This window comes from Camellia sinensis, chromosome 7 (genome assembly GCF_055761805.1).
Source record: "Camellia sinensis isolate YWXY chromosome 7, ASM5576180v1, whole genome shotgun sequence".
NCBI lineage: Eukaryota > Viridiplantae > Streptophyta > Magnoliopsida > Ericales > Theaceae > Camellia > Camellia sinensis.
In genome coordinates, this window is record NC_138967.1 from 156,021,736 (window position 1) to 156,165,914 (window position 144,179).

At 34.8% G+C, this 144,179-nt stretch overlaps 4 protein-coding genes and 2 long non-coding RNA genes across 16 annotated transcripts; 3 read left to right on the top strand and 3 right to left on the bottom strand.

Annotated features, from left to right (window-relative positions):
• Positions 1-10,636: 10,636 nt before the first annotated feature.
• LOC114275293 (uncharacterized) lies at positions 10,637-13,263 on the bottom strand. The gene is made up of 3 exons (XR_014336293.1): positions 11,868-13,263; positions 11,655-11,722; positions 10,637-11,549 (listed from the first exon to the last, which is right to left on the bottom strand). It is a non-coding gene; the product is annotated as an uncharacterized LOC114275293 (long non-coding RNA).
• Positions 13,264-38,350: 25,087 nt separating this feature from the next.
• Positions 38,351-40,036, top strand: LOC145794832 (uncharacterized). The gene is made up of 2 exons (XM_082877182.1): positions 38,351-38,935; positions 39,017-40,036. The coding sequence occupies exons 1-2, from the start codon at positions 38,456-38,458 to the stop codon at positions 39,860-39,862; spliced, it is 1,326 nt and encodes a 441-aa protein (XP_082733308.1). The 5' UTR covers positions 38,351-38,455; the 3' UTR covers positions 39,863-40,036.
• Positions 40,037-58,884: 18,848 nt separating this feature from the next.
• Positions 58,885-68,110, top strand: LOC145789289 (E3 ubiquitin-protein ligase MBR2-like). Of its 5 annotated transcripts, XR_014336298.1 has the most exons (4): positions 59,005-59,352; positions 65,055-65,689; positions 66,547-66,648; positions 66,727-68,110. XR_014336298.1 is itself a non-coding variant. In XM_082879631.1 (3 exons), exons 1-3 carry the CDS (start codon positions 63,154-63,156, stop codon positions 66,826-66,828), a joined length of 273 nt encoding a protein of 90 aa, XP_082735757.1. In that variant the 5' UTR covers positions 61,293-63,153; the 3' UTR covers positions 66,829-68,110. The 5 variants fall into 5 exon arrangements, 1 of the variants encoding a protein (XP_082735757.1); XR_014336294.1 differs by having other exon boundaries at positions 58,885-59,352; positions 65,055-66,648; XM_082879631.1 differs by lacking the exons at positions 59,005-59,352; positions 65,055-65,689 and adding an exon at positions 61,293-63,222.
• A 1,549-nt stretch (positions 68,111-69,659) lies between these two features.
• On the top strand, positions 69,660-74,643 carry LOC145795394 (uncharacterized). The gene is made up of 3 exons (XR_014336299.1): positions 69,660-69,835; positions 70,107-70,182; positions 74,284-74,643. It is a non-coding gene; the product is annotated as an uncharacterized LOC145795394 (long non-coding RNA).
• A 14,591-nt stretch (positions 74,644-89,234) lies between these two features.
• On the bottom strand, positions 89,235-99,895 carry LOC114311146 (uncharacterized). 7 transcript variants are annotated; one of them, XR_014336303.1, is made up of 9 exons: positions 99,227-99,539; positions 95,472-97,670; positions 95,115-95,379; positions 93,625-93,748; positions 92,369-92,616; positions 92,068-92,287; positions 90,377-90,469; positions 90,181-90,284; positions 89,235-89,881 (listed from the first exon to the last, which is right to left on the bottom strand). XR_014336303.1 is itself a non-coding variant. In XM_082879633.1 (8 exons), exons 3-7 carry the CDS (start codon positions 95,115-95,117, stop codon positions 90,423-90,425), a joined length of 642 nt encoding a protein of 213 aa, XP_082735759.1. In that variant the 5' UTR covers positions 95,118-95,379; positions 95,472-97,670; positions 99,227-99,539; the 3' UTR covers positions 89,235-90,284; positions 90,377-90,422. The 7 variants fall into 7 exon arrangements, 3 of the variants coding, with proteins under 3 accessions (XP_082735759.1, XP_082735758.1, XP_082735760.1); XM_082879633.1 differs by having other exon boundaries at positions 89,235-90,284; XR_014336304.1 differs by lacking the exons at positions 95,115-95,379; positions 95,472-97,670 and having other exon boundaries at positions 89,235-89,631; positions 99,227-99,895.
• A 16,394-nt stretch (positions 99,896-116,289) lies between these two features.
• On the bottom strand, positions 116,290-120,969 carry LOC114290454 (uncharacterized). Its single transcript, XM_082881280.1, has 7 exons — positions 120,883-120,969; positions 119,866-119,981; positions 119,609-119,745; positions 118,377-118,447; positions 118,005-118,219; positions 117,457-117,479; positions 116,290-117,301 (listed from the first exon to the last, which is right to left on the bottom strand). The coding sequence occupies exons 1-7, from the start codon at positions 120,967-120,969 to the stop codon at positions 117,249-117,251; spliced, it is 702 nt and encodes a 233-aa protein (XP_082737406.1). The 3' UTR covers positions 116,290-117,248.
• Positions 120,970-144,179: the final 23,210 nt, after the last annotated feature.

Genomic DNA, 144,179 nt, shown 5'->3' on the forward strand with positions numbered 1-144,179 from the left:
GACTTTACATTCATTTTTTGTTTTCATTTACAAATATTTTGTAACATGTATTTTTTTACTTCAATTATGACAGGTCGTAAATGCTATTGGAGGCACATCTCTTATCCCATCGAACTTTGTAAGCAGCACACCGAGAAGTTTGATGAGTGCTCCAACTCAATTTTTTGGATCTGGATCTCTAACCCCATCGGGTTCTAATGTATGCACACCGGGAATGAATGATGGACATTGCACAGCGCGAATGAATGATGGAGATTGTAGAAATGTTTGACTAGTTTATTGAACATTGACATTTTGTTTTTGAGATTGAAACTTATTATGTTAAGTCCCATGTTACATGTGTAACGTATGTTGTGTATGAATTTGCAAGATTCGTTATTGAGTTCATGGTTTATTTTGACAATTTGTCTTTCAGCATTTTCAGTTCACAGTTGATGGTTTAAAAAATTCTGTAAAAAAATCTGTTTCATTTTGCTATTTTGACAGTGTTTGAGCATTTTGTCAGTGTTTGAACATGATTTTTTGAGAGTTCATGCAGAAGCTCTGTTGACAGTTCATGGTTTAAGAAATCTGTAAGAAAAAATGATTTTAGCCAAAATATGATTTTTTCAGTTCATGGTTCAAATCTGTGTAAAATCTGAAATCTGTGTAAAAATCTGGTTCATGGTTCATGGTTCATGGTTCATGGTTCATGCTCAAATGTCAAATCTGGTTCATGGTTCTGTAAATGATGGTTCATGGATCATGCTCAAATCCCAAATCTGGTTCATGGTTCTGTAATTGATGGTTCATGGTTCATGGTTCTGTAATTGATGGTTTATGGTTCATGCTGTTTAAAATCTGTTTATGGTTCAAATCTGTAAAAATCTGTTTATGGTTCAAATCATGGTTGCCAAAATATGTCTGTTTATGGTTCAAATCTGTTTATGGTTCAAATCATGGTTCAAATTTGTAAAAAAATCTGTAAAAAATCTATCATGGTTCATGCTCAACATCTTGATTCCACAACAATTCCACAACATCTTCATTCCACAACAAACCTGTTTAAAATCTGACATGGTTTAAAATCTGTCATGGGTCATGGTTCAGTTCATGGTTTAAAACTTGTTCATGGTTCACATCTTCATTCCACAACAATTCCACAATAACACATCTTCATTCCACAACAATTCCACAGTACCACATCTTCATTCCACATCTTCATTCAACAATTCAACAATGACAATTCAACAATTCAGTGGGTCATTTCCCTTCCACTCAAAAATTCAACAATTCACAACAAAACATATTCCATTCCACAAAACATATTCAACAATACATATTCCATTCCACAACAAAACATAGTTCAATCTACTTCTACTTCTACTTCTAACTAGCATTACATCTTCATAAGTAATAACACACCAATTACAAGCAAGAAAAACATCACAAATTCTAGTTTTTGCATCTTTGCACTAACAAAGGTAAATTGTTCCGTCATAGATCTTTGTTGTTCGGTCATAGCTTGAAGTTGTTCCGTCATAGATCTTTGTTGTTCGGTCATAGCTCGAACTTGTTCCGTCATAGATCTTAGCAGTTCTCTTTCTACTTGTCTTGGAATTTCTTGATCTCCACATTCTGAATTCATAGGCACACACCATCCAATGAAAATACCACAACCATTACAAGAGTAGAATAGCTTGTTTTTGTTTCGATCGGTCTTAGAAATTTGAATCATGGCCTTTTTCTTACATGTAGGACAATTTTTGTTGATGTACATCAACCGATCTGAGCTACTGGCGTTGACAGTTGAACTTGACATCTGCAATAACAAGTTATCCTCATTAATTGAAAATTGAATCAAAAAGTGAACTCAATAGTCTCATATGGGAATAGTCTGAAATTGAATCAAAAAGTGAAAATTCAAACACTGTCAGTTTGAATTTGAACTCATACAAGTTACATTTTACGTGCATTGGGCTAGTTACATTTTTGAATTGTAAGTGAAATTTGAACATTGACACCTTGTATGAATTCAAACACTGTCAGTTTGAATTTGAACTCAATTTGACAAATGAGTTCAACTTCAAGTTCAAATTCATTTTCCAAATTCAAATGAGTTCAAACTCATTTCACTTACAGTTTGAATTTGAACTCATTTCACTTATGCTGTTTGAACTCATTTCACTTACAGTGAGCTATATACACACTGGCAAGTTGGCAACCAGTACTTCAAACCAAGTCCATATAACTCAGTGTGCGATTAGCAGATTTTATAAATCCAAGTCAAACTCCATTAAGTAAATAGAAGAGTTAAACAACTTTGTTTACAGAACAAAACTAGTTATTATCTTAATATATAAACCACTGTAAGAATAAAATTTATAATTCAGCATTTAACAGACACATAATTCAGCCATCATTTGACATATCACTTTGCAACTTCCAAAAAACTGAATTCAATTCATTAAGAGATTATGGGTAAGTCAAACCCAACAGAAAATGGAAATAAGAAATTTGTGTATAGTAATAAAGAAATGTCGACCTCAGAAAAAACTAGGACTATATGTCTTATCTCAGACAGAAGAACAAGATTTGGTACAGTACTACTAGAAAGTCACCCATATTGAAATAAAAACACATTTATTTGCTAAGAATCACTGCCACTCTCAACATTTTAGATGTCACTTATACCCATGAGCAATTTGGAGTTTAAGGTTTCTACTGAAAGATGCAATATGGCTTAATGATTCTATATTTCTACTAAAAGATGCATTATGGCTTCTTTGAGGCATTCCAAGAAAGATGAAAAATCTCTTAATGGCAACCTCAAGCCTATAATGCTACCCATTACATCTCTAATCGTAACTCAAATTCCTGTGTTTTCAAGAGAACAAACATCATGCTGCTGCTCTAAGAAGAAGCTATACCTCCCCAATAACTCATGGTAAGACTCAAAGACCATTAAACCCACTGGGAAGAAGTTACACCTCCACTGGGAAGAAGCCTATAATGCTACCCATTACATCTCTAAGAAGATGTTGATTTCAGAAATTTCAGAAATTTGATTCAACAAATTTCAATTTCAGAAATTTGATTTTTACACAGATTTTACATAATAATAAAATATGGAATTGAGAATAATAAAATATATGTTAATTAGGGCATCAATCCATATGTTCAGATTTTACACAGATTTCAGAAATCTGAACAAATCTGTAGAAATTAGGGCATCAACAACATATATATGTTAATTTCAGAAATTTCAACAACATATATATTACCTCAACTTGGGGATGACAATTTCTGAAATTTCTGAAATTGGCAAAATTATGGCAAAATCAACATATATATATATATATATATACACCAGATTGAAATAGAGGCAGTCGGGACTCGAGAGGACACAGTAGGACCTGTCGTCGGGGCGTAAAGGGGAGGAGTGGGTCCGTCGAATGAGATGGAAAGGGAGCAAGAGAGAGAGTGCGTCGGGCATCGCAGTCAAGGACATCGGAGTGAAAGGGAGGAGCTGAGGGAGTCAGCCTTCGGAGTTGGGAGTTGGAGCTATCCGTCGAGTGAGGGGGAGCTGTCCGTTGAGTTTAGGAGTCGTTCTGCCTCTCGATCGCCATTGTCATCGAGCTATATTATCCCGTTCAAAAATGTTTTTGAATTCTGAAAGAGGAGGGGCGTCGGCTTTGTATGTCACGTAACCCATCACGTGCTGTCCAGCTCAGAGGGGGTCGAGGGGGTCTTATTTTGAGGGGGTCGGAAACATATTTCTTTAAAAAAATTAAAAATTTATTATTCTCTTTAAGTTGTATCATCTTATTTAAGTTACATTATTTTTTTATTACATCTTTTAAGGCCAAGTTTGGCAACTCTGAAAAAAGACAAAAAGTAAAAAAATTACTCAAAAAGTAAAAAAGTTATCACTATTTACAAAAAAAAATTAATATATATAACGTTAAATACAAATCAGTCGACGCACGACAGCCTATGTACAGACATCAAAGCATAGAAGTGAAAGGGAAAAAAAATATATTACATGTGTATATTCTTAAATTGGATGGTAAAGTTGGATTCATGGAGGCCCACCACGGGTTCCGTCTTTTTAATCAGAACCGTTGAATGTGTAGAAATCATCGAGTACTATATGCCTGTAAAAATCACTTTTATCGGATATCGCTAACTATATGATCAAATCAGTTTTTGTATAAAAAATGGATGGTATTATAGTTAACATGTGACAAAAAAAACTAATACGATCAGATATCTATCAATATCCAATGAACGTGATTTTTTATAAGAATATAATACTCGACGAGTTCTACACATTGAACGGTTCCGATTAGAAAAACGGGACCCGTGGTGGGCCTCCACGGGCCGAACAACACAGTCCAATCAAAGGCCAAAAAGTAGGCAATCTTTTCCCATATCCTTTTTAGCCGACGCACTGCCCAATTGTACGGATTAATTAATTATCTTCTCCTACACACTTAATTATACAATATTTTAATACACATTTTTTCATAAAAAGTCAAAAAGTTAATCCAAACATCCATATTTTTTTCCTTAACTTTTTAGTCTAAAAAGATAAAAAAAATGCACTTATTTAAGACACTCCAAACAACCCCTAAATCTAATTCATACTCAATCTATATTTTATAAAAAAAATTAAAAAGTATATTTATTTAGATCATTTCAAATCACTTATAAATATCCATATATTATTTTCGATGGTAGAAGGTACTTGGGGATAAAAATTATATATGGACAATTTTAAATTTTATTTATGTTTCTTTTGTTGGTTATGGGAGTGTTTTAATTAGTTATTTTGTACTAGTTTACCCCTTTTATTGAGGGTTTGAGATTTGTTGTATTAGTTGGGGTATGTCCATTATAAATGTGTTAATTTTTGTCTTTAATTTACGACTTAACTACCTAAAAAACAAAAAAGTTAAGATTGCGATCCTCTTCATTACATATTTGTAACAGAGATATTTCATTATGTCATTCAATAGTGAGTGTAATTGTCTTTTTTAAGTTAAATTAATTATAAATTTGTATTCATATTTCATGGTTATTAAATATGTGATAAAAATCTTCATTACATACATGTAATAGAGAGCATCAGAGTCTATCAAGTCATGCAAATAATAAATTTTAATGTCATTTATATTATTAAGTAAATAGGTAACACTTGTACATTTATATGACATTTGGACAAATATGACAAATGTATAGATAGGTGATATTTAGATGAATAAGGGATATTCTATTTCTACACACCACATTATCTCTATGTACATCATTTCTCACTCCACACACTTAGTAATTTGATTCTTAAGTATTTATCTCAATCCACACACCTCACATTTCAAATATACCCATTTAATAAAAAATGTGCGCACCCTTGTCAGATTATATTAGACAAAATTCATAGACAACTCCAAGACTATGATGAGCCAAAATCAATACTGTCCTCTAAGGTTCTTTCTGCAGCAACAAAAAAAACAAAAACAATTTGATCAGAAAACACATATGGGTTTGTTCCAAACCCATTTCTCAGAAAACACAAATTAAAGGATTACCTATCTCACCTTAATACGATTCTGAAAAAACCTAGTTTCTAGATCCATGTAGGAATGGCAACGAGGCGGGACAGAGCCGGAGATTACACTTCCCGTCCTCGATCCTCGATGGCAAAAATATCCCCGTTCCTGGCCCCGATCCCCGACGGGTAACATATCACTGTCCCTGTCCCCGCCCCTAACGGGGATCAAGTTTCCCCGACCCCGAAAATTTCCCATTCCAAATCTATTTCAACATTCAATACCATCAACAACAACTTTCAACATCATCAACAATATCATCAAAAAATCATACACAAAGAGAGAGACACACATATACATACATACTTACATGTATACATTCAAACAGAGAGAGATACACACATACATTATACATACACACAGAGACACACACACACAGAGGACGATAGAGATCGGGAAAGATCGGCTGATCGGTGGCGACGATAGAGGAGATCAACACAGATTCGAGATCCCTGTGTGATTGCGACGACGGTGACTCGACGGACAGGAAGACAGAGGGCAACGATGGAGGTGAAGCGGACGGCGGAGTCGATGGATGTGAAGCGACGGTGCGAGGTGCACAGCAACTCCGGCGTTGCAGACAGTGGTGACTGCGCTGAGAAGATGGAGATGAGAGGTGCAAGAGTGAGAGAGTGAGAGACAGAGAGAGAGAGGCAGAACAGAACATACGTAGGGGTTATAACTTATAAGGGGTATATATAGTAAGTTTATTTCGGGGGGCTAACGGAGACGAGGTTCGAGCCGGGGGTGAAAAACATATCACCGTTCCCAGCCCGAAAATGATCAGGGATTTATTTTTGAGTACCATTCCCGGCCCGTTGGGAATATTTTTCGGGAAAAATTGCTCTAATCGGGGTCGGGGGGTCGGGTCCCCGTCGGCCAGTTTCAAATTGCTATCCCTAGATCCATGATGGGTCTCCTCAAAACCTCATGGAAACCAAATTTAACCCCAAATTAAGAAGATTCAAAGATGACCCATTACTGAAAACACCTTTCCCAGTAAACAACTTCAATGCAATTATGTAGTAGACACTAACAAATGATACACACAAACTTAAAAAAAAACAAAGAAACATATAGTTAATAAATACATATTATGTGGACTCTTGTGGAGTTAGCAATTGAATCACCATCAATGAAGAAAAAATACGAAAAGCCACAAAACAAGTGTGTGCACACCCTCATCAGATTATGTGGGAGGTGAGATGATAATTTTGTTAAAGGATAAAATTATGATTCTGAAAAAAATTCATTAAGTGTGTGGAGTAAGGAAACTTGGTGTGTGGAAATAGAATTTCTCGATAAATAGACAGATACGTAAGTTTTGAATAGATAAGTGTCCTTTTAGACTTATCTGTTACCCAAAAGACAACCTAAGAGGGGGTGAATTAGGTTTTTACAAATAAAATAATAATACCCTAATAAAAATTATGACTAGCACAATAGATAAATATAGTAAATCAAATAAAAATAATTAAAACAAGTGTTCTAACAACTATGTCAAATAATGATTTTAGCACAATAAAAATATGAAATATAGTTATGACAATTTAAATAAAAAAAAAAAGAGATAAGGGAGAGAGAGGCAAACAAATTTATTGTGATTCGGCTTCAACTTGGCCTACGTCCACTCCTCAAGCTTCACTTGAGATTTTTCACTATTCTGTAGCTTCATAAGGTGCTAGCAACATTTTTACAAATGGAGCAATCCTCCACAGATTTTACACTGACTTTCTAAATCAAGAACATTGAGTGTACTACACTCTTATAAGATTGAAAATAAGGTGTTTTTGCTTTCACAGAAAGCTATAAGAATTATCTTTCAAAGATAGATATAAAAATGAAACTCTGATTTTTCTGTAAACCTCACACATGAAAGATGAGCTTAAAGCTATACGTCTCAGTGTATAATTTCTGAAAGAGGATGTAAACAAAAATTGAAGAACACTTCTTAGAGAATTTTTTCAGAGAATAGATGTGAGTGATTATAGATTAAAGAATATTTTCTGGTTTTTTTTTTTTTTTTTTTTTGTATCTTGTTTACATTAGAGACTTTGGTACATATAATGAAACTTATAGTCGTTTATAGCCGTTGTATTCATTTGAATATCTTCCACTCTATCATTACTAATTTGAATATCTTCCACTTGAATTTTTTGGCCTGCTGCTGTGCTGAGCTGTTTGAACCTTTGTTTTGGGTTGTTTGAACCTCTGGTTTGGGCATTATTTTTGGGTTGAAATGAACTCCTGATTTAAGCAAATATTAAATACATTCAAATAATATTTAGGATAAAATTTAGGTGAGAAATAATATGACAAAACAAATTTTGATTCTATTTTTCTCTTTTAAATAAATTAAAATATAATTTAAATAAATTATTAAAATAAATTTTGAATTCTATTAAAACATAATTAAATAAATCATCAAAATAAATTTTGGATTCTATTTTTCTTTTTCAAATAAATTAAAATATAATTAAATAAATTATCAAAATAAATTTTGGATTATATTTTTCTCTTTTAAATAAATTAAAACATAATTAAATAAATCATCAAAATAAATAAGTTTAACATTATCCATATCCCTTTTGATAAAAAAAATATTTAAGTTTAGGTTCATTGGCCTAGAAATTTTAGAAATAAGTATCTAGCCATAGGTCATTTTTTTAAATCTATTTTTTGCTTCTTTTTTTTTTTTTTTCTCTCTTAAAAATGCAAACTAGTTTGGCGAAAAATAAACATCATATAAATGTTCTATAATTTTTAAAATTATTTTTCTGCAAAAAAGTGAAAAATCATATGAAATAATCAATATTTTTTATTTTTCATTATTTTTCAGATGATTTTTTGAGTAGAAACAAAGTTTTAAAATTTCAATCAAACATGTAAATCCTTTCTCATCTAAATGTTGATCCGTAAATATGACTAGTTTTTAATGCAGCAAATGAAAGAAAAAAAATGCAATAACACACAAAAGATTGTAAGATTTTGTTAACCTCAACCTTTATAGCATGTGGTAAAAAAATCGGCAATGCTATATCCCACTAAAAGTTGTGCTCTAAAGCACCACTAATAAGTTGGCACCCACTTTTTTAAAAAAAAAAAAAAAAAACCAAGGCACAAAAACATTGTGGCAGTGGGTCCCACTCACTGCCACATCATTAGTGGTAGCACTAATTAGTGCTCCCACTCATTTTCCTAAAAGTAATTGTAATAAAAATTATACAATTATTGTAATTTTTTCTCTTTATGGTTAGGTTTATTTCAAATTCAAATATAAATTTTAGAAAACTTGAAAGGCTAGTGAGACTCATCATAGGTCCCATTTTTATTATTTAAACTGTTCATTTTATTGAACACTCATTTTATATTATTAATGTAAAAATTTAGGTCGAATATAATAATTGTAACACTTTCATTTTATTATATTTTGTTTTTTTTCGTTTTTATTAATTTTTTTTAAAAGATATGAATAGTTTTTCACTCTTGACTTCTATTCAACTAGATGGATGAGAGAAATAAAATAAAAATTTGAAAACAACTTTAGAAAGAACAAAATAAAAAATAGTTAATTTTCTTGCAGATCATGGTGGGACCTATTTAATAGAATTTCCTTTCTTTTTGTAGATCACGGTCGATGATACCGAGCTTTTAAAACGAGACAGTTAGCGAATAGTGATGATACCGACCTTTTAGGCTTCGTTTGGGAAGCATGGATTGAGGGTTTTTTTTTATTTTATTTTTTTTTTATTTTAATCACAAAAAATAAAATAAATTTTTTTAATTTAATAAGATAAAATATCACATCTAATTTATAATTATTACATTCTTTCTCTTACAAAACAGTTAAAAAAAGTCCAAAAGAAAAATCAAAAGTCCTTCCTAAACGAGACTTTTTAACCCCATACTAAAATAGTCAAAAAGTGAAAAAGTCAACCCATTTCCCAAACGAACCCAAAGTGAGACAGTTAGCACAAACATCGTGATCATACCGACTTTTTAATAGTAGAGTACAAAGGATCCTCTGTCCCCAAATAATCATGTCTCCTGGTCCCAATTCACTTACTCATTGTCATTGGATCATATGAAAATTTCAAGACATAAAAATCTCAAAACATATCTAATAATTATGAATAATTTGGGACATGAGACAGAGCTATTTGGGAATAGAAGATCCTTTACACTATTATTAAAAGCTTGGTATCATCACGATGTTTTGTGCTAACTGTGATGTTTGTGCTAACTATCTCATTTTAGGTTCGTTTGGGAAGTGGGTTAGTTTTTTTTATTTTTGACTTTTTTGACTATTTTAGCTTGAAATTAAAAAATCTCGTTTGGAAAAGACTTTTGATTATTTTTTTTGAACTTTTTTATAATAAAAAAATGTAATGATTATAGGTTAGATATGATATTTTATCTTATTGAGTTAAAAAATTTATTTTATTTTTTGTGACTATAATAATAAAAAAAAACCCCAATCCATGCTTCCCAAACGAAGCCTTGTTAACTGTCTCATTTTAAAAGCTCGGTATATCACCGTGATCTACAACAAGAAAGGAAATTCCATTAAATAGGTCCCACCATCGTATCACCGTGAAAAGATATGAAAAATGTCCACCATGATAATGTTTTGTGCTAACTGTTTCATTGTAAACCATGTAATTTGGGTCCTTGGTGCTAAATTAGAACATAACATTGAGTTTTCAGTGAAACAAATTGAACACAAAAAATACAAGAAACAAAAAAGAATTCAAATTAAAACATGAAAATTCAACGGCAAACACAAGAAATCTAAAAAACAGATCTAAAATTTGAATCAAGAGTTCATAATTGGATGTTATCAACTAAAACCCAATTGACAGACCCAAGGAGAGAGACGATAGCCCCATTTTCTCTTGATTCAAATTTCAGATCTAAGAAGAGAGAGATAGACAAAACCCATCATCTAATTTCCATAGACAAATGAGAAAAATAGTAAAAATAATAATAATAATAATAATAATAATAATAATAATAAAATAAATGTGTTTGGAAGCCGAGAAAAATGAGGGAAATTCTACTATTTAGAAGTTAAAAGAGGTAGTCATACAATGTAATACAAAAGCTAAAATAGAAAATAAAGAAATCGATCAACCGATCTCCCGATCAACCATCTCTATATATATATTACATATATGTTCTTCTTGATTGATGAAAATGGGAAAATCACTATAAGGAATTCTGGGTTTGATTAGAGCCATAGAAATCGACGAGTTTGAGAAGAACAATGTAGTCGGTGGTTTCTTGGAACAGCTGGTCGGCCTTTCTCTCTTGGTCGTGGGTGGGTATGAGGCTTTTTAGAGCTTCCAATTTCTCATAAACTGAAGAATATGATTCGACTTTGATGAGTGTTGTTGAGTTCTCTTTCTCGTCCTTCTCATGGGCTGGACATGGCGTTCTTTTGCCTTGAGCTCGTAGAGACAGAGAAGACAGACATAGAGAGAGAGAGAGAGAGAGAGAGAGCTGTAATGAGGCTGAAAAGCAAAATAAGAAAATAAAATAAAAAATAAAAAAAGGTCCAAAATGGCATCGTTTTGAACCACGGCAGGAAAGTACGGCAGATGATCCGGACTCGTAAAGGATCTAGGCAGAGATGTCAATCCAGACATGACTTTTGGAAATTTATCTTGGTAGCTTCCTTCACAATCACCACATTTCTCTTAATAATCCCATTTTGAATACAGAGATGGTAACCCAGTCCCCACTGCCTTCTTCAAAGGTCTCCCAACAGCATTCCAAGATTTTGTTGTGTGCCTCGTCTTCACCTTTTCTGGTTCGTTGAGTGCGTTGCTAATCCGTGACACGTCCTTGCTTGCTAGGTTCTGTGAGTATTATTCCATGACTTCCATGGCATCTGCTCTCTCTCTCTCTCTCTCTCTTTCTTGCTTTACACCATGTTTGGGATATGGATGTCCCAGTCTGCATAAAAACAATGGTTTATTTCTAAACTTAACAAAAACACAACAAACACAGACAGTAAATTAACAGAGACTTAGTTTTTCATACAGACTGGGACATCCATACCTGCCCAAACATGGTCGAAATAAAAGCTTGATATTGATCTCCATGATGGAACACAGCACCCTGTATTCCTAAACTTAACAAAAACAAACACAGACAGTAAATTAACAAAGACTTAGTTTTTCATGCAGACTGGTACATCCATAGCCCAAACATGGTGCAAAGCAAGAGAGAGAGAGAGAGAAGATGCCATGGAAGCCATGAAAGAGTACTCACAGAACTTAGCAAGCAATGACGTGTCACGGATTAGCAACGCACTCAACGAACCAGAAAAGGAGAAGACGAGGCACACAACAAAATCTTGGAATGCTGTTGGGAGACCTTTGAAGAAGGCAGTGGGGACTGGGTTACCATCTCTGTATTCAGATGGGATTATTAAGAGAAGTGTGGTATTGTGAAGGAAGCTACCAAGATAAATTCCAAAACTCTTGTCCGTGACATCCATAGCCCCTTAAACATGGTGCAAAGCAAGAGAGAGACAGCAGATGTCATGGAAGCCATGGAAGAGTACCCACAGAACTTAGCAAGCAAGGACGTGTCACGGATTAGCAACGCACTCAACGAACCAGAAAAGGATATGACAGTTGGAACTGGGTTGCCATCTATGTATTCAAATGGGATTATTAAGAGAAGACGAGGCACACAACAAAAGCTTGGAATGTTGTTGGGAGGCCTTTGAAGAAGACAGTGGGGACTGGGTTACCATCTATGTATTAAAATGGGATAATTAAGAGAAGTGTGGTGATTGTGAAGGAAGCTACCAAGATAAATTTCCAAAACTCTTGCCTGGATTGGTGGGATGGAGCTCAATTTTGAGTCATCTCTTCGATTTGCAAGAGAGAGACAGCAGATGTCATGGAAGCCATGGAAGAGTACCCACAGAACTTAGCAAGCAAGGACGTGTCACGGATTAGCAACGCACTCAACGAACCAGAAAAGGATATGACAGTTGGAACTGGGTTGCCATCTATGTATTCAAATGGGATTATTAAGAGAAGACGAGGCACACAACAAAAGCTTGGAATGTTTTTGGGAGGCCTTTGAAGAAGACAGTGGGGACTGGGTTACCATCTATGTATTAAAATGGGATAATTAAGAGAAGTGTGGTGATTGTGAAGGAAGCTACCAAGATAAATTTCCAAAACTCTTGCCTGGATTGGTGGGATGGAGCTCAATTTTGAGTCATCTCTTCGATTTGCAAGAGAGAGACAGCAGATGTCATGGAAGCCATGGAAGAGTACCCACAGAACTTAGCAAGCAAGGACGTGTCACGGATTAGCAACGCACTCAACGAACCAGAAAAGGATATGACAGTTGGAACTGGGTTGCCATCTATGTATTCAAATGGGATTATTAAGAGAAGACGGGGCACACAACAAAAGCTTGGAATGTTTTTGGGAGGCCTTTGAAGAAGACAGTGGGGACTGGGTTACCATCTATGTATTCAAATGGGATAATTAAGAGAAGTGTGGTGATTGTGAAGGAAGCTACCAAGATAAATTCCCAAACTCTTGTCTGGATTGGTGGGATGGAGCTCAATTTTGAGTCATCTCTTCGATTTGCAAGAAACACATGCCATCTCTGCCTAGATCCTTCACCTTTTATTTTGAAGCGGCGGACTAGAATTGTTAAATTTGGTGAAGCGAACCATGTGGTGGGACTTATTATAATATTTTTATCATGGTGGGACCTATTAAAATAGAGGTTGTTATCCATGAAATTTTTTGTATAAAAATTTTGTTAGTATATCATTAAATATAAAGTATTGAGATCTATATTAATAATAAAGCTGGGGTTCATTGCCTTTAATAAATAAAAAAGTCATGCTAGGAATTTTAAAAAAATTATAAATTTTTTTTATGCAATACTTTGAGAAGACTAAATAAGTGCACTTTTTTACTTTTTATGGAATATGGGTTGGATTTGGGTTGGGTTTGAAGTGATGTGTTAGAGAGGTGATGTGACTTAAATAAGATGACGTGACTTAAATAGGATAGTGACTTTTTGACTTTTTGAATTTTTTAGAGGATGCCAAACTTAAGTGTAAGGCTTGCACTATATAAGATTCACACTAGTTCAAATATTGTGTAGAATTTTTGATAATAGTATTAGATATATATATATATATATATAAAAGGTGTGGGCATTGAATAAGTTTCTCTTTAAATAATATGGTAAATTATAAATATATATTTTAAAATTTGTTTAAAATATAAATTGTCTCATATGATTTTAGAAATTATATCTTGTCCTTTCAAATTTCTAATCGCATAATAATGGACCCTTTTATTAATAAATCATCAAGTAATTAGCAATTTTTAAAAATTTCACAAATATGTTTCAATTAACAATTCATGTAATTTTATTATTGTCTAGAAAAATAGTTAGAAATTTTATTTTTTTCTACTAATTCTTTTAAATAATTTTTTTTGATAAAAAAATATTTTTAATTTTTAAAATCATAAAGAATAATCCGTAATTTAAGTAAATTTTAAGTAGTTATTTATAATTTACCCTAAATAATATATAGTTGGAAAGTGATGTGCTACACACTTTCTGTAATTGCTGTCTCTCACCTTTTTTTTTTTTTTTTTTAAATGACAAATATAACTTTCGGTTTTGTTAAGAGACATGTTAAGAAAATGTTAGGTTTTTTTTTTTTTTTTTGAAATTTAAATATGAATTTGAAAGAAATTGAGAAGTTCGTGAAGTTGACTACAGGTCATGTTTTAATAATTTAAATCGTTTATTTTGTAAGACTCAATATATGTTAGCCATAGAAAAAATTTATATTGATACGATACTCGTAACTTATTGAGTACAAACAGGATAAAATGAAAGTGTTACGATTATTAGATCTAGCCTAAATTTTTACATTAATAATATAAAATGAGTACTCTATAAAATGAATAGTTTAAATAATAAAAATAGGACCTATGGTGAGTCTCACTAGCCTTTCAAGTTTTCTAAAATTTATATTTGAATTTGAAATAAACATAACCATCAACAGAAAAAAGTACAATAATTGTATAATTTTTTATTACAATTACTTTTATATGTATTTATATCATATTAAAATGTAATATAAATATAATTTTTATTACAATTACTTTCATATGTATTTATACCATATTAAAATGTAATATAAATACATAATATATGTAACATTACTCATCTTTTAAATTTTTTTACCATATACTATAAAGGTTGAGGTTAACAAAATCTTACAATCTTTTATGTGTTATTGCATTTTTTTTCTTTCATTTGCTACATTAAAAACTAGTTGTTACCCAAAAAACAACCTAGGGGGGTAAATTAGGTTTTTATAATTAAAATTAATAATACCCTAATAAAAATTATGACTAGCACAATAAATAAATATAATTAATGAAATAAAAATAATTAAAACAAGTGTCTTAACAACTATGTTAGTTAATGATTTTAGCACAGTAAAAATGTGAAATATAACTATGGCAATTTAAAATAAAATAAAGAGATAAGGAAGAGAGTGACAAATAAATTTATAGTGGTTCGGCTTCAACTCGGCTTACGTCCACTCCTCAAGGTTCACTTGAGATTTTCCACTATACTCTATTTCACAGGGTGCCAGCAACCTTTTCACAGATGGAGCAATCCTTCACAAATTTTACACTGACTTTCTAAGTCAAGAACATTGAGTGTACTATACTCTTATAAGGTTGAAAAGAATGTGTTTTTGCTTTCACAGAAAGGTACAAGAATTATCTCTTAAAGATAGATATAAAAATGAAACTCTGATTTTTCTGTAAACCTCACACAGAAAAGATGGGCTTAAAGCTATAAGGCTCAGTGTATAATTTCTGAGAATAGATGTGAGTGATTATAGATAAAAGAATATTTTCAGGTTTTTGTAACTTGTTTACATTAGGTGCTTTGGTATATATAATAAAACTTATAACTATTTATAGCCGTTGCATTCATTTGAATTTATAGCCATTTATAGCCATTGTACTCCATCATTACTAATTTGAATATCTTCCACTCCATCATTACAAATTTGAATATCTTCCACTTGAACCTTTTGAACTGCTATTATGTTGGGCTGTTTGAACCTCTATTTTAAGCTATTTGAACTCCTGATTTAATCAAATATTAAATACATTCTAACAACATTTAGGATAAAATTTTAGGTGAGAAATAATGGGACAAAATAAATTTTGATTCTATTTTTCTCTTTTAAAATAAATGCTGATTCTATTTTTCTCTTTCAAATAAATCATCAAAATAAATTTTAATTCTATTTTTCTCTTCGAAATAAATTAAAAACATAATTAAATAAATCATCAAAATAAATAAGTCTAACAATCTCTCCCTTTTTTATGATGGCACAAAATGATGTTTTGATTTGATTTGTGAGTAAGAAAAGCTCCTCCTCAAGTCATGCTCCCTGAATTCATTTCTAAAACCATAGGTTAGCACATGTGTAACAAATAAGTTTTAATTAGAGACATGATATGAGACTAAGATATCAAACTATAAATACATAATTATCAGATTAGTTTTCAAATAATACCATAATACATAACATCATATAATTTCTCCCCCTGTGACATTATCAAAAGGAAATCATGGGTCAGAATCTGGAGGAGTAGGAGGAGGAGGAAAATGATAGTGATATTGGCATCAAAAAATAGATAATCAAAACATATATATATATATATATATATGAATCGCCCGTGCCTCTCTTTTTCGTTGAAAATCGCATCGAACACGCCGCCTCGCTTTTGTGTCAGCCGACCGACAAAAGCAGCTCTCATCGATTGCCGCTCGCCTCGGCTATCTCTCCCTCCTTGTCTTTTTCTCTTCAGCCTCTTCTCTTTAGCCTTCTTCTTAATCACACTCATCTGTTTCTTCTTCTTCACCTCACTCTCTTCTATCTCTTCTTCACCACTTTCTTCTGTTTTTCTTCCTCAACGAGTGTAAGGCCCCGGTGTCCCACATCGGGAATAGAGGGGAAGTTTTTGGGCTATAAAAGTAAAAACCTGAACCCTTATATAGCATCGAGGCCTTTTCCCAAGTGGTGAAATCCCTATTAGAACTCCCCAGTTAAGCGTGCTTAGGCTGGAGTAGTTCTAGGATAGGTGACCCACTGGGAAGAACAAATCCGTGTGGGCGTGGCCCAAAGCGGACAATATCGATGACGTGTAAAGGGTTGGGGCGTTACAAATGGTATCAGAGCCGACTCTCCGGAGTACTGAGTGTGGGCCCCTGGCATCTCTCGGTGCATGTGGGCGGGCTTGCGAGCTGGCAAGCTACTGCACGGGGACGTACAGCCTTATGGGGGGTGGATTGTAAGGCCCCGGTGTCCCACATCGGGAATAAAAGGGAAGTTCCTGGGCTATAAAAGTAAAAACCTGGACCCTTATATAGCATCGAGGCCTTTTCCCAAGTGGTGAAATCCCTATTAGAACTCCCCAGTTAAGCGTGCTTAGGCTGGAGTAGTTCTAAGATGGGTGACCCACTGGGAAGAACAAATCCGTGCGGGCATAGCCCAAAGCGGACAATATCGATGACGTGTAAAGGGTCGGGGCGTTACAACGAGAGACAAAAAAAACTGAACGGAGGAGGCCAAACCTCAGTCTGTTCTCTTCTATTTCTCTGCAACTCATTTCTTTTACACCTCTCACCTCTAAACCATGGCTTCCTCATCCCGTCCCCTCACTCTATTTCAGGACCTGAACGATTCCATAAGCTCTGCTAGACCGAGTGCCTCTACTCCTACTCTTCCTGTCATTCCTCTTCCTAACCTTCCTATGATGTCGATTGAGCAAGTCATGGCAGCTCAATCTGACATAGAAGCCAATCATTTCACACTGATGTCCTGTATGGAGACGGTGACGGTAGTCACAAAATTGGCTCACTGGCCGAATAGGACGAGTGAGCTCCATCAGGTCAACGCCCAACTCTCTCTGCTCCAGTGCATGTACAAGGATGCGCGAGCAAAAATAGGCGCACTGAAGGCCGAAAATAAAGAGCCTAAACGGAAGACCACCTCTATGGCCCGATTTGGAGCAACGTCGTTCTTAACCTTTGATAGTCAGCGGGGAGTCATCGCTCTCGATGAAAGCACGGGGGCAAGGGGGTCAAGGGTCGCCCAAGATGATAAAAAGAAAAAGAAAACGATGGAAGAGGCGAGTAAGTAAGATCGGCGTATGGCTGGAAAAAAAATGAAGGGTTTTTTTTTTGTATGTTTATTTTGATTGGCGTGTGGCTGGAAAAAAAATGAAGGGTTTTTTTTTTTGTATGTTTATTTTGATCGGTGTGTGGCCGTAAAAAAAATGAAGGGTGTTTTTTTTTATGTAAATATTTATATTTTGATTTGTTTTTGTTTTTATGTTTAAGTACTGAAAAATGAAATTAAAAAGCAGACAAAAATAAGAAAATTAAGTCCAAACAAAAAATAATAATGAAAAAAAATAAAATAAAGAAATTAAGCCTAATAGCAAAATAAAAAAAATAAATTAAAATAAAATAATACCAGCTGAAATTAAACTTAATGGGATGTTGGTGTTGCTGAAATGATAATGCAAAAAAAAAAAAAAAATACCATGATGGTTTAAAAACAAATCAATGTATGCAAAGTTAACTTTACCCCAAGATGCAGAACTAAAAAAAAAAATTACGCAATTGAGAATAACAAACTTTTAAGAAGAATAAATGTATGAAGGACTTGAGAACATTCAACTGATATAAATGTTTCCATATTAATGTAGCAATACACATATATCATTTTAACAAAAATTCAAGTTTCACAATCATAACAAAACTTTTTAAGTAGAAATCGACATTCCAAGCTCGCCACGAATAAAATTGAAGCGATCCTCACTTAGGGATTTTGTGAAAATATCCGCCAATTGTTTGTCGGTGTTTACAAATTCAAGTACAATATTCCCTTTTTGAACATGATCTCTTAAAAAATGATGTCGAATTTCAATATGTTTTGTTCGTGAGTGTTGAATCGGATTTTTGCTTAAATTGATGGCACTAGTATTATCACATTTAATAGGAATACGATCATAATGCAAATCAAAGTCCTCCAATTGTTGTTTCATCCAAAGCATTTGGGCACAACAACTTCCGGAAGCTATATATTCAACTTCGGCCGTTGATAAAGCAACAGAATTTTGCTTTTTGCTAAACTAAGATACTAATGAGTTACCAAGAAAGTGACAAGTGCCACCAGTACTTTTTCTATCAAATTTGCATCCGGCAAAGTCGGTATCTGAGTAACTAATTAAATCAAATGCAGCATCTTTAGAATAAAACAGTCCCAAATTTTGAGTGCCAACAAGATATCTAAAAATTCTTTTAACAGCACTGAGATGTGATTTCTTAGGATTTGATTAATATCTAGCACATATACAAACATTAAATATAATATCGAGTCTACTTGCAGTTAAATAAAGAAGTGAGCCGATTATACCTCGATATTTTGTTTGATCAATAGACTTACCTTTTTCATCCTTGTCTAGCTTAATGGATGTGCTCATAGGTGTTCAAGCTATTTTTGAGTCATACATACCAAACTTTTTGAGTAGTTCTTTTGTGTACTTAGTTTGGTTGATAAAAATTCCTTCCTTACATTGTTTGATTTGAAACCCAAGGATATAATTTAACTCTCGCATCATGCTCATCTCAAACTCACCTTGCATACACTTAGCAAATTCCTTATACAAGGTTTCATTAGTAGCACCAAATATAATGTCATCCACAATATTTGCACAATAAGTAAATCATCATTTTTAATTTTAACAAAAAGTGTTGTGTCAATCGTTCCTCTAGAAAAATTATTTTCAAATAAAAATTTACTTACTCGTTCATACCATGCACGAGGTGCTTGTTTCAAACCATATAAAACTTTTGATAGTTTAAAAACATGATTTGGAAAAGCATAATCTTCAAAACCTGAGAGTTGTTTAACATAAATTTCCTTATATATAAAACCATTAAGAAATGCACTTTTTACATCCATTTGATAAAGTTTGAAATCTCTAAAACATGCAAATGCAAGTAACATGCGAATGCAAGTAACATGCGAATGGCGTCTAATCTAGCAACCGGAGCAAAGGTTTGATCGAAATCAATACCTTCTTCTTGATTGTATCCTTGTGCAACAAGTCTAACCTTGTTTCTTATAATTGTGCCAGATTCATCAAGCTTGTTTCGAAAGATCCATTTGGTACCGATAATGGTATGATCTTTAGGTTTTGGCACAAGTTCCCATACTTTGTTTCTCTCAAATTGGTTAAGCTCTTCATGCATAGCTATCATCCAATGTTCATCGAATTCGGCTTTTTGAAAGTTTTTAGGTTCAATCTGTGAGAGAAAAGCCAAGTTACTACAAATATTTCTAAATGAAAAATGAGTTTCAATACCTTTTGTAGGGTCACCTATGATTAAATCCTTAGGGTGATTATGAACAAACTTCTATTCTTTTGGAAAATCATCGTTATTTCCTCATTCTTCTTGCGGTGGGAGGATAGGTTGTTCAATCTATTTGTTCAACTTACATGATTGGTTCTCTTCTTTGTAAATACTTGAATCTTCCACATTTTGCTCAAAATCTATATTATCACTAATAATTTGCTTTTGAGCAGAGATGTTAGTTTCATCAAATGCCACATATATAGATTCTTCCACAACAAGAGTTCTTTTATTAAAAACACGATAACCTTTGCTAGTTAAGGAATAGCCAACAAAAATTGCTTCATCAGATTTTGAATAAAATTTACCTAAGTTATCCTTACCATTATTATGCACAAAACATCTACAACAAAAAATATGCAAGTGACTAATGTTGAGTTTTCTATCATGCCAAAGTTCATAAGGAGTCTTTTTTAGAATAGGTTTAATTAATGCACAATTTAAAATATAGCATGTGGTATGAACGGCTTCAGCCAAAAAATATTTAGGAAGATTATTTTCACAAAGTATTGTTCTACTCATCTCTTCTAAAGTTCTATTCTTCCTTTTTACTACACCATTTTGTTGAGGAGTTCTAGGTGCTGAAAAATTATGTCCAATACCATGCTCATCACAAAACAATTCAAATTTCTCATTTTCCAGTTCTCTACCATGGTCGGTTCAAATATTAGTAATAAGAAATCCTTTTTCATTTTGAATTTTACGACAGAGTTTTGTGAAAGAAGAAAAGGTTTCATCTTTGTGTGCTAAAAACATAACCTATGTAAATCTTGAATAATCATCAACAATAACAAGACAATAATATTTACCACCTAAACTAGATGTCCTTGAGGGACCAAATAAATCCATATGCAATAGTTGTAAAGGTCTAGTTGTGAAAATATGAGATTTTGATTTAATGATGTTTTAGTTTGTTTTCCTTGTTGACAAGTACTACAAAGATGATCTTTTTCAAATTTAATTTCTAGAAATCCAATGACCAAATCCTTTCTCAAAAGTTTAGCAATTAAATCCATATGAGCATGACCAAGTCTTCTATGCTATAACCAACTATTTTCATTATTAACATATAAACATTTAACATCACTAGCATAGAGATCATTAAGATGAAAAACATAAATATTGTCATTGCGGTTACCAACGAATAAAGCTTTATGATCATTTGTGCTTTCAATTGTGCAATGTGATTTATCAAAAATAACTCGATTACCTTATCACATAATTGACTAGTACTAAGTAAGTTATGCTTAAGTCCATCAATAAGTAAAACATTTTCAATAGAAGGGTTAGGAGAAATACTGATACTACCAATACCAATGATTTTTCCTTTCTTGTTGTCTCCAAAAGTAACAAATCCTCCATCTTTCGATGATAGTTTAGTAAAGAATGATTTATCTCCGGTCATGTGTCTGGAACATCCACTATCAAGGTACCACTTTCCTTCTTTAGCTTTGGACTTAAAGCAAACCTACAAGAAGACAATCAAGTGTTGGTTTTTAGTACCCATAGTTTCTTGGATCCTTCTTGGTTAGTTTTGTTAGATCCCCTAATAATTCAAATATTTTTAATTCCCATGTTCATATTCTTTTTGAATGGGCAATAAGATATATACACCACAACATTTTCTTAGTTTAGTGACATTTGAAAGTGTCACAAAACTATTCTTCTAATGGCATTTTTTGGTCTTGTGGCATTTTGAACAAGTGTCACTTCTATCGGTGCCACGGTAGATACGAGTGCCACGGTAGATACTTGCAAGTGTCACTGCACCATCATGGCTAAAAACTTTCAATGACATTTTAATGTCATGGTAGATATTATTTGTGGCACTATCAAGCGCCATTAAAAAAAGAGTTAGTGACACTTATAAGTGTCATTACACCATCAAGACTAAAACCTTTCAGTGACACTTTAATGTCATGGCAAACACTATTCGTGACGCTATCAAGTGCCATTCGTGACGATAATTCGTTGTAGAACAATTTGATCCGCTCTTGCAGAGACTCGAACCGCCAACCTCCCGTACCATAAACCTTATACACCACACTCTTCCCACTATACCTCTATAGCACCATATGATTATATATGCAACATATATTATTTATATAGTACATACATCTATATTAATATAAAAGTATATGCACAAACATATTTATTTTATTGAACATAATTTATGTAAAATAAACTATTTACTAGTAAAACAAAAAAAGGCCACTTTTGGCGACTAAAAATATTTTTTGGTCGCCAATTCTATACTTTTGGCTACTAATTATTTTTTAGTTGCTAAAAAACTTAACTTTTGCTGACCAAAATCGGATTTGGTCACCGAAGATGCACTTTCAGCTACCAAAATTTTGGTCGCTAAAAAATTTAATTCCCGCCTTAGGATTTTAGTTCTCCCGCGCTAAAAATAACCACTTTTGGCGACTAAACTTATTTTTTAGTCGCCAATTATAGACTTTTGGCTACTAAAATTTTTTTAGTCACCAAAAAACTTTACTTTTGGCTACTAAAATTTTTTTAATCGGTAAAACCCATATAATCAGTGACCAAACTTATTTTTAGTCGCCAATTGTAGACTTTTGGCTACTAAATTTTTTTAGTCGCCAAAAAGCTTTACTTTGGGCTGCTAAAATTTTTTTGTCACTAAAACTCATATAATCAGCGACCAAACTTAGTTTTGGTCACCAATTGTAGACTTTTGGCTACTAAAATTGTTTAGTCGCCAAAAGCTTTACTTTTGGCTACTAATGCTGTTTTGGTCGCTGAAAACCAAATTTTTTTTGGTCAGGAAATTTAGTCGCCGAATATGCTTTTTCCTGTAGTGTATATTGAGTTTAATTTATTTATTTTTAATCATATATTGCATTCTAAAAATTTTAAAAATATATTGGGATTTTTTGTTTTTTCAAAAATGCCATTATAAGCTTGGAAAGTTTTTGACTTAGTGACATTTCTCAAAATGCTATAAAATATTTGTTTATGAAACTTTTCACCTAAGTACCGTAAAAAGTAATTTGCACCTACCTAGTGTCCTGACATTTTTAAAAAAATGCCATTACTACTAAAGTTTAGTGGCATCTGTTGGTAAATGTCACGAACATAATTTTTTGTGTCATTATTTTATAAAATGCCATAAAATTGATGTGACATTTCTTTATTGAAATGCCACTAGAGCCTTATATGTTTGTGGCTTTGTGGCATTTATCTAAATGTGTCACCAAATATTATTTTTGTGGCATTTTCTAAAAACATGCCACTAGTATAGTGTCACTAAAGTGTGTTTTTGTTGTAGTTTTGTGACACTTGTTCATTGAAATGTCACTAGAGCTTTTTATGTTTGTCGTTTTGTGGCATTTTTCAAAAACGTGCCACTAAATATCATTTTTTGTGGCATTTCTAAAAATATGCCACTAGTGTAGTGCCACTAAAGTATGTTTTTGTTGTAGTGATAATGGCCTTTCTTTCTACAATAATGACAAGTAATATGAGGGTATGTCACGAGAGGTGCCTTTTTAAAAATTGTATTGAGATTATTTTATTTCTTAATAGGGTCATATCCAATACCCGCTTTATCAAAAACACATATTTGATTTCCAAGAAACACGTTGAGATTATCTCTACCTTTTACAAAATTTTCAAGTGTTTTTGTTAAATCATCAACATTGTTTTTTAAAGTAGTTTTCTTATTAGAGATAGTATCAAAATCATTTTTCAAAATAATTTTTTCTTTCTTTAATTCTTCTACATTAATAGATAAAGATGCAACAGATTTCTTCAACACATTATTTTGGCACAAACTTTTCTAAATTCATTTGATAGTTCATGGAATGCACTTTCAAGTTCTTCATAAAGAGTAATTATCTCATCTTGAGTAGAGTCTTCATCTTCAAGAGCCATGAGACATAAGTTAGCTACTTTATTTTCAATTTCATCACTTGAGCTTTTATCTTCACTTTCTCCCCAAGTTGCTACCATGGCCTTTTTGTTTCTTTTGTAGTCTTTTTCATGATTCTTCAATTTTGGACAATCCATCTTCATATGTTCAGAATTTTTGCACTCATAGCAAATAATAGGCTCTTTCTTATTATCTTTGTTGTACTCTTTCTTGAAAGGTCTTCTTCCTCTATAATTGTTTTTCGTGAAGTGCTTTTTGAGATTTCTACTAAACATGGGATAGCTTTCATTTTCACTGGAGTTTTCATGTTCTTCTTCATTTGATGAGACTTTGAATGCAATTTCACTTTCCTTTTTGTTTTCAACATCCTCATGTCTTTTCATGGTGATCTCATGAGTTATAAGGGAACCCATAAGCTCATCCAATCCAAGTGTGGAGAGATCTTTGGCTTCTATAATGGCTGTGACCTTTGCTTCCTAATTCTTTGGTAAACACCTAAGAATTTTTTTTTGCCAACTCACTGTTAGTATAAGTTTTGCCAAGAGATTTCAAAGAGTTTACAATTTCAGTAAATCTAGTAAACATACTTGAAATAGATTCATCATAGTTCATTTTAAACAATTCATAACTATAAACAAGCATATCAATACGAGATTCCTTTACTTGGTTTGTACCTTCATAAGTTACTTCAAGTTTGTCCCAAATTTCTTTTGTCGAATCACAACTTGAAATTCTATTATACTTCTTAGAGTCTAATCCACAAATAAGGGTGAGTTTGGCTTTAGCATTGGTTTGTAATAATTTGTGATCCCTCTCATCACATTCATCTTCTGTTTTAGATACACTAATATTGTCTACTAATTTGGTAAGAATTTTTGGACCTTTGGTGACAATAATCCACATAGCATAATTAGTGGCTTGTAGGTATAGGGTCATCTTATATTTTCAATGACTATAGTTGTTTCCGTCAAATAATGGTGGCCTATTGGTGGCTTGTTCTTCAGTAGTGCTAGTGCTAGCTAAGGTTGCCATGGATCGAAACTCTTAGATGGTTAAATCTAAAGTAAGAGTTTAGGCTCTGATACCAATTGTTGCCCAAAAGACAACCTAAAAGGGGGGGTGAATTAATTTTTTATAATTAAAATTAATAATACCCTAATAAAAATTATGACTAGCACAATAGATAAATATAATTAATGAAATAAAAATAATTAAAACAAGTGTCTTAACAATTATGTTAGTTAATGATTTTAGTACAGTAAAAATGTGAAATATAGGTATGGCAATTTAAAATAAAATAAAGAGATAAGGGAGAGAGAGACAAACAAATTTATAGTAGTTCGGTTTCAACTCGGCCTACGTCCACTCCTCAAGCTTCACTTGAGATTTTCCACTATATTCTAGCTTCACAGGGTGCTAGCAACCTTTTCACAAATGGAGCAATCTTTCACAGATTTTACACTGACTTTCTAAGTCAAGAACATTGAGAGTACTACACTCTTACAATGTTGAAAATAAGGTGTTTTTGCTTTCACAGAAAGTTACAAGAATTATTTCTCAAAGATAGATATAAAAATGAAACTCTGGTTTTTCTGTAAACCTTACACAAAAAAGATGGGGTTAAAGCTATAAAGCTCAGTGTATAATTTCTGAGAATAGATGTGAGTGATTATAGATCAAAGAATATTTTCAAGTTTTTGTAACTTGTTTACGTTAGATGCTTTGGTATATATAATGAAACTTATAGCTGTTTATAGCCGTTGTACGCCATCATTACTAATTTGAATATTTTCCACTCCATCATTACAAATTTGAATATCTTACACTTGAACCTTTTGAACTGCTGTTGTGCTAGACTGTTTGAACCTCTGTTTTGAGCTATTTGAACTCCTGATTTAATTAAATATTAAATACATTCTAACAACATTTAGGATAAAGGTTTATGTGAGAAATAATGGGACAAAATAAATTTTGATTCTATTTTTCTCTTTCAAAATAAATGTTGATTCTATTTTTCTCTTTCAAATAAATCATCAAAATAAATTTTGATTCTATTTTTTTCTTCTAAATAAATTAAAAACATAATTAAATAAATCTAACACTAGTCATATTTACGGATCAACATTTAGATGAGAAAGGATTCACATGTTTAATTGAAATTTTAAAATTTTGTTTCTATTCGAAAAATCATCTGAAAAATAAAAAATATTGATTATTTCATATGATTTTTCACTTTTTTGGAGAAAAATAATTTAAAAAATTATAAAACATTTTTATGATGTTTATTTTTCGTCAAACTAGTTTGTATTTTTAGAGAAAAGAGAGGGAGAGAGAGCAAAGAATAGATTTTAAAAAAATGACAATCTGGCCAGATATTTATTTCTAAAACTTCTAGGCCAATAGGCCCAAACTTAAAAAACTTTTTTATCAAAAGGACATTGATAAGTCTAAAAAGACGCTTATCTGTTCAAAACTTACGTATCTGTCTATTTGTCTAAATATCACCTATCTAGATATTTGTCATATTTGTCCAAATGTCATATAAATGTACACGTGTTACCTATTTACTTAATAATATAAATCACATTAAAATTTATTAATTGCATGACTTGATGGACTCCAATCCTCTCTATTACATGTATGTAATGAAGATTTTTATCACATATTTAATGACTATGAAATAGGAATACAAATTGATAATTAATTTAACTTAAAAACAATAATTACACTCACTATTGAATGACATAATGAAATATCTCTATTACAAATATGTAACGGAGAGGATCCAAATCTTGACTTGATATGATTATTTATTGTGTTACCGTATCGTGTCATAAAATCTAGTTTGTACAAAAAAAATTATTAATCTGAACCAATTAATTTTGCATACATTTCGTGTGTTGTTACCTGTGTTAACATGTCGTAACAAGAAATTTAGGGGAATTTACCAATCAAATACTATTAATTAGATTTATTTACTTATAGGTTTTGAATGATAAATTTATCAATGTAAATTTGCTCATAAAAATAAGAGATATAACTTTATAGATAATAAGTTTAAAAAATATGACATACTGGTAATTTACTCAAAAATTTGAATCTTACCGAAAATTGTAAGAACTCTTGTAATATTTCTTTTACATTTTATAATTTTTTTAGAAACTTTCTGTTTGGTTGTGTTTTGAAAACGTGATTTTACACCTATATTTAAATATGATGTTTGGAACGAGCTCTGCAGAGAACTCTGAGACAGGCGCGATTTTCAGAATTTTTTTTTTGCAAATTTTGCTAACCGGTCGTCCCACCGGTTGACCGAAATAGTGATTTTTTTTTTTTTTTTTTTTTTTTTTTTTTTTTTTGGCAATTGATATGTTAATTTTTATATATTCGAAAAAAAACATTTTCTGAATTTTTTAAAAAATTTTATGTGCTTTAAAATAATTTTGAGTTATATGTTTGGTTATGAGTTGTAAATTTTTGTATCAAATATCAAATGTCACATCAACAATTCCCCACTCAATTCAAAACTATTTTTAAAACTCTTTACCAAACAAATTTTTCACACTCAAATCATAATTCCAAACCTCACAAACTCAAAATGCAACTTATACTCTCAAATCATAGTTACAAAGCTCTACCAAACGCAACCTTCTATGAACCTTATATCTTATAACGAACCCTACATCTTATAAGGCATAAATAATTTAAATAAATTAAAAAAAATTAATTTTTAAAAAATGAATAATGAGTGCTTTTAATTTTTATTTTTAGATCATCAATTTTTAATTTAGAATAAGGTGCACCAAATAACACCATAATTAGAAATAGAAGGCAGAGGAGGAGGAGGTGATGTTGTTGCCAATGGGGGTGTTTGTTTGAGTTTTTTAGAGCCAACTTATGGCTTTTGGCTTTTGAAAAGCTATTTTGGACTGTTTGGTTAAATTTATTTCAAATAACTTCTGATTCTAACAACTTGTTTTAAGTCAAAAAAAGTTGATTCTGAGAAGCTGCTCACCCCTTGCTTCTGATTATCAGTTTCTGCTGTAAACATGTTAATTCATAGTTATACTCTTAGATTTTTTTTATTTTTTATTTTTTTAAAAATAGAAAATGACCCAAATGGATTATAAAATATTATTATTATTTTTTATGAGAAATGTAGACAAATAGTAAATAACAAAAAATAAAAGTTAATTGAAAAAGTTACTTCACAGTTTATTTAACAAACACTACTTAACAATTTAAATCTATAATTCAACAGTTACACCAAATAGATTAATAGCTTCTGATTAAAGTCATAATATATAATCTGTTAAATTATAATTTATAATATATTTTAACAGTTACATCAAACAGGACCAAGGTAGAAAGGGTGGAGGAGAAAAGATGAGGGAGAGGAGAAAGTGAAAAGATCTTGGGGATTGTTTGGTTGTAAGGAAATAAAGTTGCTATCATTATTAGGTAGTCGTAATGTAGATAGAAATAAAGCTATAGTAGCGTTTCAAAATTTTTATGACTTTAATTCTGTTATTGTTGTTGGCAACACCAATATCATGCGACCACAATTACCATGCAACCTTATCATCACCACCAACCCTAACTTTGACCCCAAAATATATAAATATATATATATATATATATACTTTTATATAAATGTTAATTTATGAACTTATAATCTATCAAGGTCTCCTTTTAAAATATACTATTTTAGTAATATTTTAACTTTTTAAGAAAATATGTGCAGAAAAGTAGAGAGTGATGTAACAATATATAGTGACTTTTTGGATAAAACTAAAGGTTGTCAAACAAGGCCTAAGTACTAATTAAAATTTTTTAGACCTTCAAATCTCATTAAATTTTTAATAGTCAAAATTGCCCTTCAAATAATAATTGTTTATCATTTATGATTATCTATGAAAGAACATGATAATTTGACATTTATTTTAATTTTTAAAATTTTAAAACATCAACTTTCAAATTGAAAAAACTAAAAAAAAAAAAAAAAATTGTGCAAAACAAACAAAAAAACTTTTTTTTTTGAAAAAATTGAATTATTTTTTTGTGAAAAATTGAAATTTTTGTTTCTATAAAGGAGCATGATGATGGAATATTGATATGCAAAACTGAAAAAAAAAACTTTAAAAATGAAAAAACTAATAATGTTTTTAGTTTTAAAATTGAAAAAAACTGTTAATATTTTCAATTTTATTGGATAGTTGAATCAAACCGATAAGTAGAAGGGTAAAAACGTTTAATTTCATACTCTGTTTGTTTATTATTTAGTGAAACAATTATATGGAATATTATTATACAAAATTGATAATGTTCTTAGTTTGAAAAATTAAGAAAGACTGATAATATTCTCAATTTTATTAAATAAGACTTATTAATTCAAAAACTCTTAAATATGATCTGAGTTATCATAATATTTATAAATAAGACTATTAAGTAATTATCTCAAAAAAAAAAAAAAAAAAATCATCACTACACCCCTCCATTAACCACCCCACCCCTACCTTACTATCAATACTATTTAATGTTTCAGTTTTCTAAATTTAGTTTTTTTAAAAGTTGAGTTTTTTTTTGTTTTTAGTGAATATTTTTAAAATTTTAAACATTTTTTTTTATTTTTTTAAATGCATCTTACTTAGATGTATTTAAAAAGTAAAATATTTGTGAAAAAATATTTTAAAAAATTAATAAATAAACAAAAATACGAAAAATATATTAAAATTTTGTATTTTTTTTTTGTTTGTATTTTTGGTATTTAGTGAATTAAAAGATTTTTTCATAAACATTATAATTTTTAAGTGTGTTTCAGTTAGGTGTCTAAAAATTAAAAAAAATAACTTAAAATATTAAAACAATTCAGTAAAAAAAAAGAAAGAAAAAAAATCATAATTTTTTTTTAAAAATTAGAAACAAATATAGTGAATCATTGTCCCCTTCACTAACCACCACGCCACCCTACCATCGTTGTGGTCTCCAATACCACAAAAAAATATCATAGTTTATTTGGTTTCAATTTTTTGAATTTAATTTTTTAAAAATTAAATTTTTTATTTTTTATATTTTTTTTAGTGAATATTTTTAAAATTTTATGTATTTTTTTTTACCTTTTTAGATGGATCTTACTTAAATGTATCTAAAAATAAAAATATTGGTGAAAAAATATTTTAAAAAATTAATAAATACACAAAAATATGAAAAATATTATATTTTCGTTTGTTTGCTTGTTTGTTTTTGTTTTTTTTTTGTATTTTTAGTATTTAGTGAATTTTTTAAAGATTTTTTTTTTCAAAAATTATACTTTTTAAGTATATTTATGTTAGCTATATTTAAAAATTAAAAAAAAATACTTAAAATATTAAAAAAATTCAATAAAAATAAAAAAATAAAATTTTTGAAAGGTGTTTTCAAAAAAGTGGAAACAAACATGGTAAATATCATCACTATTATCACTACTATCATAGTAATAATAATATTATTATTACTAATTTTATTTTATTTTTGTATTTTTATATTCAACCACCACCATTACCTTAACCACAACAACGACCAACAATAATTTCACAATTTTTTTTTTGCTTTGTTTAGTTTATTATTTCAAAAAATTATTTTTAAATAAATTGGCGTTTATATTTAGTGATTTTTTATTTTAATCAATTTTTTTATACTTTTTAATTACACTTAATCTAGATGCATTTAAAAAATAAAATAAATTGACTAAATTATTATTGAAAAATAAAATAAATTCACTAAAAACATACAACGTTAAAAATATGTTTTATAGCAAATACACAATAAATGATACATGTAAGATAATGTTATATAATAAAAAAAAATGAGAAATATCCAATGAAAAGTATCGAACATATATTTCACACCCTTGTTCGAGTGTCAAGTGTCCGACACGAATATTTGATTAATTTTGAAAAGTTTATAGCCCTTGTTTGGTAAGTGGGCTTTTTCAATTTTTTGGCTAAATTAGTCAGAAAAAGATAAAATATGTTAAAAAGTTAATAAGATAAAACGTCATATTGAAACCATAATTATTTTACTTTTTATTTTATAAGAGTTAAAAAAGTAACAAAAAATCAACTCAAACAAATTTTTTAGTCTTAGGCTAAATAGCCAAAAGACAAAAAGTCAATCCACTTACCAAACGAGTTTTTGACATAGGTTGTGGGATATTTATTTTTGTTTATTATGAAAATTTTTGTTGGGTTGTTTGTTTGTTTATTAGTATTATTTTTGAATCTTTCAATGTTGAGCATTTAAATATGCATTTTTAAATTTTAATTGCCTAGTTAAGTACTGTATAATTTTTCTTATAATTGTAAATAAATAATTTTCTATCCTTTGATCCTAAAAAAAGTTGTTAAGCATTGTTTGGGAACTTTAATTTTTAGGAAAAAATTTAAAAAGTCAGAACAACTTGTCAAATTATTTTATCTATTTTTTAGGATAAATTATAAATATATCCCTAAAATTTGATTAAAATACGAATCACCCTCTGTGATTTTGAAAATTACATTCCACCTCTGAGGTTTCTAATTTCATAACAAATTGTCCATTTTATTAATAAATTATCAAGTCAATTAACAGTTTTTAATGATATTAAAAATATGTTTCAATTAATAATTTAGATAATTTTATTATTGTATAGGATAGTAATTATGAATTTCATTTTTTTAGTTAATTCTGTTAAATAAAAAATTCTAATAAGAGGATATTTAGGCCAAGTTTGGGAAGACTAAATAAGTGCACTTTTTGTCTTTTTGGACTAAAAAATTGAGATTGAAAATATGGATGTTTGGGTTAACTTTTTGACTTTTTATTGAAAAATGTGTAATAAAAAATTGTAAAAATTGATTTGTAGGGAAAAATTTGAATTGGGAGTTGTGCAGCCGTAATTGTTGACTTTTGGTGAATAGTGTTAACTTTTTAACTTTTTGAGTAACTTTTTGGCTTTTTGACTTTTTTGGAACATCCCAAACTTGGCCTTATAATTTTTCAAATCACAGAAAACAATCTATATTTTAAGCAAACCTCAAGAATGTATTTGTAATTTACCTTTTTAATACATATTTTCATAAATTAAAAATAAAAAAATACTTTAAAAAGTTAATTTTCAAACACCCAAGGATTGTTTGGGAAGCCAAACTAAGGCTCCGTTTGGCAAGAGCTAAATGGGATTTTTTTTGGCTATTTTAGTCACAAAAGACAAAATAGGCTATTTTAGTCACAAAAAACAAAATATCACATCCAACCCATAATCGTTACATTCTTTTCTCATAAAAAAAGTCAAAAAAGCCAAAAAGCCATTTCCAAACCAAACTTTTTAACCCAGGCTAAAATAATAAAAAAAGTCAAAAAGCCAACCCATTTCCCAAACGGAGGCTAAATTGTCCCATCGCTTTTTTTATTTTTTTACATAATATTTTTTTTAGAAAATTAATAACTAAATTAAAATAATCAATTCCCAATTTGTTTGTTTCTAATAAAATAATTTTTTTTACCCACTAGTGACATCCAGCTGGACAGCCTCACTGTAAGCTCAGCTACAGTAAGGTTATTTTTGTTTCTTTACAAATGGGCTAAAACAGTCTACCTCACACATTCCCAAACACCTTCAATGTGAACGCAAACTAATTAAAAAAAGTTGACGGACAGCACAATCACACGCAATTCCCACAGAAAAAATTACACAGCCTCCGCAATCACACGCGATTCGGAAACACCACCAAAAATGAAGACAAACCTATGATGACTTCTACATTCTATTCTACAAGGTGAACCCAAAAATATAAATAAAAAAATTCGGGAAAGATAAATAAATAATAAATAATGGACTTTTCTTTTATGCTTATTTTGTCTTTTTAATTTTTTTTATTATTATTTTTGTGAACTTTCCATATTTATCTACCTAAAACGAATTGAAAAAGTAAAGGTTGCATTTGGTTTGGTATTCATAATCAAATTTTGAGACATTATTTTCTAGAAACAGTTTTTAAAATTTAAAAATTTATTTAGTTATATATTTTAAAAATAATTTTTACAAATTTAGAATTTTGTAGTTTAGAATGATTTGTAATATTTTTGTATGGATAAAATAAAAAATAATTAATTGATGTGTGTGATGTGAAAGGAGAAAATAAGAGAGAGAGAGGAAAAAAAAAAGTAATTGATTTGTGTGTTAGATGTGAAAAAACGAGAGATAAGAGAGAAAAATTAGTTAATTGACGTATAAGACTATGGCCCCATTTAGTAGAGCTGTCGGAAAGTGATTATAACTTATAGTCTAATAGTTTATAACTTATAGCTGTGAACATAAGCTGATTTTTGACTTATCAATTAAGTTTCTCCTCCCCCACTCAAAGAAATAAGTTGATTTTTGACTTATAAAAAGTTATAAGCTGTATTGTTAAGCTGAACTAAACACATCAAAATAACTTAAATTAAGCTAAAAGCTGAAATAAGCTGGAAATAAACCCTACCAAACAGAGCCTATCTCCAATGTTACTTAAACTTTTCATTAAATTTGAATTTAATGAAAAATGGCTCATTTTCTTACTCAAACTGTTTCATCAAATAAGTATCAAATGGAGAATTTCATTTTTCTTTTATCAATTCACCGTTTATTGCCATTGCCGGATGTCCTCCTAGGTGTCCTCCTGGTCGTTTCCTCGGATAATCACGTGAATGCAAAAACTTGTGAAAAAAATTACATTGGCCGGTTGACCAGCCGGTCGTCTGCCAGGTCGACCGGTGGTTTGATGAAACTCTAAAATCTTCCGTTGGAACACTTGATATCAAATGAAGTTTTTACTCAAATTTAGTAAAAAAATTGATGCACTGTTAAAGATGTTCTAAGATGCGAGAAAATGGGAGTAGATAGAAAAAGTGATTGAAAACAATTTTGAAAAAATTATAAACTAAATAAATTTTAGATTTTGAGCTTTCAAAAATTGATTTGAAAATCTAAATCAAACAAACCAAATTTTTTTTATATAGAATTTAAAAAAAAAAAACTAAAATAAAAAAATTTGAAAAACAAAAATCTTATTAAAGTTTCCAAACAGATCATTTCAAAAGACTTTCGGTTGGTGTAGAGTTTTTTTTTTGGGGAACTTACTAATAAGTCCCATGTAACAAGTTCAAAACCCAACTAATTCCAAAACAAAATACTTGCACCAATTAGTCCAACACATTTTTAATTGTTACCAAAAAATCCTTTTTTTTTTTTTAATTTATAGACACTGTTCACATCTTACTACCGTCGGACTTCCGTTTAACGGTCGCCGGAGACTCACCGGAATGTCTAGAATATTGTCGGAAAAAAAATAAAATAAAAAACATGTTATGAAACTGTAAAATTTTACAGTTAAAACTGTAAAATTTTACAGTTTTAAACCATGATTCATTCCAGCACAAAAAAAAAAAATTGAAACTGTAAAATTTTACAGTTTTCACTGCCTGTAACTAAAACTCGAAAACTGCTTGTTCAGAATTCGAAAATTTTCTCCATTAGAACAGAAAAACAAAAGTGTATAGCAGAGAGAGAGAAAAAAAAAAAAAGAGATCGAAGGGGAAAGACGGATGTCTAACCAAATCTGTGTAGATCTACTCAGATCTGATGTAGATCTGAGTAGATCTATATCAGATCTAAGTAGATCCATTCATCTTCTTCGTCGAAAAATATATCATCTTCTTCGTCGGAGTTGATTTCAATGCTTGGTGGTTATCAATGAACCCCGATCAATGGAGAAAGATATGATCACCGGTGGTCCTCTTCCATGACAAACACGGTGACAGAAAAATGTAGAAAAAAAAACGAGAGAGGAAGGGAAGCAAAAAGCAGAGAGGAAAGGACTTTTGGGTGTAGTGAAAAAGTTATGGGATTAAATGGAGATCACATGTTTCCCATGGGACCTATGGGTAATTTCTCCCTTTTTTTTTTTACAAGAAAATTCTCCTCCTCTTCCGTAGGTTTAAGATAATGTCTCTTACAGAAATTATTAAGGTATCCTATTATCCATTCCGAATAAAATATTATAACTTAAAAATTTATCCCAACCTATCAAAATAAATTTCACTTAAATCAAAACTCACGCAATAAAAAAAACATTAAACCTACACCAAATACTATAATAATAACTACTTAAAACTCGACCTCCTAACAAAGCACACTACATGCCTTTACAATATATGCCTTGGGTTGGCGAGACTAGAGTTGTCCACATCACAATTCATTAAAGCTAGAAGACAAGAGGGCAATTTTTTAACAAATGAATGGTTGAGATCGTTTCAACTGCCAAAAAAAGAAAGAAAAAAAAAAAGATCGTTTCAACGCAATTTATGACAGCTGTTTTTCGACCGGCCCACTTCACTTGGCCAACGAGTCAGATTTTTGATTTTTTTGATTAGTTTAAAATTACTCTTTTTACCTTAAAATAATAAAATCTAATTTTTTTTAATAGTATATTTTTTGAGAAATATTAATTGTCATAATTATACTTTTTGTATTATTAATAAATTTAAAAGAAAGGTAAAATAAGAAATTCATATTATTCTAATTCTTAATTTTTGAAAATAGACTAATATTTTAAGACGGATGAAGTATGGAATTTATAATTTTCTAATGAAAAGTTCATTGTTTTGTTCTTGTTTATAGCATAAATAAAAAATCAGTGATATTTTAAAAAAATAATTGCAAAATTTATGATAATTTTTATCTATTTTAATGATTAAAATTATAATTTTTTTTTATAAATTTATAATTATTTTAGAAAAATATCACAAATTTGTAAATTTTCTTTGTTTATATATTTTTAATGGGTTTTTTTATTGATAAATCTCATTTAGATGTGTTCTAACTCAATAAGTTTATTAAGGAAAATTATAATATAATTAGTCTCATGTATTCATGTTTTTATTCTATGAGGTCCTTTGTTTCTTGATTTGTATTGTTTGTTGGACTATTACACCTTTATGTATATTATTAATATGTATTTGTGTGGGTAAAAATCTGACCACACTGCCCGTTTAGTGATCAGCAGCAAAGCACCGGCAGAATAGATGGCTTTAGCAACCTGTAACAAAAAGAAAAAGCTCCGGCGGTGGTTCTCCCACCCGGGGGCACTCCGACGATCAAGTCAGTATGTTTCTCAAGGATAATCAAGTACTAAACTGAATACTCAAAGTATGAATTGCATACCTTAGACCCACGGGGGTGCCTCTCTTTTATAATATACTCAATCCAAGTCCAACTAGAAGTATGACTTCTATGAACTCCAATCTTAGTGCTTACTCTGGACTCTTTAGGAGATAGAGATAAACTCCCTAAGAGCTTTATCTTTATCTTAATTAAGTCCCCTCTTTGCTTCAGGACTCTTGTCCCTTATCTTCGGATTCCGACATCTTCGGATTCCGACATCTTCGGAGATGACCTCGGCTTCTCCGAGATTACCTCGGCTTAACTACCAGGGCACGTGGCATCTCGGCTGACACGTCGGCGTTACCATGCCACGTGTGGGTATTCAGAAAATATGTCCCCACAACTGCCCCCTAGGTTCTATTACCTCGGCATTCTGAGGTGATGGAACCTATTCCGAAATTTTGTCACTTCTTTTCTGAGTAATGGCTCAAAAAAAAAAAACTGTTTTGCCAGGATTATCTTCTTTCAGCCGACGTGTTCTCTTCGGAGAACGAGGCTTCGGTCGTACTCCCCTACGCGCATGAGCTGTCATGCATATTTAACTGTTTCTTTTACGTGTTTCGTCTTTATAGAAGCGTGTCAGTGACGCGCCTGAAGCTGTCTGTTCGCTCGTCTGCGCCGTCTGACGCGTGCGTTACCCTAGGCGTAATGATTGCCCTAATTTTGCCGCCGTTTCACATTTTTGACAAAACTTCTTTTGCCTCTATCTTTTCTTCACTTTTTCATTCCATCTTCTTGCTCTTTCTCTCTCTGAAAGCTCATTCTTCCTCGAATCTGCCATTACTTCAATCTCTCTCCTGGAACTGTTCTTAATCCCGTATTCTTGCAAAGCCTTCTTTGCTGTCGCAACTGGTTTCTGGGTTCGACGAGTACTGCCTCGGCTTCATTTGTTCTGGTAAGACCCTTTCCCTTAATTCTTTCATTCTCTTTATGTGCTTTCGTCTGTCTGTTGCCATTACTGATCTTATTCGAGGTCTGGGTTTTATCTGTATCTTGAATTTTGTGGCTATACCTTGAACCTTTATGCTTTTTCATCATTCTTTTTGCCGCTGTTTCTTGATTTGTTTCTGTATCTCTATTGTTTCTGAGAACTATACCTCTGTTCTTGAATCTGAAACTTTGTCTTTGTTTTCTCTTTTTTTGTGTCTACCCCAGATTTGTGCCCTCGATTTTTATCTTCATACTTCATAGATTTGGGATTTGTCTGTAGAACCCTTAATCTTTAGGGAAACTTGAAAAACGCCCATCTTTTGAAACATATTCCTCTTAGTCCAAGCCGACATAATGGGTATGTGGAGGCATAGGGTCAATACCCCAACAAAACTTGAACACTTTAGGGAAGAATTCTCTATCCCAGCCGATGTTCATCTTAAGCTGGCTGGGGATAATGATACCATCGTGCCCACAGACCATACAATGCCTTTTCCAATAGTTGCTTTTACCGAATGTGGACTTCGGCTTCCACTCGATCCCCTTTTTCGTCAAGTTCTCCATTTCTATAAGCTAAACCCCATGCAACTTACTATCAATTCCTATAGGGTGATTAACGGTATTATAGCCTTAGCTAGGCAAGAAAACCTTAGAATCACCCTAGCCGACCTTCAATATTGTTATACCATGTGCCCTCTTGATCTGAAGGATAGGGGTTTTGTCTATTACCTTAAGCCGAGATCCACTCAGTACAAAATTATAGCCGACCTCCCAGACTCCAACAAGGGGGCTGGAGATGATTTTCTCATTGCTTCTGGAAATTGGGAATTTGGCCCAGATGAAGATGTCCACCTCTACCTTCTTCCTCGAACACTTACAGAGGGCAAGAGTAAGAGCCCTGAGTCAACACTTAGTTGTTTTTATTTAGGACTTTAATACTTTTTTGTTTCTGACGTCTGTTTCTTTGCAGATCTCCATCAGCCACCGAAAAATTTTCGTCAATCCTTCTTCCCTGGAACAGATCTGAAAACACTTCTTGGCCTTCCTATTCATAAACGAAAAGCCCCAGTATTACTAAACTTTGTCCCTACATACAAATCCACTTTACCCGACGTTCCACGAAAAAGGAAGACGAGTCTTTCTCCACCCACAGCCACAACCTTAACCGCTTCCACATCCCGAACAGATCAAGAGTCCACGTCTGACCCAGCCAATCTTCCATCAACCTCGGCCCCCTACTTAATACCAATCCCTGAACGTAAACGCCGACGAAGGCTTGTAAAGACTGCCGAAATGGTTCGCCCAAGGCCTGTCGTCCAAGACCTTCTCGCCGACCTTCCAACTGATGCCGAAGCAGCACCAACGCAATCAATACTTCCACCCAAACCAAAGAGAGTAAAAAAGGCTCAGCCTAAGGCCAAGGCTACAGATGCCGAAGCTGAGGATACTGTGCCTATTTCAAAGCTGGCAGAAAGCAGGAAATCAGCCTCTGTCTCCACCAAGAGGTCTGCTGAGGGTCAACCCTCAGGATCTACACAAACAAAGAGGCCAAGGTCATCATCTGCGACGACCTCGGCTTCAAAGAAGCCCGACGTCCCTTGGGCCCCTGATCTATCCCTGGAGGATAGGCCCATTATGGCTAGTGAGAGTGCTGACGACATTAATGTTGTTGTCGCTCTTAGCACTGCCCTCCTTCTACCGAATGACTTGGAGCGAAATGGCAAGCTTAGTGAGTATGAAAATTATGCTCTTATGCTCCAACACTCTGCTCAAGTAAGTATTTCTGTTTATATCTGTGTTTTTTCCTTCTGTTTCTTTCTGAGAAAATTTTCTGACACTGCTGTTTTTACTCAGGCTATCCAACATGCCCATTCATTTTCAATGCAATCTTTTGAAAATCGTCAAAGATTGGTTGATATGAAGAGGGAAACATCTTCAATGAAGAGAGAGATAAGGGCCCTTGAAGCAAAAATGAAAAAACTGGAGGATCAGGCCGAGGCTGCAACGAAGAACCAAACCTTAGCTCTAGAAAAGGCCGAGGCTGCTGAAGCCGTTAAAAAAGTAGCTGAAGCCGAGAAAAGGGAGGCCGAGGCTCAGAAGGTCCAAGCGCAAAATGAACTTCAACAAGCTCTGGCCACCAAGGAGGCCGAAGTCAAAGAGGCCGATGAAAAGGCCTATGCTCAAGGCATGGCCGACGTCGCAGAAGACTACAAGCTTCAAGTCAGGCAGGCATGCAACAGGGGATTTTCCCTTGGTTGGATGTCCCTGGTAAAGAAGCTTGATCTTCCTGTTGACTCGCCATTGCGCCAGGCCGACGCTATTCCTTTACCATTTCCTCCTCCAAGTCAGATTGAAGACGAATCAGAGACCGAGGTAGAGGCTGAGGGTGAGGACGAAGAGAAAAATGATGAGGAAGCCTTAGTGAGGAAACCCAAGAATGGTGCCGAGGTCAGGTCCCCTCCTCCTGCTGGGCAAGTTATGGATTTAACCTTGGATGAGGAGGGTGATGAAGCTGAGGGGGTAATCCAGGAAATTGCCGCTGGGCAGCTATCGTCTGATCTTCTATTGGCAGAAAGAAGTGTGGAGAATACAATCGCGGAGATTGATGCCGAGATACAGGCAGAAAAGGTAGCCGACGAGGTACCACCGGAGTCGTCCGAGGTCCCAGTCTCTGTAGTGGCTAACACTGAAGAATCTTGAAAAAATTGTCCTTTGTACTTTTTTCCTTCTTTCTACTGTTTTTTGCACTTTGTACTTTCTTACTTTCTGGATAATGTAAAATTCTTTCTTTTGGCCGACATGGTTTCTTCAATGTGTAATTGCAACAGTTCTTCCTCTTGGATGTTTTAATCATGCGATATTCTGTTGACTGCTTTTGCACAGTCTTGTACTTAGAAAATTTTTTGTATGTTTCTTCGTGTTGCTTCCTTTGCGCAGTCTTCTCGGGGTTTCATACCTCGGGTACAACCACAAAACTTTTACTTCGGCAAGATACTAACCTGCAAACTTCTCATAAATTTCAACAAGTATAGAACATATATTTCGGAATGTAAACTTTGCAAGCTTCTTCTTAATTCTTAACAAGTACTAAATGGTAATCTACTTGTAAATTGTTACAAATTTCAACAAGTAATGAACAATATACTTAGCCTTTATTTTAACCTGTGTCTTTCTGTATACCTCTGCGGGTGATCATATGTCGGCTTAACATAAACTTGTAAATTGCTACAAATTTCAACAAGTGTTAAGCATCTTCATTGGGGTTTAAACAACCCACATATTGCTATGAGGGCTTAAGCAATAACATCGGCCTATCTTCGACTTGTAAACTGCTACAAATTTCAACAAGTGGAGATAAGGAATCAGCTTAATTCCAACTTGTAAATTGCTACAAATTTCAACAAGTGACTTAAGGAATAACATCGGCTTAACTTCAACTTGTAAATTGCTACAAATTTCAACAAGTGAAGATAAGGAATCAGCTTAATTCTAACTTGTAAATTGCTACAAATTTCAACAAGCGAATTAAGGAATAACATCGACTTAACTTCAACTTGTAAATTGCTACAAATTTCAACAAGTGAAGATAAGGAATCAGCTTAATTCCAACTTGTAAATTGCTACAAATTTCAACAAGCGAATTAAGGAATAACATCGGCTTAACTTCAACTTGTAAATTGCTACAAATTTCAACAAGTGAAGATAAGGAATCAGCTTAATTCCAACTTGTAAATTGCTACAAATTTCAACAAGTGAATTAAGGAATAACATCGGTTTAACTTCAACTTGTAAATTGCTACAAATTTGAACAAGTGAAGATAAGGAATCGGCTTAACTCCAACTTGTAAATTGCTATAAATTTCAACAAGTGAAGATAAGGAATAACATCGGCTTAACTTCAACTTGTAAATTGCTACAAATTTCAACAAGTGAAGATAAGGAATAACCTCGCCCTAGCTTTGCCTGAGTTTGATATGTCTTCAATAAACATCCATGCATAACTTTATCAATCATATATATTGAAAGAATTCTGAAAAGACTTTATTGATGATATCGGCCAAACAATGATGTTTATCTAATGATAGAAGAATTTCAAATTACAAGTATTCCAAGGTCTGGGCAATGCTTTGCCCTCATTGTCCTCAAGCCGATATGCTCCATTGCCTAATACTGAAGTAATTCTGTAGGGTCCTTCCCAGTTTGGGCCAAGCTTGCCCTCCCTGGAATCCTTCTTGTTCCCGACGACTTTTCTTAGGACTAGGTCGCCAACTTGAAAATCTCTTGGATTGACTCTCTTGTTGTAAGCTCTGGCAAGTTGTTGCTGGTATACTGCAAGCTGAATTGCAGCCTTCTCTCTTCGTTCTTCCAGTAAATCCAGGTCTCGGGCTAAGAGTATGTCATTGGTGCCATTCTCTACTCCCTGGGTTCTGATCCCTGGGATGCCGATCTCCAATGGGATGACTGCTTCTGTGCCATAGGCCATGGCAAAGGGGGATTCTCCTGTTGATCTTCTCGGCGTAGTCCGATATGCCCAAAGTACGTTGGGCAGTTCGTCCACCCACTTCCCTTTTGCTGCCTGGAGCCTCTTCTTTATTCCATCCAGGATTACTTTGTTGGACGCCTCTGCTTGCCCATTGCTTTGAGGAAAACTTGGAGTTGAGAAATAGTTCTTGATCTTGAATTTTGCACAAAAGTTTTTGATAAGTTTGCTGTCGAACTGTGTTCCGTTGTCGGCAACTATTGCTCTTGGAATCCCAAATCTGGTAATTATGTTTCTCCAAATAAAATTCTTGACATCCACATCTCGGATTTTGGCAAGAGGTTCTGCCTCTATCCATTTTGTGAAGTAGTCTGTTGCTACTAGTAAATATTTTCTTTGCCCAGTTGCTTGGGGAAGTTGTCCAACCAGATCCATGCCCCATTGGGCAAACGGCCAAGGGCTGGATACTGGGTTTAGGTCGGCAGCTGGCTGATGTATCAAAGGTGCAAACCTTTGACATTGCTCACACTTCTTTACATAGGCTTCGGCATCCTTTTGCATGTAGGGCCACCAATACCCTTGGGTAATGGCCCTATGGGCTAATGATCTGCCCCCAGCATGGCTTCCACAAATTCCTTCATGAATCTCATAAAGAAAATCTTCAACCTGCAAAGGGTGTACGCACCTTAAAAGTGGTCCAGTGAAGGACCTCCTGTAGAGATGGCCTTCCGCTGTTAGACTGAATCTGGCCGATTTCAGCCTAATTTTATGTGCTTCTTTATGGTCTTCTGGCAGCTTCCCCTCTTTTAGGAATGCAATGATTGCATCCATCCAGCTTGGTCCAAGGCCCACGCACATTGTTTCTTGTTCGGTGCTCTGTTTGTCTATACTCGGGGCCGACATGTAGTCGATCATAATTGTCCTTGTTTTTCCAGTTTGAATTGAGCTGGCCAGGTTGGCTAACGCGTCGGCGTGGGTGTTGTCATCTCGGCTAACTTGGAGTAATCTGCAGTTCTGGAATAGGGCTGCCAGTCGGATGACTTCCTTTGCATATGCCGACATTCTTTCGTCTCTGGCTGTAAATTCTCCTGTTGACTGGTTAACAATTAATTGTGAATCACAAAAAACAATTACCTCGTCTGCCTCTGCTGCTGCTGCTAGCTTTAGTCCTGCAATTAATGCTTCATATTCTGCTTCATTATTGGAGGCTTTGAACCCCAAACGGATGGACTGTTCTAATATTTCCCCATCTGGAGATATCAGCAGTACTCCTGCTCCTGCCCCCTGGCGGTTTGAACTTCCATCGACGAATAGTCTGAATGAATCGCCGATGTAGATGCTGCACGGTCTGAGTTTTTCTTCCTCTTGTTTTTTTGTCTTTGACTGGGATTCTTTTTGCCTGTTGGGGTGGTGCTCATCTTGGCTCGACGGAGCCCGAGGTGTGATGGCTTCAGGTGTGAGTTCTGCGACGAAGTCGGCCAAAACTTGGCCCTTTATTGCTGTTCTTGGTCTAAATTCCAGGTCAAACTGGCCCAGTGTCACTGCCCATCTTGCTATCCTTCCTGTTAAGTCTCCTTGATGCAATAAGGACTTCAGTGGGTGCTCTGTTAGAACCACAATCTTGTGTGCCTGAAAGTAATGGCTTAATTTCTTTGAAGCCATTACCAGGGCTAGCATTAATTTTTCCAGTGGTAGGTATCTTGTTTCTGCATTTGCCAAAGTCTTACTTACATAATAGACAGCCTTTTGCTCCCCTTTTTCCTCTCGGATTAGCACTGCACTGACTGCGTGTTCAGAGACTGCTAAGTACAAAAATAATTCCTCCCCTGGGACTGGGTTAGAAAGGACCGGGGTTGTGGTCAGGTACTTTTTTAGGTCGGCTAAGGCAGCTTCACATTCTTCTGTCCATAGGAAGTCTGTGGCTTTTTTTACTAGGTTAAAGAAGGGTCTGCACTTGTCTGAGCTTTTGCTGATGAATCGGTTTAGGGCTGCGGCCCTTCCAGTGAGCATTTGGACTTGCTTTGCCGATGTTGGACTCTGTAGTTCCAGGATGGCCTTGATTTGGTCTGGGCTGGCCTCAATGCCCTTTCTTGTTACCAGATAGCCTAGAAATTTACCTGACCCAACTCCGAAGGCACACTTTGCGGCGTTGAGTCGGAGCCGATATCTATTGAGTATGTCAAAGACCTCTTTTAGGTCGGCAAGATGACCTTTTGATTCCTTGGTCTTTACGACCATGTCATCGATGTAAACTTCTACTGTTTTGCCAATCAGATGTTTAAACATTTTTGTTACTAACCTCTGATAGGTTGCTCCTGCGTTTTTCTGCCCAAAAGGCATTACCTTGTAACAGTACAAGCCTTTCGGCGTGATGAACGCGGTCTTCTCCTCATCTGGGGGGTACATAGCAATCTGGTGGTACCCTCTGTATGCGTCTAAAAAACTCATCCTTTCGTGTCCCGAAGTGGCGTCTACCAGTTGGTCGATTTTGGGCAGAGGGAAGCTGTCCTTGGGGCAAGCTTTGTTGAGGCTGGTAAAATCCACACAAACCCTCCACTTGCCATTCTTCTTTTTTACTACTACTGTGTTGGACAGCCACGTTGGGTACTGAACTTCTCGGATGGCCCTGCTTCAAGGAGTCTGTCTACCTCTTCCTCCACTGCTTCGACGTGCAATAACGTCGGCCTTCTGGCTCGTTGAATCACTGGTTTTGCCGATCTGTCGACATTCAGACTGTGGCAAGTGACCTCGGGGTCAATGCCAGGCATTTCATAGGGTGTCCAGGCGAACGCCTCTATGTTTGCCCTTAAAAAATCTTCCAGTTCCTTTTCTTCTTCTTTAGCTAAGCCAGAGCCGAGAAGAAAAAATCGTTCTTCGTCGCCCTCCTGGACGAGGATTTTCTTTAGCGCTTCTTCGCTTTTTTCGGTCGGTTCTTTCCCGACGTCTTCTAGGACTTCCATGTCTCCATCTTCAACTTCTGCTTTCTTTGGCTCCTGTATACTACAGGTGGTCTTTATTGCTGCCATGGAGCAATTTTTGGCTTGTAGTTGATCCCCTCTGACTTCTTCAATCCCATTCTCTGTTGGGAACCGGAGGAGTTGATGCAACGTCGAGGGAACTGCCCCCATTGCATGTAACCACGGCCTTCCCAAGATGATGTTGTAGGGTGAGGGTGTGTCAATTACCAGGAATTCTGTCCTGATCTTCTTAGTGCAGGCTTGTACTTCTAAACTTGTTGCACCCAGTGGCCATGTCGGCGTTCCATTAAAGCCGACCATCGGGCCGCTGGATTGTTCTAGGTCATCGGGGTGAAGGCCTAGCTCTTTGTAACATCTGATGTACATGATGTCACAGGAGCTGCCTTGGTCTATTAGGATGCGTTTTACTTGGCACTCCCCAACCTGGAGGGATACTACCAAGGCATCATTATGCGGATGTTGGACCAGTTCTAGGTCGGCTTCAGTAAAGGCTATCATTGGTCCTTGGCATTCATCTGGCCGATGTCTCTTTTCCCCAACTTGGTAGATATGTTGTGAATGTCTTACCCTCTGGGTTTCTCCTCTGACTTCGTTTTCGTTGACCCTTGAGTGGATCACATTAACCACCCTTGGTTCTCCTGCTTGTGGTAACTGTGCTGGGGGAGGGGGTGCTGCTGGTGCCTGAGGCAACCTTGCCTGCTCTTCCCTTGTTCTGGCCTCATCGACCAGGTCCCTCAGAAGGCCTTGTCTGACTAGGTCCTCCAAGTGTGCTTTTAAGGCTCTGCAACCTTGAGTTGGATGCCCTTCTTCATTGTGGTAGGCACATCGTCTACCAACATTCCTTCCCATGAATTCCCCCGGTGCTCTTGCCGGAGCCCTGAAATATGGTTGATTTCGAATCCGATCTAAAATTTTATGGATTGGGATCCGGAATACCGTTGTTACCGCCTGTTTATTTCTCAATTCTATTTCTTGTTTGGTCGGCCCACTGTTGACTCGGGCTCGCTTTGGTGAGCCGTTTCCCTTTTCTTGTTTTACCTCTTTGTTTCCCGATGTATCTTCCTCGGCCCTGGCGTATTTCTCAATTCTTGCCATGAGTTCTTCCATGCTTTTTGGCAATGTTTTTGCCAGAGACTTCCGTAGTGGGCAGTCATCTTTCAGGCCGTTCTTGAAAGACACGACTGCTACTTCCTGGTTGCATTCAGGTATTCGGTTGAACACCTCGTAGTACCTCTTCGCATAGGCCCTAAGGCCTTCTTCCTTGGTGATTCTTAGAGCCATCAAAGCATCAACCCTCAGGGGTTGCAGCTTGTTGGTCACGAACCTGGCCACAAACATCTCGGCCAAGCCTTCCCATGTCTTTATGCTTCCTTTTGGTAACTTATGGAACCAATCAGATGCAATTTCCCCAAAGGATGAGGGGAATACCTTGCAGAGCAACGGTTCGTTCCCGCTATATAGTGCCATTGAATTTAGGTATAGCCCAACATGAAAGTTTGGATCTGACTTACCATCATAGATTTGAAACCTCGGCATACTGAACCTCTTGGGCGGTTCGAATTTGTCCAGTTCCACCGAGAAGGCTGTCTTCGGTTTTACTGGAGAGTTTACCTCGGCTTCTGCATTCTGCTGCCTCCTCTTGAGGTAGTCCCTTAAGTCTTCTTTGCTCCTCCCTGGAGCTCGGCTGTCTTTAGATTTTAGTCTTTTTGGTATACTGCTTTCGGCCTCGAGGTGGGTCCGTTTGGGTCTTTCTTCATGGGTTGTGTCAAAGTGGAGCACTTGCCCCTGAACATGTCGATGTTCTTTGGGGTCTGGATTCTTCATGTGTTGCGTCCTTCGGGACTCTTCTTGCCTCGGCTTTTCTCGTCCGACTTCCCTGGAAGACCGGTGAGAATGCCTTCCGCTCCTGGTATGTTGAGGGACCTCGGGGATTGTTTTTCCTCCACCCTTCTGGGTGTTGGTTGCTGGTATCGGCGTATCTTGCAGCGGGTATGGTGGTTGCATAACATTATTCTGCATCATGAAGTTGACGACTGACTGGAGGTCCGCCAACTTGTTTGCTAATTCTTTTACTTCCTCGTCTCTGCGTAGGCACCTGTCCCTCCATACCTGGAGGTTGTCTTCATTGTAGTATTTTCCTTGGTTTGACCTTCTTGCTGTGTCGCCTTCCTGGATGTTGTCGTTCTCCCTGTGACCCTGGTCACGGGCTTCTGTATTGTGATTGTCTCCTTCAGCGTCAAGGTTAATTGGTCTGCTGCTCCCAGAAGGAGCATCATCCCCAATATTTCCCTGCTGTCCGTTACTGGCCATCTATTCTTCCTTCGTTCCCACAGACGGCGCCAAATTGTGTGGGTAAAAATCTGACCACACTGCCCGTTTAGTGATCAGCAGCAAAGCACCGGCAGAATAGATGGCTTTAGCAACCTGTAACAGAAAGAAAAAGCTCCGGCGGTGGTTCTCCCACCCGGGGGCACTCCGACGATCAAGTCAGTATGTTTCTCAAGGATAATCAAGTACTAAACTGAATACTCAAAGTATGAATTGCATACCTTAGACCCACGGGGGTGCCTCTCTTTTATAATATACTCAATCCAAGTCCAACTAGAAGTATGACTTCTATGAACTCCAATCTTAGTGCTTACTCTGGACTCTTTAGGAGATAGAGATAAACTCCCTAAGAGCTTTATCCTTATCTTAATTAAGTCCCCTCTTTGCTTCAGGACTCTTGTCCCTTATCTTCGGATTCCGACATCTTCGGAGATGACCTCGGCTTCTCCGAGATTACCTCGGCTTAACTACCAGGGCACGTGGCACCTCGGCTGACACGTCGGCGTCACCATGCCACGTGTGGGTATTCAGAAAATATGTCCCCACAGTATTATACAGAAAAAGAATATATACATTTCATTTTTTGTTGCTACCTCTATTTTGGTAGTTACCATTATTCATATTTTTGTTTTATTTGTTTCATTCATATTTATGGTATTGTTTCATTGTGCTAGGGTTCGAAACTCTCCATTTGATAGGGTTTAAAAACTCTAGTTTACAAATTGTGGTGAAATAATATTATGTTCCTCTATTGTTGCGGTGAAACTTTGTGTTCATTTATTGTTACTTTCTGTTTGAAGTTCTGTGTTTGTCCATTGTTACTTTATGTTCAAAACTTTATGTTTCTCCATTGTTGTAAGTCGAAACTTTATTTATGTTCAGTCAATTTTGTTACAAACATATTCAAAAGTGGGTTTGGTTTGATTTGGATTGGTGGCATAGTGAAATTACATAGATTGTTAACGATAATGATATAGATGATGATGAAATGAGGATGTGGGTGATATTTTTTTTATTTTTAAAGTGATTGAGTTTGTTTTTTTTGAATTTCTAATTTTATTACTGCTATTGTTTCTATTTTTTTTTTTTTTTTTGTCAATCAGTGTGAATGTTTACATTTCACATTCTTTGAAAATCTATTGGTTATTTGTTACTATACTTGTTGTTTAAACAATCATTTTTTATTACCATTAAACAATTGAAATAGTCATTTTTTTTTTCTTTTAATTTTGTTTCATGTTGCAATATAAATGTTCACATTGGTATGAATGTAGTTTTTCTAAAATTAGTTGTATGCTAACTGTAAATTGTGAACATTCATATTGTATTTTGGTATGAGTTTTATTTAGTTATTTATTTTAAGTTTTTCAAAAGTTAGTTGTATTTTGTTTTTTTGTTTTACTATACTTGTTGGTTGAACAATCATTTTTGTTACTATTGAACAATTGAAATAGTTGATTTTTATTTTTTTTCAATTTTATTTTATGTGTTCACGTTGTAGTGTGAATGGTCATATTGGTATGAGATTTTTTCTTAAAATTAGTCGTATATTAATTATAAATTGTGAACATTCACATTGTATTTTATTATAAGTTTTGTCTTTTGAAAGTTAATACTAGTACATTTGTTGTTTTTGTTACTATACTTAGGCCAAGTTTGGGTAGTTTAAAAAAAGTCAAAAAGTCAAAAAATTATTCAAAAAGTTAAAAAGTCATCACTATTCACCAAAAGTCAACAATTACAGCTGCACAATTCCCAATTCTAATTTTCCCCTACAAACTAATTTTTACAATTTTTTATTACACATTTTTCCATAAAAAGTCAAAAAGTTAACCCAAACATTCATATTTTCAACCTCAACTTTTTAGTCTAAAAAGACAAAAAGTGCACTTATTTAGGGTTGGTTTGGGATGTCCTAAAAAAGTGCACTTTTTGACTTATTGGTGGGTTTGGGTTGGGTTTGATGTGATGTGTTAGAGAGGTGATGTGATTTAAACAAGATGATGTGACTTAAATAAGATAGCGACTTTTTGACTTTTTAACTTATTTAGTACATGCCAAACTAGCCCTTAGTCTTCCCAAACTTGGCCTTATTAGTTTAACAATCATTTTTATACCATTAATTGAACAATTGAAATAGTCAATTTTTATTTTTTTTAATTTTATTTTAGGTTTTCACGTTGCATGTAAATGTTTACATTGGCATGAATTATTTTTTTTAAGATTAGTTGTATGTTTATTATAAATTGTAAACATTCATATTGTATTTTGGTATGAATTTTATTTTTTTGAAGGTTAGTTGTATGTTTGTTATTTATTATGAACATTTACATTGTACTTTAGTATGTATTTTATTTTTTCAAAAGTTAATTGTATGTTTGTTATTTACTGTGAACATTCACATTATATTTTGATTTTTATTTAGATTTTTTGTTGGGTTAATTTTAAAATTTTCAAATTATAAAAAGGTTTAAAATTTAAAATTTGAGATTTTTTTCATGGAATGCAGGAGAGATTCTCGTCTTAGAATAATGGAGAGATTTTTCTATAGAAGAAGGGAAAGATTTTTTCTTTAGAACGAAGAAGAGCTTTGCTTCGTAAAATAAGGGACTATTGTTATGTATTAGTTTCAAAATAGAAATATGTATAAAAAATTAGAAAAGATGATTTAGTCATATCACACTAAACTAAACTTAATAGAATATTCAAAAAGAATATAGATTATATAGAATAAAATATTTAGAAAGAATATTTATAAAAAAAAAATCACTCATTTTTAATGTGTAAATAAATTTATTTTAAAAAATATAAAAATATAAAATAAAGGTGTGGAAAGCAGTACGTGAGGCTTGCATCCCCAAGAGCACGTTCATTTGTTGGCTCCGTTTGAAAAGAAAAAAGTCAGATTTTTTTGACTAAAATAGTTATAAAAAACAAAATAGATTATTTTAGTTATAAAAAAACAAAACATCAAATCCAACTCATAATCATTACAATCTTCTCTCACCAAAAAAGTCAAAAAATTCAAAAAGTCAAAAAGTCCTTCCCAAATCAGACTAAAATAACCCAGGCTAAAATAGATAAAAAGCCAAAAAGCCAACCCACTTCCCAAACGGAGGCTAATTTTAGATCCTTCAGCTCACATCTCATCTCCATTACTAAAGCTCTGAACACTTGTTCTAATTCCACATCTCATCTCCATTACTAAAAGCTCTTAACACTTTTTCTAATGCCACAATTCACTAACATGAGTAACCTAGAAAAAGTCCCGAGGTTGCCATGGCGGTGATTGGTTTGATCGCGCTCCCTGTCAGCTGGATCATCTTTCCTGCTGCTGCTGCTGTTCTTATTTTGTACGCTTTTGTTCAGGCGTTCTTCAAACTCTGGTAATCAATGATTCGCAACAGTCCATTAAGTCTGATTGTTTATTTATTTATTAATAATTCCCAGCTTCTTCAACTATATTTGTAAAATAGAATGATCGCGTGTAAATACCATACGCATCGGTATTTTAGATATCAGATACTATTATTTTTTGATTGGTGGCGCTACATATACCAATTAGTATACGAATACTAATTATGACATTATTATTAGTCTTTTTCATTAATCACGTTACAAATATCAGAAATTTCTTAAATTATGTCACAACATTAACTAGTACACTAAAATTATATAACATCATCAATTGATACACTAATTAGTACATATAACATTCTTCATAAACGGACAGATATATCTTCAGATCCTAGATCATATTACAGATATTGGATCATATCACCGTATCGATACGCATTTCAATAGTGCTATTTAAAACTATCAGGGGATAGTGGTTGACTTCAAAGTTTTAGGACATCTACTAATCAGTCCTATTAATTAGATTGTAGAGGTTGACTCTAAAGTTTTAGGGCATTTACTAATCAGTTCTATTAATTAGATTTATTTACTTATAGGTCCTAATTAATAAATTTATCACTATAAAAATAAGAGACTGATAAATTTATCATTATAAGTTTATTCATAAAAACAAAGAGATTATAAAAGTAAGAAATTGATAAATTTATCACTTGATAAATTTATAAATAAGACTTAATGGATAATAAGGCCTCGTTTGGTAAGTGATTGTTTTAGGGAAAAATTAGTCTAGGGTCCCTCTCTGACTTTTCTTAATGGAAGAGATCCACAAAATTATTTTTTGATGACTAAGGTCCCTAAACATATATCAGACAAATTTGACTGTCTAGGATCCTTCTCTCTCTCTCTTTAAACGTATCTATCTCCTTCTCCTCCAGTCAAATTCCAAAGGAATCTCATCTTTTTCATTGTGACACTATTTCATGCTCTCACTCTCTATACCTTTCGTTTTTAATGTGAATCTAAGCAATTTGTAGAGATATGGACCGAACTATGCTGTGTCCGGTGAAGTCACGCCATGACGATCGCCGTGAAGACGGTCTTCTACGGGGAGAGAATCTTCTGCGACCACGTCTTCTCTGCATCTTCGAGAATCTCCGAATTTCTTTGCGAAGAACAACCTCACACTCAACATCACTCCTACAAACTGGATTGTTTACATTAAGACAGATAAAAGCTGCGACTACGAACTTTGATGCAGCAAACAAGATAGGAGAGGGTGGTTTTGGCTCAGTTTACAAGGTAATTTATTTTCAAATTATATAAACTTGCGTCTGCTAGGAAGTGCAGATCTTTGAAAAATTAAGGTGATCCTTGAGTGATGGTATCAACAATTACAGAGTAGTCATTTTTTTTATTATTAGAATCCACTGGTCATCCCTAATGATGCTTGAGCATAACATTGGAGTTTTCCTTTCACGAATGCAGGGTCTATTTTCAGATGGAACAATAATTTATAAACCAGAGAAAATTGGTTAAAATAAATCCAGAGAAATTTGAATTTTCTCTGGTTTATAAATGAACCTAAAGAAATTTGAATTTGAAAATGAACCCAGAGAAATTTGATTTTTCTCTGGGTTGAACCCAAAGAAATTCTTTGGGAAGTCCAGAATTTCTCTGGATGAAATTGAATTTTCTTTGGATTTGGACCAAAGAATTTCACTGGATTGAATTTTCTCTGGTTGAATTTTCTCTGGATTTGAATTTTCTCTAGATCGAATTTTCTCTGGATTGATGTTGAGGGACCTTAGACATTATAAAAATATTGAGTGTCCTTTATGCTATAAAATCATAATACCAGGGGCCTTAAAAAAAAAACCTTGTTTTAGTCAAAAAGTTAAAAAGTCACTAAAAAAATAAAAAAACCAATAACCCATACAAAAAAGTCAAAGATTTTATTTTCTCTCTATTTTTTGCACATTTTTTTTAAAATTTAAAAAATCATCACAAACATATTAATTTTTTTACATCATATTTTAATCAAAAAAATTAAAAAATTACTAAAAAAATCTATTCTCAAACAAGACCTTAGTAGATCCTATTGGTAATTTTGGGTGGGAGTGTTTTGAAGGTACTTGATATGAATAATAATATCACAAGGGTTTTTTTATTATTATTTTGGGATTTTTATTGATAAGTCTAATTTAGAAGTGTTTTAACCCAAGAAGTCCATGAAGGAATTCTTTAACCCATTTAGTCCCATGTATGTATAGTTTTATTCCATAAAGTCCATTTTCTTGATTTACACTATTTTCTTGGACACTTATGCCCTTATATTTAATTTTGATACCCTTATAAATATTTTTTCAACGATTAGCAATTTAATGATGTGAACATTCATATTTTAAAATTCACATTTGTAGGAATGTAAATTGGCCCGTGGGCGGCCCGAAACCCGCCCGCCAGCCAGGGCGGGCCCGGTCCGGCCCGTTGACAATGTGAATATTCACATTGACATGTTAACATTCACATTGATAGGAGTGTAAAATTAGCACGCGCCTCGTAGCTGCCCGAAACCTGCCTACGGCCCGTTGGCGGGCCCGGCCCGGCCTGTTGACAATGTGAATGTTCACATTGACATGTTAACATTCACATTGATAAGAGTATAAAACTAGACAGCAGCCCAGGGCGGGCCCGACTCGGCCCGTTGACAATGTGAATATTCACATTAACATGTTAACATTCACATTAATAGGAGTGTAAAATTGGCCCCCGTCCCGTGGCAGGGCGAAACTCGCCCGCGGCCCATGGGCGGGCCCGGTCCGGCCCGTTAACAATGTGAATATTCACATTGACATGTTAACATTCACATTGATAAGAGTATAAAATTGGCCCGCGGTCCATGGACGGCCAAAAGCCCGCCCGCGGCCCGGGGCGGGCCCGGCCCGGCCTGTTGACAATGTGAATATTCACATTAACATGTTAACATTCACATTGATAAGAGTGTAAAATTGGCCCGCAGCCCGTGGGCGGCCCGAAGCCCGACCGCAGCCCGAGTCGGGCTTGGCCCGACTCGTGACAATGTGAATATTCACATTGACATGTTAACATGCAAATTGATAGGAGTGTAAAATTAGCCTGCGCCTCGTGGCTGCCCGAAACCCATCCACGGCCCGTGGGCGGCCCGGGGCGGGCCCGGCCCAACCCTGTTGACAATGTGAATATTCACATTGACATGTTAACATTCACATTGATAAGAGTGTACAATTGGCCCGTGACCCATGGGCAGCCCGAAGGCCGACCTCGGGCCAGGGCGGGCTCGACCCGTTGGCGATGTGAATATTCACATTGACATGTTAACATTCACATTGATAGGAGTGTAAAATTGGCCAGTAGCCCGTGGGTGGCCCGAAGCCCGATCGCAGCCCGAGGCGGGCTTGGCCCGACCCGTGACAATGTGAATATTCACATTGACTTGTTAACATTAACATTGATAGGAGTGTAAAACTTGTCCGTTGCCCGAAACTCGCCCGCGGCCCGGAATAGGCCCGAACCCAAACCCGAGCCACCCTGGGCTACCCACGGGCTTCGGGCCGCCCATGGGACGTGAGTCAATTTTACACTCTTATCAATGTGAATGTTAACATGTCAATGTGAATATTCGCATTGTCAACAGGCCTGGCCGGGGCCGCCTCGAGCTGTCCACGGGCCGTGGGCATGTTTCGGGCAGCCACGGGGCACGGGCTAATGTTACACTCTTATCAATGTGAATGTTAATATGTCAATGTAAATATTCACGTTGTCAACGGGTCGGGCCCGCGTCGGCCCGGGGCCGGGCTTCGGGCTGCCCACGGGTCACGGGCTAATTTTACACTCTTATCAATGTTAATGTTAATATGTCAATGTGAATATTCATATTGTCAACGAGCCGGGCCGGGCCCGCCCTGGGCAGCGGGCGGGCTTCGGGCCGCCCACAGGCCACGGGCCAATTTTACACTCCTATTAATGTGAATGTTAATATGTCAATGTGAATATTCACATTGTCAACGGGCCGGACTGGGCTCGCCCCGGGCCGCCCATGGGACGCGAGTCAATTTTACACTCTTATCAATGTGAATGTTAATATGTCAATGTGAATATTCACATTGTCAACAGGCCGGGTCGGGCCCACCCCGGGCCGCCCACGGGCGGTGGGCTAGTTTCGGGCAGCCATGGGGCGCGGGCTAATTTTATACTCTTATCAATGTGAATGTTAACATGTCAATGTGAATATTTGCATTATCAACGGGTCGGGCCGGGCCCGCCCAGGGCAGCCCACGAGCCGTAGGCAAGTTTCGGGCCGGCCACAGGCCGCGGGCTAATTTTACACTCCTATCAATGTGAATGTTAACATGTCAATGTGAATATTCACATTGTCAACGGGTCGGACCGGGCCCGCCCCGACCCGGGCCCGGGCCCGGGCTTCGGGCTGCCCACAGGTCATGGGCCAATTTTACACTCTTGTCAATGTTAATGTTAATGTTAATATGTCAATGTGAATATTCATATTGTGAACGGGCCCGCCTCGGGCGACGGGCTGGTTTCGGGCCGTCCACGGGCCGCAGGCCAATTTTACACTCATATCAATGTGAATATTAACTTGTCAATGTGAATATTCATATTATCAACGGGTCGGGTCGGACCTATTTTTTTGGCTTGTGGGCCGGCCCGACTCGAATTTTTTCGAGCACCCACGAGGATCGACATAAGCTGGGCCCCTACACATTGACGATATAAACATTTATATTGACGGTGTGAACATTCACATTAAGGGTATTTTGGTAATTATGTCACCCATAGGACTTATTGAAACATAAGAAAATAATGTAAACTAAATGTAACATAAGTAGATGAAAAGGGTATTTTGGTCTTCTTATCTCAAATTGGACCTAATGGAATAGTCAAAAAGAATATGGGTTAGATGGAATAAAGCTCTTAGAAAATGGATTTATCAAAAAAGCTCCCTATTATTTTTATTTTTTTTTATTATTATCGGCAATAATACTGGGTTTGCCTGCCCTTTTTATGAAAAGTGCTTGGAATATAATAAATGAATATTTGTTAGGTTCATGCTGAATTTTACTCCAATAGGCTTCAATTCTGCCTTTATTGTTGCAGTATTAAATTCCAAAAGTAGAAGCCCCTTCATTGCGTCATATTTTGTTTATTATATAATTTGTCATAACTGTATTGCTTTTAGGGGTGTGCATAATACCGTCGAAATCGCTAAAATCGTACCGAACTGCACCGTCAAGGTAAATTCGTTATTATTTGCCAATCGAACCGTCGGTTTTTGGTAAGAAAAATGACAAATTCTATTGACAGTTTTATCAATCTGCCGGTTTCTATTTTTCTTCCAAACCGCACCGACCTGCACCGCTATTAAATCATGTTTTACAAGATTCTAAAAATTCTTTTTTACTTAAGTTTGTTTGTTGTTCTATACCTTAGAATATAGTATTACATTACGGCTCGAGGGGAATTCAAGATGTCAGTAATCCAAAATAAAGTTGGATTCCAATTCACTTTTCAATCTTTTTTTTTTTCTAGCCATATTGCAAACTTGCATCAGCTCACTTTTCAATCTAAATACTTTTTAACAGTAAACATTTTTAATATATTGTAAACCCTGAATGATATTAATTTTATGTATTGTATTTGATTATTGTAGCTTCCACAGATGCTTGTAATGAACTGATGGCATAGTCGTTGATATTATCATGTTGTTGCTACATTTGCTGCATCAGAAGAAAGCTTCGCAAGATGCTTAACATCACAGCATCTCTCGTCTTTTTTTTACTCTTTGATTTAAGTTTTGTAATTTGAATTATATTTTTTATAAACCGCCAATCCGTCCGAACCGCCAAGGCAAATCCGTCATTATTTGCCAACCGAACCGCCTGTTTTTGATAAGGAAAATGGCAAATTCTAGTGACACTTTTATTAATCTGCCACCCGCGCATACGGTTTCTATTTTTCTCTTAAACCGCACCGACCCGCACCGCGCACACCCCTAATTGCTTTAATCATTCCATTATGAATTTTGTGTTTTTATTTCAGTGATGCCAATAAATATTGTAAAAGAAAATATGATGGATCATAATATTATTGTTCAAAGTTTAAGGAATTTAGGCCTATAAGAATGGTTGATTGTGTTTTCCAGATTTTGTTGGTGAACGACAAATATTTGATAGAATTCTTACAACTAATGAGGTAGTAGATCATTGGAAGAAAAGTTGAAACAAATGGATGATTTTAAAAGTTGAATTTGAAAAAGTTTATGGCTGTGTTAATTGTGATTTCTTGTTAATTAGATTTGGTATAAGATGTAATTTTGATAGTAAATGGTGTGGCTGAGTAAAGGAATTCATAGATATTTTGCGCATCTTTTTTTAATTTTGATTATTGGGTTAGTCCTGAAAGATAGATCACTACAACAAAACTGATTTTTTACGACACCACATCAACGACATACAATAAATGCATGCCGTAGTTTCTCACTTTTACGACTTGCTTTTTTTTCACGTCGTAAATACTTTTCCAACCACGGTGTGTCTATTGCGTAAGCCGTGAATGATAATAACGATGATTTTTTTACGGCTTGCAATGCACGCCGTAAATAATAAAACTTTCTACGACGTGCATATGGCGTGCCGTTAATAAATCAATTATATATGACGCACATACGCCAGCCGTGAAAAGTGAATATTTTTCATGACGCACACAATGCCCGCCTTTAAAAATATTATACTTTTTACGACTTACATGTCACCGGCCGTTAAAAGTATTGTCTTTTTACGATGCACAATGCATGTCATGAATTGTATGTTAAAAAAATAAAGGCGCTAAAATAAAATTTTGTGGCGCCATTTTGCCAAAAAAAAAAATATACACGTTACTCTCTCTCAGTGTTCTCTGCCTCTCGTCTACCCATTCTCTTTCGTCCCTCTTCTCTTGTAACCACCGCCATCGAGACGCTGCTGACCACCGACCATCTCTTCTCTTGCCATCATTCTCTCTCGACGAACTACCGACCACCTTACCTCTCCTCTCACCTCCTCTTTTTTTATTTTATTTATAATAATCGTATATTTGTATAGCTGTGTAAAAACCCTAGGTCATGTCTCCGTCTTCTTCAATTCAACCTTGGGTTTGATTTTGATTTGATTAGTGTTTTGATCCTTCAGATTAGACAGAGAACAGACATAGAGAGAGAGAGAGAGAGAGAGAGAGAGAGAGATAAAGAGAGAATGGACGATAGCTGTGCATTGCGCGCCCTCCATCGTCACCACTGTCGTCCTCAATCTCCCTCCCCCGCCACCTCTATCACGTTTCGTCTTCCTCTTCATCTCATCCAGGGTGCGAAGGCCATTGTCACGCAGAGATCTGCAACACGAAGCGATCTCAACCATGGCGGCTTCAAATCCAGGCTCCACAGAAACTAACCATCGGTGAAGATCTCACCAGACGAGAGGCTTGTGCTCAAGGTTACTCTGATAACGCTGAAAAGGCCATTACCTGAACCATCATCGTTACTCTCATTGAAAAGGTATCGTGTATATATATATATATATATATCCACATTCATATGCTTTTTTGTTAAATCATCGATTGTTGATGCTTATGGTCATTGAGATTTTTCGACTCAAAGTTGCCAAGATGAAGGTAAGAAGATTTCCTCATTTTTTATTGATTGTTATTTCTCTTTGGGGGCCAAGAAAATGCAGGAAAAATTAATCAAACTGCAGAAATTTTGAGTATTGGTGTTTCATTATATGGGTTCAATTAAAATGAGTCTGCCTTTGGTTTTTTGGGTTGGGTTAGTTTAGTTTGATTTTGGGAAAAAATCAAAGAAATAGCAAACAAAGACATTTTTCCTAACTGTTCTGCTTTTTGACCATTGAATTGCAGAACTGACTATTTATTTGTCCCATTATAAAATCCATTGCCTTAAAACAGAGGGTTAGCATTGGTGTGATATCACCATACAATGCTCAGGTTATTGCAATTCAAGAGAAACTTGGAACAGCATACAATACAGATGTAGAGAGTGACTTCTTTGTGAGTGTTCCCTCAGTTGATGGGTTTCAAGGTGGTGAGGAGGATGTGATAATTATTTCAACTATCAGAAATAATGGGAATGGGGCTATAGGTCAAAGAGTCAATGTGGCTTCCACTAGAGTCAATGTGTTAAGACATTAGTGATACGTTAACGGGCATCAGTGATGTGGTTGTTACAAATTATTGGAGTAAGTAGGTCTTAGTATTGTCTTAATGGTAGATTGTCAAGAGTTAGTTTGAGGATATTATATACAACCATGTAATCTATCTATTAGTGGAATGAGAATGTAATGAGAGAAATATGAGTGAAAGTTCTTCCCCAATTTTCTTCCAAGTTGTTTTAAGGTGTTTGTTATAGCTTTTTATTTCCAACAAAGCATATTCATTTCATTTTATGTGTTGGTGATTTGCTTGGATAAAAAGGGTCAACATTTCTACCACTATAATCTGGCATAGACTTCTTTCATTTTAAATGTTGTTGATGGATCAAAAAGAGCCTTAAAAGTGTTACTGACTAGGGTGACTTCTGCTATGTGATATTTTGATTGACAGGTAATATCCAACATGAGGGTGCTGATGACTAAAGATTCAAACAATGTTGTCAGCAATTCTTTTTTGCTGGATAACGATTCAAGGTTAAAGACAGATTAAATCATATGAGTGTGTGTGTGTGTGTGCACTTTTCTTTTTGTTATCTTTAAAATTTGTAGCATTTTCATCACTTCACTGAAGGCCATATTTTTGTGCTGTTGGCCACTGATATTTTGCCTATTATTCATGGTACAGCATTCCATTTTCAGTTGATGACATCTCAAAATCAATGGATCCGATTGACATTTCGGACAAAGAACCACCACCCGCTTATTTGTGAAAATTCAGGATTCATCATTCATGCCGACTGATCACCTTTTCATAGTTGTCTGTCTTGTCACTTGGAGGATTAGTCCAAGGTATTACATCCAAGCTACCCATTTTAAAATTTGAGACTGAACTCCATTTATGGTTCTTTATTCTGATTGGCCCACACTTATTGAGCATATCATTCTTTGCCTCCCCATCATTGCTCTGCCTCTTTTTTGAATTTTCCCTTGCTCTCTATTCTGAACTCCTTCAAAAAAGATGTCTTGTTCCCCTATGTAGGCCATTGTTGGAAGACATCTGTAGACACCCCATTTTTGACCGTCCTTAAGACTTGGGCGTTACTGATGGTTTACTTGGTGTTGAAAATTGTGCAGTGCAAAGGTTCGATTCCTTCGGCAAGAGAAGAGTCAAATTCTAACCTCACACCCATTTTGGACCAAAGCTATTTTGAATGGTTTTTAGACCTTAAAACCCTCTATTTCAAAATATTTTTGAAACAAAGTTCCTACGATGTTCCGAGGCTCACATTTCGTTAAATGTTGCGCTTTTCGGTAAACTAAGCAAGGATAAATTGGAAATGAATGAAAGAGAGATGAAATATTTGAAAAATCTTTCAAAACACCTTGCTTAGGGGTTTGGAGTTGAAGAAAATGAGAGAGAAGAGAAGAAAACTAGTTGAGGAGAAGTTCGGCATGAATCCGGGTAGGATCGAAACTGAGTGGCTTCACCAAAACAGGCATGACTTTTTGCACAGTTGAAATTTTGATGCAAGGATGCCACCATTGGAAAGGTTACTTCCGGGGCTTCAATTTAGACACAATAATGACCTGAAAAGGAGTCCAGATGAAGGAGTTATGGCCATTTGAAGTTGGACCTGGAAAGCAGAATTTTGCCTGCCGACCAGAAAAATGAGCTGGCCGACCAGAAAAGTGGCTGGCCGACCACTTTCTCTTCTTGCCGACCAGAAAAAGTGGTCGGTTGACCACTGCAAGTAACTGGCCGACCGGCTTTCCAACAGTTTCCTGGAGATCTTTTCTTGCCAGCTGTGACAGCTGGAGGGCACAGAAACCATCCTCCATACACGTGTATGGAGGGATGGCTTGAAGGCCTAAGCTTGTTCAACAAGATTGAACTTTGGTTCTCTATAAAAGAGAACCTCCCCCCTTTTGCCTTAGGTTCAGATTTTGGTGCTTGAGCTATACATATCACTCTATCTCTATAATTCTCCATCTCTTTCATTTTTGTGCCTTAAAGTGTAGTTTCTTCACACTTTGTCACACAAACACATAGTGAAACACCACCTTTTTGTTGCTGAGGCACTTAGGAGCTGGTTTTGGAGTTTTTGGTTTGGTTTGAGCTCAGAAAAGCTGCTGGAGTTGTAGCTTTGAAGTGGTTCTACAAGGGTGAGTCAACTAGTCCTTTAAAGCTATATTTTGTCTAAGCTTTTGGACCTATTTGCATGCTTATTTTGGCTTGACTTTAAACTACAAAAAGTTCTAATTTTGTATGCTTAACATGTTTGTTTAAGGTCTCTTTTGTGTTGGGGGTAGTCTACCCCCTCTTAGGCCTTGTTTGGATTTGTTTTGTACCATCTTTTTAAGCTATTGGGACCACCTTGTTTTGGCCTTCTCACCGCTGAAACTCAGAGGAATTTCAGTGGTAGAAATGGTGTTTTGAGGTCCCAAATAGAAGAGGGTCATCCCCTCTCCTTGTGTTTTGTATGCTTGCTTCATTTGCCTCATCTTTGAGCATGTTTGTTAAGCTTATGTTGGCTCCATCTTAGCATGTATTTGGGGTTATTTTGACATAACATACCACTGTTTTGGTTTGGTTTTGTCACCTCATGCATGCTTTATATACTTGTAGTGTAAATGTTGCAAACTAGCTTTATGTGCCTCATGTTTGAGCATGTCTTTCTAGCATGTTTTGGGTCCATCTCAGTAGGTTTTTGGTGCTGTTTTAACATGCCTTAGATCTGTTTTGGGTTGGTTTCATAGTCCCATGCATGCTTCATGCACTTGTAGTGCATTTCCATTTACTAGCCTAATGTGTATCATGTTTTAGACTATCATTCTAGCATGCTTTTGGCTTAACTCTAAGAAGTTTTTGTCCATATTTTAGCATGCTCTAGCTCTGATTTGTGTTGTTTTGGTCATGCATGCATTGCTTGGTATAACCATGGTTCAATCTTGTTTACTAGCCTTGTGTATTGAGTCCATTAGCATGCATTACTTGGACTATTTTCATGATTTGGTATCATTTGAAATATGATTTCAGTACATGTAGTGTGGTCATACACTTGCATTTGTCACTTTTTCAATGCGTTGGAGAGTTTGTGCTTTATGCCTTAAACATGAGCCATTGTGTATGCTTTTATGCCTAAGTTTGTGAGCTATCATTTCAGTATGTTTTTGGGATTATTTTACCATGATATAATTCTAATTTTTGTTGGCGAAGTCATCTCATGCTTGGTCCTAGTAGGTGCAGTGTAATCCTCCCTTTTGGCCTTGCATATTTCATGCTTCATGCTCACCATGCTAGCTTACTTTGGCTTTAGTCCATGCATGTTTTAGTATCATTTTGACATGTTCTAGGACTGTTGTGGGTTGTATTGGCCATATGCTTCATGTATTGCATAGCAGTAGTGCAATTGGCCTAGCTAGTTTCAAGCTTTGAGTCTCCTAGCATGCTTCATTTGCATCGTGTGTATGATTTGGCATCATTTATCATGATATTTCAGAGCTTGTAGCATTGCTATGTTCCCACTTCTTTCATGCTTTGAATGCCTTTAAGGGTTATACATTGTTGCCTAGCTTATGGCCTAGCTTGTATGCTTGCATGCCTAGACTTTTGAGCTCCCATCTTAGCATGTTTTGGTCTTTATTTTGACCTACTTGAGCTCTGTTTGTTGCTGGTTCATGCATTTGTGCCATGTATTGCATGTCCCTAGAATAGTCCTCTTTGTTAGCTTTCATGCTTTAAGACCCTAACATGCAATGCTTGTATTGTTTGAATGATTTGGCATCATTTCATACCTTATTTCAGAGTTTATAGTGTTGTTACACTCCCATGTTTATCACTCCTTGAGCACTCTTGGGGGTTGTGCTCTGAGGCCTAGTTGATAGGCCAATGCATGTGCATGCTTGTATATGCTTTCGTGCCTTCATTTCTTAGCATTATGGCCACTGTTTTGGGCATGGCTGAGGTCTATCTACATTCGGTTTAAGTCCATTTAGCATGTTTACTTGCATGTTGTTTGCATGCTTATGTCACATTGCATTGAGTATGCCATATTATTCTTAGCATTGTGTATGCCATTTTGTTTGCATACTTATGTCACATTGCATTGAGTATGTCATGTTGTTCTTAGCATTGTGTATGCCATATTGTTTGCATGCTTATGTTACATTGCATTGTGTATGTCATGTTGTTCTTTGCATTGTGTATGCCATGTTACATTGCATTGTGTTATGCATGTTGTTGCTTGCATTGTGTTTGGATTGGGTGTTAGTCCAAACATGAGAAACGAGGGACGTTTCATACTTGAAGTGATGAAATGTGCCTCATTTCTTGGTCGCCGACGCTCTTGATCATACATGATAGAGTTCAAGACTTTATGTGTTTATATGTGCATTCATTTTACATTGAATTGTGCAATTTGGCTTCTCGGCCATCATGCATTGAGATGCGTGATTGGTGGCCCGAGGGTCAAGAACCGCACTCTTTTGAGCTTATGAAATAATAGGGAGGGTGGTTGTGCACACATGCATTGCAAATATATTGACATGCCCCTTCTTGTTCTTTGTTGCAACAAACTGGAAGTATGGCAGCAAAACTGGTCGGCTAACCAGAAAAACTAGCTGGCCGACCACTTTTTTTGGTCTGCAGCAATGGCAAGTGGTCGGCCAGTGACTGGCAACACCCTTAGGTGGTCGACAGCCCCCTTGAGGGTCCCTAAGGTGAGTTAGAAGCTTTTTGGAGCTTTGTGCAAGGTTCTGAGAACAATTGCAAATAGAGGCAAATTGGGGCATCGCGGTAGATTTCCGAACAAGGCAACTGAGCATGCATGCCCTTCTCGCTCTGAGGACATTTCTTTACTGCTTTACTTAGCTAATTTGCTTAGCTAGTTAATATTTTGATTTTGTACTTAAGTAGTTAACGCGTTTAGCTGCTTATTTGTGTTGTAATAACTAGTTAGTTAACTTGTTAGTTCATTAGCTTCGTTTTGTACTTAATTAGTTAGCTTGTTAGTTAATTAGTTTTGTGATGTAATAATTAGTTTAATTAGCTTAGATTAGCTAGTTAGCTCCTTATTCGGACCCTCCGTCGAGAGGGCCAACTGTTGTAATAAGCGTGTGTGTGTGTGATGCATGTCTTCCAACCCCTATTTCTTTCTCCCTTTTACTTAACCGCTTACGATGGTTAGTTTTAGGGCATATTTTGTTTAACATACTTATGCTCACATGCGTGCATTCATTCATCGGTATTGCATGCACCGGGCTCGGCGCATCATACAAACTGCATTGTATTTCAATACATTTACTTGGATACGTGTTCAACAACATGTTATCAAGTTGCATTTCACATGCCATCTTTAGATAGCCGAGCCTATTTAATTGCATCTTTGCATGTGTTGCATTAGCCATCTTAACATGAACTAGGATCATGCGTGATTTCTAACTAGTTCTCTATTTTGGCTCAGAGTACACTGGAAGTGTTTATGCTTTAGCATCCTTGCATGAGTGTGAGTGCTGCCATGTTAGCATGCTTGCCATGAGGCTAACTGCTTAAGTGATTAACTGCATGAATGCCTGTAGATGAAGGTTGGATTGCTTGAATTGGAACAATTCATCAAACTGTGCATTTTAAGCCCACTTGAGGGTGGCAAAATCTACGACTTAGCCTACTTACGAGTAGTAAACTTCAAATCATTTTCTCAAACAAACACGAGATGATTTGTTCCAACTTAGGCGATCTAGTCTATACTTATATGCTGCATGCATCACATAGTAATTCTAGGTTAATAACCGGAATAAGAACACGTGTTTTAAAAAAACAACATACCATGCTTAGTAAAGGCCAATCTTTTGATCGGGCGAGCGGGAGTGCTCATTGCATGACCTTCCCCTCTCGTACCCAAGTTCCCGAGCCGAGGAAACTTTGGTGATGACGGACACGTGGCCTTAGGCACGAGTCAGGGTTTCCTAAATTTCCTAAAAATAAAACATTTAGGTGGCGACTCTGTATCTGGCAAAGCAGTCCATGTTCATGTTTGGCATTTCTTTATAAAAATTAGTTTTCTAAAATGATTTGCCGGATTTGGACTCTTTGGTAATTTATCAGTCTCACATTGCACTTTGTGAGATTAGATTCAGAACCGTGACACGAGTACAAACTGTAGTAGCTAAGAACAAAACGATTTCCGCCCTCGCGCGCGAAGAGCGGAGTTCGGGCGGTCTACAACATCCTTGTAATATTATAGCTTCATTTTGCTTAGAAACATATTGATTTACAAATTTTCATCTATGGAGATTTTTTCTTTCAAGTGATTGTCTTGTTTAACTACAACATTGTGATGTGAATTTTTAATAGCGGCCTTGATTCATGAATTGTTCTTTATTTTGTCAACTCAACTCTACTTGAATATTCTCTTAGGATGCTATTTTTTCTACATCATTAGTGTTTTGGAATATTGTTATTATTTATTTTCCTTAATCATAAGTTGATATCTTTGTTTGTTAACGTTGATTTCACTTGAATGTGCACCTTGCCTTTTTCTCTTTTTTTCCAGGTAACTTTCTTACGCTTATTCAGCTAGGTGGGGCATTGTTTACAAAGCCAAAATCATCGAAGGGATGAACTAACGAAGAGCAAAGAAAGGGAAGTTTTCTATCCAATAGGAGAACAACAAAACCACTCAAAATTCACCTGGAAGTGGTTTTTGGGCAGAATTAGGGGGTGTTTAGTTGTGTAGATAACTAGTTACTTAAAGAAAATGTACCCTCTTAACTGTTAGTGATTTGGATTGAATTCCCACTTGATAATTGTTAGGTTTCAACATTAAAAGAAGAAGAAGAAGAGGAAGAAAAATTGTTAGAGGTCTCTACCATTCATATTTTTAGTGTAAAACATGCTTTATGAGAATGTGATAGCGAGTGACAACCCACATTTTGTCTTTCTATGATTGCGCCTTCTGCAACTAAGTGACATGGTAGAATCGGAGGGGATGAAGTAAGGCCTTATTATTATTATTTTTTTTTTGTTAATTGCCTTAATTGCATAATTCTCTGTTAATCCTAGGTGGGTTTTGTGTTTTGAGAGAGATAATGACTACAACACTTGCACCACACTATGATATTGTATAAAGCATAAAGTGCAAATAGTAAATCAAAGCAATTCTTTTCGGTAAAGTCAAATTAAATTCAGGTACATCATTATATGTTCTTTTCCTTTCATATTAAGTAGACTTGTACCAGTTTTGATAGTTTTAATTTGTGTTGTCAGCAGAAATCCATATTCTTTTCATACGTTTGTGAGCTACTGAGATAATGTTATGATGAAGTTGTAGTGTACTTCTGTCTCTCATCAATTGAATTCTAATTCATATGACCACACCATGCTTTTTTTTTTTTTTTGGACATAAAGAACTACACTTCCATATTTTTAGTCAAAATGGACTGATAGTTTCTACAAAGATTTGTACTCACTCCCCCATTGAGTACATTATTGTGTACATGGACAAGTTCCATTAGAAGTCGACTATTAATTTTGACTACGTATTTAACCAGTATTTCTGGGCAAGGTCATGTGGTAATCCCAACTTGTTATTGATTGAAACATGAAGCATTGGTATTTTTATGTTGAGTTTTGAGAGATAGCCAACTTGTTATTGATTGAAACATGAAGCCCTGGTACTTTTATGTTGAGTTTTGAGAGATAACCAACTTGTTATTGATTGAAACATGAAGCCTTGGTACTTTATGTTGAGTTTTGAGAGATAAGAGGACAAATAACAGAGTATGTGGAGTATATTCATCTACCAAATAAATTCCTAATACAAAATAGGAAACTACTCCCTAAAAATAAGAAATTAAATATTGATAAGATAGTAATTAAGCTATAATTAAAAATAAAATAAGTAAAATTTTGGATTCTTGGACAAGGATGTAGGTACATGTACATGAATGAATTCTTGGGTCATCCTTTGATATGGGCAACAGTTACTATGTATTTATCCCAAGTTGTGATCAGCTAGTGACTTGAATTCATTTTTATCTTTGCAGGATTTCATAATGATGAATCCCTCGTCATTGTATGCCAGTTCCAGGAATTTTTCTGATGAATATGGAGACATGAGACTAGACATCAACGACATGAGTTATGAGGTGGTTAAATTTAACTGTTTAAAAAGTCATTTTTTAGTCTTCCCCAACTATTACTAATGTGAAGTTGGCTTTGGACAGGAACTTCTTGCTCTAGGAGAAAGGATAGGGAATGTCAACACTGGCTTGTCTGAAGATATGATTTCAAAGTGTTTGGCAGAAACAAAGATCTATTCAGATTGAAATCATGAAGAAAGAACCTTTTGCATCTGTCTTGTAAGTTATTACCATATCTTGCCTCTCTGATGTGACCCAAAAAAGGTATAAGCTTTCATCTGTGATTGATACCTGAAAAATAAAGAACATGTCTATGATTATCATATGATGGAAAACGGTGTCTAAAGAAATTTGCATTTTAGGCATCCTCTTTAGTGTGTTAGATTTGATGAGAATCTTGCTATATCAGCTCTTGAAATGACCTGCTTTTAATGTAGTTTTGCGTATTTGCTTTTTAAAATTGCTTTAGGATTGTAAAAATGTAGTAGCTGTTGATATGAGAAGTCGATGGAACTATTTTGATTAGACGAATAAAGTTTCAAATTACTGAATTAAGTTATTTCTTTGATATTTTTAGATGGAAAAATTCATATAGTAAACATTATTTAGTTTAGGATATTTCTTGTTGTAAACATGTGTTATTTAGTTTGTGCTTAATAGTAAACATTTGGACCTTTCCAAATTCCACAAAAGGTCATTAGCACAATGACATGACCCATTTGAACTTGGTTGATCATAACCTGAATAAATGTAATGTCAGACATTTTGGAAAATCCTTTCATGGGATGTTGCTAAAATATTAGGAATGCACGAATATTACTAATAATCACAAATTTTTAGTTTTTTCTTTGTTTTCATTGAAGTAGATTAATTTCACCTCTTCCTCTTTTTAAATTTGATTTTTCTCTTGAGCTTCTTATGCCCTGGATTTAGTAGCAAACTATTAAGATATTGAATTTTTGCTAATTTTTCATTATGACATTGCTTTTATGGGGCCATTGAATTATTTTATTAATTTTGGAAATGTTTTGTTGATATTTTAAATTTTTTTGATCATTTCTTAATACCTCAAGAAATATTTTTGTCTCCAAGTCGTTGGTTTTTGTACCTATGTAAAGTTTCGTTTGTCATGCAGACAAGAAATGCAACAGGGTTAGTTGCTCCAGCTATTGCAGCGGGTTTAGGTGTCTTAACACATACATCGGGCACTCTCGTCCCTGTGATAGAAGCAAGTGGATTTGCTACAGCTGCAGCTGCAACTACTATAGGAACTGTTGTCAATAGTTTTAGATAATCTCTTAATAGTTGTCGATATGCTTAGAAAGTTAGATATGCATAGTTTTGGATGGTTTAAACATTTTGTACAGTTTAGAACTTAAGGATATAGTTTTCGAATGTTTGGAATATATAGACAATTATTGAATGTTTATAATTTATGGATATAGTTTCTTTTTGATGTTTCAAACAATATTTTGGTGGTTGATTGATGTTTTGTGATACTTGTTTGTAATATTTGTTAGATTGTATAAAATTGGTCAAATAGAACCTACTGAATTTAAAAGTAAATATAAAAAAAAAATTGCATATTCTACAACAGGCATAATAAGTCGTTGTATTACATATTTTACGACGCACAATTAGCATTGTTATTTGTCTCACCAATTAACGGCGTGCAAAAGTAGTCGTAGAAAAAGTAACGAAGACTCACAAAATCTGTTGTTAAATAGTTTTTAATGGCATATTCTAACATGTCGTAGAAAAAGTAACGACGATGCACAAAATTTGCCGTTAAATAGTTTTTAACAGCGTACGAAGCATGTCGTTGAAAGTGAACGACTTTCCATGACTGGTCATAATACACGCGTGTTGCACGTCGTAGAAGGCTTTTTACGACGTACATTGCGCGCCGTAAAAATCCTTTTTTGTTGTAGTGGATCTACAATGGTTTGAGATAAGATAATCATTTTTTTACCTTTCCTATTTAGTATGGTAGCCAAAGGTCTCAATCTTGTGATTGAAATGACTATAAAAATAGGTCTAATTAAAGGATTGAAGGTTGGAAATTTAATGTGGCAATTACTCATTAATAATTTGCAATGACACTATCAAAGCTCGCAATGATTAAGTTTTCATCCTTGAGGACTAGAATTAGTGATTTAGTTGAGTTGGTTAAGGTAAGGGTTGCCTTTTGGGAGAAGGCTTTAGGGGACATCAAGGATTTCTCAATGAACTATTTTTAGATGATGCAGTGAAGAAATCAAGATTCAAATTTTCATATGAGGAAACAGTTAAAGATTGGCCTTAGTGTTAGCATCTAGTTTTATTTATTTTATTTTTTTTACAGTATTTTGCGGAGGTTCTTCTTCGAGTGTCAATACCTTGCCAACACTTTGTAGTTTGGAAAGTTGGGGACTATTTGCTATGTTGTGTTTCTCCTTTTATTTTATTAAATACAATCCTTTCTTTGCCTATTACCCAATGTTTAGAAATGTGGACCGGACCGGCCGGTGGAGGTTATTTGGCCATAGTGCGCTGAATTTGCAAAAGTTGGCTATTCGAATTCTTAGCCAAACTAGTAGCTCTTCTGAATGTGAAAGGAATTGGAGTGTTTTTGAATGTGTACATACGGAGATAAGGAATAGATTGGAACATCATAGGTTTAATGATTTTGTATACATTCATTATAATTTGCGGTTGAAGAATAGGTAAATGAACCATTGACCTTGTCATACATTTACTAATAGAATATTTGTTTAAGTAGTCATACTTTTAAGTGAAAATTATAAGTATTTCAACAAAATGAAGAACTATGATCCGGTTGACATTGAAAGTATTGTCAAAATTGAGATGATTGTTGAAGATGAAGAAGAGCCTCCTCTTCTTGATTTTGATGAGTTGGAACAAATGCTTGGTCTCGGTGATAGTTAGTAATTAATTATTTCTTTATTATATAACAATGTTTTTGTTATTATTAAATTGATTACTTATTAATTTTGTTGTAATTATCATAGAAGATGACAAGGATGATGTGGTCTTAGAGGTTCGAGATGATATTGACCTTGGATCATTTGGTGATGTCAACATGAATGATAGATCTAATGCTCAAAAGTGGTGAAGTTGGCACGGACAACAATGAAAATGAGGATTACGATGCTTGGCTAATGGAGGGCTTTCAATGGGATTAGGCAAAAAAGTAATGTTTTATGGCATGATGTGTTTGTAGTAGATTGGTTTTGAACTTTTGTTTTATATTTATTTATCTACTTTCATTTAGGAATGATGGATGATCATTAGTGTGTTTTAAGATTTGGAACTATAGATCTTATCTCTATGCTTGGTTTATGTTTGTGTTTTATTTGACAAATAGGTAATATTAATTGCTTTTAGTATAATATTTTTATTACTTTCATTATTATGATTGTATTTATAATATGTTCTATTTTTTAACTTTGATATATTTGTAGATTGTGCAGTGATTTGTGTTTGTCAAACGTGTTGCACAACCTGTTTAGAGAAAGGTCTTCAACGAATAAAAACAAGGTATGTCACATTATTATTGCAAATTACAATTTCATTGTGAGTGATATTTGAAAATTCTATTATTTTATTGAATTTAATTTTTTTTCATTTTTATATTTATATTTTTAATATATATATTTGAAAATATATTTATGATGTAATTATGATGTCATGGTTTGACTACTTCGACCCGATGGTTGAACCGGTGACCTGTTCACCTGGTCGCTTTTTCGGTTCACTCAGCGGTCCGGTTTTCAAAACATTGCTATCACCAAAATAATAATAATAATAAATTAACAATGATTAATAGTCATAAGTTTTTACAAATTGTTCGTAATAATTGTAACAACAATTCGTATGTGCAGTTAAGATTCCACAATATCATCTAGCATATCCATTTAAACTGAAACCTTTGTCTATTTGTTTTCTTCAACAAGGAATTTCATATTTTCAGTATCCTTTTGTATACTACTTGGTAACTAATAAGCTACAAGAGCTTACACAGTATTCACAACAAACCATTGTTAGACATCAAGGAGAGCTTTGATAGTTAACAAAATCAGTGAAACAAAAACTGTTGTAATAGAAATACCAAATGAGTTACAACTAAAGTTGGTTAAGCTAAATAGTTAAAGAGTTAGATTAATCCTAGTTAGTGAGTTCTATAACTAACTTTAGTAGCTCTATACAAGATAGCCTCATCCCTATAATCTATATTAATATTGAATCAATTGAAATGAATCCTTTTTAGAACATTTATTGCAGATGCTATCTGTTAAAGGTTATAGGTATTTAGACCCTGCCACTAGCAAGGTTTATATGTCTAAGGGTTGTTTTGGGTATGGCTTATAAGTTGGTTTTTATATTTATTACGAAAATACGTGTAAAAAAGTAGAGAGATGATATGACTTAAATAAACTAATAAACTAATAAACTAATAAACAACTTGTTTATGGTATTACAAAATGAGCCCTAACTTCATTTTCCCTTGGCCAGTTCTTGCTCTTCTTTTCCTTTTGTGGAGTAGCGGCAGACCTTTTGGTCTTCCTCTCCCATGTTCCCCTCTCTACCCTTATTGTCTTCTTATTTTTTCTACAATTATTTCTTCCATTTTTTTTCAATTTCATATAGCTCAGGCTTCATCTCCTCTAGTTTTCAGGTCTAATCTTCTTCCAGGCATAAGACTAGACTAGTAGCTAAAATGTATCTTTAAGAGGAAGACAATAATTATCATGATACCTTTAGTCTTGTTTCTAAGCAACCTACTATCTGATTCTTTTTGCTTGGCTTTTTAGTTTCAGTGGAAAATTAAGCAATTGAACATTTCCAATGCCTCTTCATGGTATTTTGGAAGAGGACGTTTACATGTCTTAGCCTCAGGGCTTTGTTGATTAAGCTCATCCTTATCTTATGTACAAGCTAACCAAAGCCATCTATGGACTCAAACAGTCCCCTAAAGATTGGTTTTCAATTTTTTCTTCTTTCCTTCTTTCCAATGGTTTAAAAAACAGCCACCATGATTCTTCTCTTTTTATTCAAAAGACTTCCACTACAATTATTATCATGCTCATTTACGTTGATGATATACTCATCATTGGCAATGATTCAGTCTATATTGCTTCTTTAGTCACTCACATGCACTTTTTGTTTCCTATAAAAGAGTTGGAAAATATCAACGACTTCTCGCCAAGACTGGCATGGTTGAGTGCAAGCCTTATTCCTCACTCATATCTGTCATGCCCTTTTCTCATATTGGTGCTTCAATGCCATATTCTCAACTATCCTTCGTGGAAGGTGAGAGGTCTAAGGAAATTAATTAGGAAGCTTGTGATGTCCAAGAAATTAGTTATAGTGTTCTCCCAAAAGATTGTTCTGAGAAAAGATGAATTTGTACAGAAATTTAGTAAAAGGTTGATCTATTTGATGGTCTACATTCAATTTAGGCCGAAGGCTCTTTTATTCTGCAAAGGAATTTATTTCTTAGAAACTTCATCTTGCACGAAGGTTCCCTTTGTGTTTTGGTGAACTTCGATGGGCCAATTGGTGAAACTCAGTGCTTTCAATTGGTCTCAGCTCAGTGCTCTTTATCAAATGTTCTTCTGCCCCTTGGATCTTGGGAAAGAATTTATTTGAAGTCTTCATAGTTGGAGATAGGAATGGTTGTCTAAGATGTATCTAAGGCATAATTGGTTTTTAGATAATTCATTGATGAAATGGTCATTTTTGTTCTACCCAAGATTGGAAGAATATTCACAAGCACTATGTGGAGTAATAGACTAGGCTCCACCAGTTCTTATTTTCAATTTTTGCCTTGATAGTATTATGTTCATCATTTGGAGCCTTCGTAGATGTCTTTCTTATTAGTGCTTGGCTCTCCTCGTTGATGAATCTGCTAAGAGTGGTTTTGCTTAAATTTGATTTTATGATGTTGGGATTTTATGAGTGAAGAGGTATTTTTCTTTTTTTAAGTGTCATGGCTTTTATTAATTAGGAAGTAATAGAGTTAGGCATGGAAGCTTCAAACTTGAGAGATTATTTTAGAAGGACTTGTCCATATTAGAAGACTTTGCTAGACAATTGCTCTGTTATTATTGCCTCTTTTTTTCAGTGGACTGCTCCATTGAGGCCTTTTGGTGCTCATCTTGAGTTTAGTATGTTGGTGTTCTATTGCTCTGGTTAGTTGTAGAAGTCTTGAATTTAGGCGTGTAGCTGTGTTTTTGGGTGTATTCGTTTTAATGTTTTGGTAGTGTTGTCTTGCCAACTTTGTTTAGCTTGGTTTGGGATTCTTACTTGATTTGCTTGGGGCATATTCTAACTTAGTTGGAATGTGCTTCTTAAGCAATTATATTTTTTTCTTAAACTTATTGATGTAATTTGTTGTACTTCTTGTACTACATTATTCATCAGTAAATTTTATTTTGCCGATCGAAAAAAATGGATGTTTGCTTAGTGCTTTGTAGTACTTAATAATTACAAGGTGAAATTTAGTTTTTGCAATTAATCATACTTGTCAATTTATGCAAAATCCAGCGAATGGACATTTTGCTATATATACGCTCTCCATTTGGACCTGTTATAATTCTTGGATACCTTTGTTGTATTCCCAATGAAGAGATCAAGAAAGATCACATTTTTGATGGCCCAAAAAAGATGATTTCACTTGAAGAAGGCTTGAACACCCTTTCCCAACCCTTTTTTTTTAATCTCTCAAAGACTAAAAATTTCATTTTTGACCCTTAGAAGCTCAAAATACAGAACAAAGCCCAAAAGTCACGAGTTTTCCTTAGAATGATGCTCGTATACTTAGTTTTGACCAACATGGTGCAAACTAGACTAAGCACGGCACATACCGCACTAAGTTCTGTATGCTACACTGAGTTTCGGTTATGCTTTATGACATGGCGCGTGTTGTACTGTCACGATATGGCATGTGCTATAATGTGATATGGCATGCTCCATATCATGTCGACACAAAATGGCTGGTGTCATATAATGATATGATAGGCACTATATCGTGACTGGTGTGTGCTATTCTGCAACTGTACTTGCATGTCCTTGCACATTGGTCCAAGATTTGTCTAGTTGACTTTCCCCACCCTCTTAGACCTTTGACTCTATAAATAGAGGCCTCTTTTTAGTTGGGAGGATAGTGGAATCATAGAGAAAACTTTGAGAAACACTAGAGCTAAGTATTGGTGAGGTAAGGAGATCTCAATTCTCTTCATTTTGCTAAAGTCTAGTGTAAATATCTTCTAAAACCTTTGAAATCATCTATCTCGAAGCTCCTAAATCAGTACCTAAACACTCTCCATCTCTCAAACATTGAAAATCTTGTTCAAGTCTTCAAATCAAGCTAGTCATATTTAAGTAAAGAGTCATAACTGAAGGAGGACAAGGGTGGCGGCTTTGTTGCTATTTCAATCACGCTTCTATAGGTATTACTTGCTGTTTTCCTAGTTTTTATTAACTTTGTCGTTTATTTCTTTAACCAAATGCATAGATAGTTGCTTGAAAAAGCATGTTTTGACTCTTAATCATGTAGTGATAAATTTTAATACAAATGTAGTGGTTTTTCATGCTTAGCTAGCCATAATATAGTCATTGCATAATTTTTTTTTTTAGGTCTAAACCACCAGTATCCGGAAGTCCACAGGACCCCGACTAATCCGGTTCGAGCCGGGTAGGACCACAAGAGCGGCAAAGCTCTCCCAACAAGTTTTTAACACAGCTGCGTTCCCAAGTCTCGAACCCAAGATATTGGTTAAGCTAGCATAGCCCCTTACCAGCTAAGCTACGTGCTTGTGGGTATAGTCATTGCATAATTATGAATGCTTAGAATAATCCTTTCTCATATGTTATTCAAGAAAATCACATTTATTGCCTTTTAAGTGTTTGTGTATGTAAGATTTGTATCTTTGAGGTAGAATACAGATTTTCCATGTTAAAGTTCATTAGATTGTCATAAAAATATGAATTTTGCTTTTCCTTTTCGCATTTCTTTAGTTTGTAAGTAGTTAAGTTTTGAATTGCATGTCACAACGTTTTCTTTGATTTTTAGCATTGGAATACCTAGGTGTCGTTTGGTAACACTTACGTTTTTAGTTTTTTGTTTATATTTACAAAAAATTAAAAAACTCAAATAAAAACTTGCTTGGTAAAATTTTTGATTTATAAATCAGTGGTCTCAGTTTATAAATTTGGCCAAAAAATGAAAACACAAAAAATGTGTTTTCGTTTTGAGTTTTTTTTTTTTTTACCACCCAACACTAGCCACCACCCGCCACCATTTTCCACTACCGTCTTCCGCCACTACCACCCACCACCACCTGCCACCACTACTCACCACCCACCTACCACCACCAGCCACCACCCGCCACCACCAGCCACCACCCACCACCCACCCACTCGCCACCACCACCCATCCCTCGCCGCCACCACCACCACCACCACCTACCTGCCATCAACCCGCCACCACCATCCGCCGTCTACTTGCCACCACCACTCACCACTCAACTGCCACCACCATCTACCACCAGCCACCCACCATCGCCAGCCACCTACCACCCACCCGCCACCACCACCTACCACCGCCACCGTCACCCACCCACCCACCCACCACCACCACCACCCGCCACCACCCACTACCACCCGCCATCTGCCACCCACCTGCCACCACCACCCACCACCCACCACCACCACCACCATCACTACTACCACCCACTCGCTACCACTCACTACCTGCCACCGTCACCCACCCACCCACCATTACCACCACCCGCCACCACCACCCACTCACTACCACCCACCACCCGCCACCGTCACCCACCCACCCATCACCACCCGTCACCTACCCGCCACCACCACCCACCTGCCACCACCCGCCATCCGCCACCCACCTACCACCACCATTCACCACCCGCCACCACCACCACCACCACCCACTCGCTACCACCCACCCACCCACTCGCTACCACCCACCACCACCAGCTACCCACCACCCACCGTCACCACTTTCCACCACCGTCTTTCGCCGCCACTTGCCACCACTTGCCATTTTTCACTCTTTTTTATATTTTTGAATTTTTTTAAATATCTTGTCAATTACCAAACACGTTTATAGTTTATATTTTTCTAAAAATAAACAAAAAATAAATAAAAATCAGTTTATAAAATTTTTGTAAATATAAACTGAAAACGTAAACGTTACCAAATACACCCCTACTGTTTGAGCATGAAATAGCTGCGAGAAATTACAGTTTTAAACTCCAACTTGTATCATATGCCCATGAAACATGCCATGAGTTTCCTCTTTAGATAGGCCCATCCATATTTTCCTTTAATTTGTGTTTTATAGCCATGATTTGCTCACTGTGTTTTTTTTTTTTTTTTTTATCAGCAAAAAAGAAGTTTATTGATGGAAAACATACGAAGTATGAAAATTACATCAATTAAGAGGAGGGTGCAAAAAGCATCATAATGGAACCTCAAGATCCCAACCAGGTTGGCACCAAGAAACCCACCAAATCATCTGCTAGCACTAACTCCAAGGTCGAAGTTTGTGAGTAACCAACATACAGAGCAAAACAGGAAAAACCCCAAAACAAAACACCCAACACAAGACACCCTTTTGAAGCAATAATCTTCCCCCAGTAAACAACATTATCATCACAGCAGTAAAGTTGGGTTGAGCTTAAAATTGGGTTGAGCTTCCTTAAGAAGAAACACACTTCCTCCTAGACATCAATCTTCACCCATTAAACAACAGCAACAACAAAATTGAACAAGAACAATAGCAACTCTACAGCTGTGGCAAAAGCCCACACTTCAAACCAGAACCAAGCAAAAACCAATGCTCCTGAAGCAGCAAAACACTCTGTAGCAGTGGTAAAAAAACCCAGCAGCAGTCCACCCCAAACCCAAATTAATAGATATCAGCAGCAGGATTGATACCAGAATTGATAAATTAGCAGATATCACCTGTAGCAAAATCTGAGCTGATGCAGATTATCAGTGGCAAAAACACTTTGCAGCAGTGGCAAAAACACCCAGGAGCAGTCCACCCCAAACCCAATTAACAGATATCAGCAACAAGATTGATAACAGATATCAGTAACCAAACCAGAATTGATAAATTAGCATATATCACATGTAGCAAAATTTGAGCTGATGTAGATTAAATATAATGTCATTTATTGAGAGGGGCACACCTGTGCATGATGCTTTGAACCATATTGTAATTCTCATTTTGATCAATTCACAGAGTTTCTTCAAGCTAGGTTGGGCATTGTTGAAAATACAATCATTCCTTAACTTCCATACTGACCAAAACACCGCAAACGAAATGATTCTCCAAATCTTCTTCTCTAATTTTTTGAACTTTGATCATGACCACCAAAGAAGTAGCTCATCCACTGATTTTGATATCACCCATTGAATACCTCACCATCTCATAATTTTGGACCATACTAACCAAACAAAAGAGCAATGCAAGAGTACATGATTGTATGTTTCCTCCTCCTCATTGCAGAACACATAATGTAAACTAGTATAATTCTCCAGAATCCCCATCCTGTGAAGATAATTCGAAGTCTTAATCCTTCTCTTCCAAGCAAGCCAGCCAAAGAATTGGACTTTTGGGGGTGCCATATTCTTCCAGATGCACTCTATTATCTTGAAAGTAGAACCCAAGGAGGATTCGCACCAATGGTATGCTGATGAGACAGAAAAGACTCCTGAAGGATTCGCTATCCATTTCAGTTTATCAGTGACATTCACCCTTAACTCAGATGCATTAAGCAACATCCCCTTCAATCTATCTAATTCCTCCATTTCCCATACAATAAACTCCTTCGAAACAATGGATACCAATCATGTTGACCAACTCTAGCTCTCACTGTAGACACAGATTTAGATTTGTTCGGAGCCAATAAAAAGAGTCTAGGGAACATATCCTTCAAGCAAACTGAACCAGCCCAATTATCAAGCCAAAAATTTGCCCTCAAGCCATCCCTAAGTTCAATTGTAGTATTCGAATGAAAAAAGCCCAGCACTTCAGGTTTAGATACTACAATTCCCACAATGTCTTCCTATATTTTAGACATCCTTCCACCTCTTACAAATGCAGGTGACCACACATCAGTAGATCCATAGTATTTTTTGCAAATCACATTCTTCCACAGGGATTTCTCTTCTGCCCCAAACCTCCACCACCATTTTAATAGTAAACATACATTCATTAGGTCAGTTCTTTTCACACCCAGCCCTCCATGACTTTTACTAAGAGTAACCTCTCCCCATTTAACCAAATGAATTTTCCTTCTAAAGTTCGAGCCTCCCCAAAGAAAAGTTGATTGGATTTTAGCAATCTCCTTTGCTACTCCTGTAGGCATCTTAAACAGATAAAGATAATAGATAGGCAAACTAGACAGCACAGTTTTTATAAGTGTTAATCTACCTGCAAAAGAGAGGTACCTTCTTTTCCATGAGGCAAGCCTTAATTTAAACTTTTCAATCATAGGCTGCCAAGTCAACTTTCTACTAGGGCTGGCTCTCAAAGGCATTCCCAAGTATTTCAGAGGTAGTTTTTGATAAATGCAGTGTAATTTAGAAGCAAACTCTTGACATAGAGTTGACGTTATACCCACCCCACACACCACACTTTTATAGTAGTTGATTTGCAGGCCCGACAAAATTTCAAAGCATCTCAATATTCTCTTGATCATTAATACCTCCTCCCATTTAGCTTCACAGAACAATATAGTATCATCAGCAAATTGCAAGTGCGTGATCCTAAGGTCAGAACCCACAATTGCACCCTTGATCAAACCCAGCTGTTTTGCCCTTTCCAACAATATATTAAGACCTTCTGCCATTATATTAAATAGAAAATGTGATAACGGGTCTCTTTGTTTGAGCCCTCTCTGAGGTTTAAATTTAGAAGTTGGAGAACCATTCACCAAAATAGAAATGCTTGTTGAAGTTACACATTCTTTTATCCAGCTCACCCACTTAGCCCCAAACCCAAAGTTGGATAGCATTGAGAATAAAAATTCCCAATTTATTGAATCATATGCTTTTTCAAAATCAAGCTTCAATATTACCCCCTTTCTTTTGTCCTTCTTCCACCCATCAACAACCTCATTTGCAATCAATATCCCATCCAAAATATTTCTTCCCCCAATGAAGGCACTAATTATTCTAGGCATTACTTTCTTCATCCTATTGGAAAGTACCTTTGCAAGGATCTTATACAAGGAACTAATAAGACTGATGGGCCTATACTCTGCAAGGCTAGAGGGAATATCATTTTTTGGAATCAAAGCTATAAAAGAGCTGTTAAGACCTCGAACCAACTTCCCATTCTGGTGAAATTCAGTCATAAATTGGAGAACATCACCCTTAATAATATTCCAACATCTCTGAAACATGTTAAAATTAAATCCATCTGGACCAGGAGACTTATTACCTCCACAATTCCTAATTGCTGACTTCACTTCAGATTCTGAAAAAACTGATTCCAAAAATTTAGAGCTTTGATCTTCTCCAATGGTGTTAAAAGGACCTAGCAGCCCTGGTCTGCTACACCAAGAATCTGAGAAGTGGTTAAGAAAATGATTTTTCACTTTAGCCCTAACATCTTGAGGATTCTCTACCGCAGAACCATTAATCACAATAGAACATAAGGCATTCCTGTTCTTCCTACTACAAGCCATAATGTGGAAAAATTTTGTATTTCTATCACTTTTAATTGCCCAATTCGGCCTTGATTTCTGCAACCACACCCACTCCACCATTTTGCTTAGTTGCCATGCTTCCCCTTTAGCCTCCCTCCTTCTAGCAGCCTATGATGATGATAATGACCCTTCTTCAGCCCGTAAGTCCAAAGTATGTAATTCCTCTTCAACTTGTTTCTGCTTGAATTCAACATGACCAAAGACCTCATTATTCCACTACTTTAATGTAGCTTTTAAAGCTTTCAATTTATTCAAGAACTTAAACCTTGCCCAACCATCTATCATTGTTTCTCACCAACATTTTTGAACTACCTTCATAAAGCTTGGATGAAGAAGCCATGCATTAATGAATTTGAAGGGTCTAGGGCCCCAGTCCCTCTCATCTTCCATCAGTAGGATAGGGCTATGATCTGAAAACCTTCTAGGGAGACCCCACAATTTGAAGTTAAAATTACACATCTAGTCTGTGTTAAGGAGAAATCTGTCTAATCTACTCCATCTTTCCCCATCCTGAGAATTACCCCAGGTGAAATTTCTCCCGAACATTGGTAAGTCAATGAGCTCTAATTGGTCAATCATTGCTTTGAATTCTCTCATCCCCCTATCCATTCTAGAGCACCCTTTTTCTTTCTGATATTCTTTGGATCTCATTGATATCCCCCCCTACACACCAAGGATTTGGAAATACTGATTTCATATTTAACTGGATATCTCACACCTCCTTCCTTTTAATTGCATCATTAGGACCATATACATTCACCACCACACACTGAAAAATATGATAAAGCGTACCTGATAGGAGAATGAAATTTTTATTGCAGCAACAATCTTTAATTTGAAACACTTCTGGATTCCATACAGAAAGTAAACCTCCAGTAGCTCCTGCTGAGTCCACAGCCATAAAATCCATCATCTCTCCTGCCCAAATTGACCTAGCTAACTTTTCATTACTCACAGATTTCTTAGTCTCTTGCAGCAACACCATGTCAACTTTATTGTCAAGGAGCACCTTTTTTATCCTCCTCTTTTTAATTGGCTTTCCCAATCCCCTCACATTCCAAGATAAGAGCTTCATTACAAAATGTCCATAACTCCTTATACCTCCTAGGGATGTTATTCAGTTAGCATTGCCCTCCCTCTCCTTCAGCTTTACAATATCTCTCTCTTCCCACTCCATTAATTTGCTTATAATCTCATTCTCTTTACCTTTGCTGTCCAACCCAAGGACCCTACTGAGCTGCAGGTTTGTTTGAGCTTCATTAAGTTTGCTTATAATCTCCTCTTCCTGTCCATTGCCGTCCATCCTAAGGACCTTGCTGAGCTGCACATTTGTTTCAGCCTCATTAAGGACTCTCCTTCTTGACTCACTTGACATGGAGAGTGAAATTGCTGCTACTGCTGACCTGAAAACAGCCCCTTTCTTTAAGCTCATCGACATTTCTTTCCTATTTTTTCCAAACTGAAGACTGCCCTTCTGGTCGAAATAGTGACCTGAAACCCCTTTTGCTTTTTCCTTTCTGGTAGCTTTTCTGATTTGATAAGAATTTGATGCTTCTTCTCGTGAGCCCTTCTGATATGTCTGTTTGTTCTCTACATTTTGGGCTTGGTACAATAAGTTACTGATATCCTGGTTTGGATCCGAACAGTTGGGCTGTACAGCAGCACACTAGCATGGCCCATATCACAAGTCTGTTCATGGGCCATGTTAAGAACCACTTCAAGATTCAACCCAGGTGTGTACCGAGTAGGCCCACTTAAACTTCTCATGAAGCCTGAAGTAATCACCTCTCCATCAACTGTTCTATTATCCCCCTGCTCATTGATCCTTTTGTTGTTATTTTTTATTTAATTTCCAGCATATTAGTGTAGTTTGCACAGTTAGAAACATGATAGGATCTTCCTTTAAAATTAAGATTTCATGTTACATTTTTTCTGCATATTTATTGTGTTATTTAGGAAGTTTACTTAATTATCTTTCTTTTCATTACATTATTGAACTAAAAGATTTGTCTTGATTTTTTTCTCCTCTTCCTTTCTTGTCATTGAGTAATAATTATTTTTATTGCTTTGATTATTGGGGTTTTTTTTTAAGGTCCCTCGTATTAAGATTTTATAGCATAAAGGACATCTAATATTTTCATAATATCTAAGGTCCCTCAAGTTGATCTAGAGAAAATTAGTCCAGAGAAATTTCATCTAGAGAAATTCTGGACTCCCAAAGAATTTCTCTGGGTTCAACCCAGAGAAAATTCAAATTTCTCTGGGTTCAGTTTGACCAATTTTCATACCAGAGAAAATTGATAAATTCTGGACTTCCCAAACCCAGAGAAAATTGACTTCACCAATTTCTCTGATCCACTCTCCAGAGAAATTTCCCTTCTCTCTAGATAAAATTGAAATTTATCTGAACAAAATTGTTTGTTTTTGTATAGGATCCTTTCTTTGTGAAACCAGAGAAAATTCAAATCCTTTACCAGAGAAAATTAAAAATCTTGACAAGCTGAACTGGTTAAATGTTTTTGTATTATATTAACAAAAATACAAGGCTTGAATTTTTGGATATATATGTATATAAAAGAAACATGAATATGGGTTTCTATTGGACACCTTCTTAGTTTTTAGGTTTTCTCTGCTCGGTATTTTTGTTACCTGTCAACACAGGTGTGAAAACTATGAACTGCAAGTCGGCACAGAGAAAATTCATATGTCCAGAGAAAATTCACAGTTCAGAGAAAATTCACACATCTGGAAAAAATTCATAGTCCAGAGAAATTTCACACATCAAGAGAAAAATCACACAATCCGGAGAAAATTCAATATGATTTGCTTACATACTCGGCCTGTGACTAGAGCAAGCATTACCTGAGCTGCTTGTGAAATAGCAACAACTCAAGTGCTGCACCTAACTGAATAAATGGCTGATCTGAACTTCAGTACATTTACATAAGATTGAGATATCAAGGAATAAAACCAAACAACAGTTGCCATAAAACCACCATGTACTGGATAATGGCAATTTGGGTTGTTCACCATACATGTCAATATTATCTTCTCGCTCTCTCTGATTCTGTTTCTGACAAATATTCCACTTCTGAATTGTCTCAACAATTAACCTTGCATCGGTTTCAGGAGCAGAGTTGTAAGAGCCTAATCCGGAGACCACTGTTGCAGACTCTAACCCAGACGATGCCCTGTGATCCGGAAGTCTCTGTAGCACTTGAAGCACAAGTTCATCGTCGCCGCTACGCCGAAGAAGCCACACTCATTGGCGCAGAGCTTTGTCTCCGATGATTGGAAGCTCGTGCTGTCGCTGATCTTGTTCCCTTCAGAACCCATCTCTCTTTCTCTCTCCTCCTTCCCAAAACCAAAAAAAAATTTAGGTTAGGATTTGTGAATCAAAATCTCTCTCTTTGTGTTCGATGCTTTGATCGCAAATGACCTTCAGGTTTATGTTGGTTTGGGGACACAAACGACCTTCGATAGTTTAGGGACAAAGAGTCAAATTTCTCTGATATATGTTTAGGGACCTTAGGCATCAAAAAATAATTTTGTGAATCTCTTCCATTATGAAAAGTGGGAGAGGGACCCTAGACTAATTTTCCCTTGATTATTTGCCTTTTTGCTTACATCTTGTAAATGCATGTGTAAGTTTATTTTTAGTTTATAAAGAAAAATTCATGCTAACTAGAGACTAATCACATGGTTAAGTTAAATGGGTACTTAATACCTTCATAATTAGTAATATAACTGGCTCCCGAACTCATTTTCAATTGGTAATGATGGAACTAATGTTTATCCTTGGAGGTTCATATATAAAGTTTCCCGAGACATGTAACCGGGTGGCAACTCTTTAAATCAATTAAATGCTTTTTTGGACCTACAGTTTCCTCTGGGACATGGTTTACTAGACCGTTCTTCTACAAGTGTCAGCTCCAAAAGCCCCGCCAAGTTTTATTAGGAGAGAAGACCAAATGTGGTCCACCACACACGCCCCTTGCCATTAGGGGTGGGCATCCGCCCGTTCGCTCACCCAGCCCGCTCAACCTGACCATATTTTTTTAAGGATTTGAGAAGTTTGTTTTAACCCATAGGACTGGACTGGGCTAACATTTTCAGTCCGATATATTAATGGGTTGTACTTGAAATTTATATTTTCAATCTAGCTCGACCTACTGGTAAACATTGAATGAAAAGATTGAGACCGAGGTCACCTGAAGCTTTGGCGGATGATTGTTCGAGGGCGAAACAACTGCGAAGACGAGAAGGCCAACAATGGTGGGTATTATTACAACCATGATGCAACAAATCCCGATATTGCGAGTCTTCTATTCGGATTTGAAATCGTTGGCAGACGGGAAGGAATTTGGTGGGAAGCCCATTACTACTTTTTGATTTTGATTTTTCATTGATTAAGAAATGAATTGAATCACATAGAATTTTTAGAGATGTTGAGAATTAAAGGTGTTGAGAGATTGGTTTTATAGACATGCACAAGTCATATTTATATATTGGAAGTGTACGTGCTTGGGGGGTATTAATATATCCATATCTGAGATCTTCGAGCACTCCAATTGTTAATTATATCCTATAATTTAATAATTTTATTTAGGAGATACCATTCGTATAAAAATAACTACCATATCCCCGTCTTATATGTGGGCAACTAACAGAATGTGGTAAACAATATTAAACATGTTAAAATCAATTAAATATTATGATATTAATTAAGACAGGTATTTAAATAATATATTTGAGTGATTTCACTATGTTTATATAGATATGCATGGCTAATTCAATTTTTTGATAATACACTCAATCGGATAAACTCAATTAAAAAGGAAGAGTAAGTGTAATTTTTTTTTTAAATATAAGATAAAAATTAAAAAAAAATTAAATTTATATTTGAAGATAAACTATAAGAATATAGAAAGAAAAAAATTAAATAAATTCTTGAAAAAGAATAAACTTAATTGAAAATCAAAAGCAATAGTGGATTCTGTAAATATAAGATAAAGATATAAAAAAAAAAAAATCAAGTTTAAATTTGAAGATAAACTATAAGAATATAGAAAGAGAAAATTAAATAAATTCTAGAAAAATGAGGTATAGAAAAATTCAGTAAACATCAAATGAAGATTAAAAAACATAAATAAAATTGAAAAAAAAATCTAATATAACTCTAATAATTGAAAAACAAAAGAGGGTAGTAGTTTCAAAATTAGATAAGAGTGAAATGTCACCTATAATTTTTTAAATTTTGGGAAAAAAAATCTCAAAAATAAGAATTGGGGTTTAGTGAGTTAAAAATTAGATAAAAGTTAAATGTCACTTATAATTTTTTAAATTTAAATTTTGTGTAGTTAAAAAATAAGCATTTATGATATCTTTATTATAAAAATTATTTTGTGTCTACTAATAATTTTTAACAATTTGTGTCAATAACCTATAAATTTTAACAATTTTTGTATTTTGAAACTACTAAATAAAAAAATAGCATCACTTGTCTTTTTAAAATCTTAGTTAGGCTTCGTTTGGGAACCCTCCCTTTTAGCCAAAAAGCAAAAAAGTTACTAAATTAGCCAAAAAGCCAACAACGCATACCAAAAAGTCAAAGATTCTATTTTCTCTCCACTTTTTGCACATCTTTTCGTAAAAGCCAAAAAGTCATCCCAAACATACTAGTTTTTTTTAGCTTATATTTTAGCCAATAGCCAAAAAGTTACTAAATTAGCATGTTCCCAAACGAGGCTTAGTTTTATTTTTACATTATGTTATGATAATCTAATCATTTATTTTAATTTTATAACCTATAAATTTCAGCATTTTTTTTTTAAATTCGGAAGCTACTTAATAATAAAAAAAATAACATCACTTTTTTTTTTATTTAAAATCTTTGTTGGTTTTATTTTTATTTTGTGTTATATGATAATATAATAATTCATTTTAAATAATACAGTTTTAAGTATAAAACACACATAATTTGAATGTTTCTCTTGCAGTAACACATGTTATGCATGTGAATAAAAAATTCAACAATTAGAGGGAAAAAATTTATTACCTATGATTTTTTTCTAAATGCATAAAACTTATTTATTTAAATTAAGTTTTAAAATTTTGATTATAAATATGTTTAAGGTTTATAATTTCAACACAACATAGTTGAATATATATTTAAATTAAGTTTTAAAATTTTGATTATAAATATATTTAGCGTTTATAATTTCAACACAACATAGTTAAATAATAATTTTGTTTATTAAAAATTTAATCCAACTTTTATTAAATCATTCACATATTGAATTCAATTTGTTTAAAAATTACATCTCGTTTGGCAACTCAATCTTTTAGTTTAAAAGTCAAAAAGTCACTAAAAAAATTAAAAAGCTAACATGCTATACCTAAAAGTCAAAATTTTCTTTTTCTCTCTATTTTTTGCACATATTTTCGTAAAAAGTCAAAAGTCATCCCAAACATATTAATTTCTTTTACTTTATATTTTAGTCAAAAAGTCAAAAAGTTATTAAAATGACATGTTCCTAAACAAGGAAATGTAATTGAATGTAACTATTTTTTATTGTAAAAGAGAAACTTATCATTTAAAAACCTACTTAATTAGTGTACTCACTACATATATGCAAGTAAACAAATTTAAACTCATGAAAATCTCAAATAATATATATATATATATATATATAAGCAAAAATGTTATAGTGTTATATAATTAAGTTTAGTTATATTTGAATTTAAATTGAGCTTTCTCCTATATTTATTGCAACATAATGGAACACATACATTAATATAATTGAAGAAAAAATATAATGAAAAATAAATGGGATTGAACAAATACTTCCTTCAAACTCATGAATGTATTCCAAATTCTCTTCTGGTTTGATAAAATTTTTCTTAAAAAAAAATGTGTGAACTTCAATTGCATCGCAAAACATCATTTTTGTGTTGATCTTTTAGCTTTTTGTTGTAACTGCTACTTTTTTACTGTACATTATACTTAGATTCAAAAAAAAAAAAAAAAAAACCAAATAAACTAAAACTAAAAAATAAAAAATAAAATATGCAAAAGAAAAAAGAGAGTAAAAACACAACATAAGATTTCAAACATGTGTTTCTTTTCATATAAGATGTCAAAAATTGTGCATAATTGGTCCAATCATCTGTTTAATTCCTCTGCAAGATTCCTTCTCTTCTCTAATCTTTTTGCCCAATTTCATGTGGTCATGGATGTTGGGTTTAGAGACTTGTAAGTTTAATTTTTTGTGAAATATATTTGGGTAAGATAAAAATCTAATGAAAGAATTTGAATTAGAGTCAAACTATTTTTTTCTCTCTAAAATATTTTGAAAATCTCTTATCCATTTCGAATTTGAATTTTGAAATGGATTAGTGTACTTTCTATTTGAAAGTCATAAATAAAGAGATATAAGCAGATTAATTATTATTATTTTAAATGATTCTATAAAAACTAGTCAATAGAAGATTTTTTTAATTATTTAAAAAATAAAAATTCTAGAAAAATAGTATGAAGGTTTAAGATTCACAAGGACATTCTCATTAGAAATCTCATTTTTCTTTATATATGTGTGTGTGTGTGTATAGATGAGGCGTGATGTAAGCTTAGTAGGACAATATGCTTTCCAGATTTGTAAGAAATAATTTTAAAATTATGGTCAATATATTTTCAACCTTACTAATTTTATATAAATGAGATTTGTATATTAAAGGTAATTTATATTTTATCAAAAAAATAAAAGTAAAGAAGAAGAAAGAAAAGACGAGACAAGAAAGAGATAAGCTCGAGAGAAATGAGAAAAGAGGGGAAAAAAAATTAGAGAAAATTACATGCCAGAGGTGTTTTGAAAATTAATTACAAATTTATAAAAAAACAATTATGGTTTTTACTTTTTAATATTTGTAAAGTTTAGAACTAATTTAAAAATAACTTTCCAAACACAAACTGATTTGAAAGTATTCCAAAAAACTACACTTAAACACAGTGGAGACCCTACTCTCTCTCTCTCTCTCTCTCTCTCTCTCTCTCTCATCCTAACTTCTTTCTTTATTCTTTAGGGAGGAAAGGGTGGTGCTTCTAGCCATCCTCTCTCTTTCATTTCTTCTCTCGCCGGTTATCCTATTTTATTTCTTGTTCATCACTATGCTAGCCATTACTGCTCCTCTCTTCTCCATCATTGACTTACCACCGATGAGCTCTCAGATCTTTACTCAGATATGATTTTGACTGAGATCCGAAATTGCTAAACGTGCTTTCATACGTTAGGCAACCATCTCAGATCCAAAAATATTTTATTTTGTAAAGCGGGGATTAAGGCACCGCAACTACTAGTTGTGACGATGAACGGATTGTGAAGGTGATCGGTAATGCTTGTTTGATGATATATATATTTTTTCAATAATACCTCTACATGTCACTACAAGAAATAACACTTTTAGCAACCAAAAAAAGTTGGTCGCAATGTAGTCGCTAAAAACCGATTACAGAAGGTTTTTGGCGACCAAATCTAAATTGGTCGCGGAAAGTAGACATTTGCCACCATATATGTTGGTCACGGAAAGTATTTCAATTTCTCGAAAGTAGTTCATTTTGCGACAAAAAATCTAGTCGCCAAAAGATAACAATTGCGACCATCGATGCTAGTCACTGAAATTTGGTTTTTGGCGACTAAACAAAAGTTGGTCGCAAAAGTAGGCATTTGCGACCATACATGTTGGTCACGAAAAGCATTTCAATTTCTCAAAAGTAATTCATTTTGCGATGAACAATCTAGTCAATGTAAGGTAACAATTGCGACTGCCGATTATAGTCACTGAAATGCGATTTTTGGCGACCAAAACTATCCTAGTCGCAAAAAGTCTAGCACATCAACATAGCTTGTCAAGGACCTATTGCGACAAAAATTTTATTGGTCGCAAAAAAGCTTTCAATTTTAAACAACATTTTTGTCAATGTAATACTACTTTTTTTTTTGTAATACCTGTAATACATTTACAATTAATGCATAATTCATGTCCATCCAATTAATTTCAACATACCAATCCAACAACAATCTAATCTACAAACAAAAAACCATCGAAAGGAAGTCAAAATAATAATTTATCTATCTAATTACTACCACCGGTCAACATGAACACATTATTATTTGACAAAATAACCATCTATCCATCCATTGAGTTTACAAAATTACCATCCATCCATCCATCCATCCATGTACTTTACAAAATTACCATCCATCCATCCATTTACTTCACAAAATCATCCATTCATCCATTTAGTTTACAATGAATATTCACCCAATCAAAAACATATATGAGAAAATTATCAAAGATTTCAAAAACCATTCATATCCAAGTGCGTGTCATATTTGTCTGATGCAAAATATATCAAAAAGTCCATGTATAAGCATAACTTAGAATTTATACACGGGCAAACTGAGCATGTCCATAAACACGCATGACTACACCTCTAGCTACTTGTAAGGGAAAAAAAAATGAAGAAAGTGTTGTTAATAATAATATTTTTGCTTACACTTCTATTTAATTTTGTAAAATTCTATGGATCTAATTCCACTCCCAAACTAGCAATCACATAGAGCCTTATTAGCAATCACATAGAGCCTTTTGAACGTCATGATCACATCTTAACATATTGTATTAAGATGATGATTTTAACATATTCGACTTCACTTAACATATATTAAGTTTCCTCCCCATGATACAAACTCATTAAAAATTTAAGGATTTGGATCCTGATTAGAAAATTAAAGATATCTTTAGTGGAACAAATATTAACAGTTACTTCAACAACATGCATAAAGGGAACAAGTGAAATTGATTAGTCATAAAATATTTACTGTTTTAAAAGCACTAATATATGTAATAAAATTTAAAGTACTTACTCATCAAAAGAGTTGTATCCACTATGATCGCCCTACATTTGTCTCATAAAGTGTTCGAACTGCTTAGAGCGTCCTTCGTATGATTGAATTATCCCTTTCAGTGATGCTACCTCTTGTTTAAGGCCCTTAACCTCTTCATCATATGCTTGTGACCTAGCTGTAGACTTGAAAGTGGAAGATGACTTTGGACCAACCCCGAAACCTTTCAAATACCTTGACCTCTTTCCAAGGACTTGAACAGAAATTTGCTCCTGTGTCAGCAGGGTTGCTCTAGGCTGTGAAGCTTTCTCAAGAAGTTGGACCATCTTCTCCTGTCAAATTTAAAAAAAAAAGGGAGGGGGGTTGTGGTGGTGGGTGGGTTATTTACATTTATTCTTGTTGCTTTATGATTGGAACAATTTGTGTTGTCTTGGCAATTCATCATTGAACCTATTTTCTGGACAGGTTCATGTAAAGCTGTTGGGACTGGTTTGGTGGTTTGGATGTGGCTGCAATGGGCGCCCTTCCATGGATAATGTCTCTCTTGTTCTTCAAAGGAATAAACTGTTAACTTGGTGGTGGCTGCAACATACGCCCTATCATGTTATTGGTTGGAAAATCTGTGTAGTTTTAATTACTATGTGTAGATCTCTATTTCTATTTTGGTGGTTAATTTGGTCTCTAGTATTAATTCCTACTTGTACGGGTTGTGTAGGGGATTATATGTGTAGTTTTAATTACTATGTATATATATTTGTATACTTTAGGTGGGTAAAGTGCTTTTGAGTGAAACCAGGAGGACATAAAGTGTAATTAATCCAAGAAAACAAAAAACAAGTAGATAGGAATATGAATAACAAATATAGTGAAGGTATACTTACATATAACACCCCACAAATTGGTTCAATCCAATCATTCTTTTCTTACTCCAATATAAGGTCTTGTAAAAATCTACGATGTAAGGCTCCTTGCCATTTTCAATTCCCTGCATTAAAAATATAAAATGCAAGCTTAGCAATATTATTAATAAAAAAAATGCAGCATTAACTAATAGTTTTAAAATAAAAAATATGTTACCCCAATTGAGATTGTTGCTGAAAATGACCTTGAACCCATCGTGTGATTACAGGGTAACTTTTTCCTGTTTTCTATGGCTCTTTTTGACCGTTTCTACAATGCAATACCAATATTATTATATTTATCAATATCCATGTTTGTAACAAGAAATGAAGATTTCATTTTCATTGAATTTTTTTTTTTTTTTTTTGAGTGAATAAGTCATAAATTAAAACAGAAAAAATATAAGATTTCAAGGGGGATGCCCCAGGCCCTGCAGAACTATACAAAGCAAAAGACAAACAACTAAATCCAAAATAAAGTGCTAAGACAAAAGGCCAGCATCTAGACACAAAGCAACCTTAAACTATCTAACCCAATACTTCTGTTCAGCATCCATATCTAACATAAAATAACAGAACAAAAAACATGACACAAATGAAACCTATCTCAAGACTACTAGACAGCAGAATATCTCCCAAAATACTCGAACAGATTGCAGCATATCAGCACAGCTAGACAACACAATAGCAAAACAAAAGATCTTGCCTTTGGTTCCCTTAATGCATCTGCTATATGTCTGCTGCAATGCAATATTTTGCTAATATGTTGTTATGCTGCATGCTGCCGTGCTGTCTTGCTTTGGGCTGATGTGCTCTTTTGTTTCATTGAATTATTCACAGTCATTACAATGTAACACGATTTAATTGCAAGTAATGAATGAAGGATTGTACATATCAATGGACTTGTTGAATACTCTTATCAGTGGACTTGTTCAGTGCAGAGAGATGGATCATTAGAGTTCTGATAGCCCTCTCATATGATACTCGAACAAGAGTCATTTTTTAGTGAAGATAATATTAGTTTCTTGGCTTTAAAATTACCCCTCATGAGTGTGTGAAGTGGTCAAATTATCCAAATACCTTGCAAACTAAACAAGTTAACTTTAATGAAGTTAAATAATGCTAATGTAATGCAGTCCCAGGGTTTCACAAGCCTTGGTGAGCCTCATGTGAAATATCCCAAACAATTGGCAAACAGATTTGCAATTCCATCAAAGTCAATATTTTTTTGATCTACTAGCGAATGAAATTTTGCCACAAAGTTTTAGATAATTTCAATAATCCACCAAATGCTATAAAACTTGACAAGGGTACTCAGTTATTGGATGTGAGCAAGGGAAAACAGAGTCTGGTCTGAAGGTCTAGAACTTGAAAAACTAATGGTTTAAAATATAGGAAACTGATTTGGACAGATAGCAGAGATAGCTGGTGCAGGAAGAGATGTAGGAGGTATAGATGGTTTAGATAAAGAGGTAGCAGATATAGATGGTGCAGAGCAAGAGGTAGCAGGTAAAGGAGCTGAAACTGGGACAAAGACAGCACAAGAAGGTGGGACAAAGATATATAGGTGCAGACGAAGATGAGCCAAAAGAAGGATTTCCTTACTCTATAGCACACACATTCAGTTTCCTCTCTTTCTATCTCTCTCTGTAATTTCCTTACTCTATAGCACACATTCATTTGTTATATATATAGACATGCATATATAATTGTATGTATCAACATCCATTCTTTCAATTTCAAAGAAACTTGGAAACTTTGAGTTATAAGAAATTTAAACATCCATGGATTTGTAGTGCAATTGAATAAGGTATAATGGTGATTTGTGGTGCAATTAGAAGAAACATTCATGAGTGTTGAGTTAATTACCTTGTGTGTCACTAAGAAACACATGATCAATCATGTACCTCCAATCTATTTCGCTCACTCCAACACATGGGTTACTATAAGGATCTGTCCCTGCTTTCCCCAACATTTTGTAATGTTGATTCATATGATATCGCCAGCCTTTGTACAAATGTATGGCTTTTGTGTCAGTAACTTCTTGTGTAAGTGGGCTCTCATTGTATCCTTCAATCTCAAACTTGTCCTGTCCCAATTAAATAATTAGACAAGTAAACAGACATCATATATATTAACCTACTTACATCAACTATAACAATTAAATTACCTGCACAGACTGCACAATAGCTGCTCGAATGGCTGGTGGAACGTCCTCCCAATTTTCTGTTCCTTGCAAAGGGACTTGTAATCGAATTTGTGCCCCCAATTCATTAGCTGCCTTAGTGGCATTAAGACCCACAAATGTTCTCCGCTCACTAGAAACTCCAACAAAAAACTTCTTGCCACCATGTTGGGTGATAAGTCTACTAGTCTTCTTACCCCTTGTCGGACCTCGTACTCGCTTCACTGATGAACCTATATTATAAATACAAAATTTCACAGTTTCATATGAAGAGCTATTTATAGGCTGCTGCTGTGAACAGATTAATAGCAGCCTATAAAATTGAAAGAACGGATGTTGATTAACAGATGTGAATAGATTAATAGATTTTGAACAGATTAATAGATGTGAATAGATTTTGAACAGATTTGAACAGCTTTTGAACAGTTTGGAAAGAAGAGCTGTTTGAACAGATTTTGAACAGATTTGAACAGTTTAAGAGGTTCAATTTAACAGTTTCATATGAAGAGTTGTTTAGCAAATTTGAACATCTATTTAAATAACATATGTGAATCAAGAAGTCAATCAACAAAATTGGAAAGAAGAAAAGAACATTTTGTAGTAGTGTACATTCTATGTCAAAGTTGAATTGAACCTGTTGCATGTGTGTATGCCTGTTTAAGATGCATTAGTAGAAACAATTGGGGCCTTTTCTAATTAAGTATGAGACATGCAGTGTACATTCTATGTTGATTAGAATTCTTTAATCAATCATTCCAGGTTTTAGTGTCTGCATAGACATTAGATTTATCCAGTCTCCATATGACTTTACATGGGGACACACACAGTACAAGTCATCAAATCATCTTTGTGTGACAAAGAGAAGCAAGGAAGTTTCATCAAATCATGTGCTGATTATCATAATTTTCTGTCTAACATATATTCCTGTATAAACATAATTGAGACTAATCAGTTCATTATCCAATTGTATAAATTACTTGAATATGTGCATATTGTCATTACTCATGTAATGGCTAAATGTTACTGATTAAATAAATGGGTCAAACCTATTAACAGCACCGTGGGTCACAGGGTTTTTCTATTAAATAAATGGACTAAAAGCCAAACGGTACCGTTTCACTGTCACAGAACTGTGGATGTGACAACACGCCACCTCAGTCCCATACATGACAAGAATCAACATAAATTACAATGGTGGGTGCAAGAACCAAGCTGTTCTATACAAAGGATGAAACACTTACAAATACCAGTTGTCTGCAACAATGGAGATGTTGACAAGTGAGCTGGGACCTTAGTCGGGGTTGCCTCTGACACTGAATTCATCAACCTCCTCTTAGTGGCTTGCCCATGTGGCATATGTATTGTCTTTGTATGTAACAAATAAATTATAAGCAATGCATCAATAAATATTTAAAATGCGTGACAATTCATGAAATTATACGATAAGCTAATAGTCTAATATTATAACTACATTACAATTAATGAAATTATCAACAAAAAAATTCATTAGAATTTGAATCATAACTAAACATGACTTCATTAACAAGTGCATGCCATTACAATCAAGGACGTTATAATCAAAATGACTTCATAATGTAAATAGTAAAGGACATTACAATCAAGGTTCTACATCATCATCTGTATCCGAGTCATTATGACTACGAAATTCATCTTCATCATCACTAGGATCATTTGAATTTTGATCATTATCATCATCACAGATAAAATCATCTATGTTTGCAGCCTCTACATATACACCTCTACCAGATTGCAGAACCACTTCACTTGGAATAATATCAAGTGCAATATCAGTCCAACATAAAATGTTGCTAATGGAATCTACAATGGTGATTTGGACAATTTCAGTGGTCTCGTCTTGCTGGAACACATTATTCAGAATAGGCAATTCATTATCATTGGGATCTACATCCTCAAGCTTCGGCACATCCTATATTCCTCGGCGTTGAAGTCGCTCTACGACTTTCCAATGTTCACCTAATTTGGTATCATTGACATAAAAAACTTGCTGCACTTGACTTGGCAAGACAAATGGGTCATTTTGATACCAACGACTTCTTACATCAATGGTTGTTAGATGTGTTTCAGTGCGAAATGTTCTGCTGCTACCAGTGTTAAACCATTCGCATTGAAACAACACAACTCGATGCCCGAACATATATGTCATTTCCCAAACTTTAGTCAAGTGACCATAGAAATCAATTGACATACCCTGATGATCCCCTTGAACGACCACACCACTATTTTGACTTTTACGAAGGTTGTCTCGATTCGAATGCCATTATAAATACAACCCAAATAAATATTCACTATAGGACCAAGACCATTAGCTAATGACCATAACTCATCATTTGCTTCTGATGATCCTTCAGCTCATAATTGATTTATCTACATGAACATGTGACAAGGATGTATGATGTTAATATCAATCTAGGAACATTGAATTATGTTTATAATGTTTATTACATGTTTATCTATATATCTTACCCGCTCTTTGAACCACCTAGAAAATTCTTCTTGTTGCCGTATTGTAATGTCATGTACATTTGCATTCTGTAACTGATTCTTGTGTTCTTTACTTAAAAAAAAACGTGAATAATTATTACTTGAGTGTGACCATAACGAAAAAGTTATGCATATAGTTAACTAAATTAGAACAATGAGAACATACTCTAGATATTTATCGATTTCAGGACTATTGTACAAGACAAACCATTGAGTCACTTTTCTTTCACTCTCAGACACGTCAAGTGCCCTTTGAGTTAGCCCAAAAGTATGGACTTTTTGTGAAAAGACTGAATACCCCATGCCAACATCACCACCATCTTCATTTCCTTCCTTTCTGTTAAATATGGTTTCAATCCCACCAAGATACACAGAGCAAAAAGTGAGGCATTCTTTGACAATGTAAGCTTCTGCAATCGAACCTTCTGGGTGAGCTCGATTCGCTACATACCCTTTTCAAAATCCCGAGTAATCTTCAACAAATAGCATGAAATTACTATACAAACCACATATACGGTACTTTAATATTAAAAAAAATAATTTGACAATAAGCACATAATAATACCTTTCGATAGGGTACATCCATCGATATTGCACTAGCCCTCCAAGAATGGCTTCGCGAGGCAAGTGAACAGCTAAGTGGACCATGACATCAAAGAATGCAGGTGGAATATTTTTTTTCTAACTTGCAAAGTATGAGTACGATGCTTTCTTGTAATTTCTCCAAATTATTCACCCTCACTTTTTTCGAACATAACTCTTGAAAGTAATTTCCCAACTCAAACAATGCAATAGAAATGTCCTTATTAAGATACCCGTGCATCCCAATAGGAAGAAGTCGTTGTGCAAGGACATGGCAATCATGCCTTTTCAAACCGGATAACTTGTCGCCCTTAGTGCTCACACACCTAGAGATGTTTTCTGCATATCCATCAGGATACGTAATTGATTTTAAGAATGAACAAAAACCTTGTCTTTCCTTTAGGGACAATGTGTACAATGCAAAGGGCTTTTCAAAGGACCCATCAGCTCGCCTCTTTAAGTGCAAATCTTTTCTAATTTTCATATCCTCTAAATCCATGCGTGCGTTGTTCTTTCCATCAATGCTCAACAAAGTCCCAATCAAATTGTCACATATTTTCTTCTCTATGTGTATGACATCGAGGTTTTGTCGTACCTTGAGTGTCTTCCAGCAAGGCAATTAAAAAAATATGCTTTTCTTTGTCCAATTTAGTACTGTATTTTCATCTCTTTTTCTTGTTTGGTTGCTTGGATGCTTCCTAAATGGTTTAAATGTTCTTGAATCTAGTTGATCTAATATTTGTTCCCCTAACAACTCCAAAGGTCTTGCTCGATCATCTGCCTTACCATTAAAGAGATTACTTTTTCGCCAATGATGGTCTTTAGGCAAGTATCAGCAAACACCAGCGTACCCTATCTTACTTCTTAATCGTTGTGATGATGCATTCTCACAATTGGGGCAAGCCAAATATCTTTTTGCATGCATTCGAAAACTTGCCCTAGTTGAGGCATCATATGTAACTACACCATCTTCCCATAACGCCTTCAATTCGTCAATTAATGGCCTCAAGTAAACATCAATATCTCTCTCTGGTGCTTGCGGTCCAGGAATAAGCAATAACATCATGGAAAATGGTTGTTTCATACACATCCATGGTGGCAGGTTATAAGGCATAACTACCACTGCCACATACTATATGAGTTGCTCATATTTCCAAAAAGGTTGAAACCATTGGTGGCCAACCCTAGTCTCACATTGCGTGGTTCTTGGGCAAACACAGTATGCTGCATGTCAAAGTCCTTCCATGCCTCACTATCGGCCAGATGCCTTGATATGCCATCGTCGACACGTTTTTCTCTGTGCCATCTCATATCTACAGCTGTTTTTCTTGACATGTATAATCTTTGCAACCTTGGTGTCAATGGGAAATATCTTAAAATCTTATAAGGGATCTTCTTACCTTTGCCATCATTCAGTTTGTATCTAGGCTCCTTACAAATCAAACAATTTTTTAAATTTGCATTTTCTTTCCAAAAAAGAGCACAATCATACTTACATGCATGAATAGGCACATATCCTAAACCCACGTCACGCAAAAATTTCTTGGCTTCATAAAGGGTCCATGGAACCTTTTGATCACTTTTTGGTAAAATGTCTTTCAATAAACCCAACAACATGTCAAAAGACTTATTGCTCCACTTGTTTAACACTTCATATGAAGTATCTTAATGACAAACGATAACAAAGTAAACTATTGACATCCAAGGTATAACGGACGTTGAGCATCCTTTAACAATTTATCAAAGTTCCGTAAATCCTCTTTGCTCATTATCATGCTAGTCATCCTCTTCATCATCATCATAAATATTCGCCATGCGATGGTCTTCTAACATATCATACAATTCATCTTCAAGGTCAAGGCATTCATTGGTTGTCCCTTCATCAATAACACCTTTAACCTTACTATCATTATTCCACACATGAGGTTGATTGATAGGAACAGTTTCCCCATGGTGCACCCAAGTCTTGTATGAAAGCGACGTCACTTTTCAGATCAAATGATATTCCACATCCTTAATGGTATGATGTTCAAAATTTAGGCAATCCATACACAGACAACGAATTCTATTATCTAGGCCAACAGTTGTCATTGCAAATTGGAGAAATGACTTAACCCCTTCTCTGTACTCCGAACTCAATCTATTTCTAATGGACATCCAATTCTTGTCCATATTTGGTCACCTATAAAGTGAAGATTATGTTAGGTGAATAAACCAAGAACCAATTAACTAAATATGAATTTTATTCCTATTTTTTAGGCCAATTTTGTTATACAACAAAAAAGTTATTTATAGGCTTTATGCAAGCATAAAATCTCATGGACATCTAGTAGAAGCAAGAAGATACAAGTAGAAAGAGAAAATAAATATATGACAATAATAGAGAAGGAAAAAAATTACACAGGAAAGAGTAGAGAAAACATAAATGTGAGAGAGATAGAGAAAGAGCACAAGTTCTATGACTTAAACCTGAATTTTTTTCATCTTTTGAAGGATAATTTTATTTTACTTTTTGTTTTCAAAAATTTTAAAAAATAGAAACAAAAATACCCTAATGTCATTCGTAAAGCCAAGCAAAGAAAAAATCAACTTTATTAAATTTGTCAAAAAAATTACCAATTTAGGAGTAGAATTTAAGAACCAAAAGAAGAAATTGTCAGTTGCAAAACAAATTTTGTATTGTTAGCAGAAAATAGCCTAATGAGAGGAAGGGTGAAGAGATGAAATTAAGAAAAATAAAAACTAATGTTTAAATAATCTACAACACTTGACACCCAAAAACAAAATGATGCAATGCAAGCAATAGAAGTTGAGATTTGTTGCAGGTAATCCAGCTACATATTCTTATTCATTGGGTTGTCTTTTATGTGTTTGGACCTTCAGGTCATGTTAAATGCAGTGGTGCTGAAGTTGAAAAGTAAGCAAATTTGGACAAGGCTGCAATTTGTGCCTTAACAAGGCATGGCTTATGTTTGGAACTTGCTTTTTATTTTGGTTCATGTTGCCAGCAGCAATAGCAGTGCTCCTTCTGGTGTTTTACTGGTGAGGTGTTGTTGTATTGAAGACCTATACCTAATCCCTTGCGGGTTGTGCTTGGGACTGTTTTTATTTTTATTTTTATTCTATCTCTTTTGGTTAAGTATATATGGGATTTAGCTGATCTATGGGCTATGCTTGTGAAACTTTTTTAGAACTTGTTCAATACCCCCATAGCTTTTGTATGTGGAGATTGAACAGGTTTACTCTCAGCAATGCCTCCATCCCCAAGGCCTCTCTTGTATCTATATGAGAAACAATAGTATTGTGAATTCAGTAGAGGAAAAAGGTGAGGAAGGAAATTTTACAGAATATAAATATAGATAGTCCCACAGATAAAATGATGGTTGGTAAAATGGTACCCCAAAAAAAAAAAAAAATAGTAAATTGCTTGTCCATGACCATGGCTATTAGATAGCTACCAACACAACACACAAATCCACCAAGCAAAAAAAATAGGCAGATTAAAAGAAATGGGTTAAAACGAAACATCGAATCCCAAAAAAATTAGGAACAATCAATACAGATCAAGCACAAACCCTTGATTATCAACCAACAATCTCATGTGATAACGTATACAAATTCAAACAAATGGATTGAAAACAAGGGATCACTATAAAAATACGGATAAACCCTCCATTATTAACAAAAAAAATCACATAGGAATTTCAGATATAAAGAGATGGGTAGCAAAGATTATACCAGAAGCAAGCAATCGGATCAATACGATCGATGAAAGATGAGAGCGGAAGTGAAAGAACAACACATGTAACCCCTGTTTCTCTCTCTAGGCTTCAAAGAGGTGGAGTTGGGGGGCGGAGAGAGAGAGAGAGAGAGACTATCCTGGTAAGCAGAAGTGGCGGAGCAAAGATGAAGAGGTAGCCAAATAGGGGATGAACTGAATGGAATGGAGATGGTGGCTAGGGTTTCATTACTGATTAGGAGTGTAGAGAGTGAGCAGATACAACTAAGCAACCAACCTGACAATGGGGAGTCCAAAGAAGAGAGCAACGATGAAAAGAAAGATCAATTTTTAGGAATTCAATGTTGAAGCCATCGACATTCAAAACTACGTGTTTTGATACAAAATATGACATTTTTCTTTTTGTGACCACAATTTATTGGTCACCAAAAGTTTTGATATTTCGCTTTTTTTTTCCCTCTTCCGCCAATATTTTCACGACTAAATTTTTTTTTTGTCGCAAAAAAGTACCTATTAGCCACCAAAAAATTGTTTGTCACGAAAACCCAACCCATAAGTGACCAAAAAAATGTTAGTTGCAGAAAGTGACCCATCTGCGACCAACTCAAAAAAGGTCGTTTCCAAAAATGTTTTTTTCTTGTAGTGTGTAGAGATTTTCTCCTCTTTTCAAAGAGATTTTTTCTCCCTGCATGGATGTTTATTTTTTCTCTCTCTGCGTGGAGGTTCTCTTTATACCTTTTAGGATCTATTTGGTACTCTATGTATTTTAATAAAATCAACAAAGACAAAGTCTATATCCCAAAATATATACATTTAATGTATTATAAATAAATGAATAATTAATTAATTAATTAGCCGCCCGAGATGGGTTGGATTGAAAGTATAAATCCCAAATCCAATTCATTAATATTTCGAGCTGAAAATTTTGGCCCACCCTAGTCCTATGGACTAAAACAACTGTCCCAAGCCCTAGAAAAATAGGGCTAGGCCGGGCGGCCTAAACGGGCCAACAGATTAATATCCACCCCTAATAGAAGGACAAATTTGTTGTACAACTTTTAAATTCTATGAATGCAAAATAATTTTAAATTGGGTTTGGCTAACAAGTATTCCTAGGGTATTTGTTATTTTTTATCATTTGTACATATTTTTAATACACTTTTTATAAATTTTTTAATATTAAACAATGCTTAAAAAACATTTTTTGACATTTGCCTTCTAAATTTATCACTTTATTGTAATTATCAAATTTTTTTCCATTTTCCCGAAAAGTCATTACTGCGTAATCTATATCTATCTATACTATATATTAAGTAAAAGGGGGGTTTTTAACCTCAAGCTTTGTGGGAGCTCCAATATCCCAATCTAAATTTCTTGATTTTTTTATTTAAAAAAAAAAAAAAACCTTAGCATTTATTAACTTCTCCCAACCCCCAAGTCTTACCCTTATAATAACACTTTAATGCATTAAGAACAAACATAAAAAAAATTCTTTGAAATCCAACACATATGAATTCCTTGAAAAGTCCCAACACATATGATTGTTATCCCTCATAATAACACTTTAATGCATTAAGAACAAGCATAAAAAAAATTTCTTGAAAAGTCCAACACATATGATTATTATCAAAATATTAAACTTTAATATAATATATTAAAAAAAGACATTTAATTCCTTAAAAAGTCTAACACATCTGATTATTATTAAAATATTAAACTTTAATATAATATAAAAAAGGAAAAAAAGAAGACATTTAAACATCGCAATTCACATATATAGATAATTGTAAACACAATCCGTGCATAGCACGGGTGATAATAAAAAATAAAAAAATAATAAATAAATAAAAGTGGTGGTTGGGTGCTGGTGGGGTGGTAGCGATAATGATGGGGCAGAGAAAAGGAGATGGAGGCAATAGTGATGGTAGTGGTGGTGGGGTAGTAGAGGAGCTAGAGGTGGAGGTGTGGCGATGAGGAGGTAGAGTGGTGATTCTGGAAATGATAATGTGATGACATTAGTTTAAGTAAAATCCTTTGTGTTGTTATTTTCTATATTTATTCAAATCTTTTCATAATCAAAATAAGGATGAATGCATGAATACATTTATTGAATACTCGTGTATTGTGCTTTGTATGTATACATACATCTATCTATCTATCTATACTATATATTAAGCAAAATGGGGTTTTTAACCCATAAGTCTTGTGGGAGCTCCGATATCTCAATTCTAATTTTCTAATTTTTTGATTTAAAAAAAAAAACTCAGCATTTATTAATTTCTCTCAATCCCCGTGCTTTTGGGAGATTTGGTCAAAACCCCCTCATAATTATTTAATCGTTTTATTTACTATTTTAATGGTTCTTCTTTACAATTATTTTTTTTATTATGAAAAAAATATGATTGTAATTAGATAGTATAAAAATATTTGTGATTTGTATTATTGAAGTTATCTCATTTTTTGATGTATTTGGTCTAGCCAAAAAAAAAAAATAAATTATAATTTGTATTTGGTTTAGCAATTTCTTCTTGTGTACTATTTTAATGGTTCTTTTAATGGTTTTTTTGATTGAACTTATCTCCTTTTGTGATTTTGTAAAAAAAAAAAAATTTATAATTTGATTTTTTAATGTGATTGAAGTTAGATAAATATAAATACTCACAAAGAGAAAAATGTGATTGTAATTAGTTCAACAGTTTTTTTTTTTAATGTGATTGTAGTTAGTTCAATGATTCTTTTTTTTTTAATGAGATTGTATTGTAATTAGTTTAATGGTTCTTTTTTTTTATTTGTTTTTTTTATTATGAGAAAAATGTGATGTGATTGTAGTTTGTTCAATGGTTCTATTTTTTAATGTGATTGTATTATAGTTAGTTCAATGGTTTTTTTTTTCATTTACTTTTTTTTGTTATGAGAAAAATGTGATGTGATTGTAGTTTGTTTAATGGTTTTTTTTTTGGGCAAATTACATATATCTCCCTTGAGGTTTGGCTAAATTACAGATACCCTCTTGAGGTTTCAGAAATTACATCCCGCCCCCTAAGGTTTGTATTTTCATAACAATTTGCCCCCTGAGATTTAAATTTCATAACAAATTACCCCCTAATTTGTTATGCAAATATAACATTCAGGGGGGAATTTGTAATTTCTCAAACCTGAAGGGGGTATTTGTAATTTAGTCAAACCTCAAGGGGGGTATATGTAATTTGTCCTTTTTTTTAATGTGATTTAATTGTTTTATTTACTGTTTTAATGGTTCTTCTTTACAATTATTTTTTTTATTCTAAAAAAAATATGATTGTAGTTAGATAGCATAAAAATATTTGTGATTTGTATAATTGAATTTATCTCCTTTTTTGATTTGTTTTTGGTGTAGCTAAAAAAAAATTATAATTTGATTTTTTAATATGATTGAAGTTAGATAAATATAAACACTCACAAAGAGAAAAATGTGATTGTAGTTAGTTCAACAGTTCTTTTTTTTAAATGTGATTATAGTTAGTTCAATGGTTGTTTTTTTTTTAATGTGATTGTATTGTAATTAGTTTAATGGTTCTTTTTTTTCATTTATTTTTTTTATTATGGGAAAAATGTGATATGATTGTAGTTTGTGCAATGGTTCTTTTTTTTTTTAATGTGATTGTATTGTAGTTAGTTCAATGGTTCTTTTTTTTCATTTATTTTTTTTATTATGAGAAAAATGTGATGTGATTGTAGTTTATTCAATGATTTTTTTTTTAACGTGATTTAATCGTTTTATTTGCTACTTTAATGGTTCTTCTTTATAATTATTTTTTTATTATGAAAAAAATATGATTGTAGTTAGATAGCATAAAAATATTTGTGATTTGTATGATTGAAATTATCTCATTTTTTTTATTTGTATTTGGTCTAACCAAAAAAAAATTATAATTTGATTTTTTAATATGATTGAAGTTAGATAAATATAAACGCTCACAAAGAGAAAAATGTGATCGTAGTTAGTTCAACAGTTATTTTTTTTAAATGTAGATTGGTCAGAAGAATGTCTATACATTTCAGAAGGTTAAAAAAAAAAATGTAAGTATAAGATTTTTACTTTATAACATTATAAATACATAATATATGTATTGTTCATTAATTATAATACTAAGCCTTTGTTTGGCAATGACTTTTTTAGTTGGCTTTTTGGCCTTTTTGACTTTTTTAGCCTAGGACTTTTTTGTTCGTTTGGTATTCTTGATTGACTTTTTTGGCTTTTTAGCTTTGGAATAGTGGATTTTTTTTTTTTTTTTTTTTTTTGTCTTTTTGTGATTTTTGGCTTTCTGTGATTTTTTGATTTTTTTTGGTCTTTTTGTGATTATTTAGCTAAATATGATAACCAAACACCACCTAACTATCATGTTGACAATGCAGGAATGCTGATGGAATACTCACAACAATTTAGATTTTAGTTATTTTTTTGTTTTACTTATGCAGTGAATTTCGAACAAATGTAATAAATTCTTATTTTTATTACTTTAATTATGCAATGTCAACATTTTCTTTTAAAATTACATATATTTTATGCTAACAATTTATAAATATGTTTGACATAATATAAATATATATTTTTTTTTTTAAATTTAATCCCGTGCATAACACGGGTGATATGCTAGTACTATATATTAAGCAAAAGAGGGTTTTTAACCCCAAGCCTTGTGGGAGCTCCAATCTCCCAATCTAAATTTTCTGGTTTTTTTTATAAAAAAAATATTAGCATTTATTAACTTCTCCCAAGTCCTACCATCATAATAACACATTAATGCATTAAGAATAAACATAAAAAAAATTCTTTGAAATCCAACACATATAAATTCCTTAAAAAAACCCAACACATATGATTATTATCCCTCGTAATAATAATTTAATGCATTAAGAACAAGCATAAAAAAAATTTCTTAAAAAGTTCAACACATATGATTATTAGCAAAATATTAAACTTTAATATAATATAATAATAATAAAAAAAGACATTTAATTCCTTAAAAAGTTCAATACATATGATTATTATCAAAATATTAAACTTTAATATAATATAAAAAAAGGAAAAAAGAGAAGACATTTAAAAAATAAAAAAAAAATATTTAAAAATCACAATTCACATATATAGATAATTATAAACATAATTCGTACATAGCACGTGTGATATGCTAGTTCACCTTACGTTAAAGGAGAAATTGGTTGCCATTGATGGTAGGAAAAGAAAATATTATAGAAGTGGGTTTTTTTTTCAGAAATTTCAACAGTAATGGACTATAGAAGAATTATTACAAAAGCATCAACTTTTTTGATCAATGGGACCAAATTATCATTTTTTGTCTTTTCCCTTAGGCCAATAGTGGAACCAGGAATTTAGGCTTAGGGGTTGTTTGGGGTGTCCTAAATAAGTGTACTTTTTATCTTTTTAGACTAAAAAATTGAAGAAAAAAATATGGATATTTGGATTAAATTTTTGACTTTTTATAGAAAAATGTGTATTAAAAAATTGTATAAATTAGTGTGTAGGGAAAAATTAGGGTTGAGAGTTGTGTAGCCGTAATTTTTGACTTTTGGTGAATAGTGATAACTTTTTAACTTTTTGGTTTTTTGACTTTTTGGCAACTTGCCAAACTTGGCCTTAGTTTGGCATCTTCAAAAAAAGTCAAAAAGTCACTATCCTATTTAAGTCGCATCATCTTATTTAAGTCACATAACCTCTTTACCACATCACTTCAAACCCAACCCATATTTCATAAAAAGTCAAAAAGTACACTTATTTAGAACATTAATATAGGGAAGCACCTATTAATTATAATCTCAAAATTTTTCTTCCCCAATCAATAACAATAACATAATAATAATTTTTTGAGATAATATTAAACATTAAAAATTAATATTCATTACAAAAAGTTTTTAATTTTAAATTTTTACAATTGACCCCAACGAGTTTTCATCTTTTGAAATCTTTCCATGATAGTATCATTGCCAATGCCATCCAAAATATCTCTCTCAATTTAGACAACCAAGCTATCATTCATCCATGCATCACCCATTCGGTTCCGCAACCGATTCTTTACAATTTTCATAGCTGAAAAATACCCTCTCAACCGTAACAGTTGCAACAGGAAAGATTAATGCTAAAGTCAAGAGCAAATACACCAATGGATATACTTTATCTTTTCCAGTCTCTACCATTTTCTTAGCAAAATCGGCAATTTCATTCAACATTGAGAACTCACTACTGGATGGCATATCGATAATATATATATATATATATATATATCAAGTTGATCATTAAGTACCATGAACTCCATTGAAGAAAATTCTTTGGGATAAAATTCGGCAAGATGAATTAACTTTTTCTTGTCAAAACTAGAGAAAGAGTTAGGTGGATTCAAACATGCCATACAAAGTAGCAACTCAGTGTTTGACTCAGTGAAACGAGCATTTTGTTCTTGAATTTGCATATCCAAAACAGTGTAGAATAACTCAGCGTGATAGTGATGTAAGTTTGTTTGAGTATTGCGCCTTTTTCTCCCTCGAGCTACAAACATATCATTCATTTGGAGAACATCAATTTCATGTTTTTCACAAAAAGACAATATCACCAAGTAAACAATATATACCCACATATATATATATATATATATATTATTTGCATATTTTCTTTCCATTGTTTTATATTTACCTCTGTTTTCCTAGCAACCAATAGTGCTATCATCAAAATTATTCAATTTATTTCTTGTGATATTGTCTTAATATGCAAGCATCTTCCCTTGGGAGAAAATGGCAAATGCATACTCCAGTCTCATTTTATGTTTGATTGGTGATATGACTCTTCTTATCACAATATACTTGAATTATTCAATAGAATTGATGCATTCTTTTTGCTGCCTTTATTTTTTTATTGATTATTGAATCAAAAAGTGCCATAGATTATTTGCATTCCTTTGAATTTTGCAAAGATAAGATTAACATGATGCGTGCCTAAGAAAAGAGTCATCATTGCCTTGGTGTAGGAGTTGTTGGTCTTCAGGTAGCAGTCAGGGAGCCTGAAGTCTACACGGGCATTATCCTTTTAAATCTGTCTCCTCGTATGCTTCATATTAAGAAGCAACCATGGTATAGAAGACCTCTAATCAGATCATTTTAGAGTTTGTTGAGGTAATTGGATATAAAATTGTTTTTCTTACATATTCTAGAGTATTAAACTTGGCAATTACGGTTTAAAATAATTGCACTTCTTGTCAAGAATACTGCACTGGGCAAATTTTTTTTTTTTTTATAAATCTGTTGCCACACCAGAGTCAGTAAGGAGTATTCTTCGTCAAGTATTCCTATATGACACCATGGATATATAATCACACCATTGTTTGGCAATAATGTTTATAATGTCAAGGGCTACGGATGGAAGAAGCATAGAGAACATTATGATTGAATATGGAAATTATGACTGACATGGATCCATATGAGTAGCTATCAACATTGTTGTGTAAAAATTCCCCAAAATTCTGAAGCTTAAGAATTTGGTTCTGCTCTGTTGTACTATATTGCATAATTTGTGCACAACTATCACTAGCATTATACTTGATGTGATAGATTCATTCCTTTGAAGGTGCACAAATGGTGATCTATTTAGTGAGAGTTTAATTCACTAATTGGGGCCATTGGTGGACATACTTTGAGACAAGGTACAAGATATGCACACAATGGCTGGCATCTACGTGAGGCACTAGCCTGTCATTGCTTTGTATGGTTCTACTAAGCAAGCTACTAGCTTTGTAAGTGTACTTGTTCCATTGGCATAGATAGATTATGCTTTTGAGATATGTTAAATTCAAGTGTTATTTAACATGTATCCGAGCTTAGAAATAGAGGGATGAATCTGAAAGTAACCCTCTCATGCTCGCAGTATCTTTGATAGACAATAACTCAACTTCAGGTTTAAGTGCATGAAAGTAATGGTCTTTCTATTTTAAATATACTTCTTCAAAATATTATATTTTGATGCATTCTTCATGTTTTTGTTGCTTCTGAATACATTGTATACATGGAATTGAAATTAATTGTGCAATGGTAGGATTATGAAATAACATATGAATTAGTTTCTTAGACATTTTTTGTTGCATGGATTCATAAGTTATTTCATAATCCTACCATTGTTAATTTGTTATTCTTCTAATCCTTCTATTCATGTAGATAATGCAAGGATCAATGCTATCTCTCTGGTCAACTGGAATGTGTTGACAGTAGGCAATAATCCATATGCAATGGTATCAATCATGTAAAGCACTATGTAAACATTTGGGGTTGCAGTCTCTTACGGTAGAGGATCAACAATTGACGATTGTGATATTTCATATGATCTCATGTTGTATGGGACAATTTCTGGCATTTTTGAATGACATAAGAATAGGACTAGATACACTTGGGAATTCAATAGATTTCATATACCTTGTGTAAGTGGATCCTAATCATGTTATGGACACAACACAATATGATCTCATCTCGTATAGGAACATCTGTGGGATTTTAGAGTCAAATAAGCATATGATTAGATCACGTGGAAAATTAAGCATTGGGTTTCATATATCTTGATTAAGTGGATACTAGTCATGGATGTTTGAAAAGCATTAATAGTAACCATTTATACTAAATCGTAATGTCTGCTGTTGATTCATAAATAACTTTTTTAGATGTGTTACTTTGCAATCGAAGATCATGAATGTGCTTGTGCAGGACAAGAGTTGTATAATTCAGGGTACATTTATTAGAAATCTTGAATTAGAATAGATTAGATATGCCTATTCAGTGAGAAAGGTTTATATGGTGTTGGAATATAGTATGAAGTAAAGCAGAAAAGGGATAAGTTTTAGCAAAATGCAATTGATGTCCAGTTTCTGGTCTATAAAATTCAGAATAAGTGAGAAATGTATGTAATATTCTGATTGTTTTTGGATTGGCTTATCAATCCAGGAAAAATCATCCTTAACCATGTTCCATAACATAAAGTTATTGAAAAGATTAGTAGTGTTTCCGGTTCAAGTCTATTGCAATACATATTGCTATGGTTCCACAGTGATATTACCACATTTTGTGACTTACTTGTACAGATTGTCCTGTATCGTTATGTCATTAGTGTGAGAGATATTTTTGACAGTGTTGAATAATGAACTACAATTTGGATAACTTTTACTACATAACGTTGTGATGATTATTGTGGTTGCAATATTTCCAAGTATAGTAATTAGTAAGTAATTGAATTGCTGTTTTTATTTTGTGTATTTGTCTCAAGGAAAGTGGGTTGACTTGAATTAGTTCTTGGTTCAGTTTGTTCCAAGCCATTTTATTATTATTATTATTATTATTTAAATCATTGCTATTATTTTGGAACAGGATGTGGCTTTTGTCATTGATGGCTGAGCTCTTGAAATTGCACTTAAACATTACAAGAAGGCATTCACTGAACTAGCAATTTTGTCAAGGACAACTATATGTTGCCATGTTACACCATCTCAAGAAGCACAGGTGCTCTTTATTAGTTCTTGAATGGTCTATTAGTTACAATCATTTGTAGATTATTTTAGATTCACTTTTTTTTTGGTAATTATTATTTATTATTAGTTTTTAAAGACTTTCTCTCTACCTATATACCTTGTAGTAGTATTATGAACATAACTTGTACAAGGTACATTTTATTGAAAATGAAAAGGAGCAAGGGAAAATTATAGAACCGTGGTGACTAGGGAAAAAAAAAAAATACCTATCAGTAGAGAATCTATCCCCCACTTTCTTCCCCTTCCTTTTTTATCCTCGCACATATCACACACTCTTTCTTCTCTCTTTCTTTTCTCACATCATGCACACTCCCTCTCTCCTCTCCCTATTTCCTTTTCTCTATCTTTCCTCCTCTCACATCATCACACACTCTCTTCCATGGTTGAAGAAAAGGCTGGTTAGAACTGGGTTTTTGCTCCATCGTTTCAGTTATTTACCATTGAGAACCAAAATTGCAAGTGAACCGGCCTCGTGTTACATTTCATCAAAATCCTACCATTGTTATTTCATAATTCATAAGTTATTCTAAATCTAAATTTACTCAATATCCCATTGTTGTCATTGCTACCTTTTTGTTAGTTACATTATATATAAACCATTTTACTTAGTCCTTAACAGGTCATCCTTCTTTTTCCTTCATTGTGCTACTTTCTATTCTGCTTGAGAATTCACGACATTGTTAACATTTTACTTGAAACATGAAGTTATCAGCTACTTGATTGAAGGATCACCTTTTGTAGGGCCTAGTTCTCTGTCAAATATTGAAATGTGTAGATAATGAAGTGGTGCAATGCTGTGAAACTTACTAGCAACTGGTTGTTTGGTTCCAAATGCCATTTTTCACTATTTATATTTGACCAACTTTCTTCTTTCCAAAATTGTTAGGAAGTACAAATAAGGCTTATTACTTTGAGAGGTGTCTTTTTCCACTCTCTTAGCTTGAGTGGTGTCTTTTTCCACTCCCTAAGAGGAAGTTACAGGGTTAAAGTTAGTAATTCGGATTCTCATCTATTTAACATATTTTGTTGCCTTTAGTTTCTTTTTTTCCCTTTAATTTAGGTCACCTTTGTTATGTTATTTTGTGCTTTGTGATGCTACAATTTCATAGCCTATCACTGTAAAGGAACTTTGTTGTAACATAAAAAATTGTCGCGTAATGGATTGCTTGATTTACATTCATGGCATTCTTTTTCAAATATCATAGCATTGTTTCACATTTCATTTCATTTAATTATATGCCATATCTATAGTTGCAAAGATGTCCAAAAAAATACTCTTCTTGTTGCTTTATGATTGGTTTTACCTGTATCTTCTTGGTAATACTTTTCTGCTACTTCATAATGGATAGGGTTACTTGATGCTCTTTGGTCATTTTGATGTTCAATGGTTGGCTTTGAAGTTTGGTGGTGGCTGGAACTTTTTTCACCATGTCATGTCAGTGAAGTGGATCATCCTACAATTTTCAATACTTTTTGTATGCATTCCTCTTTGATGTTGCTGCTACTATATCCATTAGTTTATTACCTACTCCTAAGGGTTGTGTAGGAGATTATACTATAATTTTTGATTGGATAGTTGTGGTAAGTAATGGTGATATGGCTGTAATACTTTTTGTAACTGTAAAACTGTGTTGTTGTTGCCAAAGAAGCTAGATTTACAAGTAGTATTCTACCCAGGTGTTGGTTTTATAACAAGAGCATTTTGTAGAAAATTATTGTCATATGTGTAGTATATATATACCAGCAATTTTTGCATTTTTAGCAATATAATCAATTGTCGGTAAAATAAATCTTACAAAAAACATAAATGATTTTCAATTATTTTTGCCTATGCAAATTTGTTATTGCCAAAAAGTAAAGCTTTCTTAACAAACAATTCGTCGGTAAATGTGTTGCCACAAGTTTACTTTTGTCGATTCATATGGTGTTGCCAAAGGGAAAAGTGCCACACGATCATCATATTTGAACTACTTTTACCAACATAAGGTAAATGGTTGACAATGGATGAAGGCTTTTACTGACAACTATGTTTGTCGCTAAAGGCATTACTTTTACCAATACAATGATAATTTTGTCAGCAAACCGGCAAAAAGTTTTGTCGACTCTCTTTTACCTACGGGTTGCCGACGTAGCTCCGTGTGTCGGCGAAACTTTTTGCTGACAAGTTTTCCCTTTTAGCAACATATTTTGTTGCGTTGCGAAAAATGCAATTTCTTGTAGTGAGAGGGGTGGAGCTGGCGATGGAAGATGATTGTGGTATTTTAAAATTAGGATTTGAATGGAAGATAAGGGTATTATGGTATTTTTATTCTAAGACAAAATTGTATTGAGGAATAATTTCATTAAGTATGTAAACTTAAGAGAATTTGTATGTGAAAATAAAATTACCCAAAATGAACCTAGAGGATACAATCCCTTTACAATCAAATAGTTCATGAATATATATCTCATCCATTTAATAATCTAATAAATTACAATTAATTTTTATCTAATGCGTTTAAACAAACAGAATTTTAAAAAACCCAATAATTTCTCGTTCGTCAAGCCAATCAAATAATCACTCCAAGCCAATCAAATAATCACTCAACCTGCCAAGGCGCATTTATTTGAGTAAGGATCCTGTCTCTGACTCCCCTACTTAACTTCCTACTTGATGGCCCATCAAGTAGAGAGTCAAGGAGGGAATTTTACTCCATTTATAGACGTGCCTTTCGCGCCTCTCTCATTGGTGGGCCCTATGCTAATGCTTGTGTTTTGTTTTTTTTACTCGCTTGAATTCGAAGTTATCACTGTCCCCACCCGCCTCTTTAAAGTTGGTTTACTTTTCAACAAACTAGTAGTGTGTTCGTAAATATTCCTACTATATTTCTTGTACGGGTCCTTATGCTAAAGCTTGTGTTTTGTTTTTTAAATTTGCTCACTTGAATTAAAAGTTATCGGGTGTGTTAGTAGAGATAAATTTTCCCTGAGCTAATCCTTATGCTAGTAGAGATAAATTTAAAAAAAAAAAAAAATTAGAAAAAGAGTTTAGAAATTTTTTTGGTTTGTTTAGTTGTATATTTTGAAAATAATTTTGAAGTGTAGGAGTTTGGAATGATTTGATATTTTGTTGTAGTTAAGTAGATGTGTATGAGAGAAAAAGTGACTGAGAATAAGAGAGGAGAGAGGAGAGAGGAGAGAGGAGAGAAAAAAATAATTGATTGATGTGTAAGAGATAGAAAGTGATTTTTGATTTTTTTTTTAAATCACTAAATCAAACAACATTTTAAAAAATTTTCTCTAAAATTATTTATCAAAAACAAAAGGCCATCACCCTCCCCACCTCCCCACCCACCTCTTTCAAGTTTGTTTACTTTTCAACAAACTAGTAGTATGTTCTTGCTGTTGTTCTGTGTTTACTTTTCAACCCATCTAGGATTCTTTCCGCCTTATCTTGTTCTGTGTTTCCTTGCTGTTTTGTTTGCTTTTTCCTTTTTGATGTACCAAAAAAAAAAAAAAAAAAAAAGTAGTGGGTTCCTAAATATTCCTACTATTTTTCTTGTGGGTCCCTATCAAGTTAGTTTTTTATGTTAGGATTTAATTACCCCCCTTCAACTATTAGTTTATCTTTTTAATCTATAAATTTATATATTTTGATATTTTCAATTATAAAATGTATTACTTTCGTCCTCAACAGATTCCTTTTAGATCAATTCTAAAAAGGGTATATATAATTTTCATACTTAAGAAAGTCAACATAAACGTGTTCATAAATGAAATAAAGAATTATTCGCTAATAGTTGAAAAAATCTCAATATATTTAACTCTTTTTATTATTGTACTTTTGTTTGAACATAAAATATCCATTTTATACTTATTCCTAACTTCCCACACCCAAAACCCTAATCCCACTGTTCTATCCGGTGCTCTCCCTACTTATTTTAGCTCCGGTGACCCTTTCCAACCCCTTCATATCCTCACCCATCACTTTTTAACTCCCCTTCGCCACCGATCCATTGTCACCACCACCGTCATCGCCAATCTCCCTATCTTTCTCATTCATCGTCATCACCAGCCCTATCACTCTCATCAAGGCTTCACCACTTTCACCATACTCCAAAGTAACATTTTCCTTAAACAACGGAGTCAAATAGTGTAATTTGCCCTTTCAATTTGGTTCTTGAACTATCTCAATGTTCCCAAATTTAGCCCAAGTCTCATATGCCCACTCAATTTATAATTAAAAATAACATATTAACAGTTACGTGACATTTTACATACAAATATGATCCAAAAAAATTTCCCTGGTGCCTCTTAAGCATTACTCCCTCCGTCTCAAATTATTTGTCAATTTTCACTATTTCAAATATCTCAAAATATTGTTTATATTTTTTAATTTATTTATTTTTTCAACAAATTTAAAGAATAAAAAAAAAAAGAAATCTATAGTGTTAAAAAAAGAAATTTAATATCTCAAATTTATATTTTTTAATTTTTTAAACTATATTTTAGTTAAAAAATAAAAAAAAATTACTAAAAAAACCTATTTCGAAACGAGACAACATAAATAAAATAAATTTGAAATATATATTTTTTTCTGAATAAATTTTAAATGGATAAGAATAAATTTATAGTGTTATTGAATCAGGTAGCATATTTGAAAGTTTTTACTTTAGGTGGTGATAAGGAAAGCTCCTGGTAAGAGCATTTCTAATGGTTTAGTATTTTTTTCATTAAATTTGAGTAAAAAAAGAATGATTTCCTCAATCTAATATGAGCTGTTCCAACAGGTGCACTGTAACTTACATCAAAAGGCAGATTGACCGGACAAGCCATTGAAATTATTTTTTTTCCTCCATTTCTGTTTCCCAATTCGTTTCCCATTTCTTTTTCCCACCATTAAATATTTTCCTTTCCTGGTTAATCTACACTGAATATTGTGTTTGAATCTTAGACTTGTGTAATAAAAAATATATATATATGAAAAGGTAAGAAAAGAAAAGAAAGTGAAGATGGATAAATTTCTAGTTGGGTTGGGAAAGTGAGAAGAAATTCAATAGATAGAAAAATGGTGAATGAGCTAGATCAAGATTATTTATCTACGATGGGTTGTTTACTAACAATGCCTCATTCAGCAAATTGGGTTTATAAAATATTGAAAGGAGTAACACAAATTTTGAAAATTTAAACTAGCACCTCACTATTTTCCATTTCTCCTTTTTATTGGCCTCTATTTTTACTAGAAAATGAAGGCTCTAAGATGGGTTTTTGTGGAAACTGCAAAATAAGGGAGTGAATAGTTGAGACATGGTTTTGTAGAAGGGAGGTTAGAGCCTAGAGAGGTGGGGTTCCTGTGAGGATCTGTGTGTGTGTGTGTGTGTGTGAGAGAGAGAGAGAGAGAGAGAGAGAGAGAGGCCAAAATGGAAGAATCTTTGCTTAAAGTGTCAAGCCAGTTCGCAGGCCAAACATGGCTGCAGCTCTGCATTTTCTGTCTAAATCAGATGACCGGCAGAATGTTCGGCCGGTTGTCCGGTGGGACCCACCTTTAACGTAAATGCACAATGAAAAGGTGAAATCAGACTAGGGATGGCAATTTAAACCCGGCCCGATGGGGACCCGATCCCCCGACCCCGATTGAAACGGTTTTTCCCCGAAAATTATCCCCATAGGGCCGGGGATGGTATTGAAAATTAAATCCCCGATAATTTTCGGGCCGGGGACGGGGATAGATTCCCCCACCCCGGCCCCGGCCCGGCCCCGCCCCGTTTAATCCCCGCTTGATCCCCGTATGCTATTATAATATATATATATATTATATTATATGTGTTAGGTACGGTATGTTATTATAATATATATATATATATATTATATTATATGTTTAGTTAAGGTATTATATTATATGTTTGGGCTGACCTCACTCACATCACACACTCACTGTCTCTCATCTCTCTCTCTCTCTCAAACCTTCACAGAACAGACGCCGATCGAGCTCTCCCTCCTCCGCCGATGGCCCTCCTGTCCCTCTTCCACCGATCTCCCTCCTCTCCCTCGTCCACCGATCTCCCTCCTCTCCCTCGTCCGTCGATCGTCCTCCTCTCCGTCCTCCGCCGATCTCCGTCCTCCGCCGATTGAGCCACCACAACTCACCACTGTTTGCGGCAGATTTTTATTTTTTATATATTTATGTTAGTCTTCCTCTCTATAATATATATTAGATTTGTTATATATTTATGTTAGATCTGAATTTTTATTTTTTTTTTTTTTTTTTTGAGCTCATCAGATCTGTTATGGTGATGAACAAATCTATTAGATTTGAATTTTTTTTTATTTACATTTGAGCATCAGATTTCTCTCTCTACGTTGTTGTTGTTGATGATGAATGAATTTGTTATATCTATTTTTTTTTTTGGCCGGGGATTAATCGGGGTCGGGGAAACCCGATCCCCGTTAGGGGGCGGGGGTGGGGGCGAATATAGCTTCCCCGTCGGGGATCGGGGCCGGGGACGGGGGGATTTCCACCATCGGGGATCGGGGACGGGGAGGGTGATCCCCGGCCCCGCCCCGCCCCGTTGCCATTCCTAAATCAGACCCAGCTCCTCAGTTTGGTGAAAGTTTTGCTCCGTTCTCAATTTGATACCATTTTGATAAAACTATTGGAGCAAAAAAAGATGTCTTTTTCACCAAATTCAAATTTGACAATGCATCTGCTTAACCGTTGGAGATGGTCTAAGAAGTTAAAAAAGTTCAGAGAGAGAGAGAGAGAGGAGGGGGGGTGCGGCTTATTTGGAATGTATCTCAAAATATAATTTTTGAATTTTTTTTTTAAATTTTGTTTGGTTTAAATTTTTTGAATTTTTTTTTTCAAAATCACTTTCTCTCTTTTACACATCAATCAATCATTTTTTCTCTCTCCTATCTTTTTCTCAATCATATTTTCTCTCACATACATCTGCTTAACTACAATAAAATATCAAATCATTCCAAACTCCCAAAACTCCAAAACTATTTTCAAAATATATAACCAAACAAATTTTTCCCAAATTTTTTTAAGAATTTTTTTATCTCAAAACACAAACCAAACACACCCTGAGATTCTAAAGGTTGTTTAAAGGAGTACAATATAGTAGAATTACTTAATTATATAGTAGTAAATTATAGAATCGCACTAGAATAACTTAATCATATAGCGGTAAATTATAAATTCACATACAAGTGAAAATTTGAATCCACATTCACTACTAAAAAAATTACTTTTTGTGACCGCTAAAAGCCGTCGCAAATAATAAAAAAACAGTCGCAAAAGACTTTTTGCGACGGCCCATGCGACGGCAAATGAGGGTCGCAAATGTGGGGGTGACAAATACTTTTTGCGACCGCAAAATAACAGTCGCAAGCTATTTGCAACCGCCTAATCTACTTATGGCGACCAATGTTTTGCCGTCGCAAAAAAATTTTAAAAATACCTACAATGTATTAGCGACCATCTTGTTACCGTTGCAAAAAAATTTTAAAAAAAACATACAATATTTTAACAATCTATATTCTCATATATATATATATATATTCAAATATTATATACAATAAATAAAAAGTGATATTTGTAACAATTCTAATACTCAAGTATTATTTTCCATCACTTCCCATAACAAAATTATCTTTCTTCAACAAAAAAAAAAATGTGCATACAAAATATAAAATTCTATACATGTCACCAACTCCAGCAACTTATTATAAGTTGTGGTCCTAATAATGATGATAGTATTGCATTAAAAATTAAGTAAATCAACACAATGTTTCCCATTGAATTTAGCATGTCCAGCCCATTTCGTCTACCCTATTATTTCAACATCTCCCTCGCTAGCACTGGCAATAGCAATTTTTGTTTCTTTCCACATCTTAGAATCGTCCACAAGGCCATGTTTCTCCCCAGTGGCCCTCATTGTTTGGTACACTTCCAGCATTGTTGGCCTGCACCGACTGAACGCATTTGCATGCAATATTCATGAACTCAAAGATCTCACCATCGAATCCCAACCCGATCAGAGTGTCATCAATTACATCTTGCAAACTAAAAGAGGTACTTACAAGATTGATGATCCATTCAACCAAATTGCTATCAAAATTTGCAGAACCTTCAGCAATGGTTGCCATACAATGTTCCTTCCTTGTAAGCAGCTTAACCTTGGTATCTTGAACTCTGTTCATTGCAGTTGGGCGCCATTGGCTTTGTTAAACCACCTATTGGTTTCTTTTCATCTTGCTAATCGTAATCTTCTTTACTAGTGGATCAATGGGCAAATAAAACAAAGTTAGAGCAAAAACTACAACAGTAGAAACTGAACAAACAACCGCAGTGACCGTATGTATAAAAAATAAATAAATAAATAAAAATCATCCCAATTGAAAAAAGGGATGATAGAACAGAAATATTAGTTAATATGTATATTAGTTACCGTATGCATATCCGATCTTGGCAGTAGTCATACTAATTGTGATTCCTAAGGAAAGAGGCTTGTCCGGTGTAAGCTAGTATGAGTGCTGGATAAGTCACAGCGCACATACTTATTTGTATTGAACTAACAGAGAAATGACCAACATCCGCAAACACATATAGGAACCAAACACATATTATTGGTGAAGAGAAAAAACACTTAAGCAGGACCATCATCTAAGCAACATGTATTAAGACTCACCAAACTCGTCTTCTACATCTTCGGTGAAGAGAAAAAACAACCGTCAAGGAAACAAAAAATAAAATTGAAATCTAAACAGTTTTCAATCTCCTCCAGGTCAAAATCAGAACAAAAATTCAAAAACAAAGAATCGATATTGAAATAACACAATCTATCAATAAGATTTACACACTACATATTAATGATAAAACAAGGAACAGCCAGATGGAAAAGCAAACATTTGCGTTTAAATTTAACTTGCAAGCCAGTGGAAAATAATGGAAAGGGAAGACAAGAAGTTTAACATGAATTGGTTTGTAAAACAAATTTCTAGTATATCGTTAATGCAGCAAGCAAAGCCCTAGGACACTTCATACTTCAAATTCAAAGACCAACATGAAAGTGTACAATAATGTGTGAGACTCTAAAGAAAACAAATCACAAATTCAAATTAAGACTCATCTTGAAGCTTAGGTCGGCATATCTCACTAAAGATTGATATAAAGACATTGATAACAGCAAAAGAGAAATCAACAGCACAGGAAACTAGGAACAAATGTAAAGGATATTCAAACTGATTATCTGCCGAATATCCACAAAAGTAGACACTCCCATCTTTCCAGTCATGTGACAGCTCAAATTCTTTCTCAAACACCAAATCAAATGAAACTTGAGGGAACTTCCCTGCAGAAAGTGATCCTAGAACTAATTTCTTGCCATTAATATTCACCTGAAGAGGGACAATGTCATTTCCTTTTCCCTTCTTTCCTTCACCCAGTGCTGCCTGAAAAAATAGCAACATCCCAACATTTCTCAAACCAAAAATAAATAGACAAAAATAAAAATGGTAGACATTTTATTGATCCTATAAATTTATAGAACAAAAAAAAAATGGAAGAAAGTTAATCAATTTCAACGATAGTAGATGCATTGATTATAACCTGGGAAATGTGTATGACGCTGCCTACTTCAGGATTGACCTTAAGAGGCTGTCCAGCTTTTACTTCAACACCTGGAAGAAGCATGCAGAAATTATACTCAAAACTAATGTATAAAGCAAAATTAAAAACTAAATGCACTGTAATTAAAAAAAATGCATAATATACAACAAAACCCATTAAATTGACAGCAAGTGCACAGTTGGCAAAATGACATAAACAATAATGGCTGACAATGCTTATTGTAAAAAAAAAAAAAAATACACTTCACTGATTACATGATTATAAGCGAAAAGACCCAAATGACAATGTGAAAAACACATAAGACAATAGTCAAATAACATTTGAAATATTCAGAAGAAAAAAAAAGGAAACTTAATATGTAGGTAGGATATCAATAAGTCTAGTATTACCTACCAAGACAGATGAATGAACAGAGTATCATATTAAAGCAGGGCATGTTTATTAACAACTCCACACTCAAACAAACAAATGTAGCTTACAGTTTATACAATATAAACGTTTCGAATCCCTGAAATGATGTTGAAATGAAACGTTCATTCCATCAAAACGTTCATTCAATTGTCTTCTTTTTTTTTTTTTTGAACTATTGATTCAATTGTCTGGTTGGCTAAGAAAATAACAACAAATGCATTACAAATATATAGAATCAATATTATTCATCACTTAAAGCAGGAATTAAGAGCGATACATAGAGACCAAAAGTGCAAATAAAGCAAAAAATAGATTTTCTCAGCAAACAAACCAGGCATAAAAACAACCCAAGCAATACATACTCTACACGCGAGCACACACACACACGTACTTAAATTGGATATAAATTGCTATGTACCACAATCTTTCAATTTTGCCACGCAAATTTTCAGGAAATATATATATATATATATATTTAAATATTAATTGTCAGCACATGATTTCACCCTCTTTATTTTTTATTTTTTAAATTTCTTAGGTACAACTAAAGTCAAGCTTCACCCATCATTGAGACCAATGTATCTTTCATAGAAAATTAAAAAAAAATAAAAAATGAAAAGAAAAGAGGTCATAATAAAATATGATATTTATTGACTAGATCAATGGACAAGAATGCTTATTTGTCTTATCTTAATTCATTTTCATTCTCAATTAAGTTTGACTGCATATTAGGCAAGAATTAAGAACGGAAGTTTTTCAACTGCCTCGTGGAAGTTTGACGACATTAACACTTCTCCTACACTTTATGTCAAGTAAGTTTGACGACATTAATCCAACATTAACATTATCAACTTCAAAAGAGATAACAACAATATAAATTACCTCCAAAGCAAAGCCACAAGTTCTATTATATGAAGTTCCATAGGTGCAAGTAACTCTTGACACAAAATTCATAATCACAAATTGAGAATAAACATTTTAAGGTGCTAAAGTGCAAGAACAAAACCTTTTGGCTTGTTTATGAGTATCAAATGATTTGATTTGGTTTAAAAGGAACTGAGTCATTCCTTGATCAGTTTGATCATAGAATAACTTGTAAAGAAGGATGCGAGCGGTTTGAGGCTCCTTAGAATCTTCAGGTGATGCCTTAAGCACTAAATCCAACATACGAATCTACACAAAACAAAGCTATTCTTGTTAAAAATGACACTATAAAAACATATGACATTATCCTAAATCAAGCAGACAGTAATTCCCCAAGAATAAAAAATATAAAAAAAATCCAATACGAAAGCGAAAAATAGGACAAACACAATCTACTTATAAGCAATATGCACAACATTTTATTTTGAGGCTGTAGCAAATACACTAAACTGGTAGTTAATAAAGTGCCATGTACCAACACCGTAAAGAGCAAGATAAACTATTCAAGTGATGTTACACATTTGTTGTGTTGAACAGCCATCCATTGGGAAGAAGTGGTTCATGAATTACTGAACACAAACATGATATAACACGACAAGAAATACATGAACATTTCTTTTGTGACTACTTATGTTAAAGCTTATTAGCAGAGACATATATTATTTGATGATTATTAAGGAACTGCAATAAGAAGTGCAAAATAGACAGCAAATGAGATAAACGAAAGACCTCACATATTCTCAAAAGAGATAATCAGTGCTTGTTCATTCAAGCACTTAAAAAAAAAATAACATTAACAAAGTGATATATATATATATATATATTGTAGGATACATCTCAGGTTTTTACCCTCAGCATCTTCTTTGCCTTCTCAATTTAAAGATGATCAGGATGACTTGCAACAAAAAAAAAAAAAAAAAAAATTAAAAAGCATTAAACAAATATAATTTCCAAAAACTACATCAAACAAAGTGAAATGATCAACGTAACATAGATAATCAACAGATCTTGAACCTAAATGTTCAGATTATACAGAGCTTAGAATTAGAAATCGAAACTCGAGAGATTCATGTATCTAATTGAGATAATCAAATCATCAACCACAACAAGCAACGTAAATTATAGTCAAAATTCGAATCAAATTGTTTACCTGAACCGAAGCTTGTGTCCTAGCTGAAGCAATCGCAGTCGCAGCAGCGCTTATCGTATCTAGAGCGTTGTTGTTCACGCTTCTCATCTCTGTTTTTTTTTTTTTTTTTTTTTTTTTTTTCTCTTTGCTCGATCAAACAATTAACCTAATTTCATTCAACAATTTTCTGCTTCATCGTCGATCAAATCTTGCAGAGGCTGCAACTTTCTTCGAGAAAACTCAACTTGGAAAATAGAATTTCGAGTCGGAAAATGAAATTGAAGATCAGAGAAACAGAGCATGATGAAGAAAGTGAGAGACCGAGAGACAGAGATTCAAACCACGGAAGCTGCGACTATGGTGAGCAAGAGAGCAAGGGAGAGAGAGTTTGTGAATGTCGTGAGAGTGAAAGGGGCTAGGGCATTGGCATATAAAATAAATAAAAGAAATAGGAATAATAAATTGAGGAAGGAAAATCATGTTGTTTTGAAATAAATATATTTCAATTCATTTATTTTTTTGTGGTTGCAAATATTGATTTTTTTGCGACCGTTAAATAGTCAGTCGCAAAAAATTAGACGCAAAAAGTCACTTTTCTAGTAGTGATTCTTGATATTATAGCGGTAAATTGTAAATTCACATACAAGTGGGAATTTGAATCCCCATTCTTGATATTATATACGGTTAGTTTAGACTTAAAAAATTCGTTCTACCAACTATATATGCTATCGGCTTAATGAACTCTGAAAAGAATCAAACCTAAGATCTCAATTTTTATATTCTTATCAAGTCGGCTACACCATTGGTTCCCAACAGTAAGTTGTTTGTGAAGAAAGAGAGTTGATTTCAAACTCTTACACCATACAAAGGTCTTGTTTGGAAAGTTGGTTATTTTAGTAGGTTATTTTAATTTTTGAATATTTTATAAGGTTAAAATTTGTAATTGGAAAGATGGTTGGATATTTTTGTAGTTGAATGTGATATTTGTGAGAGAAAAAGTGAAATAATTATAGATTTGATGTGATATTTTGTCTTATTAAATATTTTATCTTATTTGTCTTTTTGTGAATTTTAGCCAAAAAAACCAAAACCCACTTGCTAAATAAGGCCAAAAAGTAAAAACTTTAAAAGCCAAGAAATTTAGCCCATTTAAGGCCCAAAACTAGTTGAAATAAATGGCCCAAAAAATAGTAAATTTTTTTTTTCAAACCCACCGCACATAAAGATCAATTAGGTCTCAAGGTTTTGAAGGAGCAGCCAACATTTAGCCATGATTCCAGTCCAGAAAAGCCTGTGGCCTTGCCTTTTACGAGCTCAAATGTGATAAGCCCAAAAAAAAAGTAAAATCACAAAAAGGCCTAAAAAAACTCAATTCAAACCCACTTTCAGGCCCTGATTTTTAGACTTGATAAGGCCCAGATATAAGTCCTTAAATTCCAGCAAGTAAAGCTACCAGGTCCTTAAATTCCAACAAGACCTTAATTCAAGTATGATAAATTTAGGAGTTGTTTGGAACGTGTTAGATTAGTATACTTTTTGATTTTTTACAAAATAATGTAAAATATGGGTTGGATTTGAAGTGATGCGGTAGAGAGGTGATGTGACTTAAATAAGATGATTATGATCCAAATAGGATAATGTGCTAAAATAGCATGTGTTATTTTAGCATATGCCAAACAAAGCCTTAATTTGTCAAATTTCAAATGTTGATCCCAAAGTTTGAATTGATTCCGTTTCAAACTTGTTTCTTGTTTCGGATATTTAGGGTTGGTCGACCTCTTAGGAGAAGCGACCTAGGTGGTTGGTTGTTTTTGACACCCAGATTTTAATAAATATAAGGGCTTCTATTTTAGGTGGGTATCGTGATGTGTGATTTTGAGTTTGTCTTAAAATTATCTTGATACTAAGAGTAATGTTAGGAATCATGAAATAAATATCATGAAGATGATCATGAAAGATTCTTCACCTTTGGATTAAAAATACAATAAAACACCATACACTAATCATAGGATGAAAAATCTTCATGATACATTTCATGATCCCTAACATTATTCTAATACTAATTCAATTTGTTTATTTTTCATGTTATGGTATTATGTTAAAAGGGTGCATATAATATGCACTTTATGCAAAAAGTATAATTTTTCTCACAAAAGTCTAACTTCTTTATTCACAAAAAATATAACTTTTATAAAATAAATAAATAAAACATATCTTTAGGGGTGCAGATAATACCTTCACCATTCATAATTTTCATCACAAAAATTCATAACTTCTATTTGCTAGTAAAATTTTTGTTAGGCTTAGATCGACAGAGCCATAACCAAAAACTCACAAAATAATACAATAATTAAGCAATTGTGTTGAGATTCTATACCTTGAAAGTTCAAGGACTTCCTTGGAGTAAAAATAATGGCAATATAAACAAGAAAAAGAGAAAGCGAGGAGCAGATGATGTAAATGATTGAATGAACAATCAAACATAAGTAAAGTACATTAAGAGTACTACTATCTAAGTTTAACTACTCCTATGTAGATTAGATCTACTCCTATGATAGAAAAGAAATGAAAATCATGTCATGTATTGATTTGTTAGTGATTTTTACAATAGAGCCATCAATGACAATTTACACAAAAAAAATGTAGGAAAAAACTTCTATTAACCATCATCTAACCACCTATATAACTTCCACCTTCTTACATTGCCACTTGTCCTCCATCCCTGAATCTTCAAAACTTGACTTAACTTTTCTTAACTTTCAAGATTTTCGTGCATAATCATAATAATAACAATAATAATAATAATAAGTAATAGAAAGTTTAAACCTAGTTATAATGGACAAAAATTTTATTTATGGTGCAAATAATGCCCCCAACTCTTTAAGAATGAGTATTCGAATTCTTGAAGAGTTGTATGAACATAAATATATAATAGAAACTATGAAAATTATAATCGATTGGCCATATATATGTAGTTTTTTTTTTGGTGACCACATTGAAATACTCTCTCATTACTGTTATATAAAAAATAGAAATAAAATTCAGAATTTCTTTTTGTAAACCACTTTATCAAAATTAATTTTTGATGTGAACCACAAAGTCACTGTAGTTGTTGGATGACAAAAAATCATAATGTCAATTGACTTTAGAAAATTAAATTTTTTGACAAAATTAAGAGTGTCGAAAAATTCAAATTCATCAAATGTGGGTTGATCATAATTTTTAGTCATGTTTGGCTTAAAGTCATACCCCCTAATTGGATTTTGATCATCATCATTTTGTGATGTTTTATCATCAAATTTAGCCATATTTGGCTTATAATCATGCCCTCCAATTAGATTTTCATCACCATTTTGTGATAGTTGTTCATCAAATTTAGCCATGTTTGGCATAAAATCATGCTCTCCAATTGAATGTTCACCATTATTTTATAATGGTTGTTTAACATTCTTTTTCATATTTGACTTAAAATCATATCCTCCAATTGGATTAAAATGCTCAATAGCTTTTGGCAAAAGATGTAACAACCCAAATTTTTAATTATTCTGTAGAATTTATACTAATATTATTTAATTAAAAAAATATATGATTTATTTTGTATTAATATGTATTATTTTGTAAAATAATATAATTTATTAGTCAAAATATTAATAAGTAAGTTTTGATAAGCTTGACTTAATTTAGATAGGCTTGAATTAATGAAGATTAACAGGAGAGCGACACGTGGCTCTTGGCTTGGGGCTCACGAATATAATTTGTATAAGTAGGGAGAAGTTCACTCAGTAAGAGAAAAGAAAGAAGGAAAAAGAAAAGAGAAAGAAAGAAAGGAAGAAAAAGGGAAGGAAAAATAATGGAAGTTAAAAGGCTTTTTGGTGGTAGAAAGAAAGAGTGAGGTATTAAAGTTAAGGTGAGTTATATTATACCTTGAGTTACCAAAACGTATTTTACGTATGTTTTGACTTACCAAAATCTGTTTTATACAAGTTATGTTTATTAATATATTAATAAAAGTTATGTTCTATAAAGGTTTCAGTTACGTGGTTTTATTTCTGAACCCTATTTGCTTAAAAGGAAATCCATGGATATGTTTGTTTTACTTTTAAAGAATATTTGATTATGACCTTATAAGCAATTATGTTTTATAAGTACCACCACGGGAGTCCAACGCCTTGGGAGACTTAAATAACCATTGGCTAGTGTTTGACCACTTTGTGGTCCAGTGTTTGTCGTGGATCCATGGACCAGTGTAGTGCTTGGCACTTAGTGATGTACCGCGGTTATGGTTGTATTTCCGTATTACATGTTAAATGATCTGAAGTATATGTCAAATGATTTCCGTATTATGTATGCTATGTATCAAGCTCTTTTTGGCCCAACTAATTATCCATGGTGAATTTTATGCCTTATACTCTTAGTATAATATTTCTTACTCTGCCATGAGCTTATAGTTTTTACCACTTTCAGGTGACATGTCAGGACCAGCGTGTGGGGTAGGCACAAAGCACTTTTATTATATTTGTAAATACCGGCCTTTTTTATCAATATATTTTGTAATAAAAATAGAAATTCCAATGATTATTTTAGTACCCTTATTTAAATATTTCTTCCGCTTGCGTTTATTAATTTGTTTAAAGATTTGGCCGGAGGTAACCTCAGTTACTGGCCATCTCAATGCCTAACCCTTGGGTACGGGGAGCGGGCCGTGACAAAAGAAGTTGGTATTCTTTTTCAATTAATGGCTTAAAAAATTGCCCCCTAGGAGGCATGCCATTTTCATAACTTAATTTTTCCTTGGCCATGATTTTTGTGGAGAAAAAATTTTGCTTGGAAAAAGCCTTTTAGAAACACATAAAATTTGTGCATTTTAAGACTCTAATTTTTTACTCTAATGTTGAATTTCTCCATCAACTTGCTAAAATTGACAACTAAGTTGACAAATTTTTTCATTAAAGTAATTTATATCTTTTTGCATAAAATAATATGGCAATGATGAAATTATTTAAAAGTTTTGCCAATCAAGAGAATTAATTTCTTCTTGTAGAGTCAAAATTTCACTCTTACGCTGATAAATTTCATTCTCACAATGCCGAATTATTTTTTTCATATCATTTGTCAAGCCATTATGTTGGCAATAGACAGTACAATTATTGTTATAACATTGACAATCATTATACATGGAAGATGAGACATTCCAATAATAATTCATATCTATTGGAACATTGTCACTCCATTAGTAGTTTGCATCCATGGGTGCACAAGATGCAGCCATGCTACTTGATGGCATAATTTCTTGATATTTTGTTAGTATCATTTTTTTTCTCCAAGTTAGGATGATGTCCCATTGGGTGTGCCAAAAATTGGTAGTAAAATTTTTGTTAGGCTTAGATCGACAGAGTCTTAACCAAAATCCCACCAAACAATACAATGATTAAGCAATTGTGTTGAGGTTCTATGCCTTGAAAGTTCAAGGACTTCCTTAGAGAAAAAATAATGGCAATACAAACAAGAAAAATAGAAAGAGAGAATAAGATGATGATGTAAATAATTGAATGAACAATCAAATACAAGTAAAGTACATTAAGACTATTCCTATCTAAGTTTAAACTACTCTTATGTAAATTAGATCTACTCCTAGGATAAAAAAGAAATGAAAATCAAGTCATGTATTGATTTGTTGGTGATCTTTACAATAGAGCCATCAATGGCAATTTATACAAAAAAAATGTAGGAAAAAACTTCTATTAACCATCATCTAACCACCCATATAACTTCCACCTTCTTATATTGCCACTTGTCCCCTATTCCTTGAATCTTCAAAACTTAACTTACCTTCTCTTAATTTTCAAGATTTTCCTATATAATAATAATAATAATAATAATAATAATAATAATAATAATAAGTAATAGAAAGTTTAAACCTAATTTATGGTGCAAACATTATCACAGAAATCATAATTTTTCTTACAAAGTGCAAATCCACATTATAGCATTTCTAAATGTGTACCGGAAATTGAAGAATATCTTTCTTATTAGAATCCAATGAAGTCTTACACATATTTATACTCAATGAAGTCTCATTGAGTTTGTCACAATCAACCTAACTAACTCACTCTACTCTTGTAACCGTATCTATCATAACTGTCTTTAATATCTTGTACAATCGTGAGCTGAGGAAGATATTTTGTTTGTGATGGCTTCTCTTGTGGCTTGAGCTGGGAGTATTGCGTCTTAAGCTGAGATGGTTGAGAGTATTCCTCAATACTATTATCAGGTATCAACACATCTAACTATACATAATTCTATTTTTTCACTCCATTTTCTCATTCTAGAGAAAAATACACGTAACACTCGGCTCATTTATGTGGGGGTTCAAACAATATTTTCTTACACGCGAAGAAATCCAATGATTTGAATTCCACATGTTTTATACAACAAAGGCCAATAATTTTGTGGAAGAATATAGAGAATGCCTCATCAATCAATCATATTACAATACTAAAGTTACACACATACACACAAAAAATTTACCAAAACTTATTAGTAGTTTCTGAAGATCATTATGTACCTGTGGTGGTGATATCCATGGCTGCCTGAAAATTGTCATTTAACAATGGCCCAAATCAACAAGGCCAGAGCAGATGTCATGGAAGCCATAGAAGAGTACTTGGAGAACTTAGCAATAAACGAAGTGTCGTGGATTGACAACGCGCTCAATGTGCTAGAAAAGGCGAAAACAAGGCAGACAACGAAGGCATGGAACGCGGAGGGGAGTCCCTTGAATATAAGACTCGGAACTGGGCTACCATTTAGGAACTCGCATGGAAGTGTGATCAGAAGTGTGGTGATTGTGAAGGAAGCAACCAAGATTGATTCTAAGATGTTGGCTTTGATTGGTGGTTGTGGTTGGACAGAGTTCGACTTCACCATCATATTCATATTATGTCTTTGTTGCCACCAAACAAAAACGTTTGGTGGCCTCTGGCAATTTATAAAATGGACAAGGATTGCAAAGAGGCTTTGAGTGAAACTTAAGAATTCTGTTGAGCCTGACACCAAGTTATCAAAACAAAATTAGCTTTTGGCTTGTGTTATGCACAGGTTAGCTTTTGGCTTGTGTTATGCACAGGTTGTGTGTGAAAAATTCATTTATATATAAATAATTATATAGTAAAAAAATAAATAGAAAAAAAAAAACTACTTATAAAAAGGGCTAAAGAATAAAAACTTATAAAAATAAATTAAAATAGAATTTATATTCTCAATTAAAATTAAAATTGAAATTTTGATAAAAAAACTGTTAAAAATTATCCTACTAATCTATCCAAACATTTTTTTTTTGGTTGCAAATCATTTTAAAATAAGACGTCAACAATAGTTAAATTGAATTTGAAAATATGTATATATATATATATATTTTGGGGTGGCATTTGGAGAGTTTGACCTAAGTCAAGGTGATTGTTATAGACATTTTTATTTTTTAAATTTAAACTCATTGTAATGTGAATTTGATATTTTTTTCATGTGGCAATTATTGTAATGTCTTTTCATAATAAAGATGTTAATTTGATTCTGTAAAACGATTTCCGTATTTAAAAGTATAAAATACCCAAACAAAATTAAAAGGGAAAATTATGCAAATAGTTCATGTAGTTTACATGATGTGTCAATTTAGTCTTTATAGTTTTAATTTGTTCGATTTTGTCCTTAATTTAACGGATTGTATTATTTTAGTCTAATAAATTACGGTTGTTAAGTTAATTTAACGAAAAATCAAATAATGTGTCAATTTGGTCCTTATATTTTTCACAATGTGTCAATTTAGTCCTTGTCAAAATCGAGAAAATTGAAACTACACGGACTAAATTGACACATCGTGTAAAGTACAGGGACCAAATTGATACATTGTTTGACTTTCCATTAAAATAACTTAACAACCGTTATTTATTGGACTAAAATGGCACAATCCGTTAAATTAAAGGACAAAATCAAGCAAATTGAAACTATATGGACCAAATTGACACATCGTGTAAATTACAGAGACTATTTACATAATTTACCCAAATTAAAAATGAGAATTTTCTAAAATGAGAGCAATTAAAATTAAAATTTTAACACTGGATTGCATTTGAAGACACATACTCCTACAATTCGACTAATAAAATAAAAAATGGCATGTTTTTTATGTGTGAGCTCTGTCTCCATTTTCTAATAGAGTGATGCTACATCTTTTTGATTTTTTTCTCCTTAATTTCACCTTTAATGACGCAACTCACTTTCACCCCTCTCCCTCCATCTTTTGCCACATTAATTCCACATCATTAAAGGTAAAATTGAGGGAGCAAAATTAGAAGAATGAGTCATTATTCTTTTTAATATTAAATTCCATTTCCATTGATAAGAAAATTCATATCTATAGCGACCCCGGTCTTTTCTCTTTAGATTATTGTATCCGGACTTAGGTTCCGTGGATCCTGTCATTACTTATTGGTTGTTGTTGTCCTTTAATCTCTTAGTATTTGAATTATAGGTCGTGTTGGACGGGTCTGTTACAGGTTGGTTGATAGTTGATGCCAATAGGTGATGCCCAGATTTTGGCCTTCACGCTCGAGCGGAGGTTTTAACGCTCGAGCGGGCCCTTCGTTGTTGCTTCTCCGCTCGAGCGGGAGTTTTGACGCTCGAGCGGGATTTTCCATCTCCCAGTACTTTGCTCTGCAGTTCTTCCGCTCGAGCGGTAGTTTTTACGCTCGAGCGTGATCCCTTGTTTTGTTCCTCCGCTCAAGCGGGGAGTTTGACGCTCGAGCGGGTGCAGCGCCTGCAAAACTTCTGAAAGGGTGCAATCGACGCTCGAGCGGCTTTCTTCACGCTCGAGCATGATTCTGTGTCTTACGCTCGAGCGGGGCTTTCTACGCTCGAGCGTAGAGTCGACTACATCAGTCCGTGATTTCACTTTTCTGATCACTTTTTGACCTACCTTTTCATCTCTTAACTTTTTAAAACCGCCCCTTGAGAGTCTCTCTCTCTACTCTTACCTTCTCTCCAAGATTTGATCTATTTCCGGTGATCTTCTACCCTAGTTCCTTTGGAAGAAAGGTAGAGCTTCACGAGATCTTTCTTTTAATCTGAAAAAGAGAGGATTTGGAGCACTTTGGATTTTGGGTCATCATCTCCATCTTCTCTATTTTAGTTGTGATCTTCAAGGTAGGGATTTCCTACTCTATTCTATAAGCTTTGTTCTAAGTTTGGTATTTTGATAGGTTGGGGACACTTTGATAATTTTGGGAACAAAACCTGGTTAAATTGCTAAATTGATTGGAGTAATTAATTTAAGGAAAATTGGGGAATTTGGTTAAATCCATGAAATTGGGGAATTTATTGATTAAATGGTGTAGTTGGTTAATATAAATCACTCGCCTATTGAATTGTTGTTATATTTATTTCCAGTCTAGAAATAACTGTTTTGGGCTATCGGTGGAGGATAGTCGTGATTGTTGTAGGCATTGCATGTGGATTAGGAATAACTGAAACTAATCACATTGGTTAAGTCATTAATTTGACTATTGAATTAATACTGAAAATACGTGTATTGGTTGAGCATTGCATTTGCATATTGTGTGGGAGGAGATAGGGGATGTACTCCACGGTTTAGGGGAAGATAGGGGATGGACCTCTAAACCGGATTTTTGTTTGGGAGGAGATAGGGGATGGACTCCATTAGCACCATTTTTATGTGTGCTTATTATATTGAAGTGTTTTTACATGATTATTGATACAGCACTAAAATGTGTATCAAATGGGAAGTATGAAGTGTTTTGATATGAGCATGAGTCTCATTTGTTTTGTTGATATTGGAAGTAATGTGATTATGTTATATAATTCACTGTTGTAAGTTTGGCCAGGTTCTGAGCCATGTTGATAATAATGGAAAGTGAAATGTGTCTTAGACATTAGTGTCATGAGACTGTTTAATAATAAAATTGATTATCTTGGTTAACCATCTATTGAATGCTATAGCTTTATTCAATGCTTATATTTGGTTTAGTATTTTTCTACTGGGCTGTGGCTCACCCTTTATGGGAACATCATTTTCAGGTTCAGGTGATAAGCTACCTCCACGGACTTAGCCTGGAAGGATTTGATGTTTGGGATGTTGAAGACTTGTCTTTAGTTATATGTTTTATTTTGTTATTTTTAAGATTTCTTGTAAACATTCAAGCCTAGGGCTTAACTTGTAAATGAGTTAGTACTCATCCTTTTTGTGTCCAAGTGTTAGCTTGGAAAGATGTAAGCCCTTAGGGCATTTATTTTGATGTTTCAGGATGTTACATGGGATGTCTTTCAATAAGAATACTCTGATGAATAACTCAAATGATTCGTTTGCTTTTATAAATGCATGTTAATGTTATGGTTATTATGGGTTTATTTTGAGGGCGTGACAACTTGGTATCAGAGCGTACCGGGTTTGAATACTTTGGGTACGTGGGAAGTGATTAGTATCACAATGGGTTCGTCTCGTTTGATAGAGACTTAGTGTAACGTTATATGCTTATATGATAACATGTTTATGTGATTATGTGGGTATGGAATGTAGTTTCTAGGATGTTGATTGGACCTTTGAGTTCTAGTAGTCTTGTTGGAAAGGCACTTGATCACTGCTGCTTCCAACCGGAACTATAGTAACGCATTGGGACTATCATTATCCGGGAATGAAATTCGTAGGTGCTTATGTGATTATGTGCTTACGTGGAATGAATTATTGTTGTCCATTGTATTAGGACGCGAGTGTTTAGCTTTGGCACATTTATTAATGTGCTAATGTCTTTGTTTCCTTTATTAGGATGTCAGGACGAGGACGAGGACGCGGTAGGCGTGGTAGGCCGGGTAGGCAGGAGGTGCCTGTGCCAGAGGAGATTCCGATAGTTCAGGAGGGAATTGGCCAGGCCAATGTGGCCGAGCCAGTAGGCCAGCAGGCTTTGGGCGCTTTAGCTCGAGAGATAGCGGGGGCATTCAGGGAGTCAGTAGGCATTCTCAGAGCTGAGAATCAAGCTCAGGCTGGTATTGTGGATGCAGGACCTTCCTTTCTGAAGAGGGAGTTCTTCCGGTCCAATCCGGATGAATTTGTGGGTGATCCTAAAGAGCCACTTAAGGCAGATGAATGGCTCGAACAGACAACGAAGACGTTTGAGATGCTTGGCATCGAAGACGAGGGGTTGAAAGTGACCTTGGCATCTTTCCAGTTGAAGGGGGATGCGGGTCAGTGGTGGAAGTTTACTAAGGGGCGTATAGGAGGTACGTGGGAGGCTTTTGTGAATGCTTTCCAGGAGAAGTTTTTATCTCCGGCAGTTAGGGAGAAGCTGCGAGACCAGTTTTGTCAGCTTAAGCAGTCGAGTTCTTCTGTGGCCGAGTTTGAGGCTGCATTTACTAGTTTATCCAGGTTTGCACCTGAATTGGTGGCGTCTGAGGAACGCCGCTGTATTGAGTTTGAGAAGAAGTTGAGGCGTGGCCTCAAGCTGAGAGTTGGGGGAACTATGATTCGGGATTATGGGCGTTTGGTTGATGCTGCAGCCCACATGGAAATCATGATGCAGGAGGAGGAGGAAGGACAGAAGGGCTCCAAGAGGAGTCAGGATGGTCAGAGTGATGGTAGGAGACAGAAGGGTTTTAATCCCCAACAGTCTCAGAGTAGCTTTTCGAGATCGACTTTTCCTGTACCGAGTGCTAGTTCGGGGAAAGGCAGTCAGGGAGACATTACCTGTTTCAAGTGTGGTCAGTTGGGCCACAAGTCTCCAGTTTGTCCTCAGAGGGGAGGAGTTCAGAGAGCAGCATCTTCTTCGGCTCGATCTCAGAGCCAGAGTCAGGGTAGAGGCCAGCCACTCTCGTGTTATCAGTGTGGTCAGCCAGGGCATATGAAGAGGTATTGCCCGCAGTTGGGTGGCACACCTGGTGCATCTGGTTTGAGGCAGATTCAGGGTCAACAGCCAGCTCAGTCGGGTCAGGCCTCGAGGGCCAATCAGGGGGCTTCATCGTCTCAGTCGGTGCAACAATCTTATGCTCCTAGAGGTGAGCAGGTTGATTAGAGGTCATCTGGGCGCGTGTATGCTGTTACCGCGCAGGATCTTGTACCGGCTCCATCTGTTGTGAGAGGTACTTTCTTGTTTTGCAACTCGGTTGCTAATGTTTTGATTGATACGGGTGCATCTCATTCCTTTGTGTCTGCTGCATTTGCATCTGTTTTGGAGTTGGAGTTAGCACAGTTGGCATCTCCTATTTGTGTAGTGTCGCCTCTTGGGGGTGAATTGATTTTGAAACACGGTGTTAGGGGTTGTGATATAGAGGTTAATTACCATAGAATCCCATTTTCTTTTGTAGTTATGCCTATGAGAGGTTTCGATGTTATTTTGGGTATGGACTGGTTATCGTCATACCGGGCAGTTATTGATTGCTACCGCCAGAGGGTCACTTGTTGTACCGTGAGCGGAGAGTATTTTCATTTTCTGGAGGACCGGGTTGGTGATGTGTTGCCACCGGGGTATGTTCGACGAGGAAGGAGTGAGCTTAGTGGGCTACTTGCTAACCTTTTGATTAGTGAGGATGATGAGACCCAGGTTGTGTTGCCAAGGGTGGTTTGTGAGTACTCGGACGTCTTTCCCGAGGATCTTGTTGGTTTGCCACCGCATCGAGAGATTCAATTCTCTATTGACCTAATGCCCGGCACGGCGCCGATCTCTATGTCACCTTATCGTTTTGCCCCAGCCGAGTTAGTTGAGTTGAAGATCCAACTCCAGGAGTTACTAGACAAGGGTTTTATACGCCCTAGTGTTTCGCCGTGGGGAGCACCGGCCCTCTTTGTTAAAAAGAAAGGTGGTGCTTTGAGACTTTGCATAGATTATCGGAAATTGAATCGGGCTACGGTTAAGAATAAGTACCCTATGCCTCGTATCGATGACCTGTTTGACCAGTTGAAGGGTTCCCGTTGTTTCTCGAAGATAGACTTGAGATCGGGTTACCACCAGTTGAGGGTCAGGGAAGAGGATATTCCGAAGACGGCATTCCGTACGCGGTATGGCCATTATGAGTTTTTGGTAATGCCATTCGGGCTCACCAATGCACCGGCAGTCTTTATGGACTTGATGAACCGGATCTTCCGGGAATTCTTGGATCAGTTTGTAGTCGTTTTTGTGGACGACATCCTTATCTATTCGCCTTCTGAGGAGGAGCACGAGGCACACTTGAGGGTGGTGCTTGAGTTACTTAGAGCCCATAGGCTGTATGCCAAGTTTGGGAAGTGTGAGTTCTGGCTGAGAGAAGTCAAATTCTTAGGCCATGTGGTATCCGGTGAAGGAGTGTCTGTTGATACATCCAAGGTAGAGGCAGTGCAAGATTGGGCACAGCCTAAGAGTGTGTTTGAGATCCGCAGTTTCCTGGGGTTAGCTGGGTATTACCGTCGGTTTGTGAAAGACTTCTCCAGGTTAGCATCACCGTTGACTAGACTGACTCGGAAGGGAGTTAAATTTGTATGGAGTGAGACTTGTGAAAAGTCGTTTCAGGAGTTGAAAGTTAGACTGACTACCGCTCCAGTTTTGATTATTCCAGAGAGAGGGTTGGGTTATGCAGTCTATTGTGACGCCTCACGAGAGGGTCTGGGTTGTGTATTAATGCAAGAAGGGAAAGTAGTTGCCTATGGTTCACGTCAGTTGAAAATTCACGAGCAGAATTACCCTACGCATGATCTAGAGTTTGCAGCTGTGATATTTGCCTTGAAGGTTTGGAGGCATTATCTTTATGGTGAGAGATTTGAGGTATTCTCGGATCATAAGAGTCTGAAATATTTGTTTACACAGAAAGACTTGAACTTGAGGCAGAGGAGGTGGATGGAGTTCATAGAGGATTATGACTTTGAATTGCATTATCATCCGGGAAAGGCCAATGTGGTGGCCGACGCCCTTAGCAGGAAACCTGTTGGTGACATAGCTAGTATAGCCATCCGAGAGTGGGAGATGTTAGGTGCACTTGGAGAGTTTGATTTGCTTCTGGGCGAATCCGTTGAGGCTGCGGCCTTGTTTTCTGTTGTTGCACAACCTACACTTGTGACTCGAGTGTTAGAGGCTCAGAGGGGCGACCTTGAGATAGAATCCCTCCGTGAGAAGATTTCTGGTGGGAAGGTTGAGAAAGGTTTGACGGTGTATCCCGACCTGAGTGTGAGATACCGAGACCGTCTATTTGTGCCGGAGTCTCATCGAGAGGAGGTACTCCGAGAGTTTCATCATTCACGCCTTGCGGTGCATCCGGGAGGTACTAAGATGTATCGGGATTTGGGTCGCCAGTTTTGGTGGCGGGGTATGAAGAGAGATGTGGCAGCTTTCGTATCTAAGTGCCTTACTTGTCAGCAAGTGAAGGCCGAACATCAGAGGCCAGCGGGTTTGTTGCAACCCTTGCCTATTGCCGAGTGGAAGTGGGAACATGTCACTATGGACTTCGTTGTGGGTCTTCCGAGGACTCAATGGGGTAGTGATGCTATTTGGGTAGTTGTGGACCGGTTGACTAAGTCGGCGCATTTTATTCCTATGCGTGTTAAAGATTCAGTTGATCATTTGGCCGATTTATATATTCGGGACATAGTGAGGTTACACGGGGTTCCAGTGACGATCGTTTCAGATAGAGATCCTCGTTTTACTGCCAGGTTGTGGCAGAGCTTGCAGAGTGCCTTAGGCACTAAGTTGACCTTTAGCACAGCTTATCATCCTCAGACTGACGGGCAGTCCGAGCGTGCTATTCAGATCCTTGAGGATATGCTTCGGGGTTGTGTTCTTGACTTTGGTGGGTCGTGGGAGAGGCACTTGCCTTTGGTGGTGTTTGCCTACAACAACAGCTTCCAGTCTAGTATCGGTATGGCACCGTTTGAGGCCTTATACGGCCGACCGTGTAGGTCTCCTGTTTGTTGGGCCGAGGTGGGTGATGCACCTCTGTTAGGTCCGGAGTTAGTGAGGGAAACGACGGAGAAGGTTGAGCTTATCCGTAAGAGGCTTGTTACAGCCCAGAGTCGTCAGAAATCTTATGCCGACCGTAGGAGAAGACCTTTGGTGTTTGAGGTGAGTGATCATGTCTTTTTGAAGATATCACCAAGACGGGGATTGATGAGGTTTGGGAAGAGCGGGAAGTTGTCCCCTCGATTCATTGGTCCTTTTGAGATCCTTGAGAGGATTGGCGAGACTGCTTATCGTTTAGCTTTGCCGCCGCAGTTATTCGGAGTACATGACGTGTTTCATGTGAGTATGCTTCGGAAGTATGAGCCGGATCCATCACATGTATTGGATTGGACCGATTTAGTAGTTGATGAGGATGTCTCGTATGAAGAGAGACCGGTTAGGGTCTTGGATAAGCGGGATCAAGTCTTGCGAGGCAAGACCATTCCTTTGGTGAAAGTTTTGTGGAAACATCACGGGGTGGAGGAAGCCACATGGGAACGTGAGTTGGAAGTCCGCGAGAAATATCCGGACATGTTTAATGATTTGTAATCTTGTAGTTAGATTTTGTAATATTGTCAAACCTTAAAGTTTTTTTTTTTTTATATGTCTTAAGCTGTAAAACATTTTGAATGTTTTGGTTAATGGCAATATTTTGGAACTTACCTCGAAATGGGAGTTTAATGGAACATTGTATATATTGAATATATTGCAAATTGTTGAAATTGAAAGAAAATTGCATAGTGTTAATGCAGATTGAAATATATGTTTGTTTTGCATATTGTGGCATGCCTCTTAGTTGAGAGATGGAATGGCCGGTGTTGGGTCAAGTTGTTTATTATTGAGTTATCATATTGTTGGAATTTGAGAAAACTTGTTTTTAAAACCTTGTGCTTAATTTCGGGGACGAAATTCTTTTAAGGGGGGGAGGTTATAGCGACCCCGGTCTTTTCTCTTTAGATTATTGTATCCGGACTTAGGTTCCGTGGATCCTGTCATTACTTATTGGTTGTTGTTGTCCTTTAATCTCTTAGTATTTGAATTATAGGTCGTGTTGGACGGGTCTGTTACAGGTTGGTTGATAGTTGATGCCAATAGGTGATGCCCAGATTTTGGCCTTCACGCTCAAGCGGAGGTTTTAACGCTCGAGCGGGCCCTTCGTTGTTGCTTCTCCGCTCGAGCGGGAGTTTTGACGCTCGAGCGGGATTTTCCATCTCCCAGTACTTTGCTCTGCAGTTCTTCCGCTCGAGCGGTAGTTTTTACGCTCGAGCGTGATCCCTTGTTTTGTTCCTCCGCTCAAGCGGGGAGTTTGACGCTCGAGCGGGTGCAGCGCCTGCAAAACTTCTGAAAGGGTGCAATCGACGCTCGAGCGGCTTTCTTCACGCTCGAGCATGATTCTGTGTCTTACGCTCGAGCGGGGCTTTCTACGCTCGAGCGTAGAGTCGACTACATCAGTCCGTGATTTCACTTTTCTGATCACTTTTTGACCTACCTTTTCATCTCTTAACTTTTTAAAACCGCCCCTTGAGAGTCTCTCTCTCTACTCTTACCTTCTCTCCAAGATTTGATCTATTTCCGGTGATCTTCTACCCTAGTTCCTTTGGAAGAAAGGTAGAGCTTCACGAGATCTTTCTTTTAATCTGAAAAAGAGAGGATTTGGAGCACTTTGGATTTTGGGTCATCATCTCCATCTTCTCTATTTTAGTTGTGATCTTCAAGGTAGGGATTTCCTACTCTATTCTATAAGCTTTGTTCTAAGTTTGGTATTTTGATAGGTTGGGGACACTTTGATAATTTTGGGAACAAAACCTGGTTAAATTGCTAAATTGATTGGAGTAATTAATTTAAGGAAAATTGGGGAATTTGGTTAAATCCATGAAATTGGGGAATTTATTGATTAAATGGTGTAGTTGGTTAATATAAATCACTCGCCTATTGAATTGTTGTTATATTTATTTCCAGTCTAGAAATAACTGTTTTGGGCTATCGGTGGAGGATAGTCGTGATTGTTGTAGGCATTGCATGTGGATTAGGAATAACTGAAACTAATCACATTGGTTAAGTCATTAATTTGACTATTGAATTAATACTGAAAATACGTGTATTGGTTGAGCATTGCATTTGCATATTGTGTGGGAGGAGATAGGGGATGTACTCCACGGTTTAGGGGAAGATAGGGGATGGACCTCTAAACCGGATTTTTGTTTGGGAGGAGATAGGGGATGGACTCCATTAGCACCATTTTTATGTGTGCTTATTATATTGAAGTGTTTTTACATGATTATTGATACAGCACTAAAATGTGTATCAAATGGGAAGTATGAAGTGTTTTGATATGAGCATGAGTCTCATTTGTTTTGTTGATATTGGAAGTAATGTGATTATGTTATATAATTCACTGTTGTAAGTTTGGCCAGGTTCTGAGCCATGTTGATAATAATGGAAAGTGAAATGTGTCTTAGACATTAGTGTCATGAGACTGTTTAATAATAAAATTGATTATCTTGGTTAACCATCTATTGAATGCTATAGCTTTATTCAATGCTTATATTTGGTTTAGTATTTTTCTACTGGGCTGTGGCTCACCCTTTATGGGAACATCATTTTCAGGTTCAGGTGATAAGCTACCTCCACGGACTTAGCCTGGAAGGATTTGATGTTTGGGATGTTGAAGACTTGTCTTTAGTTATATGTTTTATTTTGTTATTTTTAAGATTTCTTGTAAACATTCAAGCCTAGGGCTTAACTTGTAAATGAGTTAGTACTCATCCTTTTTGTGTCCAAGTGTTAGCTTGGAAAGATGTAAGCCCTTAGGGCATTTATTTTGATGTTGCAGGATGTTACATGGGATGTCTTTCAATAAGAATACTCTGATGAATAACTCAAATGATTCGTTTGCTTTTATAAATGCATGTTAATGTTATGGTTATTATGGGTTTATTTTGAGGGCGTGACAATATCAACTTAGGAATTTTTGTTACATTATGCATAAAATTACAAAATAAAAATTCTCTATTGACCTAACTAAACACAGAACAGAAAAAATATAAAAAACGAGACATTGCTCACTACAACAAAAACATACTTTAGTGGCACTACACTAGTGGCATATTTTTAAAAAATGCCACAAAAAATGATATTTAGTGGCACGTTTTTGAAAAATGCCACAAAACGACAAACATAAAAGGCTCTAGTGACATTTCAATGAACAAGTGTCACAAAACTACAACAAAAACATACTTTAGTGGCACTACACTAGTAGCATATTTTTCGAAAATGCCACAAAAATGATATTTAGTGGCACGTTTATGAAAAATGCCACAAAACGACAAACATAAAAGGCTCTAGTGACATTTCAATGAACAAGTGTCACAAAACTACAACAAAAACACACTTTAGTGACACTATACTAGTGGCATGTTTTTAGAAAATGCCAAAAAAATAATATTTGGTGACACATTTAGATAAATGCCACAAAGCCACAAACATATAAGGCTCTAGTGGCATTTCAATAAAGAAATGTCACATCAATTTTATGACATTTTATAAAATAATAACACAAAAAATTATGTTCGTGACATTTACCAACAGATGCCACTAAACTTTAGTAGCAATGGCATTTTTTTAAAAATGTCAGGATACTAGGTAGGTGCAAATTACTTTTTATGGCACTTAGATGAAAAGTTTCATAAACAAATATTTTATAGCATTTTGAGAAATGCCACTAAGTCAAAAACTTTCCAAGCTTATAATGGCATTTTTGAAAAAACAAAAAATGCCAATATATTTTTAAAATTTTTAGAATGCAGTAAATGATTAAAAATAAATAAATTGAACTCAATATACACTACAGGAAAAAGCATATTCGGCGACTAAATTCCTGACCAAAAGAAATTTGGTCGCTGAAAGTATAGCTTTCAGCAACCAAAACAGCATTAGTAGCCAAAAGTAAAGCTTTTTGGCGACTAAACAATTTTAGTAGCCAAAGGTCTACAATTGGCGACCAAAACTAAGTTTAGTCGCTGATTATATGGGTTTTAGTGACAAAAAAAATTTTAGTAGCCCAAAGTAAAGCTTTTTGGCGACTAAAAAAATTTAGTAGCCAAAAGTCTACAATTGACAACTAAAAATAAGTTTGGTCACTGATTATATGAGTTTTACCAACTAAAAAAAATTTTAGTAGTCAAAAGTAAAGCTTTTTGGTGACTAAAAAAATTTTAGTAGCCAAAAATCTACAATTGGCAACTAAAAACTAAGTTTAGTCGCCAAAAGTGGTTATTTTTAGCGCGGGATAACTAAAATCCTAAGGCGGGAATTAAATTTTTTGGCGACCAAAAGTTTGGTAGTGAAAGTGCATCTTCGGTGACCAAATCCGATTTTGGTCAGCAAAAGTTAAGTTTTTTAACAACTAAAAAACAATTAGTAGCCAAAAGTATAAAATTGGCAACTAAAAAATATTTTTAGTCACCAAAAGTGGTCTTTTTTTATTTTACTAGTAAATAGTTTATTTTACATAAATTATGTTCAATAAAATAATTATGTTTATACATATACTTTTATATTAATATAGATGTATGTACTATATAAATAATATATGTTGCATATATAATTATTAGATTTGAAAAATAAATTTAATTTTTTAATTAGAATAACAATGTCCAATTATATAATATATAAGTAAAGTTATGCCTTTCATTAAAAAGCTCTAAAATATTCTCAAGTGTCCATTCCAACATGCTAAAATCTTTCCAAGTATCTTTAATCTTTACAAACATTAAAGAACTAATTATTTTTCTTTGACTTTTTCTCTCCCACTTCACTTCTCTTTTCTCCTCTTTTCCTTTCCACTATTTCTCTTTCATCGTGTCTCTATTTATTCCTCCATAATTATATTACTTTATATTTATATCTGAAGTGTTCATAAGCCACTACAACATTTTCTTAGTTTAGTGATATTTGAAAGTGCCATAAAACTATTCTTCTAATGACATTTTTTGGTCTTGTGGTATTTTAAACAAGTGCCACTTCTATCGGTGCCACGGTAGATACGAGTGCCACGGTAGATACTTGCAAGTGCCACTGCACCATCATGGCTAAAAACTTTCAATGACATTTTTAATGTCATGGTAGATATTATTTGTGACACTATCAAGCGCCATTAAAAAAAGAGTTAATGACACTTATAAGTGTCATTACACCATCAAGACTAAAACCTTTCAGTGACACTTTAATGTCATGGTAGGCACTATTCGTGACGCTATCAAGTGCCATTCGTGACGATAATTCGTTGTAGAACAATTTGATCCGCTCTTGCAGAGACTCGAACCGCTAACTGTAACAAGCCTGCGGGGGGACCTCGCTACAGCTCGGACTCGATTCGTGTCACGGTTCTAAATCTGAACCAAAGAGTCCAAATCCGACAAATCGTTTTGAGAAAACAGATTTTTGAAAGAAGTGCCAAACATGGACTGCTTTGCCAGATACAGAGTCGCCACCTAAATATTTTATTTTGGGAAATTTAGGAAACCCTGACTCGTTTGCCTAAGGCCACGTGTCCGTCATCACCAAAGTTGCATCGGCTCGGGAACTTGGGTACGATTAGGGAAGGTCACTTCGTGAGCACCCCCGCTCGCCCGGTCAGAGACCGGCCTCTACTAACCATGATATCTATTTTTGAAAACATTGTATGTTCTTATTCCGGTTATTAGCCTAGGTTACTATGTGATGCGCACAGCATACAAGTATAGACTGAGTCGCCTGAGTTGGAACAAAACATTTCATGTTTATTTTTGAAAGATGGTTTGCTACTCACAAGTAGGCTTAAAGCAAACATTTGATGATTTATTCCAATCCAAATAACCCAACCTTCACCCACAGGCATTCAGACAGTTATATCATATAAGCACATAGCCTCATGGTAAGCATGCTATCATGGCAGTCACTCACACACATGCAAGGATGCTAAAGCATAAAACTTATCGAGTACTCCAAGCCAAAAACAGAAATTACATTAGAAATCATGCATGATCCTAAGTATACAGAAATGCCTAATGCAACACATGCAAAAATGCAACTATAGCAGGCTCGGCTATTCTAAACATGTCACATGAAATGCTACAACTATCATGTATTCAATTTGGAATTGAAAGTACAATGCAGTTAGTATGGTGCGCCGAGCCCGGTGCATGCAAAACAGATGAATGATGCAAACATGCTGTCATACTGTATGCTAATTGAAACATGCCCTAATCTAACCATCATAAGCGGATAAATAAAAGGGAGAAAGACGTGGGGTTGGAAGACATACAACACACACACGCACACTTATTACAGTTATGCCCTCGCGCAGAGGGTCCGAAAGAATAATACAGTCCTGAATAAAAGAATATTACAATCCAAATATTACAGTCCGAATAATATACAAATTCCTAATTAATTAACAAATTAACTAAGAAAACTGTAAAACTGGCATGCAAGCCAGGGACTGCCTTGCTCTGATGAATGATGCATGTCTGGGCTGCCTTGCGCGGAAATCCACCGGGATGCCCCAATTAGCCTCTGTTTAGCAGTTATTCTTGGAATGCGTGCCAAGTCCCGAAAAGTTACTGATTCTTCATTTTGCTGCAACAGAGAGCAGGAAAGGGACATAGCAATGTATTTTCACAAATATATGCATGCCTCGATCCTCGTGCCACCAATCACGCATATCGAGGCATGATGGCCGAGGAGTCGAAATGCACATTTCAATATAGGATGAATGCACATGAAAACACAATAAGACCTAACTCCATCATGGATGATCCGGAGTGTCGGTGACTGGGGAATTGAGACACATTTCGTCACTCGGAGTATGAAATGCGCCTCGTTTCCCGTGCCCGGGCTAACTCCTATCCCGAACACGATGCAATAAGCATGATATGCATGAAATGCAACTAAGATACAATCCTAACATACACAATGTCATGAAAATGAGATGCCTCGAAATGCGTGCACACGGGCACGCAAACCGAGAAAATGCATGAATGCGATCTAAGACACAACCTAGTATGCACAAAGTTATGAAAATGAGATGCCTCGAAATGCGTACACACGGGCACGCAAACCGAGGCAACGGCATACGCAATGCAACATGGCTAAAATGACATATAGAATGCAACATGGACTTATACTAACATGAGAGAGCCTCAGCCACACTCACATAAGAGGCCGATGGATGAAAATGAAGTGCCTCGAAATACGTGCACACAGGCACGCAAACCGAAGCAATGGCATACGCAATGCAACATGGCTAAAATGGCATATACAATGCAACATGGACTTATACTAACATGAGAGAGCCTCAGCCACACTCACATAAGAGGCCGATGGATGAAAATAAAGTGCCTCGAAATGCGTGCACACGGGCACGCAAACCGAGGCAATGGCATACGCAATGCAATATGACTAAAATGGCATATAGAATGCAACATGGACTTATACTGACATGAGAGAGCCTCAGCCACACTCACATAAGAGGCCGATGGATGAAAATAAAGTGCCTCGAAATGCGTGCACACGAGCACGCAAACCGAGGCAATGGCATACGCAATGCAATATGGCTAAAATGGCATATAGAATGCAACATGGACTTATACTAACATGAGAGAGCCTCAGCCACACTCACATAAGAGGCCGATGGATGAAAATAAAGTGCCTCAAAATGTGTGCACACGGGCACGCAAACCGAGGCAATGGCATACGCAATGCAATATGGCTAAAATGGCATATAGAATGCAACATGGACTTATACTAACATGAGAGAGCCTCAGCCACACTCACATAAGAGGCCGATGGATGAAAATAAAGTGCCCCGAAATGCGTGCACACGGGCACGCAAACCGAGGCAATGGCATACGCAATGCACTATGGCTAAAATGGCATATAGAATGCAACATGGACTTATACTGACATGAGAGAGCCTCAGCCACACTCACATAAGAGGCCGATGGATGAAAATGAAGTGCCTCGAAATGCGTGCACACGGGCACGCAAACCGAGGCAATGGCATACGCAATGCAATATGGCTAAAATGGCATATAGAATGCAATATGGACTTATACTAACATGAGAGAGCCTCAGCCACACTCACATAAGAGGCCGATGGATGAAAATAAAGTGCCTCGAAATGCGTGCACACGGACACGCAAACCGAGGCAATGGCATACGCAATGCAATATGGCTAAAATGGCATATAGAATGCAACATGGACTTATACTAACATGAGAGAGCCTCAGCCACACTCACATAAGAGGCCGATGGATGAAAATGAAGTGCCTCGAAATGCGTGCACACGGGCACGCAAACCGAGGCAATGGCATA

Excerpts from the sequence above, each read along its gene's own strand:
- LOC114290454 (XM_082881280.1), bottom strand. The coding sequence starts at position 120,969 with ATGAGAAGCGTGAACAACAACGCTCTAGATACGATAAGCGCTGCTGCG. Across the intron at positions 119,746-119,865 it reads ACTGATCAAGGAATGACTCA|AGTTACTTGCACCTATGGAA; the intron begins GTTCCTTTTAAA and ends TTTTGTGTCAAG. Across the intron at positions 117,302-117,456 it reads AGATGTAGAAGACGAGTTTG|CACTCATACTAGCTTACACC; the intron begins GTGAGTCTTAAT and ends TGACTTATCCAG.
- LOC145794832 (XM_082877182.1), top strand. The coding sequence starts at position 38,456 with ATGGTTCGCCCAAGGCCTGTCGTCCAAGACCTTCTCGCCGACCTTCCA. Across the intron at positions 38,936-39,016 it reads TGCTCCAACACTCTGCTCAA|GCTATCCAACATGCCCATTC; the intron begins GTAAGTATTTCT and ends GTTTTTACTCAG.
- LOC114311146 (XM_082879632.1), bottom strand. The coding sequence starts at position 95,492 with ATGGATGTACCCTATCGAAAG. Across the intron at positions 92,288-92,368 it reads CTATTGTGCAGTCTGTGCAG|GACAAGTTTGAGATTGAAGG; the intron begins GTAATTTAATTG and ends TAATTGGGACAG. Across the intron at positions 90,470-92,067 it reads GTTTCTTAGTGACACACAAG|AAACGGTCAAAAAGAGCCAT; the intron begins GTAATTAACTCA and ends ATTGCATTGTAG.
- LOC145789289 (XM_082879631.1), top strand. The coding sequence starts at position 63,154 with ATGGCAAGTGGTCGGCCAGTGACTGGCAACACCCTTAGGTGGTCGACA. Across the intron at positions 63,223-66,546 it reads CCCCCTTGAGGGTCCCTAAG|GATTTCATAATGATGAATCC; the intron begins GTGAGTTAGAAG and ends TTATCTTTGCAG. Across the intron at positions 66,649-66,726 it reads TCAACGACATGAGTTATGAG|GAACTTCTTGCTCTAGGAGA; the intron begins GTGGTTAAATTT and ends GGCTTTGGACAG.